Source organism: Caloenas nicobarica, chromosome 3, assembly GCF_036013445.1.
Source record: "Caloenas nicobarica isolate bCalNic1 chromosome 3, bCalNic1.hap1, whole genome shotgun sequence".
Taxonomy (NCBI): Eukaryota; Metazoa; Chordata; class Aves; order Columbiformes; family Columbidae; genus Caloenas; species Caloenas nicobarica.
This window is the reverse complement of record NC_088247.1, coordinates 112,742,410-112,886,095: the sequence shown is the minus strand read 5'-3', so window position 1 is coordinate 112,886,095 and position 143,686 is coordinate 112,742,410. Positions and strand designations below refer to the sequence as shown.

General features: G+C 44.1%; 2 protein-coding genes across 4 annotated transcripts; one reads left to right on the top strand and one right to left on the bottom strand.

Moving 5' to 3' along the window:
- The first annotated feature begins 27,438 nt into the window (after nt 1-27,438).
- SPRED2 (sprouty related EVH1 domain containing 2) lies at nt 27,439-93,899 on the top strand. The gene is made up of 6 exons (XM_065631200.1): nt 27,439-27,613; nt 65,954-66,131; nt 67,430-67,598; nt 70,220-70,284; nt 90,050-90,199; nt 90,556-93,899. Exons 1-6 carry the CDS (start codon nt 27,567-27,569, stop codon nt 91,204-91,206), a joined length of 1,260 nt encoding a protein of 419 aa, XP_065487272.1. The 5' UTR covers nt 27,439-27,566; the 3' UTR covers nt 91,207-93,899.
- A 22,771-nt stretch (nt 93,900-116,670) lies between these two features.
- Nucleotides 116,671-141,755, bottom strand: ACTR2 (actin related protein 2). 3 transcript variants are annotated; one of them, XM_065631228.1, is made up of 11 exons: nt 141,642-141,755; nt 134,906-135,016; nt 133,020-133,064; nt 131,343-131,357; nt 129,175-129,390; nt 125,107-125,179; nt 123,049-123,185; nt 122,186-122,335; nt 121,344-121,489; nt 120,794-120,926; nt 116,671-119,713 (listed from the first exon to the last, which is right to left on the bottom strand). In XM_065631228.1, the coding sequence occupies exons 1-11, from the start codon at nt 141,687-141,689 to the stop codon at nt 119,543-119,545; spliced, it is 1,245 nt and encodes a 414-aa protein (XP_065487300.1). In that variant the 5' UTR covers nt 141,690-141,755; the 3' UTR covers nt 116,671-119,542. The 3 variants fall into 3 exon arrangements, with proteins under 3 accessions (XP_065487300.1, XP_065487301.1, XP_065487302.1); XM_065631229.1 differs by lacking the exon at nt 133,020-133,064; XM_065631230.1 differs by lacking the exons at nt 131,343-131,357; nt 133,020-133,064.
- Nucleotides 141,756-143,686: the final 1,931 nt, after the last annotated feature.

Sequence of the window (143,686 nt, the reverse complement as noted above, 5' to 3'; positions counted from 1 at the left end):
GGTAATTCTTTGAGATTTGCCCCACAGCTTTTGAACAGCGAGGAACTGTTCAAAATGCTGGTAATACTGCATGGATTGGATGAATTAATAGTTTGGGCCCTGGAAACACTATACAACTATACTGCTTTCTGGACATAAGGAGACTATTTTCATTTAAAAAGGTGTTTATGTGCAAATATGTAGCTTTCAGGTCAAAGAGAAGCCTGGTATCAGAAAGTAAACAATGAGGACAGAGATGTCTGGAAATATGCTGAAGCCCATAAGCCCTGTGTTGTAAGGCTAATGTTTCCAAGTGCATCTGGAGATGGTACATTTATATTGCTAAAAGGCCCAGCTCACACCGCAATGACAATGGGACACTATAATGACACTGGCAGCTGACTGCAAGTCTTCTGCTGCTAATGTTTTAGAATAGGTCAGACACCACAACCCATATTTAGAGCATGCTTTTCAAAGACAGTGGCCACCCACAATTCCTACAGGGCTGGGCAGAGACATCAAGCCAACAGCTGTAAAACTATTATTTCCAATGTTGTGTTTCCAGTCAACACACAAAGCTTAGGTAGGGAACGTATTGTCAGGAATGTCTTCTGGTTTTGTCTTTTTTTTTTTTTTTTTTTTTTTTTTTTCCAGCCTGTTTCCCAGCTAGTCTTACTGAGGAACAAGAAAATCAAATGACTTGCATGGAGGTCACAGAGTGAGTCATCAGCTCAGCCCAATGACGGTCAAATAATGCTTATTTGTAAAACTATAATTTTATAGTGCTCTACTGCATAGCTTTAAAAATGAATGTATGGGAAAAATACACCCACATATGACAAACGCACTTATACTCTCTCCGCTTTGGGTGGACGTTCTGTTAGTCACAGGGAAGCATCTGTGTAAAGCTTTTTTTGTTGCTGCTTTTTGCTTCTCTAGACATTTCATCAAATGGTCCCTGAGTCAGAAGAAGTGGGTTTTGCTATTAAAGTCTGTGTGGAGGCTGCATTCCAAAGCTGTTGGAGGATTCAAAGATAAATATTCCTGCTTTGGGGAAAAAGAAAAAAAAAAACAACCAAAAACATATTTGATTTAAAAAACAACAAAAACAACAACAGCAATCCAAACTGAATGGAATGTTTACAAAGACAGCAAATAACTAATGATCCTGCCTCATAGTCACTTTGGAACTGAAACCCAAGAGGAGTTTCATTTAAGCATAAGTTCCTTTAAAATTGCTTTCAATTGTATAGCATATGCGCCTACCATGCTAAAAAAAAAAATTGTATTGATTCATATTGAAACTAATTCCAACAGCAACAGAATATTAGCCAGTAACCTCATACAGCCACTGTGTGATGAACAAAGCTCTTTGGAGCAGGAGCCATCTCTGTTCTGGGATTTGTATTTCCTGTGGCAAGGGTAGAATGCAAGCCTGTAATAATCTGTCTCAGGGAAATACTTGGTGGTGAGCATATAGGCTGTGGTTTCTTTGGCTCACTACTTTGGAAGCCTCGTGTATCCTCTCAAATACATGGCTTGCATCAACAAAATGAGCGAGAGCTGTGCAGTGGAAGATCGCAGAATCACCCCATCCTGTGAAAGCATTTCCCATATACGTATAAAACCAGCAGCTGCAGAACACGCAGGAGGTGTAATACAAGGTTGGACCATGGTCGTCTTCTTAAATCCAGGCATGTTGCTCAAAGGAGCATCCCTGCCTTAGTTCAGGGCAGCCACTGAGCAGCACCTCCAAACCCACCGTCCTTCCTGCTGTGGTCTGCCAGGGACAGCAGAAATTACAAGGACAGTCTATGCTCTCCCTCCATAGTATCTGTCATCATACCTTACATGGGGGCACCTAAGCCTAGATAGGCTTGGAAGGATTTTGCCCTTCTGCATCAGACAGAAAACATTTTCTGCCTGTTGCCCTGGGTGTGCTGACCTGCACAATGGAGAGTGTGACTTGCTCAAGGAGGGCGAAGCCCGCAACAAAGCTGGGCCCAAAGGTGGAGTGCAAAGTTGAGTTCTCATCTCACTTTGCCCGTGTCCAGCAATATTCCATGGCTGGGATGATCTACTCCAAACTTAAAAAGTGCCCTGGATGATGGGAGAGGGTTTAAGAAATTCATTTAGCCTCCTCCACTCATGTAGCTTCAACACTTTCTTGCCTGGCTTAGCAGTGAACAGCTGAAGAGCTCTGCCTCACCAGCCTTTCAAGGTGGAGCTGGACACAAGGGGAGGCAATGAGCCTTAAAAGTGGAGCTTTGCAGAAGCAAAGCTGTTGACGCAGACTGCACAGGGAAAGGGGACAATTTTGTTTGCGTTGGCCTGGTCCCAGCCTCACATTGCCATTGTGATCACAGCCTAGGGAAAAACAGACCTCGAGCCACATTGATTAGCCTGGTGCACCTCATCTCTGATAGTCAGATCACCAAGGCAATTATAGCTCCTGTCCAAGAAAAGCTAAGAAGATGAATGAATAAAAATGTTGAAATATTAGACCATCACTAGAACAATGAAAACCCCAAACAGAAACCAACAATGTTATTGCTTTTTTTTTTTTTTTTTTTAACTTCAAGCCGAAAACCTGTTTGGGCCAGAATTCTTTGGAATCCTGCTACTGAATGTGCCTATAGTTAGGAGAATTAAAAAAAAAAAAAAAGGTGTTAAAGCTGCTAGGAGATGTGATCATCACAATGAGGGACTGGTTGCAGCCTGCAGGAACCTGAAAAGAAACTGGTGAGTGCAGAGTTAGAAGGCATTGCTATGACAACAAAGCAAACCACCCCTGAAGAGAATAGCAAATATGAACAGCCATGCCAAGTTCATAAGCAAAGAAATGTATATTCTAAGAGGAGGCAAATGAAACATTGACTTGGAAAACAAAATTATGCCTTTAGCATGATTCTTTCTTTATACATGGCACTTCTTCAGGAAAAGCATGCATTTAGCAGAGGGAAAGAAACTTTCATCAAACACCTCTTTGCCCAGTCCTTAAGCTTTGAGGAGGGAGCAGGAAGATCTGTGCTCTGTTTACACTCTCAGATTTCGGTTAGCCGTGGTTGTTTAAGCCATCCATAAGGTGGTGTCTATGCTTTTTTTCCAACCAACACTTACCGTACTTGTGAAGAAATTCAATGCTAACTGTCTTACATTTCCCCCCCTAATAAAATTAATCTCGTTTACCAGAAGATGCCTTTTTATTCACATTCAAAGCCTAGGGTATTCCATGCAGGGTTAAACCTAGAAATTCCTCTAGCATTCTGGCAGAGAAGGTTTCCATGTTCTTCTACAGCTGCACATAATTCATTAACAAGATCAGTCCAAGCAGTTGTCTGGACCATACCTGGCAGAAAGCTCCCTGGTGACACTCATGCTTGATGACAGTCAGCTCTTGAAATCAGAGCCAGCAAGGATGTTGACATAAAGGTCCACACTTTTTGTGCTCAGCCAGGAGAGGGAAAATCCTCTTGATCCCAAAGTGAAGGAGCAAATGAGCAGGCTGGAGGAATACACTGTAAGAGAGTGTGCTGAAGAGGTGGTGAGCAGCATCTAGGGTTTGCCGCAGGGAGCAGAGCTGGGCAGCTTTGTGCCAGGGGGTTGTTCTGCATAGGGGATGTCCTACACAGGGAGAATAGCACAGATACTGCTGGAGACAGAGCAGTATCGGTCCCTACCTGGACAGTCTTATGATGGCTTGTGAGATTTATCTTCTAATTTAGCTCTGGAATGGCAGGAGGGAGGGTGTCACATACAGAGGCTCAAGTGAGCTGTCCTCTTCTGGAGAAGAGAAGACTAAGAGGAGACCTCATCATGGTCCACAGCTTCCTCACAAGGGGATGAGGAGGGGCAGGCACTGAACTCTTCTCTTTAGTGACCAGTGACAGAACCCAAGGGAATGGCAAGAAGATGTGCCAGGGGAGCTTCAGGTTGGACATGAGGAAAAGGTTCTTCACCCAGAGGGTGTTGGAGCACTGGAACAGGCTCCCCAGGGAGGTGTCATGGCCCCAAGCCTGACAGTGTTCAAGAAAAGACTGGACAACACCCTCAGACACACGGTGTGAACTGTGGGGTTGTCTTGTGCAGGGACAGGAGTTGGACTCTATGATCCTTGTGGGTCCTTCCAACTCAGGACATTCTGTGATTCTATGATTCTGTCTCTACAAGGTCCTCAGGATGTGGCTCCATGCCTCCCTCCAGCAGACCTGAGCAGTCCTGCATCACCTTCTGGCATAAATACTTTCCTGCTTCAGCCTCCTAGATTTTGTTCCCCTACGACACTGCTTAGCCAGAGTCTGAAACACAGAGCTCAGCTGTGACAAACATACGCTGTACCATGTAATACATCTGGAACATCAGCCAACTAATGCATAAAAAAACGTTGTCCCAGGCTAGGAGATATCTTGCAGTAAGAAGAACAACAACAACAAAAAGTGTAATTGTCCTTGCCTGTCCTGCGAGAGCTACTGCCGCGGAGCAGCATGGGTTGAACCCCCGAGCAGAGACACGGCCTGTGCCGCCAAAGGGAATTTCAGCCTACGGCAACACCACCTACGTACCCAGACACGCTAAACTGTCAGAAACACTCATCTGTCAGCAGAGCTCTGTCTACACCAGCACTTTGCCAGCAGTGAGGGAGTCGATTTCTTTCCACACCCTAGAATTACACTGGCAAACTCCGCAGGTTACACTAAGCCACAGAGTGCAGGCCACATGTGCATACACTTTATTGGCCTTCATTTGATCCTGTGCATTAAAGGCAGCTGGGCTTCCTCCCTTTCCAACTAAATAATAATTACACCTATTGTTCCCAGTGGGCAAAGAGACCCTGTTCGCACATATCCAGAAAGACAAGGCATATAATTAACACCTTGCTGGGATAGAGAGCTTTTGTTCAGGTTAGTTATTACATGTCTTGCAGCCTGAAAACAGTGCTTCTTACATTCATTTCAGCTCGTTTCCTCCCTGCCCCAGCGTTTAACCCCCTGCTTCTTCCCAGGTCTTTGTGCACGAATGTGTCCAGCAGCAGTACTCGGTAGGCTGAGGCCAACAGCTTAATCCAGATGCCTGGAGCAAGGGATCCCAAAATGCCATGTGCGCCCCATGTTCCTGCATGCAGGTGGGTGCTGTGGCTGTCCTTTCTGCTGCCAGACCCATTTGCAAATGAATGGCAGAGGTCTCCAGCAAAGATGAAAGGTAGAGGGCAGGTCTCTCACCTGGAGACTTGGGCTGCAGGAAGAAGGTGAATTTCCACCGCATGGTTGGGCTTAAATGACAGCTCATTGCTCTCCTCTTCCTCCTTCCTTTCTCTTTTCTTCCTTTACGCTGTTCCCTTCCTCACTGCAGCTCTCATTTTCTTTCTGCATTCTGTCCCTTCCCATGTACTGAATTCCACCCTCTGCTGATCAGTGTGGTCAAAAAAAAAAAATCTCTTTTTTTTTTTCTCTATGTGGATTTAGGTTTTTACTTTTTCACTTTAGGTTTCATATTTCAAACCTTTGGTTCAGTGCATTGAACTGAAGGATCTAAAACAGGCTGAAGACTGGCACAAAGCGGGAAGCAGAATAGTCACAGTTAAAGGGCAGGCAAAGGGGAGTTATGCTCCTCTTCTAGCAATCTGCTATTAGATCAGCTCAAGCTCTCTTCTGTAACTTTGCCATTTGTTTTACCAACACAGCAATTTGGATTACAGTGCTATAAGGAGGTAGGGAAATACATAATTTTGTCAGTAAGAATGTTGCCTAGGTACAATTACAGCAGCAAAGAATCACTTCATTTCAGGGCCAAAATCCCACAGGCAAGAGCATCATATTACCAGAATACGGTCTACCTTTATGACATGAGCTTCCCAGAAAGGCAATCCTCAAAAACCCTTTTGGACATGGTGCTCCACAGTACACCGAAAGGCCCCACGACCCATCCAGGCAGAGCAGGGAAATCCTCCCCACTCCTATGCTCCCATGTTTCAGCCTCAATACCTGAACTGCTGGCAAAACCACCGCTTGCACTATTTGGCAGCAGCGCTCAGGAATACAAGGCAGAGAGCAGGAGCTGAAGAGCAGAAGCCTCCCTCGAGATATGAAGAACCAGAGCAAGAGCAGAAACCAAATGGTTTGGCACAATCAGTCCAGGTTTTGGGCATTGACTGATGAAGGAGCAGCTGTGGCTACTGCCTTACAGCAATAGGTCCTGGCAAGCAGGAGGGTTACCAACGATCAACCAACAGGCATTTGTGTAGCCAACACTTTGTCACTTCAAGCTCAGCCCAGCTGGTACTGCCTGAGCCTGATTTGGCAAGGTCTCTGCAACACCAGAGCAGTGTTTTGCCCACTGACAACTATAAATATCCAAAGCATCGTACCAATACAGCCTGAGTGAGAAGGAGCATTTACATGAGCTTAAAGACATCTAAGTACCAAGTTCTTTTGATGGGACCACTCTCTGCTGCCTGTCATCAAGGTGAAGCCAGAGGTCAGCTCTGTATCAGAGCACTCTCAAGTCAGATGGATTAACTTAAAACCACTTTGTCAGCTCTATAACCTAACACACTGGGTTGGTAGCATGTAACATTTTCACTGCCTCAATACAGACAAAGCAGCGCCAGTGCTTTGAGGAGAAAAGGTCTAAAAAAGATCATTTCACACCTGTACTAACTTTTAAAAATAATAATGGCTGTGTTTTGTAAATGGAAAGTGCAGCCACACTTGTACAATCCTGGCAGACTGCAAACTACTGCAGCACACAGTTCTGCCTTCTTTTGCAACTGACTCTAGATGCAATGGCATCTGGTGCCTTGGGATTTCATCCCTCCCAATTAACGAACAAGCTTTATATCCCCCTGGTGCAACTGAAAGGTGATCCTGTGATCTCAGGAAACACTAATTGCTCCTTCCTCCCCAGCTCTGATTTAAATAACATCCAGTCCCACCCTACCAAATAGCCACTATCAGGAGCTTTAAAAAGGTCTGTACTTAGCATAATGAGATTGCAGCAGACAGGTAAGCAATTAGGCAAAATAAGCAGCAAGTTCTTCTAATAGAACAGCCATGCAAAGGTGCTGTTCATTTCCTGTGACAACTACTGTATCTAAATGATGTAGGATGTCTAAATGGATTTGACACAGAACATTTTGCTAATGATCTCTGGTTTCAGACCTCAGTGTTACGAAGTAGTTTGAAGGTTCTTTATGTACACACCCCACCAAAATGGGTAGGACCTATACAAGCATCTAAAACCACCATGATAGCAATGTCCCTAAAACACATGGTGGTATTATTGGACTATGATTTGAAATGTTATTGTTAGAATTAGCAGTTTAAAGCCTGAGGTAGCAAAAAAACCCTACCCAAAACAAAAACCCAGCCCCAACTTCAGTTCTACTTACTTATTTTCCAATTCTATGCTCAACAATATTTCAGCAGCTGCCTCTGGAGAGGCTAAAATATCCCTGCAAGAGTCAGGCACTGCCAGAAGGACACAGAGAGCTGGAGATGGGCACTACTTCCCCCATCCTGTGAAACTAGCCCAGGGTAGCAGCCAAAGGAGTGTTATTTCAGATCCTTTTGTAACAGCAAGTCGTGAGTTCAGCTGTGCCCAACAGGCCAGGAAGAGGCAAAAAGGATTTGACCCAGCTACCCAGGACACTCCTTTCCACAGGAGGTCTCTAATCTGCTTTTGTTGCTGGTGGCTGGAGATAATAGTAGCTGTACTGCCTTGGGCATTTTTCTGCAGGACCTCATCCGGTCCCCTGAATGGGGACAGCAGATGCACTTCCCTACATTCCCAGTCCATTCCCTGGATGAAAAGTTATCTATCACCCTAGTTATCTCAAAAGGACAGCACTGGAAAGCATGTCTTAGCCCTGAAAAAGGCCCTGTTGTGAGGAGACAGGAAGCAAGATGAAAGGGAAATGCAGCAGCAAAGCTGGACCGCAACATCTGATTGAAATCTCAGGTTTTACTCACGGTTTACTGAAACTCCCCCACACTTCCAAATTTTCTCATGACAGAATGAATTGCTCCATCAACAAGTGTAAAAGGAAATGATTAATTTACCCCTCCCCTCCGAAGTGATTACCAAGACTTCCATATCTTCAGAACCTGAGTAATGAATGAGCTTCCTGTGATTATAGCCAGGCACACCAAGAGAGCTCTGGTGTTACCGTTCATGCCTCTGGGTCAAAAAGCTTTAGGGACCACACAGCATATCTGTGCTCATCAGAGGCAGCAGCAATGTTTTAGCATGGCAAACAGTATCTTATGCAGTCTTTGACCTTGTGCACAGTAGAAATCTTGTTGGTTTTTTTTTTTAAAAAAAAAAAAAGCTCTGTTTCACACCACGTAAGATGGCACATGGAGCACTAGGCTAACGTGAAAATGCTGGAGTCCTGGTTTCCCTGCCAGACTAGAGGAAGAGTAACATGCCAGCCTGGACTCTCTTTCTGAAATGTGAGGCTCAGCTTGCTGGGAGAAACACAAGAGGAATCGGAAGCTCCTATCTCACAGAAAGACAAAATACTGCCAGCAATTAATGGATGGTATCTTGCTTTTGTACAGGACAAGCTTCACTCCTGGTGAGACGGGAGTTCAGCGTAAGCTGGAAGCTCCAATTTCTTACAGCTCCTTCCCTTGTGGTGGCATGGTTCCCAGTTGCCGATCTTACCATGTGCCAGGCAAAAATCTGTCCTCCTGCTATCTTTGGCCTCCATGCTATCAAATTCTGACCTTGATTGAGAGCTACGCTGGTCTGAGTTAAATGGCACGGCAGCGAGGCAGCGGGGCTTCTCTGCACTGATGCGCTCCCCGTTGCCAACAGCAATGCAAAAACCAGGCTGGAGATGCAAGTGGGGACTTGATGGTCATCCTCCTCTATTCTGTCCTTCAGATCATATGTTGAGCCAAAGCCTGTTCTCCAGCTGCTTTCAAGGTAGAAATTACAAACTGTCGCCATCATTCTCGAAAGAATAAAAAAAAATGAACTTCAGCCTTAGCACACAGGCCAGCATCCCCCCTTCCCCCCCCGCGCTGAGGAAAATGGTTTCTGTGTTAAACTTTTACAGCTAAACCTGAAACTCAGGGATGTTTGGTTTAGGTTTTGTTACAAACCTAGAACACTGGCCAAGTTCAGAAAGAAAGAAAAAAAAAAAACAACACAGGCAAAGTTTCAAGCAAATCAAGACCGATTTATGGTTTTGAGTGGAAATCATACTCAATTCACTGCTTTCGCAGGAGTTTGATCTGAAACCAGACACATTCTGGCAGCCTCGGGCTGGCTTTTGCTTCAGGTTAAACTGAAAGCCAAACCCAGCATATCTCCCCAGGTATACAGGTCTATGGGTTCCTTGCAGGAAGGAAGGAAGGATTCACAATCACAGATGCTCTAGTGATCCTTTAATTGCACAGCAGTACCTACACACTGGTGTAAGTCACTCCAGTCTCACAGTCACAAGACAGTACTGTAATATACTCTGAGAGCTTTCAGTAAAAAATACATCATTTAATTCAAATTCTAGCCTGTAGTTTTACATTTGTTGAGGGTTTTCCCCCCCCCACTCCCCGTTTCCTTTAGTTGTTTGTTTTGCTTTTAATCTCTTTGCTGCTTTGGTACAGTTGGCTTTTTATCAGATTGCAGTCAAAAATTCTGGTGGTCTTGTATCAAAGGCTGTAAGTTGTTGCAGTAATTGAGAATGCTGTTGTGGCACTGATAGTAATTCACCAATTTTACTGAGAGATAAGGCGCATGCCTTATGATGTGCGTATACTGCATTATCTCTCAGCTTTCTCTCCCTCTGCCTAACACTGATACTTGTGTACGTTTTAGGCCTGCTTTCGAGTTATTAAACAAAAGTGTCCATTTGAAAAAAAGTGATGGCAACTGTGCCACTACTAGTCAGACAGTGCAGGACTCAGCATTTCACAGAGGCAGAAGGAAGGCTGAAGTAAATAATGGACAACCAAAGCCGTTATTTAATGACTCTGTGCCTGGCTTCTACCATTATTTCACATCGTTAAAAGTAACGTCTTGCCTGTGCCTGCCAGCCCTCCATTTTCCAAGTCCTACTTAATACCTTGTAGATCCAGACAGTGAGGGTTTATGCATCCTTGGGTTTGATGAAACGCTCCAGACACGCAAACATTCACCACGCGACAGCCCTAAGTCAGCACATCCGTATTAGGGCCGTGCAGCCCGTGCCTCTCACAGATGTACGTGTGTGCTTGACTATATGCTGGGAGTAGACTTGCATGGGATTAGCCACCGAGAACATTAAATGCACGCTCAAGTTTTTGTGGGACTGGCAGGCCCGTCTATTAACAAAAGAAACAGATACATAAATACTACTTTGCACATATCCAGTCCCCCATCCTAATTCTTTGTATTTTAATCAGATTAAGCTTTGAAGAAAGATATTATTTCACGACCAAAAAAAGGACACCACAAGGAACAGTCCTTTGTATAGGATATCAAAGAACCATCTTGAGATGTAGTTCCAGTCAAGTTGGCATGGAAGAGGTAAAGCATCCCCAGAAATTAATCCTCCCAGGCCGGCAGGAAGCCACAGGGAAGTTTGCTTGCTGGAACAAGGCTCCTCGAAACATGCTGCTCTCTGTAGGGGTTTCAACAACAACAACAAAAAATCCAATAGTAAGTATGACGGGCTTAACATACGAGCTGTTCCCTGGGCAGCCCACTTGATTTGCTTCAAGGGGTGCAGGGGAATCGTTTCGTCATCACCTATTTCCCCAGCAGGTCCCTGCTGAGATGGGCTTTGCCTCCCAGGTGGTCCTTTCCCAGCAGGAGAATACAGGTGGAGATCCACGGGCCACAAAGTGGGTGAAGCGTTTGGAGGGGAAGCCGTATGAGGAACAGCCAAAGTCACTGTGTTTGTTCAGCCTGCAGGAGACTGAGGGGAGACCTCGTGGCAGCTACAGCTTCCTCACAAGGGGAGAAGGAGGGGCAGGCACTGAGCTCTTCTCTCTGGAGACCAATGACAGAACCCAAGGGAATGGCAGGAAGATGTGCCAGGGAGGTTTAGGTTGGACATGAGGAAAAGATTCTTCACCCAGAGGGTGCTGGAGCACTGGAACAGGCTCCCCAGGGAGGTGTCACGGCCCCAAGCCTGACAGTGTTCAAGAAGAGACTGGAAAACGCCCTCAGACACACGGTGTGAACTGTGGGGTTGTCTTGTGCAGGGACAGGAGTTGGACTTGATGATCCTTGTGAGTCCTTCCAACTCAGGACATTCTATGATTCTATGATACACGTCCTCCTGCTGCAGCTGCAGATGTGCTGGCAAAGTTGCTCCCACCGCTGCCGTCCCCACGGGTGGCTTGACCTGCTCCCTTCAAAATCCGTTCTTCAAGCTGATTTTCAGGCTCATTTTCACCTTGCTGTGACAAGCAGCTGGGCACAGGCTGCGAGCAGCAAACATGCGCCTGCACCTTCACAGGCACATGTCCCACAGGCCGACGGGTCCTGCCAGATGCTTTGGCTTCCTTCTCTGTGACATCTTAGAACCACAGAGTCACAGAATAATTTTGGTTGGAAAAGACCTTCAAGATCATTGAGTCCAACTGTTAACCTAACACTGGCACTAAACCGTGTCCCTAAGAACCTCATCTACCTTGAGCCCCAGCAAGCCGTGCCAGCCACCTCAGGGCACTCCTCCGAGCCGAGCGACCAGTCAGCTGGTTTTGCCCACAATCCTTCACCTCTACGTGGACTTTACAGGGAGCTAAACCAAAGTAGTGAATAGCCCAGCTCTGCCAAGAAACCTGACTAACTCTAGTCCTTGCCAGACAGAAAATAGTTTGGGCTGGTGTTCCTTTATTTATCCTTCCCAAATCTACCAGCCTGTGTGATCTTTTCAAGTGTAAATCACCTGAAGAGACTAAGGTTAGGAATTAATTTCTAGATGTTAATAACAACCACCGACGATGCCGCCATTCAGCTTGTGCACAGAGCGGCCAAGCAGCAGACCAAATTCCTCCTCAATATAATCCCAGCAAAAAGAAGGTTATTCCAGCAGGGGTAATTCTTACCTCTTCATGCTAGACACACTCCACTTCTTAAAACCAGTTTTCTATTTACATTTTAAGTATCCTTCTCAGAAGATAAGTGAATAAGGCAGCCACGCTGTCTACTAAGGCTGACTGAAAAAATGAAAAGAGAAAACTATGCCATCTGAAGCACAGCTGGGCAACTTTTCTTGTTCTTATTATTTGATGCCCTTCAGGATATAAAGAAAGTCCATGCTCCATTGTTCCACTGACAGAACAAGGCCTGCTGAGACCACATCACTTCACTGCAAAACATCACATGCTGGAGCAACCACAGAAGGCCACTTCCAGGCAGCTCTGGGAAAATCAGAAAAAGAGTTTGCTGACTTAAAATGGCTTGAATTCAGAATTTCTGTCCTCTGCTAGTCGGAGCACACAGCATTATTTGTTGGTCTAGAAGGAAATGCCTGTCACCTAAGCTGCCAGATACCATACATCTGGTCTTAAAAGGCTGCTGCCTTCACGTTAGATGATACAGCTGGAACGAGAAGCTTTAGGACTTGACTGTCCACTGGACATTGTGGTGGAGCCGCGGTCCCTCTGGATCAGCTCCCGCCTGCCCCTGCCTGAGAGTGCCAACAAGTCAGGCAAACACTTGAGCTGCAAACCACATTTCTGCTTCAGTCAGTTGCTTGGGATGTTTCCCTCAGGCTTATCAGCATCACCTCTCTTATCTGGAGTGAGCACAAGGCATTTTGCTCCTCTGTATGTCCCTAGCCGGCCTGCTGGAGAGCAAGCGAGCCCCCAGCTTGAGCAAGGAGGTACCTCCGAGTGCACCTCCACATCCATAGCCCTAACAGGGCAAACCAGCTGAAGAAGAGAGCCATCCCACAGGGGACAGGGTGCACACTAATAAAACTAGCTCCTGACACTTCTCATGTGACCTTCTGCATCTACCTCTACATGACCTGCCAGCAAACTGAGAAAACCTGGAGGTTGTCGGGATAGAATCATAGAATAGAATCACAGAATCATTTTGGTTGGAAGAGACACTCAAGATCATTAAGTCCAATCATAACCTCACTCTGGCACTAAAACATGTCCCCAAGAACCTCATCTACACATCTTTTAAACGCCTCCAGGGATGGTGACTCCAACCCTGCCCTGGGCAGCCTGTTCCAGTACCTCACAACCCTTGCCATGAAGAAATATTTCCTAATATCCCATCTGAACCTCCGCTGGTGTAACTTGAGGCCATTTCCTCTCATCCTGTCCCTTGCTACTTGGGGGAAGAGACCAACCCCCTCCACGCTACACCCTCCTTTCAGGCAGTTGCAGACAGCGATCAGGTCTCCCCTCAGCCTCCTCTTCTCCAGGCTGAACAGCCCCAGCTCCCTCAGCCGCTCCTCATCACACTTGTGGTACAGACCCTTCACCAGCTTTGTTGCCCTTCTCTGAACTCTCTCCAGCACTTCAGTGTCTTTCTTGTACTGAGGGGCCCAAAACTGAACACAGGATTCGAAGTGCGGCCTCACCAGCTGGTGCCAACACCCAGGTTGAGAGAAAACCAGCCATCCAGCCACATGGCCATTTAAAACCAAGGGCCGAAAAGCTGCACGCGTCTATCCCCTGTTGCCTCAACTCTTTCCTCGCTGCTGCTTCTTCGACAGCTTTGATGGAAAACAAAAGGGCACTGGGGAAGCTCTTGCCTTCAGCCATAGCCTGGGGTTTTCCCCAGGTGCTGTTGTGAGCCTTGTCCCGTAGCCCAAGGACACAACCAGGAGCTGCGGCGCTCCCGGGGCCTTTTGCTAACATGAGATGTGATCCTCCCATTCCCCGGGTTACACGCCTCTCTTTTCTTGTTTCTGCAGAAGCAAATGCTCAGCAGGAGTTGAATGAGGCCAAAAAACCCCCAAAAATGTCTAGGAAAAAAAAGACAAACCCAAAACATGCAATTTTGGAGCTTCCAAAATGAATGAAACATGGCAAACATTCTCAGCTGTACCCAAAATACAGGGGGAAAGGACATACATATCTGCATTTCCTGAAAGAAACAGTTTGTTTTGAAAATGCCACAGCATTTTATTTCAATGCCTCTTAAACACAACCCTTTGATTTGCTATTTTGAAGTGGCATTTTCCCCTCAAAAGAGACCTGAAATAAAAGAAAGTGTGAAAAGCAAGAGGGGTAACTAACCTCAAAACAAAACATTACATTCAAAATGTGATTCGGGTTGACCCAAAATAACATGTTGGGGTTTTTTTCATTTCCCCTGAACAAAAAAAAAAAAAGGAGCTGGGGGGTGGAAATGGACATTTCTTTCAGTTTGACCCAGTCCAGTTCTTTATTTCTATTTTCTCCAGCTCAGCCCCTGAGCTTAGGCAGCTATTATTTTCCCAGGTCTTTCCAGAGGACATTTTTTGTGCTTTGTGCCACCCTGCTATGCAGTGCATGGGCAAACATAGAGTGAGCAGCAAAGCTCTGCTCCTTCGGGACCAGCTGAACCCTCAGGTGCCATGTTTTAATCAATATCTTAACTTCTACATAAGAACTGAGTTGGTATTATCCAGGCTGCCTGACTCATTAATTTCAGGAGCATCTAAAACACTCGGTGCAGATATAGTCTTTGCATGAGTGTGTGAAGCAGGCAGGGTAAGGGGAATCTGTTCGTATTTAATCTTTCTATCTCTGTCACACTCACTGTGTGGCTTTGGCAAGTCCATTTGCTCCCGTGGCTCAGTTTCCCTGACCCCAGAGCAGAAACAAGCTTTATCAGCACAGCAAGCTGCCGTGCCAGCTCATGGGTACACTTGAAAACGGCACGTTAACCACTGCACTGTGGTGCAGGAAAAATTTCTTTCCCTCTATTTCAGTGTCTACAGAATACCGAAAGTTTTTAATGGTCTAAACTTGCCTAACGTGTGTGTCTCTTTTGGGATGTTACTCTGCTTATGAGGGCAGCCAAGCTTTGAGAAAAACAGCTTCTTCCCTCCCCCGCTTTCCCCTTTTCACTTTTTTTTGGGGTTTTTTTTTGCATCTTCCTCCGCGGGTTTCCGGCGGTTCCTTGCAGCCCCACAACAGACAGCTGTGCTCACTGTACCTGTGTGTCGGTGTCTGACATTTCCTCCCCAGGAGATTTGTCTAGAAGATAAGCAGAAGCTTGTGGAAATCCTGTGACACCAACCTTAGGGCAGCTCTTCATAGCGGGGATCCCAGTGGCATTTTGTCCTTCTGGAGGTCCCACTGATGGACACATCCATGCATTTTGCACCATCTGAAAATCTGAAGTAAAGCTTTGGGTGCCTTACACCATCTCCACAAACACAGCAGGCTCCACTGCTGCTCTGTGGTTTTGCTGTGGCCAAGCTTACTTTCATTTTCACGTGGTGGAGGCAAGCATGGGTTTCAGCCAGGGAATCCCGTCTTATGGTCCCATGCCTTGCACCCTAAAGACACTGCACACATGAGAATGATCCCTCTGCGTGGGATCGACAGGGAATTTATCCCTCGAGATCTGGGAGAGCAGGGGGATAAGCGCACCGAAGTTATGAGGCGCTTAGTTGAGTGATGACTCTGAAGGGAGAAAGGAGGAGTGAAGGGAGGAAGACCTGGGGAGGGTAATGAGATGGGTCAGCCACGTGTTGCCTGTGTTGGAGAGTCCTGGCTGCTTGGCATGGAATAAGTTCAGTTCATTGAAGATTAAAAAGGGCTTGTTGGGAGAAAAACACATATGCAGATAGGAAAATCAGGACAAAATTTGTCCCAAAGATACTTGTTAGGACACCGGGATGGACCAAAGCCTTGGGCATCTGGTTGCCGTGAGTCAGAGAGAAGTGGGCTGCAGAGCCCCTGAGGGTATAGAGGGGTTCAGGGCATCTGAGAGCAGGCAGCTGGATTTCAACCCTTCCCAAGGAGTGCCCTTAGTGCCTGACACAGCCAACTTCTCCCTAACATCACAGCAAAACTTCCCCGAGACTGACCCTACAATATTAATCACAAAGACACACAAGTACACGCAAAGACAAAGCCAAGCTCTCCTTTCCTGAAGCTGGCGCTGCGTACAGCGTATCAGACTTTGCAAGCCCCACTCCAACCAAAGGGGGATACGCATGCATTTTTTTCCCAGTTAAGAAAAGCAAGAAATATTTCTTGGGCTTTTGTTTCAAAAATCACTATGTTGTGACATTTTTCAGCGAAGTATTTCAATTAGGGGTTTATTGTTCTTTTCTTTTTTTTTTTTTTTTTCTTTCAGTAAGACTGATTTAGTATCTGGTTAACCATGGACTCAGAAAGAGAGTAAATCAGAATTTATAGGAAACTGTGGAGTCCCAAGTGGACCTACCCAGGTACGGACCAAAGATTTATAATAAGAATTATTTGAGGACGTGGAAGTAAAGCAGAATAACATTTCCTTTGGGAGGAGCAGCTCTTGTATTCATGGCTTCCAGTTTAAACAGAAATATCTTCCCTCAGCAATTGTGCATTGCAGGCAACTTGGGAGATGTAGCGCAATTGGAAGAGGACAGGGAGGGGAATCCCTAGGACTTGATGACAACGTTAAGTAATTCCAGAGGCTCACCTACAGGAAACAGAAGTCAAAAGAGGAAAAGGAAAAAGGTCAACACCACCTTCCAGTTCAGAACCCTCTGAAAGCCATTGTTTTGCAGATGAAAATGTCAAGGGAGGCAGTGTCTTCTGGCAGTGAATATTCCCATATTTCCTCTTCCTTTTGAGCTTGGCTAGTACATTTGTGTTGAGCCCGGTAACCCCACAGGCAGCTGAATAACATTTATTGCAATGTCTAGACACGGGAGAGCACTGTGCCTCCTAAATTAGCCCAGGATACTCTCCAACCACAATCTTTCAGGAGAAGGATTGCCAGTGTCTGATACTTGAAAACGGATTGCAAAATCATTCCCCCCAACAGGGAGTTACAAGTAAAGACTGCAGCTGAATAGAGGTAGAAGAGGAAATCTCACATTGGCTGGAGTTTGGGGGGTCCCTCTGTATACCCACAGCCTGATGGAGCCAACAGATCACTGAATTGAAGAACAAATTAAGCATCAATCCCATACAAACCCAGAAAGGAGGACCCCGGTTCTGCAGGGATGAACAGCCTGTGGCAAGGTTTCTATAGCTGCAGACCTTCAGGGAGCTATGTTAAAGGCCGGCTGCTGGTCTCACCATGGTATATATATCCAAAGTAAAGGCACCAGTGGTATTACTCCTGGTCTATACGACCATACTCATTGTGGCCTTCAGTTTCCTCACAAGGGGAGAAGGAGGGGCAGGTGCTGAGCTCTACTTTCTGGCGATCAGAGATAGGACCCAAGGGAATGGCAGGAAGATATGCCAGGGGAGGTTCAGGTTGGACATTAGGAAAAGGTTCTTCACCCAGAGGGTGCTGGACACTGGAACAGGCTCCCCAGGGAGGTGTCACAGCCCCAAACCTGACAGTGTTCAAGAAGAGACTGGACAACACCCTCAGACACATGGTGTGAATTTTGGGGTTCTAATATGCAGGGACAGGAGTTGGACTCGATGATCCTTGTGGGTCCTTCCAACTCAGGACATTCTATGATGAGAAAGCCACCTAGAACTAAACAAATAATTCTATGCACCAGGCATGAACACCCCTTCTCAGCCTGCAAACCACTCATCAAAATCTTCACACTACAGGGAGTCATCAGACCTTGACCCCCGAGCCTGAAAACCATGGGGAGAAGCAGCTGGGGGGCAGAAAGGGAGAGTTACCCATCCCTGAGCTCTGCAGCTCCATGGGTCACGCAGGGTGCCCGGCCCCAGGGGTTCCCACACAGGCTCCCATCCTCCCAGCCGCTCGGCCACCCCTGATTCAGCACCGGGATCAATTTTTGCAGTCACACAGGTCTTCAAACCAGTGGGAATTAGAGGCTTTATGATCTGACTTCCATGATTCAGAAGCTTGCAATTTTGCGGGATGTGGGTGCTTCCCTCGCGTGGGACATCTGAAAGGCCAAGCCTTGCTCATCTTCAAAATTACATACAGTGTTGGGATATCTTTCATGTCGCAGTGCAATTTTCAGGAATAATGCATATGCTGCACCCCTTTATGGTAAGTATCTTTTAATTTAGACCTCTGTGATGTAAGACCCTGAAAAGTGCATTTAAAATTGAAAAGGCAGCTGGTCCTCAACACTAAAGGCACAAATATGATACCACAAAACATTTTCTGAAGGGTGTGTCTTCTTCAAACACACCTTCATTAGAAAGATTTAAATTCAGAAGACAGACAGCATATGTCTTACAGTCATTAATAAAAAAAAAAAAAAAAAAAGTCGGGGGAAGCATTCTAGCTAAGAACCTAAGTTTAATTCTTTCTCCAAGTTATGTGTTGGCACAAGTGCAAAGGAAAGGGCTCTTGTTTAGGCAGCAAAAAGTATTTGTAGGTGAAAACATTTTTTTGGATGGTTAAAAATGTGTTTCATCTGTAGAGAGTTATTTTCGAACTTGGAAATCAGGACATAAAGAACTTTCCAAGGCTGGAAATGCACACTGAAGCACTTTTACTCAGGCCACACAGGGCAAACTATTACAAACACATTCAGTTTGATGGGGCAGCTCACAACAGCATTTCATTTTAAGCCATGCTGATATAAAATATGTGAAAAGAATAAACCGCGTGGTATTTAGGCTCGAAGCATTCAACTTTACTCCAAAATTCTCCTAAGTTTTGGAGTAGTTCTAGTATGTCTCACAAGCATGTTAGAATTTATTTCTATCCTTTCTGATAGTAAATTACAGAGGAACAGAGGGGTTTATGTGATTTAAATACCAGTTACAGTCAAGCAATTAGACACACATAAATAAGCACAGGGAATTAAGCTCAAGTGGATATTGTTTTCCTGTCCAAGATGACTCCCAAGTGCTCCTGAGTCTGAGTTCTCCCCCTGACACCTGAGTATCTCCTCAGGCTGTAATTTCTTCTGCCTTAAGGGAAGACCAACACTCTTTGTCCTTACAAACAACTGCACAGGATATTAATGAAAATTAGTATGTAAGACCAGATACGATTACACAGATGCAGTAACTATATAAAAAGTCGCCATATATCATTTATTACCTGGGTGATTACCATTTCTCAAGATCTCACATTCCTCGGTGATTATCTCCCCCCAATACTTGGAAAATGAACGTGAGAAAATTCTGTGTAATGAAGTGCCATTGTTGAAAGGTCAAAGACCCTTGTGGGTTAATTGTGTGCAGCCAACAACGTTACTGCAAAGCTTCCGCTTTCAGGTATAGCAGATTTTATGGTCAACTACAGCTCTGGACGTGATTTCAGTGATCGCTGTGTATTACAGTAATGGCACAAAGTCCTTTCTACTGTTAGTATTCCCCAGAAAGCAGACGGCAGCAGGCTCTAGTGCCCTTTCTCAAAGGGTGCCTTGCTCACCCGTTGTTAGCAGAGGTGAAGTCCATCCGCAGAAGGGATAAAGTTGACCTTGACTTGCTACAGAGAGATGAAAATCACCTCTGCTTTGCACCCCACCTCCCCCTCAGGATTTTAAAGCAAGACAGCCATCTGTTCTTCTTTCAAGAAGACAAAAATTTATTCTGGTTTGCCTGTGACCCCGAGAGAGGAGAAGGGCCCAACCTCCTAGGCTTTTGATCAGATCTTGTAGGAGAACTTTGTTACCTCCTTAGACTCAGAAATGTCAGAGAAGACCCAGATCTCTTTAGAGCTGAGCAGGAACTGATTTATAAGCAGCTTTTCCATGTCACAGTTATCCAGGTAATTTTTTGTGGTAATAAATGCTGGTAGTGTGGCAATGGCTTTGGTGCGAGGAGCAGCAGTTACATGCAAGGTAATGCAGGTGGGTAATGCGGTTAGAGTAATTCTGTCGCCTCTCGATGAGGTTTGGACTACATTGTATGGGAGGAACAGATCTGGTGGGAAAGAAGAAGCAGAAAGCAAAAAATAAAGGAAGAGCCCAGACTCTTTGATAAGTGTGATGAAGACAAAACCGATGGCATTAAAAAAAAAAAAAAATCAGTCACCAAGATGTCTTCTTCATAAGCTCTCTAGCTCCCTCTTTAAAAAATAAAAAGCGATAAAAAGCTTAAAATGCCAGACGGCGCTGCCAAGCTGGGGACGTGTAAGAAGCTAGGAGGTGTCTGGATACTGTTGATCTTGTTCTTTGTTGCCCCAGAAACGTAGTGCGATCAGAAACCTTTCTGAAGCAAGGCCTGTAATTTTGCAGAGATCAATGCCCATGTTGAACGCGTGTGACCCAGAAGACACGTGTGGTCCTGGCACACACGTGTGTTCTCCGGTTCTCCATGTCATCAACGGGACCTCTCCGATGGGTGAAACCAGGAGGCAGGAATTTGCCATAAGCCACTGAAGGTACATTATGGCTATTTAAAATAACCCATCTCTCCTGGACAGTCTGATACGGCTACGGCTGCTTTTGGTGGGGCTGAATCGGGCAGTTATCATCATCATCATGTAACTCCTCCTGTAAAAACCACCCCTCCAGCCATACTTTGTAAAGCTGCAGTCAAACAATTATCATGTGTTAAAAGTACGTGCAGGAGGGGATGAAATTCTCTTCCCAAACACAGCTTTCAGCACACTCATTTAAGTGTAAATGCTGGGGTTTATAGACTCAAAGAGAAAAACAGAATCAAAGGCAAATGTTTACCTGCCATGGATCTAGAGTTCCTTCAGAGTCCCTACAACATAAGTACTCCTGACTACGGAAACGAAGCCTATTTTCCAGAATGTCTTCCATTTGCTGCTTTTCCAGCACTTTCTAAATAATCCTTCTTTGTCACAGTAAACCTTAAATTAACCCCCACTCCTCCCCGCTTGCAATTTTAGCACGCTGGTATTAACTCTAGAATGAACAAAAAAAGCCCTTCAGTTGCCACTTCAGTATGCCCCATATCTTCGATTGTTTTTACTTTCAGCTTTTAAGGTCAGAACATGCGCCCAGCAATAAACAGCCCTTTTTTTTTTTTTTTTTTTCCTAAGAAACTGGAGAGGCTCCTACCTAAACCAAGGGAGTTTTGTGAGCAGGCTGCGAGCTCTGGGGAGGCAAGCCCGTGCTTTTAGCTTTGCAGGCGTGAAGCTGTCATAACCTGGGCTTGCATTTCTGCGCTTTGTTAATCCTGGCAGCAAACTGCGCTGGAGATGCGGCTGGCGGTGAGCACGTGAAAGGCCTTGTACCCAGTTTCTGCAAATGGCAGCATCTGTTAACAACCGTGCACAGAGCAGAGCCATGTGTCTTCATTCCGTTGTAGACAGAGCTGGAATACATACCGGAGTGTATGTAGAGTCCCAAAAGATTTGTGTGGCGTGACTAAGTACTTATCTCCTTAGAAGTGGCCAGGGAAGCATAATATGTTTGTGATTACAAGGACATAAAAGAAGCGTGTGATTATTTTCCATGGGAATCCTCAGGAACAGCATTGCAAGTGTCTTGGTGGATGACTGTCTAAGGTGGTGCTCTCTGCAGAACCATTAAACTCCCACAGCTTCTTCATCATGTTCTGTGACTTATCCCTGGCAAAGCTCTCCAATGGTGCGTGGGGTTAACCGGGAACTTTCTTTAGCTCCAACTCTCCACCTCTGAGTCCTTCCAGGACACTCATAAGCCACGTCCTATATTTGCCTAGCTGGAGTTGTTATGAGGACGTTGACGCAAGGGGAAATATCTGCCTGGAGAAGAGGGTGGACTGCTACTCTTTGAAATTAAATTTTGTCAAGCGTCTGTAAAGAACTGCGTGGGTCGTTGTCGCTGAGCAGTCCTGAAGGCGAGGGCTGGGTTAAGGAGGATGCACGCAGGTACATACATCACTCGTTCCACTCGTTTCCCCTATGTACCACACACCACTAATCGCATGACCCAGCCGTGAGCTCATTTCCGTATTTCAAAAGTTTAATTTAACTCCAGAAGCCTTTCCGGATCAATACCTGTGGGGGGGTTTCTGCCACAGCTGGGCCTGGACGGGGTAAACCTGCAATTATAACTGCTCAGATACTGAATGAGAGCTCTCTTCTCACAGCAAGACACTAGGTGAGAAAAGCAGGTCAAGCCACAAGAACTGGTTTTGCCAATGCAGTTCATCCTGTCACAAGCCGAGGCTGACCCAAGAGCCTTGCGATAAAGGTGATACAGGCATCCGGGAGGGATGGCCTGCCATTAGCTATGCAAGAAAGGGAGGAATACAGCTTATCGAGTGGAGTTTGGGTGTCAGAAAGCAACTTTCTTAAACTACGTTTAAGGGTTCAAGCCTAATTGAAATAATGCCCAAGGAGAAGAGGAAAAGGTGTGCACAGCTCCAGTATTTTTCCCAGATCTATCCACTTTCGTGTTCCCTGAAGGAAAAACAGATTATTTGGTGTCTGCTTATTCAGTTCCCATGAGGCCCTGGAAACAGCTGTATCATAAATGCAGAAACCTCTCCAGGGTGGAAAGGCATCTTGAGAGGAGAGCAGCCCTTCCCTCATGCCAAAAGTAGCCTGGCTTTAGGACTAATCCCGAGGTTGGCTGTGCACCCGCGACAGCAGCAGAGTTCGTGTGCAATTCTCTTTTGATCCAATGGGCCAGGGCACACTCTGAGCCGGGAACGCACAGAAGCAAAGTGCTGCTGGGGAACCCATGGTGATATGGGAAGGTTTTGCAGTAGTTTTTCCTTCCAAGCATTCAGCACAAGAAGGTATGCAAGAAATTCAAGAAGCAGCTGTGCACTCATTTCTTGTTGAGTCCGTGCCATGGGCTCAACTTTAGTGGGATGCCCAAAAAATGTCATCCTGCATCACTACGTCTGAAGGAATCACCCCCACCGTTGCTGTCTCACTAAACCTGCTAATGCCACCTTGTCACCAGGGTGAAATTTGGGGGGTGGGGGCACGGCCGAAGCGCTGAACTCAAGATCAGAGCATTTTCCTGCTATCTACACCGCAAAGACAATGTGTCATGTGCCTGTGAGATTACCATTTAGGTTTGTTATCATCCCTTTTTATCAAAAGGAAGTTATGCACACAAAGGAAACACCAAACCATCATGTCAGGAGTGCTATAAATCACATACTGCTGAATATTAAGCGGACATCAGAATGCCCAGTACAAAAGTGAGGGTTTGGAAAAGCACTCTTTTCCTCACAATCCCCTCATTTCAATAAGCTTTGCTTTTATTTTAGGAGAGGGTGAAGGAGAGCTCACGGTTTCATGACTAGGGTTACGAATGAAACCAGGTTTGTCCCATATGTGTGACTCGTGCCTGACTGCACGTGCTGGTCATCGCCTCCCTGGCCATTAGGACAGTGCTGTTGCCCAGGTGGATCCCGTGGTGTCCAGAACGGGCTGAGCTCCTGTTCCACCTCTGCTTTCAGCTGCAAGCACCGAGCTGCTCCTCTAACCATGCATTTATTTTATTTGAACTGCGTTATTTTGGAGTTCTCTACTGTCCTTCCCCGTTCCTCCCTTCCCCTTCTCCCCCTCCAGCCACCAGCCCAGCATCTCGAAAGTTGTACAGAGGCGCACACATGCATAAGCTTTGTTGCCATCTTCTGTTCTAGTAAAACACCAAGAAATGGAGAAATCAGTGGGATAGTCAGATCTTGGGAAAAGCAGTCCATCTGGCAGCAAGGGTCCCTTTCTGCTTTCCTGCTCTGGTCATACCACCCTTCAAAAGGACATCCTGAGGAGACCGCAAGGAGCCCTCCACCTCCTCTTCTCCTGGCAGGTGCCTGAAATCCTCCCGACAATTCTCCAAACCACATACTGAAATCCCGCTCCTGCTGAAAAAAAACCCCAACTTTTTATTTCCAGACTTGGTGGCCTCCCAACATGTGTCAACCCTGAAAGCTTTCAAGCTGACTGCAAAAGTTGCAGATCGTTTCTGCAGCTCTGGGTGATTATAATGGGGGAAAACACAGATGTAATAATTGCTTTTAAAATATGATCGCTGCTCAAAAGAATTATCGGGGAGGGGGGTAATTGTTTGGAGGATGGCGTGATTCAGGACTGCTGACTTCTACTTCTCCTCACTCATTCAAAGTCACTGAGTGAGTCAGTGGAAAAGTCATTGAAACTCGCACAGTCAACAAGGGACTGACATTCACATTTAGGTTCCCAATTCAACAGCGTGGAAGATTTCAGCTCAAAGGTATGGATTTTAAAAGCAAGAGCAGGTGGAGGTAGCAGGCTATGTTGCAAGCCTGCAGTAAATGCCATCCTAAACTCAGCCGCTTCAAATTCCAGTGCTTCTTGCCCCAAATAAATGCTAACTAAAGGCGTATTGGCACTCGGTGAAGTCCATTTTCAGTCCAAGCAGAAACAAGGTCTATATACCAGGTTCTCTGCAACGGCTAAAACATTACTCTGCAAAATAAACATTCCTTTTGAATATAAAGCACGGAATAGTCATAGCATGCAAATCGTTAGTATGCAGAAGCTGCTGTCTTGAAGCTCTGCCATCAATTAATTCTTGGTACCGTAACAGTCGCATCACAGGGAAGCACTATTCTGTGTGTAGAGCAGAAGCTCAGTATACAAACAGTACAATACACGAACAGAAATCACACCTCTGAGAGCCTTTTTATTCAGAAAAGTCAGTCATCGTGAAAGCACTACTCGCAAGAACTGGCACGGTAACCAGAATATCAGAAAAATAAAATTCAGTGTTTATCGATACAAAAGGCATGTACACAGTAGTAAGAGGGTTGCGCAGTGAGAGAAAATTTTCGGAGAATAAATAGCTTAGTAGCTTCCAAATTAGCTGGACTGTGAAAGCACAGATCAAATGCGAGATCTCGCAGATCCACAGGAAATTACTCAAGAAACTAGATCGAGTAAAACTTCGGTTTCCAAGCCTCAGGCATGTTTGCTTCTTGCCATTGGGGCAAATGCACACATGCACAACACAAGTACATAAAAATTCATTCAGATCACACAGTCAAGCTCTCAAGCATTAATCAGACAATGATTAATATCCAGTCCTCCTCCAGTGGTATATGCACTATAATGGCCTTTTAATTACATGAATGCGCCCTGGGTTTTTCATGTGGCCATAACTCTCTTCTTATTCTGGCTCTGTAGTAGCCAACTGCTAAATGCCATGCTCACCACACCATGTGTGTCGATGGTCCTGCTGACCACGGAGATTTTTGGCATGAAGTAAGGATGTTAGAAGCCTGTGCAATCTCAGCATCATTTGGAGGTTATTAAAAAAAAAAAAAATATATATATATATATATAGGATGAGTGGAAGTGTGTCAAATCATTACATCTGGTCTTTTATGGTACAGCAGCTGAAGACATTCCTGCCATTTCCTTGCCCCCAACCACTTACTCCTGCCCTGACTCTTCCTCTCGCTGCCAGCTCAGCTTTGCCAAGATGTTTATCATGCCATTCTGCAAGCTGGATCTTTGAATAACTTTTCAAAATGAAGAGGAATTGGGGGGTATTATTAGCTGGGACCATTTAGCAGATCCAGCAGCGTAACTCTCCAACAGGGGGATGCATTAGCACAGCCGAGGGGGTGTCACACTGTGCTGTGCAGAGGAATGAATGGGCGGGAAGGGGACAGTGTTGCCACCGGAATGAGCACGCCACAGGCTGCCAAGGGGAGGGAATCAGGCTCGCACTCTGACATGGTATCTGGTGTTACGGCCAAACCTCTAGCAACAACAAGTGTGTTACTATAATATTGGAATGCCACCAAAGCTGCAGATTCTGGTACCATCTCCCAAGGACACACGGCTTCTCCATAGGGGTAACCACCCATAGAGAAGACCTCAAAGATTTCATCAGCTTGCGCGTCCATCGCATTACTAGCAGTTCACGGATTTTTTTTCCAAGTTTCCACTTCTCTTCCAGAAAAAGAAAATTTACAGCACTTAGAAGCTGAAACCAAACAGAGCACAAACATAATTTCCACCCCGAAATCTGAAGGCCCCTTTGAGACTAAATCTCATCAACTAGACTTGAAAGACAAATTGGTGAGTGGCTTCCTTAGAAAACCCAGTCGTGCAGGGTCTGAATATCCCTACACAGTGAGAGCAGGCATGGGACATCTCCCCAGCTGCAACGGGAGAGCGATGCTGCAGCTGAGGAGCCTGTGGAGGCCAGGAGGGCAAAGTGATGTGCTTGGATGAGACAGATTTCTTCTCCCAAGATTGCCTGGTCACAGAGGACCTGATGGAGAAAGCAAAACCAAAACTCGCTCCTAGTTATTCAACTTCATGGGCCAAACCTTCTTTTCTAAAGTCGGCTCCTGTCACCCTCTATGCACTAATCAAGTTTCCAGGGCAGGAGATGTCATGGTAGAGCTGTGGATACACCACGGGTTGGGAGAGTGCTTCCAGTTATGGCACTGTTCATTGTAGCAAAACCAAATTGCACTGACCGATGAAAACAGCCACCTTATGCTACCAGCATGCCTGCGCTCACCCCGTGGCTCCAAGGGTTGATTTGCGCTCTTGTAGAGGGCAAGATGCGGTGGGACAAGCACAAGGGAGGTGACAAACCCATCGGTATGGGCAGAGGAGCCTTGTCAGCTCAGGTACCAGCTCTGTGGGGACAACGCTGCCTCCCTGAGCTCTTCTCCCCACAGGCTGTTAAACCCCCCGGCTGCACACACGGCATCGTGCTAATCGCCTACAGGAAAGTAAATCCTTCCTATGGGCCTTGCGAGCCACGGCAAGGAGCTGCGCCGTGCCAGGCTGCGTTAAGCAGAACCCAACTGAGCCTGGTTGGGTTGAAGTGAGCCAGGCCTGGCAGGACTGAGATGGGCTAGATCGGGCTGAGCCGGGCCGAGCGGGGCCGGCTGCGGCGGAACCCAGCCGGGACAGCCGGGGCGAGCGGGATCCGAGCGGGATCCGAGCGGGATCCGAGCGGGATCCGAGCGGGCTCCGGTCGGGCCGGGCCGAGCGGGCCGGGCCCGGCGGGGCGCAGCGGCTGCGGCGCGGGGGGCGGCGCCGGCACCAACCCGGGCGCTGCGCCGCGGGGGCTCGGTGGGCCGGGCCGGGGCGGGCCGCGCCGCCGCGGGGGAGGTGCCACTGGCAGGCGCGTCTCCTCCTCCCTCGCCGCCGCCGCGGCTCCCTCCCTCCCTCCCTCCCTCCCTCCCGGGTCCGGCGCTGCCCTGCCCGCTCCCGGCGGCCGCGGCCGCTCGGCAGCGCCGCCGCTTCCTGCCGGGGCTCCCCCCGCCCCCCGCCTCCTTCCCCGCTCCGCCGCCACCCGCGGCGCCTCGCCATGGCGTGAGCGCGGCCATGGGGCTGGCCCGGCGCCGCCGCCTGCCCCCGGGCGCTGCGCCGCTCCCCCGGGCCCGGACCCCGCGTCGCCGCCGCCGCCGCCGCGCCCCGCCGCGCCCCCGCGGCGCGCTGCCCGCCGCCTCTCCGCCTCCTCCGCCCCCGGCCGCCGCCGCCCGGCGACGAGCGCGGCCGTAGCCCCCACCCCCTTCCCCCCGCCGCCGCCCGCGCTCCCGCGCCGTCGGGCCCGGCGCGGCCGCCAGCCCCGGCCCGCCGCGGCGCGGCCTCCCCCGCCATGTGAAGCGCAGGAAGATGCGGAGGCGCAGCCCGGCCGCCCGCGGCGAGGGATGAGCCTAGACGGGGAGAAGATGACCGAGGAAGCCTACCCTGACGAGTGAGTGGGGCCGGGGGCGGCGGGCGGGCGGGGGCCGCCCTTTGTTGCCCCGGCGGGAGCCGCTGCGGATCCCGCCCCCCCCCCCCCGCACAGACCGCGGGCGGACGGAGGGACACGGACACGCGCGTACGTGTGCGCGCTGCCCGCCCGCGCATCCGCCATTTCGCGCTCCCCCCCGGGCCGCGGTCATTTGCATACCGCCTTTTCATTCATAAAAACCCCCGGGAGGTGCGGGGGGGCTGGGGCGTGAGGAAGCGGGGCGGGGGGGGGGGGCGGTTTGGGGGTGCGAACCCCCGGACACCCCCCGCCGACACCTCTCCCCGCGCTGCCGGGGCGGGGGGGGCCGGGGCGGCCTGCGGCGGGAGCGGGAGCGGGGGGCGGCGCGGCGGTGCTTCCCCTGCCCCCGGCCCGCACCCCCGCGGCTGGAGTGGGGGGAGGATTGGGAATGGCGGGGGGAGCGTCGCGGATCCCCGCCCCGGCCGCCGCTGCCGTTTTGTGAATAGGAGGGCGGCCGCCGCCGCCGTCACATGACGCCGCATTCATAAATCCGGTCACCGGCGGCCTCCCCATTCACCGCCACCCCCGTACCCACCCCGGCCCGGGGGGCTGCGGTACCGGCTGCGCCCACCCCGCGGAGACCCCCCCGCTCGGGAATAATAAACCCAATAATAAACCCAAATAAACCCCCCGAGAGGCTGCCCCGGGACACTCAGAATGCCTGCCGGTGCTCCTTTTGCCTTTTAAATTGAAATTCTTTTCTTCCGCAAAAATAAAACTCCGAAGATATTACGGTGAAATTACAGGAAAGGCTTTTACAAGCCGTGCTGGCCCAAACATTGTTCCTGGCTATCTCTTTCTGGGTTTTGACAGTCAAAGAGAAATGACTCACTTGCGTGCAGGACTGGTTTCTTGCCAAGCGCCATAGGATGTACAGCGCTTTAAAATGACTTCTCTCAGGGCTTATAAAGCGGCGTCAAAATTGTGCAACTTTTTCGGCTCGGTGTTTGGAGTCTGAAAAAATCATAATTGGCGGCATGTGCTGTGCTTATACCTTCGTAAAGTCAAACTCGTTTTAGGGCGATTTACTGAAGAAGTGTGAGTGGCGAAGGAAATGGCTTCTGCCTGCAAATGCATGTGTGAAGAGGGGTTGTTATTTTGGCAATTCTTAATGAAGAGACAATAAATACATGTTTATATGTAGCCTCTGAAATTGTGGTTATTTTGAAGTCGGCATGGTTCTTCCAAAAAAAAAAAAAAAAAAAAAATTGAATTTCTCACATATTGCCATGACCTGGCAGGCTGGAAAAATGTAGCCAACTCATTTCCAATAAAAACCCGCTGGTTCTTGGTTTGGTTTTTTTGGTTTCACTTCTCAAATTGGACAAGAGGAGGAGAGGTGGGTCCTTGTCTCTGGGTTTGAGGGCGCAGGGGCGAACCCAACCCGATTCAGTGGCTGAAAGCTGGCGGAAGGCGTTGCTCCCAATGCATTTCCCTGCAGGGCTCGGTGTGGAAGCGAGTGTTGGTGTAGAACGGCAAGTGCTCAGCTCTGATGGTTGTTTGATTTTTTTTTTTTGATTTTTTTTTTTTTTTTTTTTTTTTAAATCTTAATTGTAGGCTGCACTTTGTTTTAGAGTAAATTCTTCCTCCGTGTGATGCTGTGCCGAGGAAGGCTTGAGCTGATGGCTTCGTCTGCATCCTACCTGGACTGGGGAGGGAGGCTCTCGGGTGGCGCTGCCTCTCCTGGGGTCACCAGCCAACCCAGCAACCTTGTGCTTTGGTCCCCAGGAGGCAGATGGGGAGCGCTGGTGCCCAACCTACTTCCCAGGCCAGAGTTAGTGTGTTTCTTGGTGGCTGGACACGTTGGCTTTCAGGGGTAAATGATGCACCATGGTCCTTACCCCAGTGCACATCCCGAGCAGCTGTTTTCGTTGGGGTATGATCCAGGTCTTCTCCTTGGAGGTGTTTTAGGTAAGCCATGATTTCCTCCGTAAGCTCTTCGCTTCCAGCCTTGCATTGATTGATAGCGTCGCTGAAGCTGGTGACTCATGGGTTGTTTTTCATTTCAGTGATGGGTAAAGTGATTTTTTTTTTTTTTTTTCAATATATACGGTGCTAAAAGAAATAAGGACAGGCTCTCCTGATAAGTTTTCTCAAGCTGTCAGAACAATGGTAGTATAGCGTGCTATTTGCCCTAGATATCTGGCTTTAATTTGCATAGCTATTCTCATTTCACTGAGTGCACTGTGAGCAAATGTTAACAGCCAGATTACAAAAAAAAGAGGACCGCTGTCAGGATGTATTTAAAACTAACCCTCCTCAAGTAAATTACAGGGGATTTTCCCCAATTTTTGACTCTTTTTTTTTTTTTTTTAATAAATACATTTTTGAGAGCAGCTCCATAACCTTTTCCGTTTTGAAACAATTTATAAAAATCAAGGAGGGGAAAAAAATAGGTCTTTAGGATGCTGGAAACTCATTGGTCCCTTCATGACTGCACCATTTCAGATCGATACTTAGAGGTCAATTTGTCATTGCAAAGCCAGCGCCTCTTTCTGCATCTCAGCCTTTAGTTCTGCGTCCGTCCTTCCCCCCCCCCATCACTGCTGTGCTTCTCCTTTTGCACATTTTGGGGAGGGGGAGGCGGGGGATGCCTGGTAATAAATCAGAGGCACCGAGCGAAAGCGGTGGGAGAGTTGAGTTTCGGGCAGCGCGGGTCCCGGGTCTTTCCCCTTGTAAAGCGTGAGGATGGAGCCGAACCCTCCAAGTGATTCGGTGACGCCGGAGGCTGCCGCCGCCTGCTTTGTTCCGATGCAGGGTTCCAAGAAAGTCACAGGAAGTAATTAAATGGAAAAGGTCAGAGAACGAGGAAGTGTTGGTTCCGCAGCCTTTTCGCTGCTTGGGATGGAGCCGCGACGCCCGGCGGCGGCCGCGTCCCTGGGGTGTCCCCCCGTTCACCCGGCACAGCCCCGATTGATTCCAGCCCGTCCGGAGCCAGCGTGCAGAGCGTTTGCAAGTGGGACCGGTGCCCCGGAGGTTTTTAACGAGCCGGGTTAAGTGGAACACGTCCCAGGCAGTGTAGAGGGTTGCTGCCGCGTCAGGCGGGACAGCAAAATGTGGTGACCAGTGACACCAGCACTTCAGGTGGGAAAGAAAATTAAACTTGGCTCACGCTCTTTTGTACTTTCATTGGTCCCAACATCCCGCTTCTCTCCATCTCTGAGCAGGGACTGGCGACACTTGCTCTGAGTACTGAGTCCATCAATATTGCAGTTTGCCCTTTACCCTGAAAAAATAATTCCTTTCACTTTTTTTTTTCTCTTCATTTTCACCATACTTTTGCCCAATGCCAATTATTTTTCTGTAGCTGTCATAAGTGGCTCATTCAGCTGACTTTTTTTTTTTTCTGCAAGCTTGAGCCGGGGAGGAAGGCATGGGACACGCTGTGTATCGTGACATTATTGCTCGCAAATAGGACAGGAAATGAAGGATTGCCAAAATATAACTGTTTATTTCTTGGCCTGAAAACATGCCTGTTTAAAATATGACATGTAAGTGGTTGCTTTGTTCAGCTACTGGGAGAAATTTTTAAGGCAATAATAGCTCTGTCGGATGAAGGATGGGGAAAAAAAAAGGGATTTACCCTTTCTACTTCTGTCTTGGAAATGACTTGGAAAGGAGCTGTGGTTGGAGGACCTATGGAGAGGGTGTTTGGCTGGACAACTGGAAGGGAGACCTGTGGGAAGAGGTGCCACAAGCAGGAGGAAACCGGACTTGCGTTTCTCAGCACGTTGGTTCACGCAATGGCCGCAGGCAGCCCTTGGATAACCCCAATCCTGAACCGAAGAGGAGAAACCTAAACCACCTGCCTTTGGGCCAGAAAGTGAGGGTTTTCAGCGAGGGGCCCCTCGGCCAGAACCGTGGTGGGACGGCGGTGGTGGGACAGTCCTCAAGCGTGGTACAGATGCTGCGCCAGCAGTGGAATCATCTTCAACCTGGTTTTGCAGCCTTTTCTTTATCTGGCTGGGACGCAGCCCCGAGTGTGGGTTAAAAGGTAGGCTTTATCTGCCCGTTTAATTAAATCCCGAGGCTGCAAACAAAAGTACGTTGTGTGGCAAGGCTTGCTCTGGATTTAAACCACAGAATTGTTTCCTGTCGGCCACCAAACCGCAGGAAGATGGTGGCAATTGTCCTTCTTCTGGACCAGAATGAAAAACAGGAGCTGAGGACCGAGAGACAGCTTAACTATTGGTTTCAATCCTTCCATTTGCTTTCTGGTGTGCTTGAGGAACGGGTAAATTCAATTAAACCTGGAAGAGATGTACTTGGGAAGCTTGAGTAGGCAGTTGGTCGCGTCCCAACACAAGCAGGGGTTACACGTTGATCCAGCCCATTGAATGGTAGCACCCTTTTCCACTGAAGTTGAGATCCTGCGCTTCATCTACAAAGGTGCCACTCTTGCGTTCTCTGCTCTTAAGACCAGTTTTGGCCACAGGAACTGCTCCCTTCAACAAATTCATTGAAAAATGCATTTTGTTTTATTTTTCCTTTTTTTTTTGTTCTCCCCCCTTTTTTAACAGTAGAAGGTAATCCTCTTGCAAGAGGTGTGCAGGAGTGGAGAGGGCACAGAGATCAGTAAAACTAAAAGTACAGCTCTGGAGACTGTGTTTTTAAAATATGCCCTGTTTGCTAAGCGTCGCGTTTGATTTTTGGAGGACTTAAAACTTCCGAAGCAATGCAGAAATTTAAAAAGAAATAAAAGGCGGGGGGCGGGGACGGCGGGGAAAAAGGTCAGTTGATTAAAAAAGGTACAAATAGACTGTGGAGTTGATTGCCAGCAGATGGGAGCTGCAGCGGTCCCCGTTTCTGTGCAGCACAGAAAGCGAGCGAGAGGCTGTTGTCTCCTAAATCCCAGCGCTGCTGAGACAGGTCTTCTCCAGGCCTGCCAGCGGGCAGAGCGCTGCAGCATCTTGCCTACCCTGGTGCTTTCTTCCCACCTTGGCCATGGGTCAACTCAGCTGGTGATTTCTAATGCTCCTTCTTTTTTTTTTTTTTGTTCCCCCACTTTCTTCTCCTCCTTACTGGTTTTCTGCCAAGGTTTTGTGAGTTTTCTTTCCCTTCCTTCCCTTTTCCCTACCCACGTCCACCCCCTTTCCTTGTCAGGTTTCCTTTAATCATTTATTCTGGTGCTTGCTCAGTACTGAGAACCTGATCCTCTGAAGCTGCAGAGAAATGCAGCTGGGCTGCACTGGCCGCCTTCTTGATGCCTTCCCTTTGTGCCTAACCCCCCACCTTTGGTTTTGCATCAGCTTTTCAGAGCAAAGGTTGGGTTTGCCTGCGTAGTTTCTCATGCCTTGTTTCCTCGGAGCAAAGCAATGCCCAAATACTCTGGCGGGGTCATTTTTAAGGTTTTTATCATATCAGCGTGGCCATCGGTGTTGGTACCCGCAAATATCATAGCGGTGCTCCTCACCTGTTTTCCTAGTCCAGCTCAATGTCAATCAAATGTTGCATGAGCAGAGGAAGCTCATCTCTTTCAAGTCCGGGAGGATGTCTTCACTCTGTCTCGTTGCTGTCCCTCCTCTGGCAAAGCCACCAGCGGTTCTCCCCGCTCTGCCTCGTACCTGTAGCACCCAGGGAAGCGGGTTTTCCCCGCTGGCCGGCTCTTGGGCATGGGAGATGCAGCTTTGCCTGCAACTGACACTGGAGCATCTCTCCGTGCGGAGCCGGAGAGGAGGGGCCGTTCCCTCCTGCCACCGGGTTTCTGCGCTTTCCTGCCCGCTTTCTCCGTTTCGCTTCTCGTTTTGTGCACTTTCATTTCCTTTTCCCTGCACTCTTGGGTTTTTCTTCTTGCCTCTTGCTCATTTTATTTCTGTTGCTTCACGTGCCGCTCTTGCCTGGAAGCAGGACTTCTGCCATCGCCACAGCTCCTGGTGCAAACCAAACCCCGCGGGCTCTGCTGGCAATATTTTCTCCCTAGCATCAGAGGAGGGTGGTCTCCCATAACATACAGCTGACGTAGCCATTGGTCTGCTTCATGAAGTAGATGCTTCACCTTCAAAGTAAGCTGTGTTTCATCAAAAACAGCACTACAAAGTGTGCTTTCAAGGGTGTTAAAGACCTTACTGCCAACAGCCAGCAGGTTCTACCTGTTGCAGTAGGTTTAAGTGAGATATAACCCAAATTATTATTTTTGTCTCCAGCCTGCTTTTTCTTAGGCTTGTGGAATAACTTTCTTCTTAGACTTCATTGCTTGCACTTCAAGGACTATGTTTTGGGTTTTGGGTTTGTTTTTTTTTTTTTTTTTTTTTCCCCTCCGCTTTGTTCTCAACTCCTACATGTGCTATAATCAGAGGAGAGATCTTGAGTCCGTCAGCCGAGCCCGCTACCTGATGGCTATTCCAGCTAGGAAGGAAACTTCTTACTGGCAGGCGTGGGGAGCAGGGGTTACAGGCGTTTCTGACAAAATTACTTGATTTCCCCATCTGTGGTGTTTTCAAAAGTGAGGCTGTGGAGTTGCCCACCTCCACAAAGTCCTTGGACTTTGACATTGGTGCTTAGCAAGGAGAAGAGCATTTCGTGTCCTGAAGACTACTGTGGTGGTGGAGCTCATTCCTTGCTAGCTAGTGCTTCTTGGCTGAGGTGCTACAGAAACTAGCCAAAATGCAAGCAGAAAATAGCATCTTTAGTGAACCGGCTAAACAATTAAATGGATTTTTTTTTTTATTTGCATGTGTATTAAATGACATTTCAAAAGTAACGTTAGGACTTGCTACCTGTGTACATCTCCCTCTCTAGGAACAAAAGGGGGTGTCTCTTGGTGACAGCAACTGCTTTCCCCGTTGTTTTTGGTTTGTTGTTTGGTTTTGGTTTTTTTTAAAGTTGAGTTGGTCGCTATTGCACTTCTGCTGTTGCTCTTTGTGAGACTCGCTCTGATGGCGCTGGGAGATGTGTCGTAAAACCCGATGGTTTTTTTGATACAGCTTATGGGCGGCACGTCCCTCTGCCTGTAAGGACCTGCGCTGCTGCGTGAGGACAGGAGCGTGTTCTGCACATGCACTCTCATCCTGAGGAGGTCTGGAAACACTTAATTTTTTTTTTTAATTGCATTATACATACGTCCTGTTTGATAGTCCCATTACTACTTTGCTAGTTGAAAGCGGGTCTGAAGACTAGACAGCTTCCCTCCCTGCGCTGTACATTACAATGTTTAGCGTTGCTTGCCTGTTAGGTGAGTAGTTAGGAGCAAGATTAATTTCCTTTGAGATAGCTGAAATATGCTGAAGGTGTTTGCGCAGCAGTCAGAGTTTCAAAACACTGGGAAATCACAAAGCTTCTTCCCTAAACACCGGAGCCTGTTGCAGCTCCACAGTCTCGCCTACCAGCTCCTTCCTCGTTCTCCCCTTGCCTGCAGAAAGACATCATTTCTTAAATGGTGTGGGTTTACAGGAATTAAGTCCATGCTTAGGATTAGTTGGTGCCACTAGCAGCAATTAGCATCTGAGCTAAAGCACATCTGTGTAATCTTTTTTTCTTTTTGAGTCTCTAGACCAGCAGTGTCAAACTTATTTTCACTGGGGGCCGCATCAGTCTCGTGGTTGCCTTCAAAGGGCTGAATGTAATTTTAGGACTGTATAAATGTAGTAGTTAAGAGTTCTGGCACCTTTCTGAAAGTTATCGGAAAACTTTAAAATTAGATACCGTTACCTTAAAGTCAATTAATTTATGGCTATTCCCTTCCTTACTAACCATCCCCAAATAGGACTAGATTTTTGAAGTCCTGCAATATATGTTTGCTTATAGTTGATAATTTGCAGCTTATACTTTTTATACTTTGAATCTCATCTAATGAGATAAGGATTTTTTTATAATTTGGGGCTATATAATAGTCTGATACAACAAATATGTCATCTGCTTCCATGAAAATGAGTTTGACACCCCTGCTGTAGACCATTTATTAATTCACATACTGGTGGTGGAAAGCAGTTTTCAGGGGAGGAACATGAAGTGAAAGAAGGCTCTTCCATAAGGGTGTGTATATCTGTTTCTAGATGGGGGGGTGGAATTTCTCCCTTTTAAGTATGGGCAACACTCAATTTTTTTCTGCAGCCGAAATGACTCCGCACCTGTAGCACCTTAAGCAGGTCCCTGCGCTGAGGGGGATGCTGCCCAAAAAGATACCTGCCGTGCTTGCTCCCCTCCATCGCACGCTGAAAACTAAGAGCTCGGCTCACCTTCACTCGCTGCATTTCTTCCGCTGACATGCCCCAACACTCCCGCCTGGGCTTTTTTTAAGCGCTTGGAAGGCAAAGCTGGCTGTTTATGTGGTTTTATGAGTGGAAAGGTATGCCCCCAAGCTGATACAGGGTTACTAATGCTTCAAGTTGCGGCATATAGGGAAATGTGCGCTTTGCCTCAAGTTGGCATGAAATGAAGCAAAGGCGGGGGGTGAATAGTTGGGTTTGTGCCCCGGTAGTGAGCGGCATCCCGGGGCGCTGGTCACGGGCATCCTTCCTCCCCTGCAGCCCATCACCCCGCCTCTGGGCTGGGGCGGCGGGAGGGTACCACCAGATCAGTTGTTCGTGGCATCATTACAAGATCTCTAGGCTGGGAAAAGAAGTGTCCAGGCGTTAATACTGGAGAGCTCTTTTTTTTTTTTTTTAATTTTCCAGAAATCAAAGGGATGCCATAACAAGTTGCTGGAAGGCATCAGTGGAGCTGGCGAGTAAACTTGGCGGTTGCTGCAGGGCTTCTGGGTCTGGGGTTGCAGGTTCTTTACAGTCTGGTTCTTAAAAACTAGGTACGGTTCTGAAAGTATCACCCAGGCTACTTCAAAGCACGCTTAGAGTTTTTTCAGCTGTTTAACTTAGATTTTGTTCAGTAGTGTGATTCCTTTAATGCTTGGACCTTTGCATCTCTCCATCATTGGTCTGTACTGCATGGGTGAGGTTCAAGGACAGAAGTCCAGCAGCACGATGGGGAGCCGAGTGCCTGAAAAGCGGGGGCTAGACCTGTTGCTGACCATCTTTTCCGTGGTTTTGGCAATGCAGACGCCTTATTTGATAACATTTCCTGAAACCTAGAGTGCTTGATTCCTTAGCACTGACTTTTTCTTTTCTTTTCTTTTTTTTTTTTAAACTTTTATTAAAGCCACTACTGCCACAGTGGGAATGAAGATTTGGGTCCAGCTGCACTGTTAGACCGCAGTGTAAATCCCTGTATTTCAGAGCTCGGTACACTTCACGTTTTTAAAGTGTCTGTGTGTAAATTACAGAAAAGCCGCTGATACTTCAGCAGAGCATGCTTATGCCTTTTTTTTTTCTTTAAATACTGATGAAATGATAGCAAAAACTTTATCGCTGGAGATTTATAGCGCTGCCAACATAATTCATTCTTGACTGAAACTTGGCATGGGAGGTGTTAAGCTGGTTGCAACCCGTCATTGCTTTGCATGTTGTTACTGGATGTATGCAATTTGGTGGCTATAAAGATACTGTATAGAGACCTGTGAAATAGTAATTCCAATACTTGCATTGCACAAATGACCTTGTGTTTTTAAAAAAGCATCTGATATTTAGTTGAACTAGAGGAAAAACTTAGTGCAGAGCTTGTTTTTCGGGTTTAAAAACAAGAATAAAAGGCTGCAGTACAATTAAACCACCAGAGCTGCTTCAGAGAAAAGTTTCCTGGTGTGATGTTTGTTGTTTGGTTTTTGTTTTTCTCTCTGCAAGTATTTAGGATTTTGGTATTGTGATATTAAATGAAAGCCCAAATGTTGAATGGCTGGAAAATTATTAAGCAATGCTGGAGATGAGCCTTCTGCTTGTTGTGTGAAGGAACTGAAATGTTGAGAGTTAGCTAGCTTGGTAAAAAAATATTAAACAGGAAAAGGTAGGAGAAGGGGAGAAAGGGGCTAAATGCATTTTAAAGATGCAGTTAAAAACCCAAACAGCATTGTGTATTATATACACAAGGAGAACTTGCAGATTTTTCAGGAAAAACACCCTAAAAAGGACTCTGATTTTCCTGTATCTTGTCTACCGTAGTGACTTGGAGCTCAGTCCTGCTGAACCGTGGGACCTTTCATGAAACATCTACAGCCTCCACACTTCAAAGGCGCTGGGTGTAAATCTTACAGAATCATTACGGACAGGCAGGCTGGTGTGGAGAGCACGGTCTTGCAAATGCAGTCAGGAAGTTCTAGAAATACCCTTTATAAACACTGCATCCTACAGGAAGAACCTTAAAGCCCAAATAAACCATTTCCCCTATGCCTATGTATACATAAACTCTACTGGTTCAAAAGATCTTATCAGGTCAGTGATGTGCCTTTTTACAGTAGTTCCTAAAACAAGTTACATGATAAATACCAACTCTTTTTTCTTGTTTTTTGTTTTTTTTTTTTTTAGCTTTTTATCAGGTTTGTCTGTACTTTTGCAAGTTATTAAAAAGTCTGCATCTCCATCACCCTTACGCAGAAGTCATAAACTTTCCCAGGTCAGTTCATGTGGATAAGTGACCATTTTTGGTTAAAATCCTTGCAAACACACAGGCGCGTGGCTTGGTGCAGATGGGCAGAGGCAGAAGGAGGGTGGGTGATTTTCATCTGTTTGACTTGATGTCTGTGTGTGGGGGGGATCTTCCCCCACCTAAAAGTTGTGCTTAAGTATGTGGTATGTGTAGAAATGATTAACCAGGCAGGAGATAAAGGGTAGGCAGAGATAGGCTTATTTTTTTTTCATGCCTTGGATTGAATTCCAAAAGTTTGTTGGCGCCAAGATTGCCATGGCCATCTTGATGCTGGGCTGGAAAACGTTAAAATATGTCTGCTTGTGGTACAGTGATATTTTTACCCAACTTCTCTCCTATGTTTGCACATAAAAAATCTTCTTGCTTCTCTCCCGGTTTTATTATTAGGTCCCAGAAATGCTCGTGTACCCAAAGGCCAAGATCTAGCTTAGGTCTCCCAGTTTTTGGGTATGGAACTAGCGGTCGCTGTGCCGATCCTCCCCCAGCGAGCGGTTAAGGAGCCCTTTGAAATCACAGGCTATGAGTGAAAAAATCCCGGCCTACCGAAGTTTGCCACCAGCCCCCCATTTGGTTCGGTTCTGCATGCACGCCTTTAAACAGGGTCCGTGAAATAAATTCCCAGGGCGTGCAGAAAAGCCCTCCCTCCACGGCAGACCCCCGTAAGCAACAAAAAAGTCTGTTCCCTAAAGTTAGTAGCCGTGTGGTTGATTGTAGAAATGGTGATTGTAAAGATCTATGAATTGAAACACAAAAATCCCCATCTGAGGCATTTTTGTTGTGGAGTGCCGAAATTCTGCTGCAGTTGGTGCCTCTGCATCCGTGTGCCTCAATATATTCCTGTTCAGGAAAGCTTTAGGCAAATTGTAAACTGGGTTAATTTGTTGATATAATTCACTGTTCTGTACAGAAGTCATTAAAAGATATTTCTAGCAGCTTTGTTGATGGCGAGGGTGTTTGGGTAGGTTGTTGTTTTGTTTTGGTTTTTTATTTTTCCTCCTTCCCTCTACTATATCTCTAAGGAAGTGTGGGCCACCTTTATCAGAGTATTGGTGGAATAGCTTCCCCAACCTTTCATAAGGCCGAACAAAAAAGCAAACACTCCTCCTTATGGGAAGGAAGGGATGGGGAGAGAAGGCTGGTTGTGTATGCTTTCCCATTCATGTTTGGAAAAGAAAATATATAATTTTTTTTTAGTTGGTGCCCCGTAGCTCATGCGATTATAGGAGCTGAGAGCTGGAAGCTTAATTTGCTTTCTCAGCGCTGACTTACAGAAACAAAAGCAAAGGGGAGTAGCAGTGAGCTTGCTGCTTTGGTTTTGCCTCTGTGAGACAAAATGCACTCCCAGTTCTGCGGTGATTTAAGGAACAAACTCACTGGGTGCTTTTGCAAATCACTTGTCTTTGGATTACAAGCGTAACTAAGGTTTGTGTGTTGATTTGGGGTAAGACGATGGAAGGAACACGTCCTTTGTTCCAGCACTTAAATTTGGGGATTTCAGTAAAGCATGTGCTTTTTGTGCAAATTTTGTGTTAAGAACAGTTAAATATTACTGGACTATTTCCCTCTTCTGCTTCCTCTCTGCTGCAGGAATAGGAGGGATAATTTTTCACAAGACCATTTAGCGGGTTGTAGTTCTACGTGGGTCTGGTACTGTTCTGAAAATAGCTAAACCTAGTCCTTCCCTATATGTGTTTTAAGAAGGGAAAAGTTGCTCTAATTTACATGCTTGGACTACGAATGGTAGAGGTGGGAATAGTAATGTGCTTCCCCAGCCGGACCTTCTCCAGATGATCATCCACCCTTGGTCACTGGTGGTGAGCCCTGGGTACCTACTCATGGTATAGATGTTTAAGGCAGTCTGGTGCTGCCTTTGTCCAACGATAAAACAAGCCCTGCCCTGTAAGCAAGGGTGACAAATCCAAGCTGCTTTGCCAGCGGCTTCTAGATCTGTTGTTTCTGACCGGTCATCTGTGGAACGGTTGGAGACGATATATGACATATGCTGTTAGTTGCAATTAATGCTATAACGGATTCATTCAGTGGGCTTCCAGGGATCTAGCTGAAAACTGCTGCCGGTGGTTGCAGGGAACGTGCCTGGCGCCTGGAAGAGGTTGTATCTTCAGATGGTTCGTGTCAGGTGGCCTTCAGCTATGAACTGAGCATCAAAGAGAGATCCTTTACATCTTTTATCATCTTTTTGTGGAAGTCACAGTCCAAATGTTAGGATGCATTAAAAAAATGCTTGGTTAAGAGCCACCACCGTTGCTTTTGAGTGCAGTTAGTGCTGTGGTTTTTTGCAGTGTATATGGAAATAAACATCTCTGTGTGTAAGAGGGATGGTGGGGACAGAAGGGAAGGATGGGACGGTGGAGAAATTTGTTGACTTAATTGGTGGCGGGTCAACAGAAAAAGGACTAACAGGTTTTGTACCGATTCATTCTAGTTGGTGGCTTTATAAACTGCCATGACATGAACCCGGGCCAGCTGGGTCACCCCTTGCTACACAGGGCACGGGAAGGTGGTGAATGTATTTTTCTTAGACCAGTAGAAACGAATCTTCTTCACGTCTGCAAGCAGTGTCTTCCAGTGTGAGCTGGTGCGCGTCTTCCTTGGCTTATTGTTCAAAGGAGCGTTTCTTATAGGTACGAAGCACGTGGCTTTTTTCTTACCCGTTAAGCCTAGAACCAGGTCTTAGTTCTGGCAGGGTCGCAGGGGACACGCTGTTGGCTTCAACCTCAGCTGCTCACTCAGGCTTATCCTGGTGGCGTCGCGCGCTGGATGTCACCCAGATGCGTGATGCCAGTGCAGCTTCAGGTGATGCTGGTGGCACAGGACAGCAGTTGTATGCCTTTGCTTGGCAGCGCCGAGTTGCTGTGATGTTTGCAGAGGAGAACCCAATTCTGCTTTCCCCCGCGAAGCGGTGGGGAGCACGAGGTCATGCCAAGCCCCTCTTTGCAAAATGGCTCAAGAGAAAGGGACGCTTTGGGTTTTGCTAGCTCTGAATTGAACGAGGCTCCTAACAAGTAATACCCAGCTGCTCTTTTAAGCTGTTGTTTCCTTAGGTGGAAGGAATAAATGCTCAGCCCCTTTCTTCTACTTCTGCATGTGACTTTTGTCAGCAAGAAACTTCTGCTGTTCCCCGAACTTCTGAGTAAAACAAGCTCCTCAGGACAGAAGAGGGAAACTCCTTGAGAGCACTCTCCAGCATCGAAATGCACTGTATAAAAGCACGTTTGTACATTTTGTTACACACAGGAATTCCTGGCCGTACCCAGCTGTAAGTAAATAGCCAGGGAGAGGCGACTGAAGCATGACGGATGGCTGAGGTTGGCGCGGAAAGGCACGCAGTGTGGAAATCCGTGGTGCAAAGCAAACGATAAAGGGAACCGTGCTGTGTTTTACGGAAGTGGTGGTGTGTTAGGGGAAAACTGCCCAGTGCCTAAAGCTGTGCTCAGGGTCTCCCACAATAAGTACAGAAAACACAGAAAGGTTTTCTTCACTCCTTAAGTAAATTTTCCTGTTGTGTCGTCCATTTCAGGACACTTGAAAAATGATAAGTCAATGAAAGGAAGTAACCCATTGGGGTGTTTTGCTGATTTGATGTTTAGCTTTAAACTCTGTACAGAAAAAACTCCAGATGTTTAAAATCATTTTCTAGAGGATGCATATTGTAAGGTCCAGGAAGGTCTTACCTGTAGATTGCCCTTGCAGCCCCCTATGTTGGTGAGATGGCACAAAACCAAGCAGGGTTTTCCTTGGATGGTCCCAATAGGAATGTGCCTGGTTGAGCACCTGGTTCAGGCATCTCTTGCTGTGTGATTCATAAAGGGAATTTAGAAACTCCCTGGACAGCAAAGGTAAATTTTTAAAACCCAGCAAAAACTTAAGACTGGAGAGAGGAGGAGATGTGGCTTGTTGGAAGGTGCTGTGTTGCAGGGAACGTGAATGTGCTGTGCAAGAGTTTCTTTGCTTAATTGAATAAGAGAAGTCAAAAGGGTGTGCATTCACAGCTTGTACACGTTCTTGCTATTTTATATTTAGCTTCTGAAAACTGTAGACCTTAAATATGGGGAAGCAAATACTTAAAAGGATAAAGTCCAGTCTCTGTATATTCGTTTTATTTTGGAATATCTCAAATACAGGAACTCTTTTGCAGGAATGTGGCTTTTTCATTCATAATCTAGTTAAAATGCAAAATATTCTATCTCCTTTTGGGCTTAAGGAAGATGTTTGCTTCTGTATGTGGCAGCTCCCCTCTGCAGGATAGCCTTAATTTTGTCAAGAGTGGTTTGTTGTAAAGGTCAGAGGGTGGTTACTGTCTTTCCTGTGATCAACTGTGCAGGCAGATGTGGAAAAAGTCTTTCTGAGATTGGTCTTTGTGGTTTTTCGTGCAAAAACACATGACCTGGCACGGAGATATATAAGTTTACAGGAAGCCTGTTTATGTAAGAAGGTATTTCCCATGTGTTTGGTGACCAGGAGGTGCCTTCCAGATTGAGTCCACTGCCCGAGCATGGCCAGTGGTTGCGACCGCTCAAGGATGAGCATCAAGGTTTTGGTAATGTCCAGTATTTTGCAGGCTTTTTTCCTCACGTTGTGTAGCATGGTGGTCTTGGCTTATGTTGTCTATGGCTGTAGCTCTCGTTTTGTGAATGCTTTTTGCCACTTAGGGCTCCTCTGTGTTTTGGATCATGCATAAATTAGTCTGCCCGTGTCATGGAGCAGGACTGTGGCAGAGTGGATTTTTATTTTATTTTTATTTCTTTAGCTAGACAGTGTGCTGAATGTGTTCTTCCTTTTGGGTAAAATTAACCCTTTTCCCCACCCCAAGCTGCTCTCCCACCTTTGGACTTTCACAACGTGAGACGTGCGGAGCACGTGGTGGGTTGGCACGCTGTTTCAATTAACTATTCAATTCTTTAGCCTGGGATATGACCTAATTAAACTTGAAGAGCATGCTTGCCTCAGGTGAATAGCGAACCTGCCCGAACAAGCGCTAGGACACCAAGCAAAAATGACTCCGTATCAAAGGAAAAGCTTAATTTTAGCCTTACAAATCTAAATGGGATGTAGCACCTTCAGCAGCCCGTGGATGCGGGTCACTGCGTTGCCAGCTGTTAGCGAGTTAAAGTCAATAAAATCTGCCATTTGGAAACTGCCTGGGCGCTGCCGGGCTCACGAGAGCCGCCTGTGCCCATTTCACAGCCGTGTTTCAGGAAAGCGAGCGAGGAACCTCTTTGAGCTCGCAGAGCTTGGCAGAGGGTCACGGAGAAGTCCTGAGTGCCATCCAGGAGCAGGATTTTTAGAATAGTCCCCGTACCATCCTCCATACCGGCAGCAGCTGGTCATCGTAGACATGGTGGGTGTCTAAGGTCCCTGGCAGCAGAGCCCAGCCTTCCTCATTGCCACCTTGGTTGGCAGGGGAGTCCATACACTTCTAAGTGGCATTAAGCTGCTTGATCTTTATTATTTTTCATTTTATTTCTGATGTCATTGGCACGCGTCTCTGACATGCCGAAGTAACCACGGACCTCAGACGCTGGTTGGTTTCATGGATAAGTTAAAAGCGCCCTGTGCAAGGGCTGCGTGAGGCCAAGAAGTCATGAGCTGCCCCAGAAGAAGAGATGTCCAACACTTTGGGCATCACCTGGCTTACAGCTGTCCTTGTGCTCTGTAACCAGCATCACCAAGGCGCGGAAGGCTGCTTCAGACAAGGCTCCCATCATTTTATTGTGCTTTCTTGTTACTTCTTGCTAATTTTGTATGCTTTGAAGAAAGGAACTTGAAGAGCCACTCTGTGACTTCTGAAAGTATCTCTTGAGTATTGACAAAGGATGGAGAAAAATAGACTGTTGTATTTTGCTAATGGGCTTACAGTTGACGAACTGCCCCAATGGCAGGAGTCAAAGTTTGATACTTTTGTAGAAGCGTTGTCCAGTTTTTCTTCGTAGCTTGTTCCTTCATCTTTGACTACAGCAAAGAAAGAAGGGTTGAAGCCAGAATATCTGGGTGTCATTTCAGGGTTGAAATGACATTTCTGGGTGTGAAGTGCAAGCGCCGTATACGGGTGCAGATTCTCACTGCTGCCTCAAATACTCAATGAGCTGGAGAGCGTGAACTTTAACAGCGCTCTTGGTAGTGATTTCCTAGAAGCTGGTGCTCAATGGCTGCGTCTGTGTCTTATTATTCCAGTTTCTGCTTGTAATTGATGTGAGTTGTTTAATTACCAATACAGTCAGTCAACGCGAGGAGCTACAAGGTGGTGTAAAACGTTTCGTCATGGAAAACCCTGGTGTGCTGACTACACGTGGGAGACAAAAACAAAAAATTAGGAAAGATTAACAGCTGGTCCACTTGGATGTGCAGCGATTCGGCAGGATTTTAATGTGATTAATCACTTGAAAATGGAATGCGAGTTGGCATAAGGCAGGTACTACTATTGAGCCTGGCTCAGGTGGGCTTTTGGGCACAGGCCTTTGCTTATCCCTCATCATTGGGGAGCACGTCGATGTGCTCTGCACCACCGTAGCAGCATCGGCATTTTTCTAGACAGTAATAATTTGTGCGAACTCAAATTTTAAATTGTTTCTGAGTCAGATCTTTGCTTCTCTGATTTTACTGCTATTTAATTGACCATACTGTTTTACTGCTTGCTACTGGTTGCTGTCCTAGTTGATGTGTACAAAATCAGAAAGCATGTAGCTTGGTATATTCGGTGTCAGACAAATAGCAAATGCTTAATATTTAGTGCAATATATAGGTATTTATTTGTCTATACAAATGTTCCATATAGTAAGCATACAAACAACACATAGTTCTTCAGTACAGTTGTGGTAGAGGTCAAATCCAACTGGAAAACTAGGCTGATAGTATTGCACTTGATTTTTTTTTTTTTTTTTTTTAGTGTCCTCCATAGTTAACTAACATCTGCTAACTAACGTGGAAATTTAATTTTATTTCCTAAGTGATGAATGCCTTAGTTCAAAGGGATCACTTCCAGTGGGCAAAAATAATTCAACAGCATAGGGCAAAGTGACGAGAACATTTCAGAAGCATAAATATTTAAACAGACCTTTTTTACAGTTTAAGTTAAACTCCATTTCTGTAGTTATGACCCTTCATGCTCTGGGAATTCTGCAGACAGATGCGAGCTTAATCCAGCTCTTAGAGTAGCATTCAGTACATCTGCGTAGCATTGGTTGCAATGGGAGTGATCGGGATTTTTTGCAGGAAGGAGGTGGAGAAGTTGCTTCAAAAAGCTCCTGGATGAGGACAAATTGGTGTGGTGTCCCTGTCCCCTACTTTCCCCACCTTCTTTAATAGCAGAAGACCCCTAGGCAATGCTGTGCCTCAGCCCAACTCACTTAAGTAAGATAACTTATGTATAAGATGGGGCAGGACTCCAAGGGCTCCTTGTGATGCCACCATGAGCTAGCACGGGATGTTTGAGGTGGAAGAAAAGGTTAGTGCCTCCAGACAAAGTGGTCATGTCTACTCAGCTGAGGCGACTTGCAGTTGTCTGAAAATAGTTGTGCCACCAATTTGCTGCAGAAGCGGTGGTTGGCTTCGGCACGTCCCCGTTGCATCCTTGGAGGGGCTGTAATTCACCATGATGGTAGTTTTGTTTAGATTTGAACAAAACCCAGGACAGTAGAGTCCAGAACAGCTTTTCTTTGTGGCGAAACCCTTCATTTCCAACAAATATTACCTTATTTGGGTATTACAGTGAATATACTGAAATATGTATCTGGAAGGAGTGCCTTCATCCTGTGGCTGGGGGTGGTGGAAATGCAATAGCAAAATAACTTGATTTATTAGTATCGCCTACAGAACACTGTCCAGGTAGCAGCAGCCCTTTCAGTGGCTTGTAATGTCTTTAAACAAAGTGAAAAGTAAATAACACTTTTGGCTGGGGAGGTGTCTGATCTGTAATGTGCGGCATGGCCTCCCTGGCCTGCCAGCTCTGGGGATCTGGGTGAGGAAACTCTCTGCAGCTGCTTTTGTATAGAGAATTGTGTGACCTGCAGATGGAGGCTTTTGCTGGTATCTTAAGCTTCAGAAAAACAAATAGTCCCTCAAAATAACATAAAAAAAATAAACTTCCACTTCTTCCTGTTTTTATAGTTTGCTTATTTCCTCAGTGTCATGGTTTTGTCTCCAGTACTGCAGATTATTAATCTTCAGAGGATCAGGACCTTCATAGAAATATTTCCTGTACATGTTTATCTGTCTCTTTAACAAATTAGTATCTACTTGTTCTCTTCTGAATTTTCCTGCAAATAATGGGAAACTCTGCTTCAGTAATAAGGCTTTTTTGCTAGAAAAAATATCTAGATGAATCACTGTCAGGGCTTAAAGTACCTTTTGTATGACTTAGTCAATGGCATCCTTCAGGACATCTGCAAGTAGCCCCAAATTCCAGAGGTCTCTGTCTTTGTGTTGGTTTTGTGGAAGTTTTGTTTCAGATAAACTTCATTTACTTGGTTGTAAGTGCATCTGGAGGTCTCCTGTCCAGGTGTTACCTAGACACCTAGAAGAGGGATGCTGCTAAGTCTAGAGCTTGTCTTGAGACTGCCACAGATTTCCGCCTAATTTATTAGCAGGAAGATGTATGCAAGGCAAGCATTGGCTGTTGGTCAACAGAATTTTGCATGTCCAGCCTTTATTTTGCCCTGTTATAAAGGGGTGGAGGCAATATTCTCAGCCACTATACTACTAACTGTTCTTACTTTTAGCTAATCTGAGCACAGTTTTTGAATACATGGATTAAAGAAGTGCATTTTAATATATTCCCCCTAAAACATGCATGCTTGCGTATGGTGGATGGGGACTCGACTGCCAGCTTCTCCATGGAGTTGTTAGAGCCTGGGCACATCTGGACAGGCTGAAGCGAGGATGCAGTTTCTCCCTTCTACCTCAAAATTGATGGTATCCATCATCCATGCATCTCCAAGGGAGCGTGCTGGGTTAGGATGAGTAGCTGGCTTTCCGCCTCAGCTTTCTATTTTGGACGGAGCTCTCGTCATCCACTTAGTCCTTGAATATACTGAAGCTGGGTCTGTTATGCCACCCGCAACTCAACACTTGTGCCAGCACCGCCTTGGGTTTCTGCAGCACGCACCGGATCGCATCGATATCCATGGCGTCTTCACGGCGTTGGCCTGGTGGCTTCTCCAGGGCTGTCTGTCCCTGTGGTGGAGGAAACATGGGTTGGGCACCTTATTGTGGTGCTAACATTAATAAAAAGGCATCCCTGGATGAAGAAGCAGCTTGCGGGTCCTTCAAGGTATAACCTTTTGAATTGCTCCTTGTCCTGCTTTGCAAATTAATATAGGAGAGAGCACTTGATCAGATTTCAGAAAGACTTGTGGGGGTGGATTTTTTTTTTTTGGTGTTTGTTGTGGTCTATTTTTTTGATTGTTTTTTTAGACAGCTCAGCAACTTGTGGTATCCCATCAGGATGCGAATTGTTTAGCAAAGCTTGTATTCAACTTGCTTTGGGGCAATGCGTGCATATTTCTCTCCCTTAGCACATCAAAACGCCATCACTGTTTTCTCCGAATATTAATTTCTGGCAGACAACAAGGCCTTACAGGGCAGTCTTGGCACGTTGTGCTTCCACCGCCGTCTTGTCTGGGAGCCAGAACACCCTGCTGGAGTGTTGGGTGCGGAGCTGCCATCCCTGTGCACGAATGCAGCAGAGACCCATCTTCAGACCAAGGCTTTTCCTTTCTCAAGTTTCTCTTGCTCCAGGATAGGAGTAGACATAGTGTCAGAGGCAGGTAAATCCTAACCAAGGAAGTCAGAAACTCATAACTGGATGAAACCACCTTAAGAAAAAAAGAAAACCAAGTTAGTAGATGTGCACGCTTATCCTTCTACATTCCCTCCTGTCGATTTTTGTGTCTTTGATAAACAAGAATTAAAACCCTAGTTAAATCTGAGTTTAAGGGGAGGGGAAAAAAAATAAGCCATTTTGGATTGAGATAAATGCTTGTGGTTCCATTATCATCCACTGAACACATGTAGACTGGTTATAACACAGCTTGAAACAGTGAAAAACAAGTGGAAAGTTAGAAAAAAATCAGGGTATATCTTCTTCCTCCTGTCTAGACAGTTACCTTAATAATATAATGAGGGTGGGCAAGGTATAGATGGGGCTTTACCCAAAGATAGAAGGTAAATATTTTCTTCTTGCAGATCTTCAGCAAGAAGATAACGTTGCTTTTCTTCAGTATTCATTTTTTGATGTTTTTAAACACAGTGTTGTGGCCCGTTAAGTCACGAAGTCATTTAGGTTGGAAAAGACCTCTAAGATCATCAAGTCCAACTGTTAACCTAACACTGCCAAGTCCACCTCTAAACCATGTCCCTGAGCACCACGTCTACGTGTCTTTTAAACCCCTCCAGGGATGGTGACTCAACCACTTCCCTGGGCAGCCTGGTCCAATGCCTGACAACTCTTCAGTGAAGAAATAGAATCATGGAGTTGTTTTGGTTGGAAAAGACCTTTAAGAATGAATAGATTTGCATAAGCTGTTACTTATACATATATATATATATATACTTACATATTTTCTAAGCTTAACAGTTTTTTTGGTCTTGTGTGGGGCATTGATGGTATTCCCCAATTAAACCCAGGAGATTTGAGATTGCGGCTCCCAGCTGATACTGAGTGTGCCAAAAAGCCGGATGGCGACTGAATGAGCAGCTTCTTCACCATCTTTGCTGCTCGAAGGAAAGGCCACGGGAGCCTTCGGTCGCCTTCAGATATGCCAAAGGACACCGACTGTCCCTAGGCAGACGTACCTAAAACTTAACCTTTTTGGAAGGAATTGGCAATGAAAACATGAACGTGCAGCACGTCGAACAGCTCATCCTCGCTCATCAGAATGAGAATACGGGGTGACCCCTGAGGTGATCTCCACTGATTGAATTCTGTGCCTTTTGTGAACAAAATTGCTCTTCCCAGTGAGATACTCAGTTTGCACTTCACACCACTGTATCTTACAGCTTTTAAAAGATCCGCCTGTTAAACCAAAGCACAGGAAATAAAAGCCATTAAACGCAAGTGACACTTTTGTGCCTGGGCAAAGGATGAAGGTAGGAAGAGAGGCACACAACTGCCTGCAGCTTGAGGAAACGCTTGTTTGTTTGTTCTTCTTCCAAAGCCCTTCGCCTTTGCAAGGGAAGCAGCGGCAGAGATGTAAACAGGAAAGCTGGCTGCAGGGAGAACCGAGGTTGGGAGATGTGCACAGCTGGCTGCAAGAAACCAAAGGTATTGGTGAGAAATCTCTGGTTGCTATAGGGTTTCAATAATAACATCAGAAAGCTGTGCGATAGTCAATGCCAGGTGTCCTGGTACAGGGCAGGCATACTCTGTGCAGGAAGGGAAACCTGCCCCTGTGTCCTTTCTGCACTCCAAAAGAGGCAGACTGTGAGGATCAGTCCTCTAAATTAACAAGAAAATAATGCCCACACTACTAAAAATCAAGGCAGAACATTAAACATCTTCCTTTAAGTCTGTAAAATAGCAACTTGTTCCCAAGAGCAGTGGAAGGAGCTGGACAAGGTATGTTTTAAGGACAAGATGATATTTTACTAACAATCACAGAACGGTTGGGGTCAGAAGGGACCTCTGGAGACCATCCAGTCCAACGCACCTGCTAAAGCAGGTTCACCAGAGCAGATCACACAGGAACGTGTCCAGGCGGGTTCGAATGTCTCCAGAAGAGACTCCACAGCCTCTCTGGGCAGCCTGTTCCAGGGCTCGGTCACCCTCAAAGTAAAGAAGTTTCTGCTCATGTTCAGATGGAACCTCCTGTGTTTCAGTCTGTGCCCGTTGCCCCTCATCCTGTCATTGGGCACCACTGAAAAGAGTCTGGTCCATCCTCTTGACACCCACCCTTGAGATATTTATAAGCCTAAATGGGGTCCCCTCTCAGCCTTTTCTTCTCCAGGCTGAACAGACCCAGCTCTCTCAGCCTTTCTTTGTAAGAAAGATGCTCCAGACCCCTCAGCATCTTTGTAGTCTGAAGAGGGCAGGCAGAATGATCTTGAAAATTTCAGCTGGTCAGATTAAGTCAGTCCCCAGCAAAACAGGGAGCTGGCTGAGAGGAGATGCAGTCAATGTCAGCTCGAGTGTATGAGTTTGGAGCTGGCCAGCACAGTTTTATAGAAGTTTTCAGTGGATTTAGAAACGTAGGTGGATAAAGATTATCATATCATGGTGCTTGCCCCGTGGTCTGCTGTATCTTGCCGCATTTGTAGCGGCTTCTAGCATGAAGTATTGAGTCCTGGCATGGGGGATTTGCAAAAGACAGTGCCAACCCTCAGGAAGAGCAACAAGAGTGGTTGAAATCCAGAAATCAGAAATTGGAGAAGACAAGAAACTGGATATGTGTCATCTGGGGTATGCATAATTAGTTTGGGAGTACTTGCATGGGGAAAAATTTTATTCTACAAAAAGGGAAAGGAAAGATGCAGTGGTTAGAAGTTAAAAGAAGATGCACAGTTTAAAAATAAAGTATTTTTTTTAGGAGTGTTGTGGAATCTTCATCAGTTGAGATCTGTTGCAGATAAACTAGAGTAAAGCATCTGCTAGACTAGAGAGTCTAGATTAAAGCTGAAACGAAACAAAAGTTTGATTTAGGAACAAGCAGCTAAGTGAAGCCCTTCAATGTGCACTATGAGCGATCGGTTTTCTCGAGGGGTCAAAGATGTGAATCCGTCTGCAGCAGTGATTGATCTGGGCTTGTAGAGGCAAGGAGCTCTTCAGGTGGCTGAGCTCTGTCTGCAATCTGGCCAGTCTAGGAGACAGTGATACCAGGGCAAGAAAAACAAATTCAGATGCAAACTGTGGAGAGGCAGCACCTCTCCTTTGAACTGAGCATTTAAGGAGGGGTGGGAAGGAAGGAGGAAGGTTTTGAGGTTTTAATAGCGTGTTTTTTTTTTTTTAACCAGTTTTTTAATCAAGAAAATCAGATTTCAGAGCCTGCCCTGTGATGATTGAGTCCGTGTTACACAAGTAGAGCAAAGTACAGGGTTAGATTTCCTGTAGTATATTACAGCTGTTTGTCCAGGTATCAATTAGGAGCTATGGAGGAAGGGTTTAATTAGAAGAAAAGCACATGAGGCTTTTCCGGTGCAGAGGAGCTTGGTGCATGTCATTTGTGTAACCTCTTTTCTGGTCATGGATGCTTATTTGTAGTTGAGTAAGACGCTCTCAGCGGCTTGCCTTTGATCTGTCTGCAGGAAAATTAAATCCACATGGCCTCCACCCAGAACCTTTCTGAATGCTTGAAATACCCATGCATGCTGGGGTTGATTTTTATTGTCATCCATATGTACAAAGGTCCATTCATCTATGAGAATGACGTATCTTTCCAAGGCCTAAACTTTGAAACACCCAGAGAAAATAGTTGTTGTAAGATGTCAGTCACCCGGGGATGGACTTTTTAAACCAAAGGACTTTTAAAACAAATATATAAAGAGGTGCCTTGGTTTGCACAGTTTGAAACCGCAAAGCAACACAGCCTCCAATTTGCGATGCTCATTTAGCATCACTGTAATTTATAAATAGGTTGTACCTTTGCTAGGACCTGGGATTGTGCTACGTGTAATGATGGTGCCAAAGGGACACCTGCACCGGTCCAGCTGGGACGGTGACCCCCAGCCTGGGCCCTGAGCTGCAGAGCAAGGGTTGTTAATGGTGGGATGTGCCCTGTGCTGGTGACTTGCAGCAAAACGAAAAAAGGATGGATCCTCTCTGTTTCGGGTCAGGTGATGTCTACAAGAGATTAAATACTGCAGCTTTCCTCTTTCTTTAGTTTTACTGCGGTATTCCAGGTGCATTTGTGTTAAGAAAGCATTGTGCTCAGTGATGCTTAACATCTGAGTAAAGTCTATATTGAGAGATACATAAGCAGAACCAAGCTGTGCCGTGCCCAGAACTGCTCCCGCATGGGCTTTTATGGGCCATCCATCCCCCAGCAGACTCCTCGACTCCTGAAACGCTATTCAGCTGTACTTTAAATAACACCTTTTGTGCTGGCAGAGGTGTGCAGCATGGGAGAGCCTTACTCCAGTGTCATGGAAAATAAGGAAAGTGTGGTAATGGTAGGTAGGGAGGAGCATTTCGGTGCTCCTGAATATTTAGCAGCCCCAGGCACATCATAAAAAGTTTGAAGTCACTCCGACGGATCAGCTTTTCTGCCCTTTTTTCTGCTACACTTCCAGCTCTTCCCTGCAACCTGACTTGAGTGCATGCTGTATCCAAGAAACTTTGTGGGCAACAATGACAGCATGAATGAAATGGGTTTCTCTGAAGTGCTGGACAACAAGCTACACTGACCGAATCTATGGAGTCGTCTGTTTGTTTGTTTGTTTTAAAACAAAAATTGAGACCTTCCTTACCCCTCACAAGGCACAGTAAGCAATGTTTAGGCAATATTGCTATGGTGAATCTTGAATGCTGCATCTAAGGCCGGTTTCCTGGTGTTCCCAAATGATGAGACATCACAAGTTTCACAGTGTCCTATACCGACTTGGGGCTGCAGGTACTTGGAAGCCCGTGCTGCACTGAAATGGTGTGCTGAACCATTTTTTTGCCTGGTTCACAAGCTGTCAGGGCTTGGTCCTGTGTGCTCAGTTAATGTTGTGCTGCACAAGTTCAGCCTGTTAATGTGACTAGCATTAACAAGGTGACTGAATTTCATTCTCTTAATCAGAAATACTCCAGCAGCTACCGTGAAAATGGGCTCCTCTTGCTCTGACCACAGTCTCGGCTCTCTGAACCATGCTCGTAGTTGGCCGGCAGGCAGCGGAAAGCAGATCCACCGCCTCATTGGCTCTCCAGTCGCAATGTTTACTTTAATTTTCTAATAGCAAAACCCTGTAGCTGAGTGCATGAAGCTGGAAACTGGGGAAAATGTTCATATATTAGAGCAGCCACTCGCCAGTCCGAGCTAGGAAAATGCACAAAAACATCGGAGGGTATTTCAGTGTAGCACCAAGCTGGTAGGGATGAGTGTGCCAAGGTGTAATGGACAGGGCAGTATTTAAGGAGAAAAAAAAATAGTACAGCAGCGTTGCCAACCCTGGAGCTGAGGTTTGTTAGCTTAGCCTTAAGTTTAAAGGACATTTGCAAAAGTGAGAACCCAGCCAGTGATTCAGCTGATGCTGACAACTGTCTGGTGACTTGATATCCACTTCCCTTCGGAGAAAACCCTTGTGAGCAGGGGTTGAAGCCAACTGCGTTAGGTGGTGGTGGTTCTTGAGTGATGCAACAACTTCTTGGTGTTGACAGCAGGCCAGGGCTTTATTTGCATCCATGTGGATTGTTAACAGCGAGCTTTTCTGTGCCTTGCGTTTTCACATGCAGAGTGTTTCTGCCTACCTGCTCCTGGCACACCAACAAACAGGTGACTTGGCAGAAAACACCCAAGTTATGGCTGAGCCCACCTGTGTGAGCTGAGAGCTGCCCTGCGGCAGCTGTGGAACCGTGTATTAGCTTTACGGTGCAATGGCTTTTCTGCGTAAACCCATCTTTTGGTGTGCAATGCTGGGATCCTGTTTGTTAATGCTGCTCCTCCATAAGCCACCATGTGTGGGTGCTCAGTCCCGAGGTTTGACACGTGCTCTCCTGTCAGTTTCTAAGAGGACCAGTGATGGACTGGTCTGTGGAGCGGTGGGAAGGCAAGAAAACGGGCAAGCTTTGTGGAGATGGATCCGTTCAAGCCGTTCATTTCAAAAACATGATTACAACACAGTTTATTCAAAGATAGTTTTGTCTTACACTGGGAGGCTAATTTCATCTTCCCCTGTCCCTTGGGAGAAAAACTTTAGAAATTGGACTTGCAGCAAAAAGGGCCAGGAATCTTTATTTGATTTTTTTCTGGCTGATGTTGCTTTGGACTTGTGTGCTGGCTTCTTGCTGGAGACAGCTGAGGGCAGACCTGATGGGTGCTGCGTTAAGCATTTGAGGGGAAAAGTGCTGCTGCAGAGCTTGAAGAGGAGCACAAGGCAGCAAATCCCAGTGCATCTGAATAGCAGGAGTTGTGAACTGGGGATGTGCAATCAAAATATGTTTTTAAAACACCTTTTTAAAAATTACTTGGATAGCAAGATGCCCTGACTGGCTAATGAGTTGCCCAGTGGTCGCAAATGCACTTACATCGGAACGGAGTACCCTTCACCACATAAATTAAGGACCTTTTTATGTTGTTGAAATAGGGTAAACGCAGCTGTCACTCAATCCCACTACAACAAACTTAAAAGGCTGCCTGTTGCCTTCAGCATGGCTTTGGGCTGTAGCTTGCTAAGTCCAGCCAAACTGCGAATAGGCGCCTGCAGCTACACCTGCTCCATGGATGCTGGAGAGAAGCAGCAACCAAACGCTGCTGTCCTGGCGACTGGGGACATCCTCAGCATCCTCCGCCCTGCAGCCTGTTGTCTACGCACTGAAACTGGCTTCAAGCCTTGGTGGTCTTGAGCTCGGTGTTTCCGTGGTCCAAGCTTCAAGTTTTCAAGAGCTTGTGTGGTTTTAGGTTATTACATCTGTGAAATCAGGATGCAGCTTTCCTGAAGGATGCTTTTCAGGCAGCATCGCTTTGGCCACTGTTATCCGTCATGGGAAAAAGGGATTTTTGCCTCAAATTGAAGTTAAAACAGTTTGGATTTGAGGAAGGCAGAGGCAGCTGAGCCTGGAAACACATTAGCTTTCTACCCCTCTCCTGTCTAATCTTCAGCGCAGATTAGTTCCGAAATCAGGCAAGTATTTTTAGAAGCTGCTTTCAGAGCCTCAGTGTCACAATTTTTATTCTTGTCTTTGGTGCCGAAGGCAGTTCTTGAGCAACGTTTCTGCTTTAAAAAAAATGAGAGGGCATTCAGGGATGACCGTCCAGCTTTGAGGAGCACACGCTGGCTTAGCAAGGAGTTAAACACAGCAGTTGTAAAAGGTTTTAAGCAGCAAGTGAGCACTTGAGATCTGCCTGACATGAAGCTCATGCATGGGGATATTGCTGTGTCAGCACTTCGGAGAGTGTTCGGTCACGTGGGCTGCCCACAAAGGTATGGTGTACAAGGACCTATAGCTGATATTTTAAATACCAACTTGTTGCGAACTGGAAGCATTTAAAACCCTATTAAAAACTGTGATGGAGACAGGCTCATCGAGCGGCTGAGTGCTTTCCCCAGGCCTGTCGAGTTGTTTGGACCCTTGGTCTCAGCGCTACATTAGCAGCTTTTGGGGAATAAAGTGCAGCCGGGGTTACCGGAGGAGATGACGCCGCTTTCAACTTTGGACCTGTTTGCAGTCCTGGGTGAGCGGGCGATGCGCCCACCAGTCTGGTGCAACCTCTTGACAGCACGTTTGCTCCGTCAGCTGCTGCTAAATGCCCACGTTACTAGTTTATGGCGGTTGTATCGTAATTATTTTATTTTTTTTTTCCAGCCTGTAACCGGGGTGGGGTAGCCAGGATCTTTGGTCGGGTGCGTGCGCTTGTGCTCTGGGAGCCGGGAGGATGTTGTTGCCAATGAGTAATGGTGCAGCCGGGGCTGTAATATGCAGAATACCTCTGGGATGACTCACGGGTACAATGCAGCAGCACATCCCTCAAGGAGACTGAATCACGGATTAGGGGGGGTCAGCCTCCGGCTCTCCCTCTGCACCAGCCGGGACACGGGGCAGCCAGCGCTGAGCCGGAGGCTGGTAGAAGCAATGATGGTAAACTGGAGAAATCGGGGTGAAAAATGTAGAGGAAATGGCATCCCCCAGCAGGTGTGTGTGTGTGCTGTCACTCTGTGTAATTTCATATTTTTTTACTGGTTTTTTTGGGTTTTTTTCTCCATCTGCCCCCAAAACTCTTCTGAATCTCTTCCAGATCAGCATATAACTTATCAGTGCGTGTGTATGACTTTTGCGAAACACAGGCTTTCTTTTAGTATTGCATACAATTTTTTTTTTTTTTTTTTTTTTCAGAAGTAATGGTTTAACATGCGCCCTCTCTTAAATACTGACAGAAAAATAGGTGCTACCTGGGAAGCTGCTTTCCTTGGTGTCCCTCTCCATGGGTGCTTATTGGGATTGGGAGAGTGTTAAAGAGAGGTGGAAGGCAAATTCCATGGGCTGGTTTTGATGTGGTTAAGAATGTCTTCTTTTTTTTTAAATGAATTTACCTGGCAAAAGATAAAAACCCTCTATGTTTAGACCACAGTTATACTGCTTACTCCTTCCTGCCTTCTCTGAAATAGGTTCAGCTGGAACCGAGTCACAAGAATTTTTTTTTTTATATAGATATTTGCAAAAATGTTGTCTAGCCTTTGTAGTTGTATAGTACGTGTCAGGGAGGATATTTACAGGGGGATATATACAGTTGTATTCTTCACTCATCAAAATGGAGGAGAGTGGAAGGAAATGCAAATGGCTTAGGGTGAGCAATTTCTTTTTTTTTCCCCTTTTGTTTATAAACTTTGAATTTTTCAGAAATACTATGTGTATGTGTGTGCATACATAATTATTTTTATGTTCTGGAGTGTCATTGATTCTGTAGCTGAAGACGAGCATGCTTTGCATTGTTTTCTCTCACGCTGTAATCTGTCTGCGTTAGGACGGGTAGCACTTAATCTGCAAAACGTGATGCTATACGGGAGTAACGGGACACCCCGTCTGGGCTGTGTGTTTGGTGGCATCACGGCCGGTCTGCAGCGTGACAGCAAAAACATTGCATGGGGAAGAGGGTCGTGTGGAAATAGCATTGTCTTGTGAATTGAATAGATTTCTCCATCACATTCCTCGGTAACTTTTGACAATCAGTATCAAACCTCTAGTTCCATTTTACAAAATAAGGAGGGTGATAAAACTTCTAATGCCAGCATACAGTTGCTGTGTTTGTTTTATTTCTTATTTTTGCTAAAGATCACCGTTCATTAGCTAACATAGCATAACAGCGGAGTGTTTATGGTCAGTTACGTTAGAAAAAAATTAGGATAGGACTTGGTCGTGGCATTTTTTTCAGGGAGCGGGGGGAAAAATCAATTCAGGATGCTGATCTCATGCAACTACCTATTCAGCTGGCTAAGCTTTTATGCGCTTGTTGCTTATCTCGCATGTGGTATAAAACAAATACCATCTGTCATGCAATAACAACTTCCTTTCTCATTACAGTAAATGATAGTACTAATTAGCTTTCCTTGAAATCTGTTAATATTTTGTACCCTTGCATGAAATGGGAGGACTCGAGTGTGCCGCATCCTGGCTTCACGAGCTGCAGGGTGAATTATTCAAATGCATTATCCTACTAAACTGACTTAAAACTTTCCAAGACGTACTGTCATGTGCAGCTCTAATGATTTATTGCAGAACTGATCCATTAGACAATTTTTAAGAAAAGTCGGGGGAGGGGGTTGGTGTTTGGGGTTTTTTTGGTTTTGACGTGTGGTGTTTTGGTGGGGTTTTTGGGTTGTTTTTTGGTTTTGTTTTTTTAATAATCCCTAAATCTGTAATTTGCTGTCACCAACAAAGCAGCTGCTGCGCAGAGCTGCGAAGAGTCTGGTCCCGAGGTGATTCAATTCCCCGGTGAAAATGAGGTTCACTGGTTTTTGAAGAGGTTTCATTAAGTGGTTGCTCATTAAAAGTTTTGTCGTCAGTGTGTGTCCCAGTGGTGCTGTGGCTGTCTTTTTAGAAAAAAATATTTTTTTGCCTCTTTTTGTAACAACTTTTGCTGCGAGTTTTGATAACTTTAACATAGTTCCATCGATATATTGCATAGCTGCTTCAGTACAACCATGAGTAGTAAATTAATCTACCTCTGATGCTGTTAGACTTTCCGTTTTAATTCAATATTATTTGCGTAATTTCTGGGGAGAGCCCTTAAAATCCATGCACTGGAGATGTGTCAGTGGATCTTTGCTTGCCCATCAGCCTGTTTGCAAGCTTGCTGTTTTCCCTAAAAAGCCGCTTGCTGGTTCATTTGGGGTTTGCCCACATGTGCAACACTTTGTAGGGATGGCTGGGCCAGCCTGGCACAGGTTATGCTGGCCGAAAAAATGGGTTTAGCCCGTGCAGGATTAAAATACCCAACCCTGCAGCTGTGCGAGTAGCGGTCGTGTTGTCCTTCCTGCACCAAACCTTGCTGGTTTTTAACACGGGATCTGTAAGGAGCGAGGGCCCCATCTGCAGCAGAAAATTGCTCTCGTCCTCTAGTTTGGTGCATCCAAACTAGTTGGGACATTGCATTGTAAAAACGCGCTGCCAGAGTTGCTTTCGTGGCAGAAGCTGGTGCTCTTGCGTGTGTTGTTAAAAAAAAAAAAGCGTGTATATAAACCAGACAAAAAATATTACATTTTCATATCTACATTATATATTATGTATGTATATTTTATACATATTTATTAAAAAATGAGTTCTACATGTATTTCCTGGAAGGATCTGAAATGATTATGGGATTATGAGATCCCATTTGAAAAAGTTAGGATAGAGTTGTTTCTTGTAAACTCGGTAAGATCAGCCTTAAATGTTGGACAAACGTTTTGGTGAAAGGGTTCCTTTGTTCGTTGTTGCTTCGGCGTTTAAGGCAGATGTGGAGGCGGGTGGCTGGATTGTTCCAGGTGTCTTCTTTTTTTGAGAATTACTTTTTCCTTCTGAAAAAAAGCAAGCAAAACTGCTATTAATCTTTCTTATGGAGGCTTTTGGGTTGGGCTGCAGCACTGGAAGCAAACCCAGGCTTGCTGGGCACTGGCCGTGGGGGATCTGGCTCCTCTTTATTCTGCCTTTGGGGCTGCTCTAGACCTAGAAAGGCATCAAGGAATGAAAAATAAAAGCAAAAGGTGGTACTTTGGGTTTGCTCCAGCCTCCTGGAGCCGTATCCCTGCATGAGGCCATGTGTCGTATGGGAAGAACAACTTTTGAAGGCTGAAGGACCTTGGAGCATCCCTGCCACCTCCAGGTGCCCTCAGTCCATCAGTGACCACCCTGCTGGGTTGGGGGTTGTTTTTTGCTGCACACAAGATGATTTTGGGCAGCACTCTGCCAGCAGGAAAACCCCCACCGGTGAATAACCTTGGTGCAAAACTGCTCCTCTGGGCCACTCTATGTGATGTGCAGGTAGGACAGTGCGTCTTATAACTTACCGGCGGTGATTTCCAAACCTTGCACAAGCACTTCCTTCAGGGCAGGATTTTCCTCTTCCACCTTCTGTGCTGCTACAGCTAACAGTGTTCTTGGAGTTAACAGAATTTGGGGTTTTTTCCTTTTTTCATGAAGCGGTCAGCGTACAAGCTGAACACATGTTGCCAAACTCAATTCAGCAGCCAGGTGTGAATTGAGGAGTTGGAAGAGAAAACTCGTTTCCGTCTTCAGAGGGAAGCTGTGAGGAAACGCTAATAGCCAACAAAGTTTACTCATTTTGTTGAAAGAGAGAAAAATGTCCTGAAAGAGAGGTTTTAAGGTTAATATTGGTTTAAGGTGAAGTGTCCCAGGACAGACGCACTGCAGGACTCAGCCAGAATGGCTGGAACAAGGTGTGTGGAGATTGAACTGTCTGGTATTTACTCTGACTGAGTGGAAACCGAAATTTTTCAGAACGTCTTTTCATTCTGTCAGTATTGCTTTTGAAAGACAGAAAAATACAAGTTGCAAATTTGCTGTACTAGAGATACAGATACATGTGATTCTGTGTTCCTGGTGTGATGCAAACGTAAGGGCAAGGAAAATTTTTGGGAGGTTTTCCATAGTTTTATACAGGCTCCATTTTAATGTTGAATCTGACCAGAGTGGTGTAGATGGCTTTATTTTTTCTTGCTGGTATGTAATGAAAAAGCTTCAAACCTGCTGAAAATCTAAATTATGTCAAAATATCAAGTTTATTTTGCTGTGGCTCTGTGCACTCAGAAGTTTTCTTTCTGATAAAGTGGTAAGTTAGAGGTTTGAAGAAGAAAATGCTGATGATAATCTGCAGATACTTCACCTTTGCTAGAAGGTTCATGAACCAAGCGTCAGATCAAGAAAGTGGGACTCCGGAAAAAGCAGTTTATCTTGACTTCCATCAAAATGCCGCTGCTTTCCAGCTGCAGGATGAACTTCAGAGAAGATCCTTGCAACAGGATTTCCAGTGATCACCAGGGCAGAAATAGGTGGCTTTAACTCCAGCTGTTGGAGCTGCTGGGCACGGAGGGCAAATTAAGAGCACCGTGAAATACATCCAGCTCAGCCAAAGACAGGTTATGTCCCAGTAATTGTAAAGTTAACATTGCATGGATCCAAATAGTTCAAATTGTGTTTAAGCAACCGGCATCTGTGGTGCAACCCGATTTCTGCCACCGTTTCATTACCAGCCTCCTGCTGTTATTTTGGCCCTTGTCTGAAATCTGTGAATGTCGATGCACTGAAGACGGCAGTCCATATTTTTGAGACCCATTATATGCAATTACCTTTCTGTCTGAGGCCTGAATCTCTCCTGGCATTGTAAGCTGGGAAGTTGATAAGGGAGGAAAATACCGAAGTGCCGTATGGTTGCATTTGCATGGAAGTTTATAAGTTTATGTTTTGGTCAACTAGCCTGGCTAGAGGAAAAATATTATTGAATTATGGAACGTGTCTGAGAAGTGGTTTAGAAGCCAAATGTGACTCAAAAGACAGTAGTAAGTGTGGTGAGTTCAACTACTTTTTTTTTCCCCTTGGGATTTTTAGACATCTCAGGTGGTATTTGCAGTTGCTGTGTTTGAGGCAAAGTGGAAGAATGGCGGGTGGGACCTGCGTACTTCAAGCAAAGACACTGACAAAATTAAAGCCTTAACTAATGAAGGAATTATTTGCCATTTAGTCCTGGATGCAGGATTGCTGCCATAAGCCCAGGTTAGGCTTTGTCCCCCATTGTTTTTGCTGCTGTGTGGTTGCTGTAAGTGATGTGGCTCATGTCAGAGAGTGCTGGATGGTGTCAGTTGTCTTTTACCATGCAGTTTGTGCATACTGGACGAAAGCGCTTTATCTGCTGTAAACGTCACCCGCCTCTTAGACACAAATGCTTTGTAAAAGTTAGGCTATAGGTAATGCAAACGTGCTTCAGTTGTCACAAAAGTAATCATGCAGTCACTTCTTGTTTAGGAAAATTCTCAATATTTTTCAGAGCAGCAAGTACATGCACACTCTTTTTTAAAATATATATTTTATATATATATATATATATATATATGTGCACACCCACGAGCTATAATTTTTAAAGCCCTTTTCCTTCCAATAAAAACAGCATGTGGTTTTCTGTGCTACCTTTACTCCCCAAGTTCATTATGGCTTTTTGCTCTGGGTGGGGCGGGCGAGCAACCTGAAGCAGCCCTGGAACACGCTGGCTGACTGCCATGCAGCTGGGTAATCCCTGCAGACACTTTCTTCCCAAGCTTTTAAGGCTGTTGAAGACAAATCTGTAGGGTTAAGATAGCAAAGTATTCCATTTAAGAGCAGTTTGCATGAAACATGTAGTGCGTAGGCCATAAACCTGACAATTAGAGCGGTCTTAAAGTTTAAGAAGCCAATAAAATGAGGGAAACTAAGGCTGCTTCGGGGGTTTTTTTTTAGCTGTTTCATTTTTAACTATATGAAAGGCTTGCGTTATCTAATCTCAGCGGCAATCGGTATTTCATTAGTGGTAAAGGACCGAATATTTTCACGTACCTCATTACCCGTTTCTTCTGGAATAGTCAAATTGCACAGTTGCCATGAGAAAAGTGCAGGTGGATGACTTGAACATGGTTGTTTTGTTGCCTCAGTGCACCAGGGTTTCAGCAGTGACATGCACATGGGATCTGCAGATCGCTCCTTCGCTCTGGAGGACTTTGAGCCAGCCAGAGCCTTGGTGCAGTCATGTAAAATTAAATAGCAAAGAAAATAAACAGCTTTTACGCTAAGGAAGCAAGGTCCTTATATGGACCTGAAATATTTGAGTACCTCCCAAGTATTTATCAACACTGGCATGAGGGAAAGAAGCATTGCCTATTCTAGGCTTGTGGATGGAAACAGCAGGCAAGATTTTTGACATAAAGAACTGGAAGAAGTGGGGCGTGTAGCCTTGAAAACTCAACGTGCAGCTTCTGAGCCCTAGTCCAGTGACTAAACCAAGATGTCAAGCCCTAAGAAGCCTTAAACACCTTTTTGCTTGCTTTCTTTGCCTTTTTTTTTTTTTTTTTTTTTTTTACTTCCCAAGTCCCTTGGTGTAGGTTGCGCATTGGGAAACGTGTGCCTGTGCCTGGAGTCTTATGGGAGTGGGGATGGGGATGTCACTGGTGACTTTTGATCGTGCAGGGAAGTGTGCCAAGGGATTATGTTAATGAAGCCAGAGCTCTGCATACCTTGCTAGAGGTGAAGCCTGCTGCTGGACAAGGTCCTTTTCTAACAAGGGAGCAGAGGTCATCTTGCCATGGTAGGGGCATGGAAACTAGTTTTCTGGTTTGATATATTTAAGGAGGCAGCTCTTCAGGCTGGGGGAAATGCAGATTATATGGTGTTCTCCTGGGTGTTTGCAGGTGACAGACACATGCACTGTCTAATGAAGATGGGAGTAAAATTTTAATGTCTTCCACTTTGCACTTGGGTTCCTTTAAATTTTTCCTCCACCATGTACTGTTCCAAAGCCAGCAAATTTTACTTCACCATCAATCCATCCACTTGCCGTCAAAGCAAATTACCAGATTGCTCTGTTTGGGTCAAAAACCTGCTATTACAGCTTGTCTCCAAATCCCCAACCCTCAGGCATCGCAGTAGCATCTTAGATGTAGGCAGATGCCAGCTGCCAAGCCCTGGTCCAGATCTGTCCCATCTTCTCACCCACCGATCTCCAAGAACCTGAGCTGGGTACACAAGGCATCCCCAGGTGAGGATGCCAGCTTCCAAAAAATGCCACTGAAAAGTAAACCAACAGTTTTAGTTAATGGAGCACCTGTCTTTTCCCCTAACAGGCATCACATCTAGTGGCAGAGATGTGGGGCATGTGGGCAAAACCAGTGATCTCGGTGACAGAGGTTGTAAGAGGCAGAAGTCACAGTTTAAGTATGGATATGAAGACGGAAACTATATGACTCTGTGCCCTACCAGATTGTGATTAAAATGGGCAGGGAGAGTAGTCGAGGGACCTAAATTTAATGTGTAGGCCTCCACTAGTATTCAAACATAATTATGAGCCTAGAGAAATCACTGAGAGGTGATGGAAACGCGCAAATAATTGGTAGAAATCACAAAGTACCGAGCGGCTGCTGCTTTCTTATTTTTCCTTTAAGTGGAGGATTTCTGCAGCAAAGTAACTGAAGACAACGTTACTTTTGGGACAGCTGAGGGCTCCGGTTGCTGCCGTGAAAGCGAGTGGTAAATCCCGCAGGAAGATGTATTGCCAGCTGTATTTTCAAGCCTGGAAGGAGAAGCAGCAGTTTGTGTGGATGACTTTTGCAGGAGGGGTGGGAAGGATGGTTGTATTGAACAGCTCTGACTTCAGAAGAGAGCTTGAAATTTAATGGGAGTTTCCCAGAAGTGAGAAGAGTGAAAAATAAGTCCAGAAAGTATCCTTGGGGAACAGCAGAACTATATAGAAAGGTATAGTCAGCTTTCTTTATTCTTCATCTGTTAATTGCTAATCCTTACCATATGGGAAAGGTAGAGAGAAGAAAACAAAAATTTGTCTTGGATGGAAGCGGCTCAAGTTTTGCACAGTAGGAAATAAGCTGAAGTATTTTGCTGAATTCTGAATATCAGGAAGCCAAGAGATTAAAGTTGCCACCAGTAAAATCTAGAAAGAGGTTTTCATTAGAAAATAGAAAAGTAACTGGATCCATTTATAGATGCTGTCGCCTGTACCAGTATGCTGCTTTAAGGCCTCAAGAACAGAAATATTCTTTAAAATGTTGTTTCTCAGTGCTGTGAGTGCCTTGTGTGTGTCAGCTGTGGTGTGGGCTGCATATCTGAGTGTGCTGAAAAGCTTTTTATCAGCCAGTGCAAAGTCCTCGGAGCAATAGGGGATGAACCTTCAGCATCTATGTACTGCCTTCATCACGTAGGTCCGGTGAGAAAGTTGGCATATCCATAAAATAAAACCATTGAAGGGGGAAATGGCAGCTTGTGTTTTGCGAGATCTGTCCTGCTGTAGAAGGGATTAGCTGGTCCCAGGTACCTCTGCCCAGAAGATGCTTGTTGCCTCCCTTGGTCTGTGCTCAAAACTGCCTTCAGGTGGGGTGTGTGAGGTTGCTCACATAGTTATTAAATAAAATCTGGTCATATTAGAGAAAGAGGAACTTGGACTTCGAATATTACCACTCAGATTACAGAAGTGATGCAAAAATAGCATCTGAAAACAAGAGGCAGTTCTACCTGGTGCAGGATGAAGAAAGCAACTGCTGCTTTTATTATAATTTTGGATGGAAAGGGCCCATTCTCTTGTCATGTCGCACAGGTTGCTGGGAAAGTGTCTGGATACGGAGCTTTCCTCAAGGACGAGTTTCTTTTCCCTAAAGGATGATACCTGTTGTTTTGAAAGGCCTCTTCCTGGAGCCTTGTACAGGTTGAGCTTCCTCCTGATGAGCTCGCTTGGTGTCCCGGAGATGGACAATTCCCAGGCGGTTTTCTTTGTGCGTTGCTTTTCTCGGCCCTTGTTGACATCCCTTGTTTTGGCCGGGTTTGAGTGCCCTTGCGGGACCTTCGTGGGCGCTGGTGTGTATCGGCAGCCGGCGGTGCCCTGGTTGCACGTGGTTGATGTCTGACCGTGCCGGGGTGACCTCCCCGTGAGGGCATCACAGCTGTCACCGCTGTTCCTGAGCAGTCACTGGGTTAATCGATGTCTAACACGTGACAGGTTCCACCGAGCCGGGACTCAGCAGCAGCGTGAGGATGGAGAAGCCAATTTTGGTATTTCCCGGCAGCTCTGGAGCGGGGACAATGCATTTTAGCTTGGAGTCTGTTGCGTGTCCCATGCAAGGTGCACGGCTTTTGGTGACGTCCTGTAGTGGCCTTTCTTCTCCCAAATGACACCCCTCCCCGGTGATGTCTCCAGTAGATGCTGGAGCAAATGCTCTGTGGAAATGGTACAGGAGGAGGCCTGGGGAAGTGGAGCCTCGTGCTGTGGGGGCTCTTTTGACCCCTCGCAGTGGGCACCCGGATTATTCCCATATCTCTCAGTTGCTTCCAGAATGGCTTCTTGTGAGGTTGTGATGTGCCGCCTTCGAAAGCCCCTTGAAATGCTGGTGGAGCTGTTTCAGGGACATGGTGTGGTCCTGATGACCTGAGCTGAGGTGGTTCCCATCTCCTTTTGTCTGAGGTACCAGCTGGAGCTACGCTTGTGGGGTTTTTCCCTCAAGGCTGGCCCAGTTGTGGAGGAATTTGAATGTCATCTTCCAAATCCCGCTTCACTAATTTGATCACGAAAACCTTAAAACACTTTGTTCATGGGTTATTTGAGCTCCACAATTTCTTCCAGCGCCTTGGAGACCTGATGCCCCAATGCATCTCCTGTAGGTGGTGGCCTTGGGGTGCTGCCTGGCTCACCCTGCTCTCTTAGTCTCCATCCCCAGGTGCATGTGGGAAAGGGTGTCTGGGACCATGGGTTGTTTGATCTGTATGCTGATATTTGGAAATCCAACAGGGCTGTTTCTTGATGGGTCTCTTTCCTGTGGTGGCTCGCACAGTCAAGACCACCCGCCATGGAGGTGGATTTCCATCCTGAGCAGAAACTCTTGTGTTGGGACCGGACCAGTGCTGACTAAATACAACCCTCAAGAAAAATGCTCTGATGGGACCGTGTGATGCTCACAAAAGGTTTTGTTTTTGTTTTGTTACCATTGCAGTGACAGCTATATTGTGCGAGTCAAAGCTGTGGTTATGACCCGAGATGACTCCAGTGGGGGATGGTTGCCACAAGAAGGAGGCGGTCTCAGTAGAGTTGGCGTCTGCAAGGTCACGTACCCGGAGGGCAATGGAAGAAGTGGATTTCTAATCCATGGTGAAAGGCAGAAAGACAAACTGGTAATAGAACCTAATTCAACTTTTGTCTGTTCTTGTAATGAGAATGATTCCAAATCTGTTGCTATTGTATTCTTGTGCAAGTTTTTTTTAAAACACAAAGAACAGGCATATGCAAATAGTACCAGATTGGACAAAGCAAACCCATCCTCATCCAGAATTGCCATCTTTTGCTGTCTAGGTTGTCGTGCTGCCACCTGGAAGGAGCAGGTAAATTGTCAACATTCATGCAAATACCCCCTTTGATGACTGAAAAAGGACCTGTTATATTTTTTTTGTAAGACCTAGCAGAGGTATGTGAGAAGTGAATTGAAGTGTAAAGAACCCATGAAGCCAGTCACATTGCACTGAGTAATGCAGTGCAAACCTTTAAAACAGCCATGAATTATTTATGCTGCGTGCCATTCAAGGTTTGAACGAGCAGAGTGAGAATATGAAGACAAGTTGTCTCTTATGAATTGATGCACTCAGCTTCTCCTGGTAGCTGTTTATTTAAAAATGAACTCTCCTTTCCTGACACAAATCAAATTAATAAAGCCTTTTCCATTTTTGCAGGGTCTGTTTTAGATGGTGTGGTTTGTTATCTCGTTTCTCTATATTCGATTCTTCTGAAATTTGCTCTGGTGAAGAGATGGACTAGCTTAAAAAAATACATCCCCTGCATAGGCTCAGGGAATACAGCATTTGGGAAAAACAAAATTGCATTATTTGAGTCGGAAATTATCTTGCTTTCAAAAAACCAGCACTTTTAAAGCTATTTCAAATACAGCTTGTCTTTTGCAATACTGTTTTGCTCAGGATATTTGGGAGCCATGCTTATGTTTTTGAGGAAACGAGGTAGGCTATTCCCATTTTCCCTGAGCATCACCCTAGAGATGGTTTTGGGCACAGCAAAACTTGAGATGAGTGCCCGGCTGGGGGTTAGGGAGAGAAAAAAGGTTGGGGCAGTGTTATAGCACCTCCTAAATCTGCTGCTGGTGGATGGAATTTCTGTTTAGCAAAATCATTGAGGAAAGAGGTTCTCCCTCCATCTGACCCCCTGCTACCTGTAACATGTGCCACACTGAGTCTGGGTCCAACATAGACTTATACTCAAAGCACAAGCAAAAGCTGAATGTGCGATGGTTATGAGAGCAATTACAGTGTCTGGTGTTTATTAGTCATCGTTTGGTAGGGAAGGATGTTCCCCTACGCGAGGCATGACTTGGCTTGCTTTTGAGTTTGGGCCGAGACTGTGCTGGCTGTGTCCTTGGGGTGGGAAAAGTGACTTTGCTCCTCTTTTGGGGCTCGTGCCCTCCCAGGTGGTGCTGGAGTGCTTTGTGAAGAAGGACCTGGTGTACACGAAGGCGAACCCTACCTTCCACCACTGGAAAGTCGACAACAGAAAGTTCGGGCTCACTTTTCAAAGCCCCGCCGATGCTCGAGCCTTCGACAGAGGAGTGAGGAAAGCCATCGAGGACCTCATTGAAGGTACCACGGCAGCAGCCACTTGGACCCTTGCAAGAGTGGGGCAGTGGGTTTCAAGCACGGAGTTGGGAAGAGGGTTGGGTGGTTTAAAATCGGTTCTTGGGCTTGGACGTCTCTTGTGCGCATGTCCATGCTGAGCAAGCCCCAGCTTACTTTTAAGAACTGAGTTTTCTCATCCCTTAAGGTGAGAAGGGATTTCAGTCCAAGTGTTTTCCAATCCTATGTGGCTTGGTCTGTCCAGACTTCTTCTGCTTAATTATCATTGAGTCTGTTATTACTGCTTTTTTTTTTTTTTTTTTTAATAAGCTCGGGTTTCACACTAGTGATGGCAACTCAAACAGCCCAGGTTCTCCTTTATATGCAGCCGAATCTCGTCTGAGTCTTTGTTAAACCATGGTATGAATTCCTGCCTGGAGTTGAATAAAGCTTTGTTTTGTTTTTGTTTCTTTGCAGTAATTAATTTTGTCTGTGTCCGCTTAGTTGAATGGTAGTTCTTGAAGACTTTTTTTTTTTGGTTTTTATGTTTTGATTCTGTAAAAAAAATGCGTATGAATTGCCCGTGCTTTGAAGTTGTCATAAATTTTTCCTTTTCACATTTCATTGCAGTCAGGCAATCATAATACAGCTCTAATTCAATAGTACTTTATTTTAATTAAATTTGAACATTTGAGTCTTCATGGGTTTTTTCTTGATATTTTTTTTTAAACTGTGCCACTTTATGTAGGGACTTAGTGGTCCAGAGCCTTTCTCCTTCTCACCCAGTGTGACCAAGATACTTTTATATATAGATGGTATTAGTTTTTGAGGATACTAGTTCAAATATATATACAGATGTGTATTATTTTTGAGGATGTTAGCTCCATAAGACAGCTTAATATTTTGGATGCCCTGTCCTTGCTTTAACATGGAAATGGTAGATACTGGGAGAGAAATAAATCCCCTAGGGCTCTTTCCTGGTAAATACCTAATCAGTTGGAGGAAGAATCTCCCGAACTAGTTATTCATTTGCTTTTTCATGTGCCATTAACATGAAGAAGCTACAGCAACACTTTCTTCTTCTTGCTTGTTGAAACTGGGAGGCATTTTGAGTTATAAAAGTGGTGGTTTATGTAAGTGACATGGGACTGCGCGAAGTTTCAAGGAGGCGATAACTCAGCTGTATTGAGTAGTAGTTTGGAGATGCTAGTACATGGAAACTCCTGTTCTGCTCTTTCTGTTCCATTTTACAGTGGAGGTGTTTAAAATCAAGCTCTGCTCTATCTCAGATACTTCAAAATCAGCAAATCTATATTTATCCCATTAACAGCATGGACTGATCCTCATGATTGTGTTCATCCTTAACTTCCAAATAAGGCTTTCTGAATGAAAAACAATAAATGGCTTGTGCACACACAGCATCAGGCAGTGGATTTCATTTATCATTCATTTTTTGTTCATGTAGTTCATCAAATTTAGCAGGTAATCTTAAGCACAACAAACCATGGGCATTCGAAACTGCTTCATGAAATCACTGCTTTTTTAAATTATTATTATTATTATTATTATTAATAATAATAATAATAACATTAATATTAATGTTGATATTAATATTAATATACCAATAGTTTGTTCCCGGTAGCATCAGAAGTACAGAAGTTTTGTGCACAAGTACAGGAATCCTAAGCACCTCTGTAGAGTGTCTGGATTTTTTTACTTTTAAAGCTAATGTAGCAAATGGCACAGATATTTTCACATTACTTAGTGTTTTAAGTGGGCTTTCGCACTTAGCTCTGCACATCTTTTGTCATGGTGCAACTGAGAGCAGCCAAGGCTGGTGTGAATAGCATTGTATAAAGCACATTATTTTAAAAAATTTCCAGAATGAAGGTGGTACAAACTGTTCAACTATTTTAGTTAGGGATGTGATGGGGCCCTAATTCAGTATAACAGTGGGCTTACGTTTAAAAAAAAAAAAGCTTGGAAGAAAGGTTTTTTTAGTGTGATTTCCCACTTTTCCAGACGATTGCCATGTAATTAATAAGAACCACACCCAAGTATCTTGTTCCTGTCTATGGTGTTTACACATTTCATTTCCTTTCAAATACTCTGCTTATGTAGTGGTTGTCTTAAGACATAGCTGATTACCAGAGAAGACCTTTACAAAATATAACAACTTATTAGAAGAAGGAAAAAAAAACCCAAATCTAACTCTTCATTGTCAGAGTGAGGTTTATTTTTTTTAATATATAATTAAAAGACATTTTCCCCCCAGATTTAGGGAATGTGTGAAGAATTAAGTTATATATGTTTTCTTGACAGCTGAAGATCTGGTTTAAGTACCGATTAGTATATGGCTTTACCGTTCTTCAGAAATGAAAGTCTTCTATAATTGGAAATGTTAACTGCTATTTTTAACATGGTTAATTAGCACTGGCAACCACGCAGTTGCGCGTCAAGAAACACTTTTAGATTTTACCTTTCCAACCCAGCTACCGGTAGTTGGGTTTTTTCTTCCTTAATTTAAGCCACTCTTTTACACACCGACAACATGCAAACCTATGAGAATCTAAATGTTTACCCGCCTAATAAAAAATTGCATAGAAATGTCCTGGGTTTATAAAGCTGGTTTGTTTTTGTTTCTCTAGGGTCTACGACTTCCTCGTCAACACTTCACAATGAGGCCGAGGTCGGCGATGATGATGTCTTCACAGTAAGTACATCTCACCCGAGGTCGTTCTCCTTTACGCTCCGTATTACATGGTCAGGTTGGAAAGGGTTTTTCTTTTTGTGCCTCGGGGTTGGTTTCCAGCCATCATGGTGTTTGGCCAGCGGGTGTGTTTTATTTGATGGAAGTGTATCCTCTACAGAAGATAAAGCGTTAGGTTTCCGTTGGCCTCCTGTTGCCATGTGAAAAGCATGGCAGAGCAGATGTTGTCAGAGCTAGAAGTGAGTGAATAATAGCTCTCAAATTTCCTATGGTTTGGCCTGAGTGATGTACACACTTCTTACTACCTCTCTCTCTGTCCTTAAGAAGCTTACCCCAAGTAGGTGGCTGCTACTCAGATGCATAGTCAAGGAAATAAGATTTTGAGTTGCAGTTGTTAACAAATGCCAACTTTAAAAGTGTTTCGCCTATGCATGAAATGTAGAAAGTTCAAATGAGAGTTTTTCTTCTGGAGGAAGGCACAGTAGCATGCCATCTACTTAACCAGCAATGGTTTAAGTAGAAGCGAGTTGCTCGCATTTAATTTGTGGTAATGTCTAAATTGTGTTTTGGAGCTTTCCTGAAAGAGAAGTAGCTACTGTCTCCACTACATGTGCACACTTCAAAAGAGGGAAAAAAAAAGAAAAGATATGTCAGGTGAAATTGAAATCTGATCACAGATATTCCATGGACTGAAAACAAGACACTCACAACGAATACTTTGTCTTATTAAATTTATTTGCTCAGCTCTGACTGCAAACGCACACGTGTACACGCGTTAGTTATATTATAAATGGCCTCCTTGTCCCACGGTGCAGGCACAGCAAACTCAATTAAAGTCATCTTTGGGATGCTTCCCTGCATCTTTAGGGTGAATGAGGGAAAACTGAGGACGGGCATCAGGCTGTTTGAAAACAGGCACTGGTAAGCGCACGAAGCCAAAAGGTAGTTTTGAGGATGATGTTCCACCGGTATGGGAGCGGGGCAAGTTCCCTGCTGCGTTTTGAGCAGATCCTCCCGACGGCTGGCACGTTGTCCGGATCTGTCCTTTTGTCACGGCTCGGCGAGACAAACAACAGCAGGCAGGGTGAAAAGGTGACTTCCTGCGCTCCGCAGCAAAACTGTCATTAGCAGCTGCTTCCCAACTACCTGCCAGAAGTGATTTATGGGCGCTGGGATGGGATGGGGGAAGGCACCGCTGGAGCCAGAGCGCATTATCAGTTTATGCTGTTTTGTCCCCAAATTCACCGGGTGAGCTGTGTTATGCTGGGGGTTGGATGTTGCGCTGGACTTGGGTGCAGCTTTTCTGTGCTCATCAGAAAGGGGACAACTGTTGAAATGTGGCTTGGGTGGGTGTGTGCCAGCTCTCGCTGGCTTAGATGTGGAAGTCATAGAATATAAGGAAAATACTTGGTGTTAAAGCAATGAAAAATAGCCTGGGGGAAATAGGAAAGGGTATTTTTGCTAAAATCCAACCAGCTGACATGTAGAGACCTGGGAGTGCTCTGGTATTTCTCCACAACCTCGATCTTGTGGTTGAGTGTTGATTTTTGAAATCGTAGGGTGTTTTTTACCAGGAGGAATAAGTTCTTGCCTTTAAGTAGGTGTTGCTTTACATTGAGAAAGTTGAGTGATGCTCCAGCTGCATCAGAATCACGCAAACTCCTGCATTCAAAGTGAAGAGCCAAAACTTCGATAGATTTTTTTCCCCACTGTGTGACCCTGGGGAGGTGACAGATACCGCCCCCCGCTGTGCAGATATTTATGGGAAGGATGCTGGGCGGAGAAGGAGGAGCAAGCTGCTCAATAGCATTACCAAGGAGGGAAACCTCAACTGCGGTCGGCAGCTTGTTGGGGCGCAGGGGACGTTCACAGCGGGGCTGTCCCCTGCCTGGCAGCTCTCTGCGTGTTGTGTGATCTCCGGAGTGTGAGAGGGATGTCACCGGTAGTGGTAGCTGGCGTGATGCTGTTGGTCAAGCTGTCACATCAGGGTTGGTATGTCGTCATACTCCAAAAATAAGGCTTTAGGAGCATCTTTTTCCCCAGTATTTCTTTGCATTCCCAGGATGAAGTCTATCCTTTTCCTGAAATCCTTAGGCTCTTTGAAGCTCTCAACTTCCCATTTATCTGGTAGGTGATGGTGGATGTGAAGTCTGCATAAGCCAGAAATAAGAGGCACAGAGGGGTTTTAGACTGGACAAAACTGATAGGGCTGTGATATGTTTTATTTTTACCTTGTTTCATTCTTTCTTTGCACGTCTTTTTGACTTGTGCATCATATTAATAGTTCATTTGGGCGTTCTTGCACACAAAACTTCATTACAACTTTCCTGTAAACTCTTGTTCCCTGGCCACAGAAGTGGATTTTTAGGGCTTGGGGGTTTTTTGCCTTTGTTTTAAAGAGAAAGTACATTTGTTCTTTTTTTATTTCCTAAGGTAGTTATTAAAATCTTCACAGTCCTCCCCCTCTCCCACACATGCATGAATAAACTTAACTGTGTGCGGCAGAATTTTCATAAGCATCTGCATGATTGAGTCATTTAATCAGTCATTTACCCGTCTCTGAAAATCCCAGCCGTCGCTGCTGTGTTAAATATTTGGCCCGAGGTCCTACCCCTCCTTGAAGATGTTTCAATCTGTTCAACCACAGCGGTCCAAACCTTCACATTTCTTATGCTGCTTTACCGCTGGCCACCCCGGCTTTATCTTGCACGTTAGCACTGACGTTTGCAGCGATGTAACAGTACCAGCTTTAAAACAACGGCCCTCATATAAGCACTGAGCCTGATATGAGTGTTGGATATCGATTGACACGGGGCTTTTTTATTGTCCCTGATCCTGTTAGCCTCAATACTGTTCCATGGGATGGTGTCTTTGTGCATGTAACTTGTACACCATCTGTTTAGTTTATGCATCAGCCAGCACGGGACCCTTCCAGGCATCCTGCAAGTTATTTACATGGCCAAGAGAAGGTTTGCTCCAGAGGCAGAGCTCTCCCTCAGGCTATGAACTTGTGTGTCTTAATGGAGGATAATTTTCTTGTACCAGAAGGTATTTTTTTTTGTTTGTTTTTAAGGAGGTGAATTATCTGCAGCTGTGGCTGTGTGAGCATTTGCTTGGGCAGCATCACTGGTGTCACTTATCTCCTCCCATCTCTAACTTGCCGTGCCAAGACCATAACTTGGGCAGCAGGACCTTGCCGCATCCCTACAGCGTAAGCTTCCCATCCATCGTTCTGAAGCCTGGGTTGTGTCTTTAAAAACAGGACTTTGCCAACTCATAATTTTCCTGTGCATTAGACCTACAGCAACTAGATGAATCGATTCTAACTTCTGTTCTGAAATTCATACGTAACAGGGAAGAAAGCAAAATTATATAGAAATAAGTGTCACTGACTTGAGGGGAAAATGCTTATTTCTAAAATGGAATCTCCGTTTAGAAGTTTTAACAATATGTACTTGTGTTTCTTTAATTCCAGATCCTCAGTAGAGCCCATAAATGTTTTCCATATGTTAGCAAATAAATTTCTCCTGTCTTGTACATTATAAATCGTCCTCTCAAGAGATGCAATCTGAGTAAGACTAGCCATCCATTCTGTCTCCATTGGGGGAAACATTGTCTTTGCAACGGTCTGAGATTGTTCTGTTTGTCTTCATCCATCCAGCTTGCACCTTCAGCCGTCTTTAATTAACATTCATTTCAAAAATAACGTTTAATAATGACTGAATATTTTCTGTAGTTCCTCAACCACAAAATTTGTCATATAATTCTTGCGCAAAATTTTTTCCTTAATGTACACTTTTACTTTGATTACAGATAATAATCCCACATGATCATTAAGTGAAAATGTGGGTTGAGTCCAAGGAGAAAAAGTCAACGTCTTCCAGGGTCTGCAGAGTGCCTGAAATGGTCTCTTTTTAGCAACCCATCTGAAAAAGCAGAGGTGTTCCTTCTGAAACCTTATGACGAGTTCACCTAAAATGCCGCTAGTGGTTTTCAGATAAATCCGCAGCCTTGTGCCTGCTTTAGTACTAAAGAAGACACCCACTGGCAGGAGGGGCAGCAGCTCCCATGTCAGTTCTGGTTTGTGAACCTAAAAATTACTCCAGTCCCCTTCTGGGTTAATGGGATCATAAGGGAGAAAACAGCAAAACTCAGCCTTACTAAGTTTGAAATGCATGTTACAATCATAGCTGCTGCATGTAATCAATTGTAATTTTTTAAAAAAAATCCTAATTTTTGTTCAAAATGAGACTTGCAGAATTTTGCAGGTAGAGCCGGCATGATACAGAGGTGCGTGGCTGAGCTACAGGGTTGCATTTCGAGACACCCAGACTTGATCCATTGCTTCTCTTGCAGACTCCAGGCTAAAAGCCTGTTTGCCTTGGTTCCCCAACTACAAGACAGGGAAGATGATGTTCTGCTTCACTAAGGTGGCGTGGACAGATCTTGCTGCTGCCACTTTTCTTCTCGGGCTTCAGACTCAGGTTTTCACCACGAAGTTGCGTGTTTGGAGCAATCCTGCACCACTTGTGCCTTTTTCTCGGCATGAACGTGTACTCCTGTGCTCAGGGATGTTCGAGTTAAGGAGTTTGTCATGTGGCTTGGACGCTGCTGACAGTTGTTTAAGAGACAGACACAATTACCCGTTCTCCGCCATAGCAGTGCAGATTGTGGCAGATGTTAACGTTACAGTCCTCCTTGCATCTCTTCTGGTTTCCTAATTAAAAAACCAGATTTCTCCCTGCTGCTTTTCCATTAAACCTTTTCCCTACTTTCATCTCCCATGTGGGCCTCAAGCGTGTTACAGCCTCACTATTAAAATTTATAAGATTTATGTTAGTTAGATAAACACTAAATCTAATTTTTCTTGCTGGCGTGGTTGTTTCATGTTCAGATGGTTCTTCTAAAGAACCACTGTAGCTCTTTTAAAGCAGACGCGTAGAAACCCAGTCCAGTTCCTTTGGAATATATTTGTAAGTTCTGCGTGATGTTGGAGCATCCCTCGTCCCACCCCTCCGTGGAAAACGCTGTTACTGAGAGTAAGAGAAGATTTATTTCTTTCATGAGTTGCGCTCAGGGATTGAGGAGCCGCGAGAGCCTGCGATTTCCTTTTTCTTAAGGCTAAACTAGAGTAACAGAAAGGAAAAAGGGCAGAGCTCTGTACAGAGCTGGTGGAGTGCAGTGCTTTGCTTGTCCCCACGAGCAAACCCACCTTCTTTGCTCTGCAAGGCTGAGCAAAGCCATTAGGGGCTCGTCACAGCGATGCGACTAGATGGCTTTACCTCTGTTATTTTTCCTGCTCAGCAGCCAGCTGTGCTGTGCATGTACGGCCGGAGGGTTCATTGCTGCTAGCCACATCCTCTGATGTCTGGATTTTGGGCTTGCATTGTAAACCACAGCTATTCTAATTCAGATTTTAAAAGAAAGAAAAGTACTTGCCAAGAAGAGAGAAATTCACATGCAGAAACCAGCAGGCTCAAATCCGTCCCTCCAAAAAAAAAAAAAAGCCTTTCCTGGATTTAAGCAATGAACTGGACTAAGATTTATTCATATTTTTTTATAGTTGGGTCTCTCAAGTTATGCACAGTGCTCTGGGCATCCCCATCCTACGCTTGCACAGTTAGTGCAACACCAACTTGGCAGTCGTTCATCATGTCTGAACACAGCTTTCGCTCTTCGCACTTCAGTGCTGTGAAATCTGACTTGATTTGTTCCAGCAGACTGACTACAAAGGTAGTCCCAGAGCCTGAAGTCATTTTTTATCTATAGTGTAATTTATTTCTTTCTTCCTGCCATCAATACAGGGGTGTATCTCAGCTTTTCGGTGGAATTCTTTCTGCTTTTGTGCCAGGGGTCAGGAGGCAGGAGAGATGCCACTGAAACAAAGAAAAGGTCCTGAATATCCAGCTATTTCAAGGCCAGCTTCTTTTTGTTCTTTTTTGTTGTTGTTTTCTGCCTTTCTTCAGGTTAACTTTGCCCACAACAAATTCATGTCGCTCAAAGGGAATGGATACAAATGCTCAAAGAGATTTTTCAGTAGGGAAAGTCAAGTGGAAAGTTTTTCTCTGGCTGTCAGGTTTTTTATAGTGTTGTGTTTATCCCTTTCCTTTAGAACCTTCTATTTCTTTTAAGTTATGCTGGAGACTAACCCGTTTATATTTATTGCTGTTTCTATCAATACAAGCAAGCTATGGTCGTTCTGATAACTGAATACGATTGTCACCAAGATGAAGGTGTCACTGCTGCGATCTGGGGTGACAGCTGCTCTTTTCTTTAAGTCCTTCAAAACTGATGGGGCAATTACTGTCTACTTCAACCTATAGATTGTCCTTGCTCACCCACACCCTGTCTGGACAGAAGGAAATACAAAAATTACTGTGGTGTGGAGGTACGCAGTACATAAAATCTGTTTATTCTTATGTATATAACAGATTCATGAGATGTAAGTGAAGTGAAGAGCAATGGGGAACTGATAGGGAAGATAACTGGGGTAGACATGAAGCTTTATTTGCTTTCTTTAAAAGAAAGGAGAGGGAAGTAGAGGTCTTGCATTATTTATGTATTGCTTTATTGTATTAATCATATTATTTTTTGCTTTTGGGTCAGTCTCTGGTGCGCAAAGCAGCTTTTCCTGCTAGAGATGAGGAATATGCAGTTTAACACAGTTCCCAAACGCACTGAACTTCAGGGTTTTTGGCACCGTTTCAGTCTAAGGCTTTAAAACAATAAAACTTTCTTATTTAAAAAAAAAAAAAAAAAAAACCAAAACCAACACAACAAAAAACTGTATCAGTCTGGTTGTTTTACCACACACAATGTCCAGACTCCTGAGTCCCTGGCAAGGACGGGATCACCCAACCAGGATGGCAGTGCTTCCCAAGGGTCCGGCAGTCACACCATGGAGGTGATGGGAACATGGTCAGAAATTCGGTCTGTCATGGTCACCCACGTGCACTTTGTGGAGGAGGCAGAAAAGAGCAGCTTGCTGTTACAAAACCAGACCCAAAAGAAAGGATGTGCCTTTTTCTCCCCCCTACCTCCACCCCGCTCGTGTTGGTTCAAATATGGGAAGTGGTTCTTTCCTGCAAAAGGAAGATGTCCTGCAAAACTGGACAACTGAGAACCTGGGGTGTTTGGGGTGTCTGCGTGAAGACAAAGCAAGGAGCATCTGTCGTTCGGTAGCAAATCATTAAGCAGAAAATATCTGTATTGCTATCAGATATTGCAGGTCTCACTGTCATGTCGTTTTTATGTGGCTAATTACAGCAGTGATTTGGGTGTGTTGAGCTGCTTTGCTGAGGGTAAGCAATTTCTCTTGTCACAATTCTTCCTCTCAAGACCATTTTTGCAGTGTATTTTCTGGCTCTGTACCGTTCCCACATACAAACACAGTTGGTCCTGCACTGGGATTGGGATATATCCTGCAGGAAACTGAAATATGATCTTCTGCTGTGATGGAAGTTTCCTTGTAGCTGTATCTTGCCAGAACTTAAGTGTTGTAATTTGTGCAGCAGTTCAGTATTTGGTTGGTTCAGCTTGCCCCAGCAGTTCAAAGGAGATTTTTGTCAGGTTGGTTTTTGTTAGTTTCTTTCTATTTTTAATACCTGTTTTCCCCTCTCTCTGTGATTAAATGATGATATGGTGGCATATTTTAGTGTGCTGGCTCTTTCGATTTTATACTCTATTTAATTATTACGTATAATCAGACTTGTATTCATTTAAGTAATCTCCAGATTACTGAAAGACAGTTTTCTTGTAATATGCAGTCACCTGAGGCTTCAGGATGAGAAGGGTCACCAGCAAACCTGCCTGCAGGATTCCTTGTCCAAAGTTGTGTTGGCTGGTGCTTTCCTAGCTGTGGGTTCTAGCTGATGAATTTGTGATCTGTGTACTTTTTAGCACGATTTCACACTTGCAATCAGCTCCCTGCATGTTTGTCTTCCAAAAAAAAAAAATTTGGCTATGTAATAATGTACGTGAACTATGTGATGAGTTAAAGCGTGAAGCTGTTGATGAGCGTGTTCCCTTTTAATTCATCTGGAGCTGAATTCTTTAGTGCGTTTGTGTGCTTAAGGCACAAATGTGTCAGAAACAAAAACATAGCCGAGATGAAATTGCCCATTCTTAATGTATAGTAAAATGAAGGGGGAAGATTGTTGTTGTTGTTGTTCTTTTACTTTATTTTAAAGGATTATTTTTTAACCTGGATCACTTTACTAGTTGGACTTAGCTCGTGGCCCTGCAGGCAGTAGCGGCAGCCCAGGTAAGGGGGGGATGCAGGGGACGAGCATCCGGATGGGGAGCCTGAATTGCTTGCTGATGACAAAGCCACCCTTGGGACCCCTTGCTGAAGGTGGCTTTGCTGTTCCTCCCCAGAAGCAGCCACTTGCTGTTCCCCTTGCATCGCTCTGATCCCTCGCGCTCAGCCAGGACGAGCGTTTGCAAGTGCTTCTTGTCTTCCCCATATTGCAGCACGGTGGTTTTGCCTACCTTGGCTTGTCCACGGAGCTTGGCCAGCTGGGCTCATGTCTGCCTTGTTTTGGCCTTGCTTTTCTTCAGCTGTGGCTCCCCAGGCATTTCTTCGGTATTCTGTAAAGGGGACCTGATTTGAGGCAAGATGCCTGTGAAAAGCAAGTTATTTTCCAGCCAGCTCCATTCCTTCCACCTTGCTTTTGCAGCACGGGCTTGCCAAGAGCAGAGCTGGTATTGGGGAGCAGGAGTGGGGTTACCTGGGTTATTTTAGTGCCGTATGTGAAACCACAGCTGAGGGATGCGACTCGACTGATGCTTCTTTAGCCTCAGCACCGCTGAGAGCCAGCGGAGCGGAGAGGGGCTCCCACCATCCCCCTTTTACCAGCACGGCTGACCCCATGCTGAGCCAGCCCAGGGAAGTGAACCAAAAACGAGCCCTATAAAAGAAAGCGAATACTTTTCCGGTGGTTTAGCTCCTCAAGCCAGCTCGCTGTAGGGCTGGAGAAGAAGTGCTGGTGCAAAGGAAACTGTAAGAGTGATTGGCGAAGCGGGGCTGTTAAAAAACCTCCACCACCACGCTAGTATTTATCGTGCCGTCTGAAATTTGTCACATACCCTCTGGCTGGGGATACACCGCCTTTGGCAAGGCAGCTTCACTGCAGACCTTTGTTGTGCTTGTGCCAGTGACACAAATAAGGTGGTTCTTGCACTTCTGGCTGCGCCTGGCTTAGTATTTATGGTATTTTCCTCCTTCGTGTTGCTGTTAAGAAATTCATCCTTCAGTTGAGACAAGAAGGAGACGACAGGATAGCTGAGGCGGTGTTGATGGGGGTGTATTATGGCTAAATGTTATGCTTTTAACTTGAAAATAGGTAGTTGATATTACTGTAGTTTTCCATTAGATTCCTTCTTTACCCTGGGTATGCATTTCACCTTTGAAGTCCTTTTTCAACTGCGAGGTCTTTGAAAATTTTGCAAAGACAGAAGATGTCCTTTTCCATTATTTAAGTATAGAGCCTAAGGAAGTCACTTTCAGCAAGCAGCTATATCTGTAAGCTGCAATCTCTCCTGCTGCAGCGTCTGAACAAAATGCTCTGTCCTGGGGCACTTGCAGGAGGAGGCGCTGGGGACACTGGCCGGATTTGGGGTGTCTCGCCTGGCCCTGGGTACCAGCTCTGAAGGTGACAGGCAGAGTGGACCCCTCACGGGCTGTAAATGCAGTTGGAAGGACGCAGCCTTGGCGAGGGGACAGAGCACTGATTGACAATTTCCTGTGCCGCGACAGAAAGGGATTAGGGAATCACCACCTGGCACGTAACCCGGCAGCGCTGGTGGGGCTGGAGGGATGCGGGTCTGGAGTGAGCGGCAAAGCCGCGCTCGGCCGCGCTCGGCCCCGGTGTCCCAGCCTCAGCGTAATTTAGAAGAGGGGAAAGTATTTGCCCCCAGGTGCCAAGCTGGAGCATCCGTCTTGGCAGTGATGTGGGAGGAGGCTGAGTCAGAACTGCAGGGCAAATGACTACGTTGCCCTGCTCTTCGGGAGGGAGCCTATAATTTCCGCGTACTGTTTAAACATTGGCAAATCTGGTTTCAATCTGTTGTCTTGTAGAAAAGAAATAAGACTTCAGGCTGCTTGGAGTGCACACCCGAGTTTTGCTAGTCTAACTATAATTTGGTTGCATCCTCTCAAATGTTTGGGGTTTGGTTTTTTTTTTGTTTGGAGTTTCTTTTTTTGGAGAGTTTGGGAAGGGAAAGGAGGAGTTTGGTAAAGCTAAACAATGAAATGTGCTTTTACATGAGGCTTCAAGAATTATTTTTTCCTTCAAAATAGCAGGCTCCCCCGTTCACCTCTTTAAAGAGAGGAAAACAACAACAACAGCAAAAAACCTTCTGACTGACAAAATACCGCGGGATGGTGTTCCCTCTGCCCCCAGGCATGTATTTGGTAGCGACTGAGGGCAAATAACAGAATATAAGAGTCCAGGGAGCTCAAAATGGACCTCTGCCCAGTACAGAAATGCATTATAAACAACTGCATCTAAATAGCCCTGTTTCCTTCCCTCACCTGCCTAATGTGTTTTGCTAAGGGTCTGCTCGCCCTGTATCTCGTAAATATTTTACAAAAATTAAATCAGAAGTGATTATAGGAAGCAGTTCGTCTGTCTCTGGTTCTGTCTGCAAAAGAAGAAGGAAAGGCAGAAGTAAATAAGTACCATTGCATTTTTAAGTGGAGCCTGACATATTTGCAGTGCATGTGAAGAGGGTATTTTAAAAGTTTGCATCAGCTGTTGGTTTCTATTTTGGTGGTGAATTCCAGCTAAAATAATGTGGATGCTTATGACTGTGTGAATAAATGACCCCTAACTGACTTCTTAAAATATCAGTCTAGGGGAAGTTTGTATTTAACTGTATTTTCTCCTCCGTTTGTAACCTGGTATGTCATATAGGAGGAGCACGCTGCTGAGTTGAGAGGCTGAAATGTTGAATTTGTACATAACAAAGATATTAATGATGGATTAGGTACACCAATTCTTTTAGCTTAGCTAATCTAATTTTTATTAGCATTTCCCAGCCCTTGGCCTTATTTTCATCCTCTCCCCACCCCTTGGAAATTACTGTACAGGAGAGCAGAGATTCAGCCTTGAGTTACGTGGAGATCTCTGTTCCCGGCTGCGCTCAGCAGCGGCTCAGGCTCTTGCTATCTCCTGTGCACGTCCTGTGTTTAACACCCCCCCGGCTGAGCTTTCCTCCTTTATTTCCTAGCATTTCTACCCCTCTTGCAAAAAGAAAGCTTTTTGGCAGCATGGATATGCCCGGTTCACTGTTAACACCTTAAAATTAGGAGCTAGTGCTTTCCAAATTAATTGCAGCTGTGCTGATGACTAGCAGGTCAAAGACAGAAACTTTAAAGACGAGCTGGTACCCGCCTTCCCCTCTGGACCCCCCATCTCTGCCCCTTGGTTCACCTGGAGACCCTCTTATGCCATCAGGGCACGAGTCTCTACGGGAGAGATGTGAAGCTGATGTGAAAATGATTCTGAGCTGGATTCCTGTGGTTCTTCACCCAAGGGTGCATACAGAGCAGGTGGTGGGACCAGTGGGATGGAGGAGCAGGGACCGTCACCTCCCCACAGCAGCACAGACCTCGGTGGCCTGTCTCTCCTGGCCTTAGCCACCTTACCACAGTTGTCCTCTGCTAATATTACTTGTCAGAGGAGGCCTTGCTAATCTTTTTGGAGCTGTACAAACACAAATACTGCGCAGCTGATCATCTCGACAAGGCTGTAGTCCGCACCAGGATGACATTTCCAAGGTATAAGCAGATTAAAGGAACCCTTTATGCAAAAAGGAAAAGCCTGCCTCTGTCCCTGGGTGAGTTTAAGCAATTGGTTGGTCTAAACAGTTTGCGGGTTTAGGTAAAAATATCCCCCTGAAGTGATGTAGCTCATCTCAGTGTGGAGAAATCCGGTCAGGCCACAGCAAGGAGGAGTTCCAGAAATGAAGAAGGAAATGTAGAAGTCCTGGTAAGGTGAGACTCTCCAGATCGACGAGGACATGAGCACCTTGTGGGCAGGCAGGGCCATCCCCATCTCACCCCTGTGCCGTGGGATCACTCTTCTGCTTGCAGAGTAGCCCCAGTAACAGGGGCATGTGGTTTATTTGGGGTTTTTTTTCCCTTTACAACATTCTGGTTTTCCTTTATAAGTACCTGATGTAAAGGGTTTTCCTTGCATTGAGGCAGTACGCGAGCCCGGTGGTGTGGTAAGGGCGAGACAAGGGCTATCCTGTGGGAAGGAAATGTCACGTGGACCTGCTTGTAGTCTCTGGTTCTGGGCTGAGTCTGAGCAAAATGGGGTCCTGTCTTTTTCTTTTTGTGTCTGTTCAATTGCTTATTTTTGCAGAGATGCGTCTGACACCTCATATCACTGGCAAGTAGTGAAACAGGAAAATGTTGCTGAGGTTTCCCCCTCACCACATCTGAGTGTTTGCCGTATCGTTTAACCGTGTCTGATTCTCATATATTCTTTTTACTCCTCGAAGTGAGCTGTTAAGCCACATCTGTTGTCCATGCAGAACTGACTGGTGATGCCAGGAGCGGGTTTAGCATTAGCTTAATAGAGATGATCTTGTGCACCAAATCCTTGTAAATGTTCCTTAAGTTTTGCTGACTTAAGACAGCACAGCCACTAGCATCTTTCTGGCACTAAAAGCTGTAACCACAACATGAAAAAGTAAAAATAAAAAAGGTAGCAGTAAAACTAGCTAGCTTTCTGCACTTTGTATTGGTATTTGTGTAAGAGGTGACTAGGAAACAGTCCAAAAATTTGAGAAATTCATAGTCATGTTCTGGTTTATAAAGAATCTGAATCTGTGCTTATTGTACTGGTTGTTTACAGCCGATTTGTCTTTGAACTGTACTGGAATATGATCTGACATGAAGCTTTTCCTTCAGGTTCTCTGCTAGGGCATAGTACTAGATTCAACTCCAGCGTTCCTCGGTGAATGAGGCTGTCAAAACGTTTCTAAAATGTATGGAAGCGGTTTTCTTCAATACCATTTCTTCCTTGTCTTCATTTGACAGGCAACAAACAGGAATTTGACAAAAGCATTTTCTTCTGTGGCTTTATCTTGCCATGACAAATTAAAAGCTTGTGCTCAGGAGACAGGAGTCTCACATCTTAAAAGATTTTTCACACTGAACCTTTTCCTTCCTTAATACTTAAATTATCTAAGCCCCCTTTGAAGTGGGCTGTCCTGAGTATACAGAGCACACTTAGAGGTGGATGGAAAATGTCAACTGCTTCCCTTTCTAATTTTCTCGAATAGAGAGAAAGAGGTGTTTTGAGACAAAAATTAGGATTTCTGCTCTCCCCCTCTCTGTGAAATTCAAAAGTGCTATATCTCTTCAGGCTTAAAAAGAGAAAAAAAAGCTAGAGGGGAAAGGAAAGACTCGTTCTGGCAAGATTAAGCTGAGGGAATTCTGGGAGACTATATTTTATCTCAATTTCTTTGGAAAGGTGGAAGTTCCTTTGCTGCGCGTCCGAAATAGCTCTCAGGCTTCCTCTTTGTGAAGTTTGTAAACAGTGGAGGCTCTTGCAGATAAACCAGGTTGGCACTGAGCTCGGTGTTGCTCCCTTGCTGTACCGTTTCGCCGACTTTATCATTTTTTCCTTTCCGTACTGATAGCACAGCTGTGTTTTGCCTTACTCCAGTGAAAGAAAAGGGCCAAGCAGAGAAGAGCTGGCTTGTGCCAGGTCTCCCAAGGGCTGGCAGCTGGGCAGAGCACACGACCAGAGGGCTCCGGCTGCCTGCGGGTCACAGCCTGAGGTGCTTGGGTATGGCTGGGAGGAGGATGGAGATGGCCAGCTGTCATTTTTTCTAGGCTTATCCTCAAGAGGTGGATGGGTGACAGAGCTGGGTTTCTTATCCTGGGGATGGCAGAGATGTCTTTTCAGACGACAAGATGGCAGTGGGCTCCTTCTGAACATGAATAAATCTTATGAGGAGTGGCTGAGAGAACTGCAGCTGTTCAGCCTGGAGAAAAGGAGGCTGAGGGGAGTCTGCAACTACCTGAAAGGAGGGTGTAGCATGGAGGATGTTGGTCTCTTCTCCCAAGTAGCAAGTGATAGGACAAGAAGAAATGGCCTCAAGTTGTGCCAGTGGAGGTTCAGATTGGATATCAGGAAAAAATTCTTCACAGAAAGGGTTGTGAAGCACTGGAACAGGCTGCCCAGGGCAAGGGTGGAGTCACCATCCCCGGAGGTGTTTAAAAGACACGTAGATGAGGTTCTTAGGGACATGGTTTAGTGCCAGAGTGAGGTTATGGTTGGACTTGAGGGTCTCTTCCAACCAAAATGATTCTATGATTCTATGTCCAGGCTTCCCAAATTAAACACAGGAGGTGCTACAGAAGGTTTGGCTGTTGAAGAAGGCTGCCTTGGTAAAGACAGGACCTGGAGCCCCCACCAAGTGTTGCATTTCCATGCTGCACGTCAGCAGTCCCCTCAGATACAGGCAGCGCAGCGAGCGGGTTTGCACGGCAGTGGGAGATGAGCAAAGTGGATCGTGGCGGTAGAGAGTGGGTTGGCTTGTAGAGGGCTTGCTCTTTTCAAAGGCCAGGCTGGCATAGGTTTTTTATTCCTTTAGGACCATAACTTGCACAAACTACTCGTTCAACTTCTTGATACTTTTATTCTCCCTTGCCCTCCCCACCTCCTGTAACCATGAAAATCTTAGAGGGGATAAGAGGGGAGTCTTGCTTGACCCACAAGTATTTTTGACATCAATCCTGCAAATGCCTTAGCTGGCTGAGAGCACTTCTGGAAGTTACAAGTGATAGAGCTCTATAATATCCTTCCAGCAACTGATTTCTGGCAAGCTGCTGCAGATTGTATTGGTTCACAGTTTTGACATGAATCTTTCTTCTTTTTCATATTCACCCTTGAATGTTGCATCACACGGGGTGAAACTATTCTGTAAAGCCATTAGAGGCAAGGTGATCAGACCATTTTCAGGAGCAACAGGAGACTTCTTTTTCATGTTCATTTTTATGATAGATGCTTATCTCAGACTATTACTTTGGCACTGGATTAGCCAGCCGTTCTTGTGTAACAAATCCATTTCAATGAGAAGTAAACAGTAGTAAATGATTAACATGATCTTCTTTACTAATGACTAGGGGGTTTTAATTTAATGAGTTGCTTCTGAAAGTCTGAGGGGGAAACTGGGACACTTTTAATAAAAAATGTTTAAATGATCACAATGCAATCATTTGCATGTACAAGCCTGGTGTTGTTTCTCAAAGCAGCCATATCAAACATGCGGTACGTGTGCTCGCCCAGATATGTACAGCTCGCTTGCAAAAGGAAATGTGTAGCATGGGTTTTATAAAATTACTATTATGGTTCATGATTAATGATTTTGTTACCCAAGCAGTGAAACCACAAGACTTCGTGACCGCCATAGCAGTCGCAAAGCTCTAGTATGTGCAGCACAAATTTCTCTAATTGAGCGTTGAGGGCATGTTGAAACAGAGTTTCTTACTGGACTCCCTGTTCCAGCAACTTCAGTTTTGGGTTCATTTCTCTTATGTGGTTACTAGGCATGTTTTCAGTAGTTTTCCCTCAAAAACAAATACTGGAACTGGATTGGTTTCAACGGGCTTTAGAGGAAGACAGCGTTTCGCTGGCAGACTGGTGTATCAATGGTTTGGGACATGTTTTTCCATCGATGAAGCAGCCTGGCTCTGGAGGCCACGTCCTTTGTAGATATATTCCTGTAGGCGAGTGTGTAGCATTTGGGTGACCTACAACAAACCTCTCATGTCTCTCCGCTCCACCAGCCTCCCCAAAATTTTCACAGCTATGGTGGTGGTAGAAAATCCTAGCGAGGACCCAGTCATGTTGTTGGGGATGGAAGTTGTTCCCCACTTCCATCACTGACAAAGTCTTGCCATCATTTGTTCGCAGTGGCACTTGGCTGAAGATGAGAGTGTCTTTTCTTCGAGAACGTGCCTGATTTTTGCCAGTCATCAAGTCCAGGTTCAATCCCAGTGGAGTGGTACTGAGGGAACAGTATGCTGTTGAAGGCCGGAGCATAATCGTGCCTTTGATCCTCAGTCACTTACTTCGTTTCTGTATGGCTTCTCAAACCACTTTTTAACTATGGGCCTTGTCAGAAGTACCTCCTTCTCTTTGAACCTTATCTGAGCCCATTGCAGTGAAAGCCTCACCATCTTCTCTTCTGAAGGATACCAGAATCCAAATACCAGAATCATCTTTTCCTACTCGCATTCTCGTGGGACTACTGACTTCTTCCCTTCCAATCTTCATGTCCATCATTTCCATCATCTCTTTTCTAGGCTGGAAACACCCAGGCAATTTAGTTAAGTGTTGTTGAGAAACTGTCCCATATTCTCCATTGTCCTCTGTGAGCTGGGTGGAAATACCCTTGTTGACACAGGGTGGAACTGAGCCACCAAGCTGACAGTGTCACAGGTCTGTCTGTTTTAACCCCAAGACGTCTTTCCCGAGCAGCGATAGCTGGCTCAGAGTGCATCATTGTACATGGCAGATCAAGGTGTTTCCATCACTTTGCACTCTAAGGATAATTTTTTTTGTTTATTATCCAACCTCTTAGCATTATGAAGTTCTTAAGCAAGTTTTCAGGGGCAGTTTTCATTTTTACTATCTTGAATAACTTAAGTTTCATCTGAAAACTGTGTCATTTTGTTCACCTCTCTCTTCAGATCATTGATGAGTATGCTCACCAGTGCAGGTGTAGGAGCCTGTGGGATTCACTGGTGACCTCCTGCTTGGGAGCGTGCTATTATCTACCTCCATTTCCCCCATTCATTCCTGTGTGTCGAGAGCCTTCTCTCTTCTCTTACAGAAGTTTGAAGCTTTGGGGGACCTTGTTGGAAAGCAAGGGTGCTTATCCAAGCCGATGGTCAGCAAAGTAACCCTGCGGACACTGCATTTGTGAACCAGTTGCCTTTAGCATCACCAACCAGGAGGCAGTGTGAACATTTTTACAAACGAGCAAGCAGAGACCTGGTCTGGGATAGCTCACGTTCTCCCTTTCTGGGCACTTTAGAGTAAGTGTTTGTGTTGGCACGCTGCCCCTCTAATCTGAGGACACTGAATGTGGAAATGCAGCAACTTTTAATAAGGTGAAAGCGGAGGCCAGAGCCACAGCCTCTGTGGTATGCTGCAAACAGGTTTTGTAGCCATGTCAACACATGTGGAGGAGAGGCTCGATTGCCCTGCCGGGTCTGAAGGAGGGTAAGGTGTGGAGGAAAGCATGGGTAGATAAGAATCAGGCAAGATAAAAATCCCTACAGCCTCTTTTCCAACTGCCTATTGCAGAAATCCTGCCTCCCTGAGAGGCAGCAAACAGCACACTGCGTGGAGGGCTGGTTATAGCTCCCAGCTGCCCTGCTGAGATTATCTAGCAGTTCTATCCAGTTCGGGATTTTTATTTTCATCTAGGAGGGTGAGGAGGTTGCAGGCCAGTATGCGCAACCTCCGCCAGTTGGGTAATTTTCCCAGGCTTCATTATTTTGACCGTGAGCACCCACAATGTTTTCAGAGCATGTCCACGAAAGGCTTGTCCCAGCAGAGCTCAGCCGCGGTTCCAGTAAAGGCAAAGGGTTCTGCTGGATGGCACAGCACCATGTTAAGGCCCTGCCTCCTTTTTGGGTCATGCCAGTCAAAGTTTAACTTTGAGAATGTGCTAGAGACTAAGGCTGCCCGGACTATGGGGTGTGTGCCTTTCTGTTGTTGTTCTGAGAAGCTTAAATTACAGCTCGGCATCTGGGTCTGCACCACGTACAGTGCTGCAAAAAGGTGCTTGAATGAGGCGGCTGTTGTAACTACATCCGGCTCTTCTCTGTTTTCCAAATAGGTTGGAAGCTTAATGTTATTATGAAGTACTTACTTGTAGAAGCTGCTAATTTTCTTTTGAAATGTACCCAAAATGTGCTAGATATTGTAGGACCTAAAGTTAGAGGCACAAGAATTGACTCCGAAGGGTTTAAACACCAGATTTGAACTGCCTTTGTCTAATAAGTTATGAAGACTGGGCTGATCAAACCACTTTTTAAAAAGAGCCTGAATATCACTGCAGTTACATTTTAGAGGTGTTGTTAACTGTCTTAAGAGTTGTTCTGCTTCTAGATACTCGTTTTAAAAAAAAACCAAAAACCAAAAAACAACACACACAAAAAAGAAAGACCTTAAACGTCTGTTCCTAGTGGGTGGGTCAGCCATTCAAAACCCATCCTGCCTGTTGTAGCTCTCAGATAACCCAGCCTGGCTTTACATCACACTGCAAACAGATCTGTATATTTGCTTTCTACAAAGTAAGTTGGGAATTCAGTGCTTTTAAGTGCAATACTTAAGGATCAACATCTCTTTTGTGTTGTAATGCTTTAAGGTGTGCTCGCCTTTGGACAGGCTTGCAGAGTGTTGTTTTCAGCATAAACAAATATCCACAGTGAGCATTCTTGTATTCTTGGAGTAAGAGACGCGTCTGGTACGAGTCATTGGAAAATAATATTTATAGAGTGCATTCTTGACAAGGAGAGAAGGTTTTTCAGGTAAAACCAGTCTGCTTCCACTGCTGATACAACCTTTCTCCCCTGTTGAGGTTGTGTCTCTAGCTGACTGTTGTGGCAAATGGAAACCTCTCCCTTGGACTCAGCATAGCTGTAGCATGGGTTGTTAGTTGGAGGGGGGTGGAGATTTTTCTCCCTTCAAAGCACCAATATTTTAGGCACATGCAATGTTACCGCTTGTCTGACCATGGTGCATGGAGGCTCTTTTTCCTGCTCCTGATCTGTCAGTGCATTTAACAGCTGCCTTCTGATATTCGTGATAATACGAAAAATCCCAACCAGTCTATGAAAAGAATTAATGGGCAAAATTCTGAATGTCTTGATACTGTATAGAGACTATTTTAACCAAGGAAGGGCTGTGGAGAGAAGATGGCTAAGACTGGTACCCCATTGTGTATTTCTCCAGAAGGAGAAATATGTATATTAAGAAGCTGCAGGTATTGGCAACAGCATGTTATTGTGTGATATTTCACCCTTTCATGATCGTTGCTGTGTAACTGATGTAACTAATTAACTTAAAGAAAGTGCTCACTGTGAGCCAGGAATGTATAAAAACACAAGTAACATTCATTGCACATTAGAGATCAGTGACAAAGCAAGAAAAAAAACCCTGAAGTCTTTAAAGGAAAACTGATTATTCAAGTAGCCTGTGATGAACTGGAATTTGGTGAGTGTTTGGAGAAGGACATGTAAAGGAGTTTTTGTCTTAATGTGGTGCCTGCAGGTTAATAAAATTGCCGGTATTTTTATAGCCTGTGTAACTAGTGGAGTACAGCCTGGGCACACAGATACTCTGCCCACAGGACTTACACGATTGCTTCATTTCATGGAGTTTAACTTCGTTCTTCAGAGGTAGCTTCTAGTGTTAATGTTCAGCATCCTGCAATGCCCAGTATAACAAATAACATGCCAAGCGAATACAAGTGGTGCTGGTGAACATGTCATGCGTAGGCTGTGGCATGTTATTTTTCCATGTGTGTGGCGACAGCATTTATGGCCTGGCAACAGATCTACCTCTTTCAAGTATTTTATGTGAAACTTTATGAAACTGCCTGCTGTAAGGTGTTGCCAATATTGCAGGTGTGCACAAAGTCAATGAATAGTAAAACATCTCTTTTAATACCGTGCGCAGTAACAGCTGAATGTATGACGATTTTTTTCCCCCCTTTCCATTTAAACCAGAATGCTACGGATAGCTCCTCTAACTCCTCTCAAAAAAGGGAACAGCCTGTGCGAACTCTGGCTTCTCCTGCATCCTGCGAACATCGAAGAATTTGCACTCGTGGACACCTTCACGACCATTATAGCTCTGACCACTACCATCTAGAACAAGTAAGGTTTCTTCTCAGTGTTGCCACCTGAAGGGCTTTGTCTGCTGTAGCTGAGACTGGTGTTTGGTTTTCCCCCCACACCTCTGAAGGACTTGTTCCACCCTTCTTTTTCCGCTCCTTTCCCCTTCAGTTAGCTTTAAATGGCTTCCAGTTATAACAAAGAAAACACAAAAGTTGATATAAAACTGTGATTATGTTGTACCGTGCACACACAGACCCTTGTAGGTGTGTGACAGTTCCTGAGCCAAAGGCTCAGACTCTGTGGTGGGTCACTAAGCAAGGAGACAGTGATTGCTGATAGCAAAGTGAGCTTATTTATCTTTTCTCACTCTCCCATCTCTGTCCCTACTTCCACAGTCAGTAGCACGATCCTACCGGCACGTCAACTTTCCAGACGATGATGAGGAGATAGTGCGCATCAATCCTCGGGAAAAGATTTGGATGACTGGATACGAGGACTATCGCCATGCCCCAGCAAGAGGAAAGAACTTTGATCCTGATGACATGGACTCCTACGTACGTTTTGCCAAAAGTGAGGCCTCAAAACATGAATACACTTATCCTTACGTAGACAACTCGGACTTTGACCTGGGTGAAGATATCAAGGGTGCTGTGATAAAGACTCAACCTGTCAAATTCAAGCCCAGGCGGAAGGAAGATGGTGAGAGGTCACGGTGCGTGTACTGCAGGGACATGTTCAACCACGAGGAGAACAAACGGGGTCAATGCCAGGATGCTCCAGACCGCGTCAAGACTTGCATCCATCGAGTGAGCTGTATGTGGTGCGCAGACACTATGCTCTATCACTGTATGTCCGATCCAGAAGGAGACTATACAGATCCTTGCTCGTGCGACACCAGTGATGAAATGTTTTGCCTCCGGTGGATGGCCCTTATTGCCTTGTCTTTCATTGCTCCATGTATGTGCTGTTACTTGCCGCTTCGGGCTTGTTACCACTGTGGGGTCATGTGCAGGTGCTGTGGTGGAAAACACAAAGCTGCTGGATGACTACAGATGCATTCAAAGTGTTATGTTTTTCCTGTAGTTCGAGGAACACGTTGGTTTTGGAGCATTGAGATCACTCATTTTGATGCAGCCACTGTGCCCAGCAGCATCCAGGAAACCGCCAGGTCGGATCACTTCACATGTGGTCGTCTGGGCCTCACACTGCATTGATTTGCTCATCAAGTGTTCTAACTAACTAACCTACAGCATAGACTTTTGTATTATTAATCTGTAATCAAAACAGACTGTCTTGTACATGTTTTGTTTTGGGGTTTTTTTCAGTTAAAATGAGTTTGAGAAAAGAACTGCTTCAAATGGTGGTGGATTGTAGAACATCTCCAGGTTGTGTCCGTCTTGCCTCGGCTTGTGTGGTACCACCAGTGCGTCAGCAAGCTTTGGCATTTCTAGAAACGGGGTGGTGTAGTGAATGAAATCTCACTTGGAAGATATTTTAACTTGCCGTCAAGTTATTGTGTGTGTATAGAAGGTATGCTAGTAACAAACTTGTACCACAACACAGTATTTCTGTTGCTGGTTTTCTTTGGGTTTTTTGTTCTGTTTTCCAAAGCCAAAATAGCCATCTAAGCTGCAGTTTCTCTTCTAGAGTCCATCGTCATTTCCTTCAGCAAACAAATTATTTCTCTGTTCACAAATCTCTGTGAACAGAAAGCAAGGCTCAGTTACCATAGTCACATAACCATTGAGAATCTAGTAGTTCTCCTTACCTGTAATCATTTCAGACCACTACTTGAAAGGGAAACTTCAATTTTAGGGTTTTCTTTTTTCCCTAAATAACATTGGAAAAATAAAACTGTTTTCAGAGTTTTACCCCAAAGAAAGGGAACTTCTTCATTAGCCAGCCATGTAATGATCTGTGAATAAAACACTAAGGTTCCAGATGAGGAAAATTGTTGTTATGCAAAGAATTACTAACAATGCAATGTCAAAAGCACTATTATGGCAATTCTGGGGAAATGCTGCATTAAGTGGTGGGTTATATGGAAAATCGTGTTTGTTTGTTTGTTTTCTGTACAATACATGAGCATGAGAACATACACGTCCATGGTAGAAACTACATTTAGCAATCTAAACAGATACTTAAAATCAAGAGCCAGGATGTTGACCACCACTTCCATTTCCTGACCTGCAGTCCCAGTCCTCCAGATGCTTACATACGTCTTGACGTATTGTGCGTGCAACTGGCATTTCTGTGAGTCTGTGTGTAGGATTAAGCATGTGAGTCTTTGCAGGAGCCAGACCGAAGCATCTCCCTGGCTTTTCCCTCCCCAGTTCACCACCCAGATTTGTCAAGTGGATGTATAAGGTGCATACAGCAGGATAAGATTACTTTAATTTTTTTTTTTTTTTAATGTCATGTTGTCTTGTGTACAAGGCTTGTAATTAGCTTGGAAAAAGAGTATTTTTCTAATATATTACAAGGAATAGCCAAATAATTTTTATTAAAAAAAAATTATTTAGCGCAGTGAATTCTAACTAGCATAGTACAATCTGAATACTTTGAGGCAGCTAGGGATTGGCTTGTCAAAGCTGGCACTGCTGTTCCTGCCATAATTTCTTTCTGCAGTAAATTGCCAGTGGGCGCATGTCCTTTCCCTCCCTCTATTGCACATTGACATCAGTCTTAAAAGAGAGGAATTTTTTTTTTTAATTAATTTGCCAAATAAATGTAAAAGGAACGCTTGCCATTCTTTCTTGGTGGAATGTCCCAACAGTTCCTCTGAGAGTTAATCACAGCTTTTTAGTCGACCATGATTTAAGTATGCAACGTGCTTATACACTATAGAGTTTGGTAGGCTTAATTCGTAGCAGTTGCTGGGGATTTTTTGGTTGGGGAAAAAAAAAAAAGAATGATAATGGAAAAGGGATGGAGTATTACACTCTGGGTGATGTGTCTTGGTTTGCTGAATGAAATATAAATATTTTGTGCCTAATAGCAGTTGACAAATCTCTCAATGGTGTCTAGTAAACATCAAGCCAGCCTCGAAAAAAAAAAAAAAAATTAATGGAACAACCTTTTTCTTTAATTTCTGTTCTCAAAGTTGTTTCATATAAACAAACATCTGTAAGATCTTCTCTCTATAAAGCACAACACTACAAAAAGATCTTACAGCTTTTTGTCCGGTCTTGAAGTGCCCCTATTTATTTAAGTAAAATAGACATACTCCAAGCCTTTCTGTATGTCTGGAAATGAAAGTTGTTGGGGTTTTGTTGGTTTTGTTTTGTTTGTTTTGGTTTGGGTTTTTTTAAATCCCTCTTTTTAAATTTTTTTTTCTCCCCTTCCTCCCTCTTCTCTTGGGTTTTTGTAATACTTGTAGATTTTGCTGCGTGTGTCATTTGGTTTGTGAAGGCAGTGGTGTAAGGGCACAATGATAGAAATAGGTGGTTTTTTGTAAATATTCCTCCTTAATTTCCACACTGCTGCTGAACAGTGTGTAGCATTCTCCCAGTCAGCTTTGCAATACTGACATCAATCATTTGAGAGAAATTATTCAGATTTTATTTTTGTATCTCTGGTAACAAAACATTAACCAAATTATTTTTTTTCTGTTCTGGAAAGTTTTTTGTTTGGTTGTTTTTTTTTTTTCCAAGCTATTGCTCACGTTAACAAATTAAAGTGCCTGAAGCCTCATCATTATTGTATCTATATACTAAAAGTTAAAACCCTGTTGTATTGATTTTTATAAGCCTTTTTACCTCTGTGTAAAAAAAAAAAAAAAAAAATATATATATACAAGTGTATGATGTACATTTTAGTTCTTAACTTCTTTTTTTATTGTTTCTAATATGTATGATCAGTGTAGCTATTGCTTTAAAATGTACCATGTAAATATAAATACATCATATCAAAATGACACCGTTTATTGTTATTCAGCTGGCTGGAAAATGAGGGGAAGATGAAATGGTGTGAGGAAACACAAAGCCATAACCGGAGCCACCACCCCAAGACCTCGGGGTTTCTGAGGAAAAAAATTCATCTATTTTATGTTTTTCAGTGGCAAATGCTGCTAGCCTCAGGCTAATGCAGCAGGGAGCGTGGGAGCAGGTGTATTTTCGAGTGGTTTTTAGGTGTTTTTCAGGTATTTTGCACGTTTTGGGGTAGGACGCCCCCAGGGCAGCCCGGCCCACTGGCACTGTGCCCCAGGAGGCCCCGGCGGCCATGACAGCGGCCAAGCTTCCTGTCCTGCTCTCCTTTCTCTTCTCCCTGGGCCCTCGTTCCACGGGCTGCTTTGGGCTGGGCTAAATACAGCAAAGGGACGTTTTTATTTTGTTTTGTTTTGCCCAAGCAGAGCAACCCCAAAGAAGAAGAGGACAGCAGAGGGAAAGGCCAGCAGACGTGGCCGCTGAGCGAGGGCCGCCTCGCGTTTTGAGGGCGCGCGGTGGGAGCTTGCGGGGCTGGCCAGAGGCCAGTGCCGCTGAGGAGAGACATCTGGAGTGGCTGGCACTGCCGTCCCCACTCAGAGAGGTTTAACGTTGAAGATGGAAGAGGAATAACCCAGTTAAAACGGACACCTGGCTGTGCCCAACCGACTGGGGAAACTGCAGGAAAACCGGTGAGTACATCTGAATTTTTACAGTTAATTCCAGTTGGGAGCTGGTCAGGCCACCACCATGCACTTCTGAAAAGCCCAGATTTAGTTTTTCTGTAGGTAAGTGATAATGCATACAACCAGGGCAATAACACAACCAAGCCGTTGCTCTTTTATTCTTTGTGTTGCTGCTTTTCCACTGCTGAATAATGAAGCTTCCTTGAGCACCATGTAAGAGGGGATGCAAAGAACATATACACCAAACTATACATGTCCTCAGATGAAGGGTTTTCTCTCCGCAACAGTGGTGCCTTGTGTCATGTTCACCCACCCAGCACACGGAGTGACGTGCCAGTTGCATAAATAACCTCCATGGTTTAATTTGTGACAGCTCTGCTGAGATCCTGACTCCATGTTTGCTTTTTATTCGTTTGTATTTGCATTCATGTATTTCTAGAAATACTACATGCTCATATAAACAGATTTCTGTTTACATTTGTTAAACAAGTGTATATTAGTTATAAATCTAAAAAGACTTAGCAGACCTCACAAGAAACATGCGCTATGGTCAGGTGTTGCATTCTGGAGGACTCTTTGCACACAGAAGCTGTCAGTCTGTTGGTGTTGGCTCCATCCATGGCAAAGCCAAGGGCAAAGTGACTCTGACAGCCTCTTGCTTATGGTTCATCATACTCTCTTGACTAATTATGATGACTTCAGGCCTGTCCCCTTGGATTCAGCTTGTCCCACAGAAGGCCTGGCTAAGCCATGTATCTTCTTGCAGCCTGCAATGTGCTCTTGCTTTCATCTGTGAATCAAAGAGGTTGCTTATTCCCAGAGATTTCTAAACTGGACCCATAAATGGTACATTTAGTTCCTGGATCCGTGGAAAATGTGAGCACCACCAAGCTACAGGGCACTATGAAAGGCAACCAGGTTTCTGCAGCCTGATCAATGCTGGGATCCAAGGCTTGCTCCTGCTGTTCATCTGGGATGGGAACTGGCCTTTTGGCAGGAGGCAATCACAGACATGCAAGCTTGCAACTGTATGAAACAAGGTTGAATTTTTTCTGGATTTAAAACAATACTATTTAGCTACAAATTATATTTTAGAATAATCTCCTTTCACCTGGGCTGAGTTTTGGGTGTTGCCACATGCACCTCAGCATTTCATAGCAAAGAGACTTGGCACCCAACGTGCTGCTACCATTGCGTGGATCAGAACTGTTCTCCCAGGGTCTCCTTTCCCCACACTGGCAGCAGGAGCAGTGCAGAACCAGGAGAGGGTTTTCTTGGCTGTGCTCGCTCAGGAAATCTGCAAATAGTTTGAACAAGCCTCTCCTCATAAAAGCCAGGAATTACAGAGGGAATGGAGGACAACTGCAAGGATCTCTCCATCTACAACAGCTCTGTTTTCCTGCAAGGCACAAAAATAATAGCCAAATACTTCTTAGGAGTGACTGCAGCTGCCCAGCGTTACCTTCAGGTGCAGAATTTTTGCATGAGGAGGGTTTGTCCAGCCTTCTTTAATCGCTCAGTAATAAGAAGTTTTTCTCTCTCTGCTCAGAGAGCTGAAGTCTAAACAGGCAAGACTGACATCCCTGTTGTGAAAATGAGTAAGGCCAAGGGAGTTTGGATGACTTGTGTCATGTCATATTGGGAATTTGTGGCACAGTCTGGCCTGGAGTATCCTGAGCACAAGTCCACCGTCATCTTCATGCAAAGCCCATCTCTCCTGTCACTCTGAAGATTAACGGGGAGGTTTGGGCTCTTACAGGAGCCTTGCTGCATGGAGCACAAACCAAACCAACAGGGCCCAGTCAGCAAGGAATGTGTAAATCTCCTTTTTTCTGCTAATTCCGCTTAGAAATGCAAATTGGGAGTAACCGTCAGGTCGCTTGGAAACAAGAGATATCACTGCATGTGTTCCCAATGCTTTCCGCAGGCAGAGCTTGGCTTCTCATGCAGACCAAGTGCAGCCCTTTTTCACAAAACATTTGGGAGCGAGCTCGCAGCACCAGCAACTGGAAATGCTTCCCTTCCTGCAGCACACGATGCTGGATGAGTTAACATCCCCCTGACACCTTGTCCTTTTCCAGGATGTTCAGCCTTCTGGTATTTTCTTAACATTTTGAATTAGGCAATTAAATTCCTTAGTATCTTGTTGGCATACATGGAAATAAATAGAAAAATGCTTGGCTTCCACCCAGAGACAAGATATTTAAATGGTGGAAAGTATGTGTGTATTTTTGGGGTGGTGTTCTTAGATCTCTACAAATATTTCTAGTTGCTTCCCAGTCCTCATGCACAACCATCCCATGCCATTCATCTCATTCCCTCATTCCCCATTTGTAAATTCATTTAGGAAGAGCTGACAGACTTTGGTTTGGCTTCTGCTAGATTTCAAGCCTGCTGCCTAATGTTGTGTGAGACAGGATCTCACGGCAGCTCGCTGGGTGGCTGTAAAGAGAAAGATTTCCAAGGACTGTAACACAACCCATCTCTCTGCATGAGCAATCACAGCTCCATGCACTGATGTGTACTCTGAGGTGGCAAGGAAAGTACAAAGTCACTTCCAGACTTAGTATATTCATGTAATGACCTAAGGAGTCACTGATGTTAAGAATACGAATCATTGCACGGGGGACCTAGAAATAATGCATACTTTGCGATGGTTAAGACATTACCAAGTCATACGCAGCACAAAACTTCATTCTTATCGAGAATTCTTAATTATATAGAGACTGTAATATGAACTGACATTTATTTTTCTGCATTTTCTAAGGTTAAGTCATGATGAGTTGCAGAATTGGCCTCCGCCTGTTTTAAGGCAACTGGCAGGACTAGTATCGGGCTTACCACATCAAGCAAGCTTTTTTCTGATTTTCACACTCTTAATTTCTCTGTTTCAGTGTTGTGCCAATGTTAGCTTATTAACTGTTCAATCTCTTGATGTGAGATTTCAATCTTATAAAAAAAGAACAGGGACAGGGAAATTGTCAGTCCAAACAGTGAGATCCTTGATGGTGAAGTATCAAGTCTGATATGTTCTCAGATGTACCCTGTCTTCTAATCTGAGATTTCCGGTATTCAGATTATGTTTAGCTCTGACCCGATTCAGAAACTAAAAGCTCAGACACTTCTAAAATTCAAAGCATTAAAGTCTTTGTGCCCTTGAGGGCCATTTCCAGCCTTAAAAGCCCAGTTCCAGAACTATGGAAGTCAAGTGATTTCACTTTAAAAGTGCTTACTCTTTACAACTTCCTGAGAACAATGATAAAAGCCAGGTTAGAAAGTATAACTTTCAACCACATTTTGCGAAAGTGCTGGCCACAACTTAAAACGGAGAGCATTTTGATGTGCACAGCCAAAAGCAGCAGCACTCTGCTGGTTTTGTTCATGAGTCTGAACATTGCAAAATTCAAACTCCAATAAATTTTTTTCAGAAAACTCTGAGCAGCTAAAAAAGACAGAGTAAAATCTAGGACTAAATGCAGATGCAGGATGTACGTTTCATCCTGGATATGAAATATAAGTAGAAATACAGTCCTTTTTTTTTTTTTTTTTTTTTGAGGAGTACCTAAAATAAGCTCCGAGGGTCATAGTGATATATTGATACGGAGCCTGATGCTCAAGCTGAGGTACCCTCAGCAGTTTCCACGTGTTCATGCCAGGAAGGGCAGATGGTTTGTGCCTCTGAGAGGAGCATCCAGACCAACACTGCAGGTCAGGCTGCCAAGCAGGAAATGTATATATGCATATGTATGTGTGTGTGCCTGTGTGTATCCTTTTGGAGTAGAAATCTGAAATTACTAACATGAGCGAAAAACCCAAGTGATAGTTACCCTTTAAATAGATAAATACACAGGTGAAACTCCAGCTGTGTGGCTGACCCTCGTGGCTTGGCAACAATGAATGGGGTTTTCTGTGCAGTGGCCCCAAGTATTGAGTATCACTGCACGATCTCTCTGTTCGCTTAGTGAATAGACCTCAGTGAATGTCTTCATCTCGGGGAAAACCCCAGAACCCCATTAAGTGGTTGAGCCAGCCACAGAAATGGCAAGGCTTCCAAAGTGGAAAGAGAAATAGCAATAAGATGAAGCAGGGACATGTATTCTGCTCGGAGGAGTATCTGCTTTGCTGGGACTTGGGAGTCACATGGAGAAACCCTGGGCATCTCAGTGAGTAGGAAAGCTTGTGCATTCATTCATCTGTCTGAAATAGAAGAGTTTGGTGCTAACTGTTTGGCCAGAGCAAGGCAGCGTTTGCAATGATGCCAGTACCACTGTTTAGATATGGTGTCTGCCGCAGGGCTGAGACATCGTTGTATTAATACTTCTACGTGTAGCCAGAAGTGCCACAGGCCTGGAGCAGGCTACTGGGTGAGCAGAGTCCTCACAACCCTGTCTTTGCAGAGAGGTTTGAAGGGCCGTAATGTGTCAGAGAGGTAGCAAGAAATACCACACACGTTTAATTTCAAAACTCTAGCACCCATCACAGATGCAGTGAACAGATTTCAATCAAATGAACTCATTCCAGCATCAGGTAGAAGACTGGAAAAGAATAGCCCATTCAATGCCAGGAGATGGCATTCCCCAGTTCCCTGGGGTGAAGTCCTGACTCCGCTTAAGTCAGTGTCAAAAACCCCATACGCTTAAGAGAAGCCACGATTTGTCTCCTGGGACCTGCAGGGTTTGGATACCAGTATCTCAAGATATGGCACCCAAAGTATCCCCTTCTCTGGCAACTCCCTGTGGTAAACTTTCCACAGTCTTCTCCTTCCCCTGTTTTCCTAAGAAGACACTAGGGACAATGACAGTGTAAGTCCATTAAAAGGAATTTATTATCCTACACAGTGCTCCATAATTCTGTCTTTAAAGGGCTGTGTTTGAAATGGGAGCCACTTTCTGCTCCTGCAAAATTACAAGTAGGTGAGTGAGGAGCAAGAACTTCCTGCTGACAGCTGAGGAGGGTCTTTGTGGGACCCCAGCGTCACTGGCTTTAACCTTAGCTGGCCACCTTTTTTCTGTGCCCAGTTGCCAACTTTTTTATTCACTTCGACCTCCATAAACCAGCTTGGAAAGCCAAAAAAAAAACATCTAGAAGGAGTAAGCAGTTTTGACTTAAAAAGTGACAAATTGGCAGGGACAATCTCTCAGCCATCTTTGGCTCATTTTTGACAACTTGCAGGTTTTCGAGCTGGCAGTAATTCTTTCCAATATTAGGTTGAATTTCCAATCAAAGATTAAGAGGCTGAAAGGATGCCTATGTACTAACATACATGAGAAAAAGGTCCTGTAACAGAGAAGCACCTCTGAGAGGACTGTTTTCAAACCCACTCACATCCATAATGTTTTAAGAGCTGTCACCATCAGAGAACATTTTATGGCCAGTTCCTGAAGGAAGTGGTTATAAAGATGTGGCATAAAGAGCAGAACATCCAGGTGCTGAGCAGAGAGCTTTTGAAAAAGCAAATGCGTGATACTTTTTTCTAACCAGAACAACTGCTGTTTGTGACCATGTGAACTCTGAGCTACAAGAAAATGTCTTTGGGGTTCGTCAGGCTGATCTCCTGTCTCTAACCACAGCCTGTACCAGATACTTCAAAGGGAAAGAATACAAGAAACTCTGTATTGGAATCATCTGCTAGTAGAGGAAATGTCTTCCCAACATGAGACAATTTGTCACAGATTTACCCCCTCAAACAGAGAAGTTTATGTGCTTCTTTAAAATAAAAATCTAATAGAATGTCACAGAGTTTATTCATTAAGCATAACAAATTTTTGTTCGAAATGTATTTGATTTCTCTGAAGTACCATCACAACCCTTCTACCGTTTTCTCTGGATATTTTTCTAGTGCTCAAGTTATAGTCTGAGTTTTTTTCCCAGCCAGGTTTTTATACAGATAGCCCTGCAAATGTGATGATGTTCAGGAGCTGCAGCACTATAGCAGCCATTTTGCAAATGCCAGTGTCTCTTCCTCCAAATCCTTCTCCTGGCAAGCGTTCTTAATCCCCTTTTATGGATTCTTTAACCTTAATTTGCTTATCGTTGAGATGATATTGTGTTCTTATTGTTGTACAGTTTCTCTGAAGTCTCATATGTGTCAAAAGACACAAAATAGATAGAAGATATGAGGCAGGTAGTGAAAAGACAGCAAATTTATTGTTTTGTTTGTTTGTCAGATTGCTGACATTGATCTGGATTTATAATATTTGTTTTCTGGGACTCAGATACTTTCAAAGACGGCTGTGCTGTAGCTGTGAATATAAATGAGGATGAACTGGGTGTCTGAAATAAAGGTGTAAAGTCCGTATTTAGGCTCCTAAGTACAAGTGGCTTTGCTCTGAGAGGTGTTGAATGTCTTCATTTTTTTCCTGAAACCCATGAGATTTCCTAGATGGGTAGATGCAAAACAGAAAGCTTCTGCAGCCCGAGTTGCTATCACAGTCTATTTAAGGGTCATCTATTTGGTCTTAGTCACAACTAACACAAGTGAAAGACCTTTGCTTAAAACAAGGCCTGGCCAGGTAGGTAATTCAGCCAAATAGTAGAAACTTACTGGTTCTGATGCAGAAACTGATTGGTTGATGTTTGGAGCCTAATTTGAGACTTCTAATTTGATTGTTTAGCAGTTGTTGATTGTATCATCATGAACTACAGATGATCAGCATCTCTGGAAATCAGGCCACAGATTGCTGAAAATAGTAGGTATGGGGTTTTTAAAGATGTGGATCCTAAGGCTCTGCGCCTCATTGAATTTAATCACAGCTTGGAGCAAAAAAACACACACAAATTCAACTTTGGCTTGGTTTCTAACAGATTTGAACTTGCATCATTAATCTTCTGCTGGTCCTACTCCTGTAATGGTTCTTGAACCACATGGCCAGTGGAAACCAAACTGAGGTCTTGAAGAAACTAATTTCCTAAAGGCTTCATAAAACCAGGCAGCTGAATAAAATGGAGAGCTGTGAGTGCTCTTGCTGAGGTGAAGCAAAGTGTGAGCTCATCCCTGATTAGACACCAGGAAAACAACATGGGAAAAGCCCTGTTATGAATGCCCTCCCTGTGGGTAAACCCTCAGCTGGCAGTCATGCCCTACTGGACACTAAACATCCACCCCACAACAGCAACTTTGCTTTCACATCATACCTCTCTCTTAAACAGCCAGTCATGCTCAGACACATCCCTTGGAAACCAAGCGCTGTTGTTTTCATCGCTTGCGGAATACTTGTTTTAACATATACCAGTGATATCTAGGAGGGAAGTGACATGTTTTCCCAATCAGGGCAAAGAAATGTGTCAAGTAATGCCCTGGGTTTTTTCATTCTGGCTCTAGCTGCTAAAGGGTCTGCCTCACAATTTGCTAATTCAGTTGTCAGTGTTGGCTGTATCTCTGAAGGGCTGTAGGTAGATGATTTGCTGCTTTTTTTGTTGTTAGCAGATTGAAGTCTGCTTTTACATTTTTTTCTCACTTGTGCATCAATGTGAGTACCTTTCCATCTACAAAATTAAATTATTGTAGCAGGAAAGTCAATTATTCCAAGAGATTCCTTTGGGCTTTTACTTGCATGATGGCAGAGATTCCTGGCTCCAAAAGGCTTAAAATATCTGGGTCTTGCTAATAATGACAACCCAAAGGGAATAGTCCAGCTGACTGTATGTAGGCCAGACTTAATCAATTAACACACTAAGATAATGACATACCAGCTTATAGAGCCTCCTAAATATGAGCACATGTGAAGACAGCCACCAGCCACACGGAGTCTGATGGCTTCACCAATTAAACATCATGGAACTGCCAATATTTAGGTCTGGGATTTCCAGAAGGCGACACTGAGATAGAGAGCAACAGCGATTTCTGAAGAAATGTGTATCTTTCCATGCTAATATCTAAACCCAAACCATGGCTCAGGGGACACTGATACCAGAAACAAACATCTTCCAGCTGTGGTTGCAAACCAATACCTGTTGGAGTTGTTGAGCTGAAGTCAATGGGACCATTCCTCCATACATCTTTGCAGAACAGGGTCCAGCGTACAGAAACGTCACTCACTTTGGAAGTTTCAGTTGTACGAGTCTCCGTTTTGTTCATGCTCATGTGAGCTGAAGTTTGCATAACAGCTCTTTAAAAAGTGGGCCTCAAAATGTCAAAGGGAGCCCCCTTTCATGTAAAAGATGAAAGCCACGTTGTCTTGGCTGAATTCCAGCATCTATCCTTGTGTGTTCGAGCGGATGATGGAGGTTTTCTTGTGATGGCTCCTGAACCGGCTGCCCTTTTACAGCCAATAAAGCTAAGTTGATTTGCCTTGATTTTGCTGTGGGCTAAATTGGGTACAAAGGGGTTACAGTAAACTCTTAATTGGTGGCTGCTTGAATGTGTGTGTGAGCCCTTAGTTCACCCATCTGTACGATGAGGGCAAAAGAGAGGTCCCTCACTTTTTGACTCTTTTGTTTAATCTGGTTTTATTGTAAGATCCTCCAGGCAGAGATTGTTACCACATGGTTGCACATTTTCTGCTAGCATGGGGACCCTGGTCCCAGTGGTAAACAACATCCTTCAACAGTTACTCTCGCGTGAGTAAAATATGACCGGCAGAGTGATCAGAGTCATTTATCAAATAACCCACAGCTCCACCCGCATACAGCTCCCCCAGATGAATCCTGAGGTTAATTAAAAGAATCTAAAGAATGGCAGGGTTAGGATGATTTTGGTTGAGCGCTGAACATTCATGTATCCTCACAAGCTCTCCGTGCTGTTCCTCCAGGCTGGGGGTTTTGCATGGTTCCGGGCCAGTCACCGAAAGACCAGGGCTAAGTTTCTAGCCACTTTGCATGAGCTATGCCAAACTACAGGTTTAAATATTCGTTGCATTCTTCACATGCCAAATCATCTAAGTTGGAAAGCAGGAGCCGAAGAGTTTGCAAAGCCACTTTTGCACATAAAAGCCATTAAAAATTCATCATGACAGGGAAAAAACAACAACATTTCCAGTAGTGGGGAACTTTACGTTGACTTGGCTAATGCTGTGTGTGGCTAAGTTAGAGCTAACTCACGTTAATCCACTTAAATGGAAGGGTGAAGCTGATCCAGTAAAAGCAATAAATCCTCTTTAGAGCTGACCAGACTCCGGCTGCACTATAGGAGAACAGGGCTGAACAGCAAACAGTTGGCAGAAGTTAATTGGATGCGGCCTGAATTTCCAATGTGCCAGGTAATTTAATCCATAGCAGCCCGTTTCCCCCGTATGCACAGACCAGTTGTGGGTAAGAGCACATTCCAAAGCTCTGGACTGCAAAAGTGGGATGATAGACTATGGGACGGGGAAGCTCCCTGCCAAAACAGAGGTGGAAAAGTTGAAGCAGCTCTCCATAATTGCAGGGAGTGGGTACCCGAGATGCTGCTTTTGTCAGAATTATTATCTCAGGCAGCTCGAGCAAAAGTATAGAGTCATAGAATCATTTTGGTTGGAAGAGACCCTCAAAATCACCAAGTCCAACCATAACCTAACTCTGGCACCAAACCGTGTCCCTAAGAGTCTCATCTACATGTCATTTAAACACCTCCAGGGATGGTGACTCCACCACTTCCCTGGGCAGCCTGCTCCAATGCCTGACAACCCTTTCCATGAAGGTATTTTTCCTGATGTCCAATCTAAACCTCCCATGGTGCAACTTGAGGCCATTTCCTCTCATCCTGTCCCTTGCTACTTGTGAGAAGAGATCAACACCCTCCATGCTACAGCCTCCTTTCAGGTAGTTGTAGACAGCGATAAGGTCTTCCCTCAGCCTCTTTTTCTCCAGGCTGAACAGCCCCAGCTCCCTCAGCCGCTCCTCATCAGAGTTGTGCTCCAAATAGTGAGACGCAGGGAGCAGAGATGGACAAACAAATGCCTGACCTGGAGCTGGTGAGGTTCTCTCTTGTCTTGGAGGTAGCCTGCCCACGTCAGGAGAGAAGGGCCAGCTACTGCTGCCTTGCTACGGCTGAGGGACTGACTCGCTGCTTAATTCCACTGAACTACATCTGAAGCTGAACTGGCTTGGGAGCAGGCAGGCCTGTGTGCCTGGGAAGTGGCTGCTACTATCAGAGAGCACTTTTCTCAAGGCTGACCCAAGGCATGGAACTAAACCAGACTGGGTGAATATCTCTGTTTCCTTCTTCCTCTGAGAAACTGGGCCTGAATTTGAAAGGCTGTATAACACTTTGAAGCCACCCACAGCTCTGTCTTTGCCTCCCACACAAGCTCCAAGGAACTGACTCATTCCCACCATATTTTCAGCCGCACACAGATCCTGCTCACAGCCCAGGAAGATCCCGTTCAGCCAAGCGAATCAAGCGCACATTGTGACTCCAGTAAGCTGATCTTGAAAGGCTTTTGCAACGCCAACTAACAGTCGACTGTATCTGAAGACATCTGGCCTGCCTTTTAAAGTAGAGTAGGAACCATATTCTTTAGTAAGCTGTATAATTTATGCCTTGCCTGCTTTTCTCTATTTGTGATCCTTCTTTACGTTGACTGTTATATAGCTGTCTGTGAAAATAAGTGACACTGTCATCTGCTGTTAAATGAAAAGAGGTCTGCTCTAGGAGCAAGCATTCACCTCACATCTCCCCTTCTCTGTGGCAAACTCATGTTGCTTCTCTCCTCATGGGGATGGTGCTTTGAGTTTTGCAGCACCTAAAAGAGTGTGAGTGATAATTACGTCTCCCAGTGGTTCTTAAGTCAGGAAAATCAACAAGTGTTTCTGCAAGGGGAGACATAGGGTTGTCCCTCTGTCCCCTGCCAAACTGGTGAGCTCAAATGCTCTTTCCAATTTGGACTAAAGACCTTACATCCTTGCATTTCTAGCTCACTAATTCTTTCACTGCTGAGGAAAATAACTCGCTTCAGGCTGTCCCCCCGCTATGCTGTATCCGCTGTGAGTCTTTAAAGCTTCATGCTATGCCTGAACAATTACACCCACATTTTGGCTGGGAAACAGAGACAAATGTAAGCAGTTAGAAGGAGGACATGGGAGCCCTGCTTTCCATTTCCCTGTTCTTCACACCGGGCTCATTACTGCTATCTTTCCCCCCTGCCTGGTAGCAAACGTGTCCAGCAAATAGCCATTGGGGTCACCACTCTGTGCCTTTTCCCTGCTCCTCTGTAGAAATATCCCCAGTCTATTTGGGCACTGGACCAGTTCTGCATGCCATGTCACCATGGCACAGTCTTTACAAAGCAACGTTTGCAGGTTTTTGAGCACGATCCTGCTCACCACATCATTACAGATGATAGGGAGAGTAAACATCCTTTGCAGTACAAAGGAATTGTCAATGAACTCAGAGAAGAAGGGGAGAAATGTCCAACACACGCTCCGTTTTTGGCTTGTTGCATTTGGTTTCCCTCATGCAACTCACGGAATGTTTGTCCCCCTCTGCAAAAAATCTGGGGCAAAGGCCTGGCTTTTGTCTGCACTATTAGCTAACAAAGTCAGGAATTTACCTCTGTCACCACCTGGGAATTGAATAATGTAAAACCCAGCTCCTCCATCCTACTGGCACTGGGCTGAGTTCCATCAGCTTTTGAGGAGCTTTTTGGAGTGCAGAGTCCTGACCTGCTCGCAGTGGCTAGCATTAGCTGAGACATGAATAAGCAATAAAGGAGATAAAGGAGAGTCTGGGTTGAAAGCAACAGCTGTTTCCTATGGACTGCTGAATAAATTCAGGCTCCTCTTGCTGAAGGGTTGGGCTTTTGTCCTTGTGCAAAGGAATGAACTGCTCTGGGAACTGCGGTCTGATATAAGAGCAGAGTAGTATTTGTCTCACACTAACTATAAAGGGTCAGCTCAGAAACTTTTAAGAAGAAAAAAAAGAGTCTATTTTAAATGTATTTATTTCAGATAGTTCCAACACTTGTAGCTGCACTATCTCACTTCTGCTGTGACTCTAGGAATGGAATTACATCCCAGACTTGCATGTGTAGATCATATATGGCAAAGAGCAAAGTACTTGGCCCAAGATAGCCTTTTGCTGACTCCAGATGTGCTCCTCTGCCATAAAACACTTTGTAGGCCTGATGCTAGGTTACATAAGCCACACAGTGGTTTTAACATTGATTTCAACAGAAGGAGTGATCTGTTCTCTGTGTAACTAAGCAAAAGGTTTGGCTTGAGCCTGTTGCTGTAATGAATTTCTAAAGCCAGGCTTGTGGGAATGACTTGTCAGCAAAGCACAAACCTCTGTTCTACCCCTGGGAGCACGCAGCAAGTCTCAGAACTTCAGGCATTTACTCCTGATTTCTACCAGTGGAGCAGAGAGAAGAGCTTGGCCAGAAGAGGTGGATTTTCCTGGTATTTCTCTTGCGTAAGCTCATTCCATTTGTGTGGAAATCAAGTGTTTTTTCTTTTATAGGAAGATGGAGCCTTCAGCTATCTCAAAGGTACAGCAAGAGGAAATTCTAATACCGTGATCTGGTAACTAAATAACTGCAATCTGTCTCAATGCAACAGTTTCCTTTTCAGTTACTCCTACCAAGTCACCATACCTGAAAATGCTTTGCAAACTCTATTCACTCAGGTAATCTCTTAATTCGTTGAGAGAGAGGGTTTTTTTCACAGGGGGAGGATTATTTTGCGTTTTGCTTCACAAATCTTCCTTGAGCTGATATAACAAGGCCTCAGACAGTCTGCGTGGCCTGGCCACTTTTGTTTACATGTGTGAAACCTGCAACAAATTTGGATTCTAGATTAGCTGGTCCATATCCTCCCCTTCTGCCTCCCAGCTGCAGAAGGGTTGCTGTGAACTGCAGCAGTTTGCTCTTGGCAGTACTGGCACTGTCACCACTGAGATCTTCCCCCAGAAAAATAGTTTGGAGACTTCGTAGGGAGCAAGAGTTTGAACTAGTCCCTTTTTTGTTTGGTTGGTTCTGTTTTTGAAGCAGGAGGTATGATCCGTTTTAACATATGAATTAGCAGATCCTGGTGTGGGTCCTCTGGTCTATCTACCTTTCCAATACAAGGCATTTGGCTCCAGCTGCACTGAGAATTCAGGGCAGCTGGGGCTACTGGGCTGTGCCCTGGCCAGGGCAGCCACAGCTGCAATGAGTTTGTGGCTCCCTGGGGTGGCTGTGGGCTACCTGGACCACTGGCAAACTGGCCACCTTGGGAAAACAGATCACCCCAGCCCCATCTCTTCAGGGAACCTGGTAGTGAATAGTGAAATGGAGCTGTGATCGCATCTGCTACATCCAGGTTGTCTGTATCTTCCTTTTTTTTTTCCTTTTTTTTTTTTTAGGGGTGAGGGGAAGTAAAATCCCTGGAAAAGTAAAATCTAAGGGTAATCAAGCCTTAAAAAAATCTGCTATTCGTAGATTTGAAATGAGTAATGCCTTGCCTTAGAACAAACCTAGATGTATAGAAAGATGAACCTGCTAAATTTCTAATGGTGTTTTAAAAGAAGGCGTCTTTGTTTTAAAGTTTAATATTAGCTAGAACACAAATAGATCCCTTCAGCACTTCCTTTTTTTTTTTTTTCCTCTTTTCTATTTTTCACCAAGTCTTGCCCATCTCAACTGTTTTCCTGAGGCTCTTTTTTGTTTATCCTACATAATTTCCTTCCTTCCTTCAAGTCCAGACCCCCTTGCTCCCCTGGGGCTTCCTATGATAGCTAGGCACTAATCATGTACTTCTGCCCCAGAAGCACAGATAGAGGCTTCCTCCCCCTGCTTCCAGTCAAAGGAGGATGTAAGGCATAATGGTAATCTTAAACAACACTGCTATTCATTGTTTGGGAGATCTGGGAAATATCCTTGGATTCAGCTTGCTAAATTAGCTGCTTCTTGAGTAACCCACAGCTGCTGCGTATCTGTCCCATTACATTTTACAAAAATGCAGCAGTTCTCATTACATATGATATTCTCTCAACATATGGACCTTCCATTAGTTTATGTCTCTGTGTAGCTCTGTTGCCATGAATGTATACACAGAAACATTTTCTTTTGTATGTAAAAAAAAAAAAAAAAATCCAAACCCAATAATTCTTGAAAATAGATTAAACACAGGCATTTGCAATTATTCAGATGGAGCAAAGATGTTGGAGCGCGTTGGAATACAGCCGCTGCCAGGAGCCAATACTTAGATTAAAATGTTGCTTCTGGCAGTAAAAGTGTAGCTACTAGTGGTTTCAAGGCTTCATCTTGCCTGTTGTGCACATGAGTGTCTCCCTTGAAGTTGGCAGGCGTCTTCTTGTGCGTGCAGATATTGAAAGTCAGATGGATCATCAGTGTAAGGTGATGCTAAACCATCTATCTGAGGCTCCCAAGGAGGCAGCAACATGATTTTTGGATCTGGTCTTGTGTGTTTGCTTCTTCACAGTGATTCACAGAGGAATTTGGTTTGAAAGAAAATGGATTCCTGGTGTTAGTGGATTTACATGCCCTAACTTTTTTAATAACTTCCCTCGCATGAGCGGGGAACTTGAGCAAGCCTCGAGGAGAAAGGTTTCTGTGTCTCCTCCCTCTTGTGCACTTTTCTGGGCTCTTCCTCTCAAAGTGGAGTGGTGTCCTTGAGGAAACCTAAACTTCCATCTTTGCTGTGCTCCTTGTGAAATAGCTGGTTCCAGCCAGGAGTAATCCTTGATCCATCAAGTGCTTTAAACAAAAATGCAATGGTAGAACAAGTGAAATTTTTACTTGGACCCCTAGAGCGCTGTTCAATGCCTCCCTTATCCCCTCCAGGGCTTATTTAATTGACTTCAGGAGGAGTCTGGCCAGGGGTGAGCACTGGATCTACTCTAAGCATTGGGAAAACTGCCACATGTTTGCACACCACCTGATGTCACCTCACACAAAATGAGCGGGGACACGGCACATCCTCTCAAGGGCATCCTTGGGCTGTGCTTGATTGCATGGTTACCGGCAAGGGGCAGCAAATGTGCCTGTGAGAGGGGTCTTGACTGTGTAACTATGGTTAGTAAGCCAGTGGCACCCATCTCGTTGCCTTCCTTCCACCTACCTTGGTCCTCTCTGTCTCCTATTCTGTTTGTTTTTATTTTCTTGAGTGGCATCTTCCTTTTTCCATTTCTGTCTTGCCATGAGCTGATGACTTAACTCGCTACTGTGAGTTTGAGACACTCGATCTCTGTCATTCTTCAGGATGTTGCTGTGCTTAATCCCACCTGCTTCCGGGATGTGGTTTCAGGGCTTCCGATTAACCACATTCAAAATTAAAAATATATAATTAACTCCACTCTTACTCTATTTTACACCTCTTTCCTCCTTTTATAACTAAACTACAATCGTGCCCCCTCGAACGCATCCACGTGACTACAGATACAGCCTGCTTTACTCCTGTATCTGAGCCTTCTGCAACACACATTTATATCCAATAGCTGCTCAGTGCTCCTGTGCTGCAGGAGAGGAGGATCGTGTCTCTCCCGCAGGAGCTACGGAGCAGTTGGAGACCTGAACCTGTGCAAGGATGCAGCTCTCCTGCAGCCTAGAGGAGCTGCCCCTGCTCAGGGCTGTCAAACACTCTGTTTCACACTGGTGCATGTGAGAGGGTGTGCAGAGGATCTCCAGGAGTTGCTCAGATGTGTGCAAGAAGCTGCCAAAGCCTGGCAAATAGGAGAGGCTGAGGACGGCCCCTCAAAGCCATTCAGGTGCTTAATCTTGTTTTATAATCCCTCACTATGGGAAAGACATTGAGGAGATGGAGAGAGTTCAGAGAAAGGTGATGAGGTTGGTGGAGGGTCTGGAGCGCAAGTCTGATGAGAAGCAGCTGAGGGAGCTGGGGCTGTTCAGCCTGGAGAAAAGGAAGCTGAGGGGAGACCTCATCGCTGCCTACAACTACCTGAAAGGAGGTTGTAGCATGGAGGGTGTTGATCTCTTCTCCCAAGTAGCAAGTGATAGGACAAGAGGAAATGGCCTCAAGTTGTGCCAGGAGAGGTTTATATTGGATATTAGGAAAAATACCTTCACGGAAAGGGTTGTGAAGCACTGGAACAGGCTGCCCAGGGAAGTGGTGGAGTCACCATCCCTGGAGGTGTTTAAAAGATGTGTAGACAAGGTTCTTAGGGATGTGGGTTAGTGCTGGAGTTAGGTTATGGTTGGACTTCGTGATCTTGAGGGTCTCTTCCAACCAAAATGATTCTATGGTTCTATGAGATATTTCTTCCTCATCAGGATGCACAGACAGGAACTCTGCAAGAGAGGCCCTTCTCATGAAACAGAGGAAGAGGGTTTGGGTTTCCTTCCAGTGGCCTCTAAATCATTTGTCCAAAGCACAGAAGTGTCTTTTCCTGGAGGTATTTGGGCCCGTTCCTTTAGAAGTCATCTATGATTGTGTTTGTATTCATACATACATGAATATTAATGGTGAATGTGGTCTGACTACTGGGTCCATTTCCTCCCGCAGCTGTTTTTGTGTGAGACCTGATCGAAAAACATCTTGCGCACACATCTTGCAGCCTGACCCTGTAGGCGAGCGTGATCAAGAACGCTTTGCTGGTGAGGCCTGTTGTGGTTTATTCATGCACGAAGCACATAGCTGTTCAGTGCTGTCAGGGTCTCTGCAGATCTGCGTTTCCCTCACAGCAGACATTGAGGTACCCAGGGAACTTGTATTTTAACTGGAAAAAAGCTTCTGTGCCAAAGGCCTCCTGTTGCAGCTGAGCAGAGGTTTGGAGGGGCTGAACTCTGGAGTTTGCTGCTCCAGCTGGCAAGGAAGGCCCACCCACAGTTTAGGTGGTGTTTGGGGCTGCAGATTTAAACCTGATCACCAGCACCTGAAATCAAGTATTGAAACACCTGCATTATAGCACTTTTATTTTATTTGGATACAGTTCGGTGCATTTCTACATTTATCCTTTCTTTTTTTTTTTTTTTTTGGATTTATCCCAAAGAGAATTCTGGGATTTAGCCGGAGACTCCTGCAGGAAAAGACAGTCTCAGAGACAACGAGTTCTGAGAACAAATACTCCCAACACCCTATTTTTTAATCGTTAAATGAGCATATCCTTACAGATTTAGATTTATCTAAGTAGGGAAAGGTATTTGTTGTATGATTTGCATGTCCGAACTAATTGCTACTTGAATATTTTGGTGCAAAACCCTCACAACTGCTTGCAGACAGCCTGCAGCGGATGTGTGTGCTCAAAAACTCTTGAGCAAGTAATTTTGGACTCGCACACTTGAAAAGGTTGTTTGCAGATGATGCACATGCTGATCACTTCTGTTGAGAAGGGGCCTAATTCAGAGTGTACCGCAAGCAGCAAAAAGGTTCCCATTGCCTGAAATTAGTCACAAATAATTTGCCTGGCTCCTGTTTTTAATCACATGATCCAATTACAACTTAATCCCATCAATATGAAATAAACGTTCCCACCTTTGGTTATTTTCTCGGTGTGGAAAGCTGCTCACAAACTCATGCCTGACAATTAGTCTGTGTTTTGTGTTCCTGCTGCAAACGGGGAAGGGGGATGGAGGAAGGATGGCTGGTGAAGCACGCGGCTTGAAAACCTTTATTTCAGCCCAAAGTGGGAGCAGAGCAGCCCATAGAGATACTATCAAGGGTCCAAGCAGGCTGGAGTTAAAAAGTTTCCTTAGCTTTTCTCCTTAAATCAATTTGAATATTCTTGGCAAGCTCTGTTACTATGCATGGTGGGCAGCTGTGATTCAAGCAGGGATTTTTTTTCCCCCCATTCTACTGTCCCAGTCTTCCTGTCTTGTGCATATGTGATCCTTTCCCTCTGTCTGCCTAACAGCTAATTATTTTACCAGACGAGCCAATAGTCTGAAGAAAACAGACCATGCATATTCTTGAAAGCAACAACTGTGTTACAATGTCAGGGTGGATGGGGAATTAAAAAAAAAAAGAGTCACTTCCTTCTGACCCACTCCACTCCTTAAGAAAACCTCCAAAAATAGCAAGTATTCTGATTTAGAAGGGACTATCCTACCTCCCAAGTTAGTACTCCCATTTAACAGCAGAAACTTGCACTATGTATTTGGGAAAAACAGAGAAAAAGCCATCTTGAGTATAGAAGACATCCAGGTAACAGCTTTATAATCGATGGCAACCCAAAAGTGTATACACCCCGTTGTTGCAAAAATGTGGACAAGAGTACTGTTCTCCAGAAACTGCCTGGGTGTCACCACGCTCGCTGAATTTGCATTCCCAGTTGAAATTATGCCTTTCTGATTAAAACAGTTAGTCACTGGTCCTGGAAAGGGCACAAATTCTGCTTTCCACGTTTGGCGGTTATGTTTGAGGGGGCTTTTCTGGTAGATACTTGGGCTTTGAAGCCTGCTCCAAAGCCAACAGCGCTAACCCACTGTCTGCCCTGTCCCAGGTGTAAGCTGTGAGCTCCCCAGGAGCACCGCAGCCCTGCAGTTGTGTTTTATAGCCTACGGGCTGCGCTTCGAGAATGCCTGCAGTATTGGGTTTCATAGGCAGGACAGGAAGAAGAATGTTTCATTTCCAAATCCCACAGAAGCTCAGTTTTCTTGTTGCCGAGCTGCTGTGACCCAGGGAGAGGTGTTTTGTCCTGCTGATGCCTGCTGGACCACGCTTACAGCCTGCTGGACCACGCTTACAGCCTGCCTTCATCCCACAACCGTGAAAAAACAGCAGGTCAGCAGTGTTCGCTCTGCTGCCTAAAGGCTGGCATGACCTTTGTATTGGGGGCCCTGGTGTAAGCAGGGACGTTCTTGGTATTTTTGCAGGTGGGGCGATAGTGCACAAATGGTGAGAGGCAGCAATGAAGGCTCTGAAGGAAGTTATGTGCCTCGAGGTGAGGTAGAAATCGTCTGGGACTTTTTTGGGAAGTGAAATTAGAGCTTAGGGTGCTTATTGTTCATGGGTTCAGCACTCAGGGTGAGTTTTGCAGAGGTTCTACTTCTGCTGGTGCAAAAGCTGCAGGGTCTTTCATCATACAGAGAAATCCCACTGTTTGGTTTTTTTTGACAGGCAGCTTCTTTTCCTGAGTGGTAATGGCATGTCTGACATGGGGTGTCCCCAGCACTTTACATGCATACCAAGGGACCAAGAGCTCCAGAATTCTGCATCAGCAAATCCTTGAATGCAAAAGGTGACCTGTACTGGTCTGCAGGCCAGCACTAGCTGCCTTCCTGGATACACTGGGCCAGCGAATCCTCCTCAATTTTGAGTTCCAACTCAAAAGTTGACTTGCTTTTGAGTAAGAGACCTACTCTCCTAAAAGCAAGTTCCCCATCTCAACAACCCCCTGTGGCATTTGGAGCATCAGGATGGGGAGAGCTCTGTCCATCCCCGACCGCCTCATCCACCTCTGAAGGAATACGTGACTTCACCGGCAGTAGTGGAACAAGAGCCAAAAGAATGAATATTCCTTTCTTTGTTGCCATTTTAAAAGCGGATAACCATTTAATTAGTTGTTCAACCTCCGGGGCTGTGAGTTCTTGTATAATTAGATAATGAGCAATTATCATTACAGTGTTTTGTTCTCACATGGTACTACACAGATTCCAGTGCTGACCACGTTTCAAAGGCTCGTGTTCCAGCTTATTACTCAGTAATGCTACAGGAAGCACCAGCACCCCCTCTCCATAAAGACTTTCTTAGTGGAGACAATCTACCAGCATTATAAATATTAATATAAATCACACCTGCTCTTACTGGACTTACTGGACGTGGTAGTTTGAAGCAGTGTTGATACCCACTACAACAGGATAACCCTAAAATATTCCAAGGAGATTATGTGGTTGGGCGCTTCCTGAAATACTGCCTTTCATGTCCTTAATGCCACCCTTGCCTTTCCTGCTTTGGCAGGGAAAGCCACCATCATGGTTACACGGTGCAGTTTAGAACGGAAAGGTTTTGGACAACACAAAGGTTTCACTTTGGAGGAGCCCCCAGAAGGGTTGCTAAGAAAAGCGCCTGATGCAAGTCAGGACTTACAGGATGTACTTGTGTTGAGGTCAGCAACTGGCAATTAATTCGTTAAAATACCTGGAGAGATTTAAAATGTGCACATGGTGAGAACATGCGTGCAAGAGGAGAATCTCAAAACCACTTAAGCTTTAGGGCAAACAAAAAACAGACGGGAGATGGGCGCGGTGATGAAAAGGTGTAGGCAAGGGGCCCATACCTGTCATTATTCCTGCAGCTACAATTTAATTACCACTCCTAGGCTTTGGGGAACAGAGATTAAAAAAAAAAGATAAAAAAAGTATGGGAAGGAACACAAGTTCTGCGGTTGGAATATGCCCCTTAGCATCACCTCAAGTCTCTGCTAGGACTCTAAATATGCTTTACTCATCACCCTGAACAGAAACTGTTTCCCTAATTTTCAATGTTTAGGAATTGCTTTCAAAGGGGAAAAAAAGAAAAAAAAAGAAAAAAAAAGGAAACTGAGAAGCAAAGCCCTACACTCCCACTCCTCCCTGAACTTCTCCTCCATGTTTCAGCAGTACCAGAGCAGAATTCGGCACAGGGAAGGCAAGAAGCCCTTCACCAGCTGTCTGGGCGATAAGCAGATGTGTGCTGCAATCTTGTTTTGTGCAGTTGTTAGTTGAGACAATAAGCTGCAACAAGAGGTTACAGAAAGGTAAGCTGTTTGTTTACCTGTGGGATGTTACTCAAAGCCGATCTTCATGTTGTAATGCAGGGAAAGTAAGAGGCAAAATTCACAGCTTAGTCCGAATGGAAGATTATTTTTTTTCTGGAGGCCTATAATCGCAGTGACAGTGACTTATACCACCAGGACAACAAAACAACCCATTAGAGAGAGGAACAAGTATCACATGGCAGGGCTCAAACAAAGTAAAATTGTAGTTTAGATTTCCATACATGCTGAAAAGGTCCAAAACATTTTTTTCTAACACTGTTCTGGTTGCTAGAACACAGGAATATGTATATTTGGAATTAAAACAAAACTTTATTTTTCACACTATTGAAATTGCTAATGAAGCTTCTTTGTGGAAAACAGATGAAGTACCTGCAGAGAGGAATTCACTATTGAAAAAGTTGACTAGCAAATGTCAACTGAGCTGTATTTAGTCCTTCCCACACAAAAGCCACGTCAGGCAAAGCAGGCCAAAGGGAAAGAGTGGGGAACATGAATTATTACTGAGCAGAGGTAAAGCCCACTTGTTTATATTTTTCCCTAAGAATGCAGTGATGGAATAAAGATTTGGATTTTGGGGGCTTTTTTTTTTTTTTTCCCTATTAAAATCCTGTCTATCTGTATTTAAGATGGCATGTGTTTGACCCAGCCACTGAGACACACGCACCCAGAGCCAAACTGCATGTACCGGTTCACTCTAAGAAAACCAAAACCATTATCCCACTGGGGAACATACATACAGAACAGCATGTACAACATGCTGTGGTAAAGAGACTGGTTGAGCTCGTTTCGAAAGCCAGACATAAATGCATCGTGATCAGCGGGCCAGCCACTAATCCACACAGCAAGTTGAGAATTACAACATTTCAGGTGCAAGAGCTGCTTCAAACCAGTGCATCTTTCTAAATGCTCCACGTTAACCCCCATACAGTTTTTCTAGCAGTTAAAATGAGGGATGCAGGTGAAGTAGCATGTGTAGCCACAATGAGCTTAGCCAGGGATGCTGAAGCCAATACAAGTTGAGGGCTCTTCCCATTTTGCAGTATGGAACATAGCACTTGAACTAGAAAATATTCCTGTCCAAGGATAAGGATTTTATTTTCTTTTAAAGAAATTAGGAGAGAGGGAATGTAGTCTTGGCTATGGAATGGAGCAGGGGTGCTTTTCGCACTCTAATGACAGTAATCAACAGGGAAATAGGGAATGTGTTATTTTGTCATGTCAGATTTCCTCAGCATAAGTAGCTCATGATAGTTTTGCGATGGAAGTTAGAGAAAAACTGACAGACCTGTGATTTCCCAAAGGAAACAAAGCAAACATAATCTACTTTGAAAAAAATCTGATTTTATTTTTGTATTGAAAAGACCTGTTAATTTAAATAGATGTTTATTCCATTCATGGTCTCAACCAGTGTTGTGTGTTAACATTATTCAGAACTGTATAAAAAGCCACTTGTGTTACATCGGTTAACATCCTAGAACACTGGGGGAGGGCGGGGTTTGAAGCAGCTTAACATTAAAAATAGGATGTTCCCAAAAAACTTACAACTGATGCAGCATCTTCTGTTCTAATTTTATAGGAGCTGAAGCATATTGCAAATACAACTCAAGTTATTTGGTCTTCAAAAAAAAACCCAAAACACCTTTAAAACCAGATTGCTTTCAGAGCAATATTGAAGCTGTGAGCTGAGAGCACACACATACACTCTGGTGTATGCAAACATACACATGGAGAACCACACTGAGCACAACTGGACACCCCATTCAGTGTTTGGATTATGTATGCGCTCTTCTGAATCCATGATAGCTGTAATTTTAAATGCTAGTTGCCTTTTTTTAAAAAAAAATATCTACACGGTTTCCATGGAAACCCAAGATTCTGCACAATCAACTGACATTTATTATTCATGGTGTTGTGAAAAGTTCTCTAGTGAAAGGGCCAAATTCCAAAACCTTTGCTCAAACATGCACATACCCAATCAAAGCCAATGGACAGGAGAGAATATGGTTTAGAAAAAGGGTTGCAGGGTCAAGGTCTAGATTTGAAAGATCACATGACAGATTGTCATTCAAAAAAAGTTTTAAAATCATTCTTTGGTTTATTTCCATGATTCTCAACACTGTCTGAAAAGCCCAGAGACAGCCACATGAGAAACCATAGCTCTAAAGCAAGCCCACAGCATTTTAAAATCTTGTGTATTAAATGTTCAGAAAACTACAGGAATTCAGAGTACCCCTTACATTCATGTCCCCAAAAATCTAGTAACTGCTTAAGTGCATGCACTGAGGCATGACCGGCATGCCTGTAAATTCATATTGTTCAAGTTAAGAGTAAATATAGCTGCAAAAAACCCCACCCACCTATAATTAAATGGTCATTACTAGCAATACTATAGTGACTGTCTTGTCATTAAAGAAATGCAGACATGGTTTCTGCCTGTTTGGCTCGCTCAACCGAAAGGAAGCTATCTGCTCGATTTAGAAAGAAAGCAAATTTTAAGAATCCAAGGGAGTTTAATATTTCCATGTTCCTGGGGTCAATTATTAACGTAAAGATGTAGACAAATGGCAAGTAGATGAAAGCATCTCTCATACATTCCAAGGTTTGGAAGTCAAAAGCAGATCTTAACTTCCTTACGTTTAAATGTTATGGTAGGCTTGGAAAACCAGTAAGAAGTGATATACATTTCCATGAAAAGCAAAGTAGAACTAAGTCTAACTGGCATTCATATGCAAGCAGTTCTTGCTACGCTTTATGTAAGGCAGATTTTATTGAAAAGATAGTTACCAGTCTGCTAGTAGGAAGAAAATACAGGCGACTAAGAGAAGATGGCTGATAATTACTAGTGACAACTTCTATTTTTTCTGAACAACTCAACTTTAATGTACTTTCTGGAAACAGCATTTTCATCACTGGTTTTAACCTCCTTCCCCATCCCACGTTAAGTATCAAAAATCAAGACTGGACAAAATGAGTTGTGGATATTGACCAATCAACAACATCTCATATCCCAACGTTATTTTTAACTAGATCAAATATAGGCCATTCTTTATAACCTACTGCCAGTGGTTGCTTATAAATATCTGCTTGCTGCAATAAACACGAGTCATCAAAATATTCATTTGCAGTAACTACTTGGCACTAGGTTAATATACTTGTAAAGTTTAATGGAAGTGCTTCTGATGTACATACAAGCACTTAAAACATCATACTTTTCACACTTAGTTTTTGGGGTTTTAATATCTACAGTTACAGTTTTCACAAGCATTTCTGAAATTATTAAAATTCTTCAGAAGTTTAGAGGCTCCTGTCTCAGCACATCTACGTTTCCCAAAAGTTACATAATAGCTAATTTAACATTCTTGCTCTCTATGCTGAGACAACATAGTACCAAAATTTAGCTATAAAAAGAGGCATTTTTGGTCAGATTGACCCCCATCTGTCCCTTAACAGAAAAGCAACACAGCTCAAACCTGTCTCCTCCCTCCAGAAAAAGACACCTAAGGCCACAAATTTACATTTGCCAGAATATCAGGTGTGTTTCTCTGTTTGTGGCAACTGTGTACATGCCCACTTAGAGAAATACAGTATGAAAGCCCCATCACCATCTTGAAGGACAAACCACCTCAGAACCCAGTTTAGGCAGCAGTGCGTATGGAACCATGTTAAATCGAAACTGTGTGTTAAAGCCATTTCAGCTAGTTCACCTAGTTTCTAACAATGTTTAATCAAAATTCCTAATTGCAGGAAAGGAAAAAAAATAATCTTAATGTAGAGAGAGGCAAAAAGATGCAAAGATAACCACCACAACGACCCAATAGCAAAAGCTCCTGTTTAAAGGTTTTCTTATGCTAAAAAAGGCACACAACCCCTTGTGAACTAGAGACAAAAGCTAGCGGTACTACAGCAATAAACCCAGAAGAAAAAGCCTACCAGAATTACCCAGTTGCCTACTGGGAAGGAACAATGAAGTAGACAGGCTGCTCTTGCTCTGTTTTGTTTGCAGGGAAGTGGTCAAATTTAATAGTCAAATTTCGCCACATTAAGAAACATTTAAGAAAAGCTACCCCAAGAAACCAGAACAAAACCTGACCTTTGGGTCAAAGGCCACAGACAGGCCTTTCCATAGCATGTAGCTGAATGAGTTCAGAGATTGGCAATGAAAGAAAAAAAGCTTTAGACATGTGATGGGAACAAGCTTTGGGATTTATCGAACAGTCACACCAAGCTTCTCCAGCACACGCACTCCCTTTTCTTGGTATTCTTGTCGGGTCATCCAGAAGTTGTCTTTGTCTTTCATGATGTCTGCTAGAACCGCGCCACCCAAAAACACCATGTGCTTTCGACGAGGCGGATCTTCAATTCGGATCTTAAATTTCTAAGAAAAAGAAAAGAAACCGTTACTAGGATTCTTGAAACAAAGCCGTTCAAAATAAAATTGTGCTTTCCAGCAGAACAATGAAATGGAAACTGTTTAGTGAGAAAAATGCAACAAGAAAACTGAAATACTAGCATAGGGCACCCTGCATGAGCTTCCAGCTTGCACAACCAAAGTAAAATAACTACTTTGCGCTGGAAATTATAGACAGCTATTGACACTTTCTTCAAAATTATACTTTCAGTGTATCCACAAAAAGCCCAGGAGTCAGAATACAAAATTAAAGACTGTATTTTTGCATTTCATGAACATGGTAAAGAGTAAAATACTTCGATGGCTAAAATTATCAGAAGTTACCAGATCATAAAATCACAAAATATTTTAAAATCATACCAAGTTTTAGAATGGCAGACGGGACAGATTTTAAATTTACACATTCTAGATGAGCTTAACTAATTAATATTCCCTTAAATTCTTTAATGCTAAAGCTCTAACCCCAAGAGCAAAAATAAGTATAGTCAAAGCTATGTGTGAGATACTGTTTTAGACTTAAAACATTCTGTACAATTGAGTCATTCTGCATAGCTGCAAAAGATCTTTAGAGAACACCGTGTTAAGAACCAGGGAAGTTCAATTCAGTTCAACATTTGAAACTTCACTCGAAGGATTTTTCTCTGTAAATATCTCCTCCTTGAAAAGCAGAGAGCATTACAATGCAGCGTTACCTCTGTAATGTGCGTGTGGCTGTTGTCTGCTTATCACAGTAACCAGTGAACAAGGGAAATTTATTCCACTTGAAGGTGTATGAGAACTCCAGCCTTTGAGTATTTCACTTATAGCATGAGCCAAAACTTTCAAAGATTAAAAAAAAAAAAAAAATCCTTTTTTGCTTAATGATGACTTTCTAAGGCACAACAACTCATAAGCTTCATTAAACCGACCTTACAAGTTGTGCCCTGGCAGTCAACAGTCCATTATACATTCAAACTAACCCAAGATTTCTGACTACGTGGTTCCCTCTAGTGGGGACTCAGGATAAACCTCGGCCCCACACAAGTAAAGCAGCGACTCCGTGCCTACCGAGAGTTTTTCCACGTCTCCTTTCAGAACTCGTTCCAGGTAGAGCTGTTTAAGTTCCCGCTCCAGTCGCGATGGCAGCCCGGGGTACATGGTGGACCCTCCAGACAGCACAATGTGCTTGTAGAATTCAGACCTGGCCAAGAAAACAGGCGTTCTGGTGTTATTTTGTATATTCTATAGTACAAGTAGGTACCTGTACGTACAGGGGAGCAAATAAAAATCTAACAAATGGTCGCCACACAAAACCAGCTTCTGTGAGTTTGGCAGACTTGCTTGTGCTTTTCCAGGTGTCCCAGAAAGCAGCATTAAAAAAAAAAATTTTTTTTAAAAATTGCACTTTCAGGATTTTATCCTTGCTTGTTCATACTAAAATAGTCAAGTTTCCAGAAAACCTGTTGAGTTCCAAGGAGTGTCTCAGATTGACCCCCACTCCCAGTCTACACCCTCCCCAGCAGGGCACATATCTTTTGCTTTAGACACTGACGTTATTTTGTCTGAACGCAGTTGTCACATCACCCCACACCCTGATGGAACAGGGTTCTGTTCTTACCTGGTATCAATGTCAGCAGCCTGGATGGTGTTAAACAGCAATTCAGCCACACCAACCCCCTCTACGTTGATTAAGTGAGGCTGGAAGAGAGCCTCTGGTGCCTCAAACCGTTCTCCACCGACTTTGATAATCCTGCCATCTGGGAGCTGGGGAAGAAAAAACACCATTTAGAAGACTACTTTTAGCTACTTAAGATGCTAAACAAACCAAGAGGAAATAACCTACGCTGTTCCCTAATGTTTTAAAACAGGAAATTGTTGATAATTATCATGACTGCAAGAAGTCATTCAGTGCTACTGAAAGAAGACACAAATTCTTCAGTTGTTACACGATTCACTTAGAGATGTCAAGGACCAGATACATCGATACCGACGTAACAAACATTTCCTTGCAACATAGCTCCCAATATCCATCTAAAAGATGATCTTACAGCAATGTAAGAGTAATGCTTTCCTGCAAGTTATTTTCTTCCATGTGTGATCACAGGAAGTTTCCACTAAGAGCAGGTTTGCTGCTCTTGTTACCAGATATCAGTCTCATACATGTCACTGCTTGATCTGACATGCTAGAGTAAGTCCACTTTCTCTACAAGTTCCCAGACTTCAAATTTCAAGGATCTAAAATGACCAAAATGAGTACAAAGTCATGTGAAAAATCTGAAAAAAACAAAAAAAAGCGCTTTTAAAAGTTTTCCCAGAACAAAGCAATCCCATTTTACAGATTCCTCTGTCTGGGAAGTGAGCTAAGGCCAAGAAAAAAAATTAGAAGGAATCATAGCTTAATGCTACCTGAATTTAAACTTACGAAGTTTAGGACAAGAAAAGCTGTCTCAAAACACTCACTGTGTAGGATTCGACTAGTACTGTGGTCTCTAGCGCCAGTTTCTGCTCCTGTTCAATGTTGTATCCCACATAACACAGCTTTTCCTTGATCATGCGAACAGTCTCAAAATCAGCAGAATGGTTGAACGCATACCCTCGCAGTAAGAGGAGCTAGAGGGAACATAGCAGGTCAGCAGTCAATGAGAGGAACAGTCCAGATCCATATATCAGTAGGTGTGTACATTCAGACATGTATCTTTAAAACTTTGTCTCCTTTATTTAACTGCAAATTTAGTATTAAGTCAAATCTGTCACAATTCATTATTACTAGAAAATCAGAATAGCAGCAGCATGACCCCAAGTGGGAAATTTTCTTCGACATCACAAATTTCAGTATAACTGTTACAAAGACAAGTGAAAGATAACCAAAATAATACCTCTATTTAGAATTTCAGTTCAGAAAACTCCAATATTACAGTTTAACCATAAAAATCTGTCAATCCAGAGTGTTGTTTATATTTAAAAACCCCAAACAAATAGTCTATAAAACATACTGTTTTATTTAATAATCACACAAGAATGGCTATGGTATTTTCCACACAGTAAGAAAAAGTCTTTCTGGAAACAGATGAGTAGAACTATTAGAATACAATTTTATTTTAGTTTTATATCAAGAAAGACAACTTACCAATAATATTAAGCTTGATTTAGATAAGGAAACATAATAAGGATAGACTGAAGCAATACCGAGAATACACTTCTTTATGTCATTAACGTGAATAATACAGGAAAAATGTAAAGTGTTTTCTTGCTATCAAGGGATTTTAACCTGAACCAATGTACCACACATACCAGCCTCAACCTTAAAAATTCTTTCCTCTTACCTTAATGAGGTACCTAGTGATATCCCTCCCGGCAATGTCTAACCGCCTGGTGAGATGAGGGAGAGAGAAACCTTCATAAACTGGGCAAATATGAGTTACACCATCTCCAGAGTCCACAACGACACCAGTCAACAAACCTAAAAGAATGGGGTGGAAGAAAAAAAAAAAAGGTATGACTTTTATTAGCACCTTCATAAATAGAGCAGAATAGTAGCAAGCTTAACACAGTTTTTTTAAATTGTAATCTTAACACAACCTCAGTTCCCCCAGCCATCATTTTGGGGAAAGTAGTCACAATTTAAAATTCAGTTATTTCCATTCAGCTGGATTTTAAACTTAAGGCTTTCATACCGGTTTTTTAAAAAGTATTACCTCTACTTTTTTGTAGATCCTTTTAACTACCATTCACAATTTTATCTGGCATTTTGACATCTTAAATTGACATCTTAAATTGCACTCTAAAGAGAAGATCATCAAATGCTTGATGGGCCAGAAATTCCTCCTTAGATTCAGCTGTATATGAGCAATCTTACATCAGTTTCTCAAATCTTAAAATAACGAAGGGACATTTACTCTGCAGTGGCAAGGTACATTGGTTCGGTAATTTACTCAAGCTTTGTGAACAGAAGGCAAACAAATTGGTTATCTGCCTTGAATGAACCAAAGAACAAACCTTGGTTCAGTTGTGTGATCAGATCCGCAGACTTATTAGTGAACTGGAATAACCGCCATGTAAACACAACAAGTCTTGCAATGGGACACACGCAGTGAGGAAGGAAAACAGTCACAGGGGACTACACCGAACTCCAATGACTTGTGAGGAATTGCCAACGAATTTCCTTATTAGAACTGTGCTTTGATATATAACCCCCTTTGCCTTTTAAAGGTACATGAGCGCACAACATTCCAGATAAAATCAACATCAGTCTTAAGAGAGTTTTAACGGCAGCAACAAAACGTGGTGCACTGAAATGAGGCACGTCTCGGTATGTAATTTTAGCCACTACTTTAATGTAATATAAATAAGTAGGATGTTTTAAAGTTGTGGGGTTTTTATTAATTTATTTTAATTTCCAAAAGCAAATGTTTATTTATGTGCCACTTGGTTTTTATATCTTAGAAGGTCTTCAGTTTTCTTTTAGATGATAGTTTGTGGAAACACTGTGGACTGCTCTAAGTCGTTTTACACATTGTAAGTAGTTGAGCACTATACGGTAAAATACGTGTAAAATTACAGTAGAATATAAAACTGTGTATGTAAGTCCATTAAATACTTACAAGGAACCAGAAAAAACAAGGTGGGGGGCAGGGAAGGAAGAGATTTGCACAGATCATAGCAAATAAAATGAATATTCAGGTCTGCAAAAGTGGGTTTGGTTCAGCTACTTTTAATGACTTGCATAACAAAACTACCCTTCCAGTATCCCATCACTTTTGCTCTTAGACATAGAAACTATGGTGACATGTTAGTGGACAAAGATATTTAAATATTTCTTGCTAGATGACAGTTAAATACAGCAAGCCACAAATAAACAGATGTAAGAAGTCCTGTTATTAGAACTCCTGTGCTTGCGTGATTTCTTAAAATCCTGGATGGATTGCAGCCAGCTGTAGAATTTCTATCAAATTCAGTTAATCCACTAGTTTCTCCTCAGGCTGAGGATCATTTATCTACAGCAAAAGAACCAACATTTTTTTTAACTGACTGCAAAGTCATCTGCTTGAAATTCACTTGTAATCATGTTTTCCTTTATCAGAAAATCAAAAGCATGTCGCTAAGACTTGACGCCAAAGGCTAAACGACTGTATCCTGAAACAACGACAGTTTCGATAAACCAGGTTTTTGCATTTACAAGCATGTCTCCACTCTTGGTCCATGAAAATGCTGACAGTGGTACCTGTCAATAGTTCCTCAAAACAAAAAGCAAGCCCGTAAGACAGAGCTGAGCTTGTTTGTAGCAGTGCTGAATTAAGCCCAAGACCCGTTAATACCACATTAGAACTTTGGCTCAGCGACATATTTATAAATTAAATGGATTTTAAGTTATCTTTGCCTACCTTGAGCATACAAAGTAAGAACAGCCTGAATGGCTACATACACCCCAGAAAACTGGTATGTCTCAAACATAACCTGTAAGATGGAAGCAAAAATTAACATCCAAACCAGGCCAAATACTTATACGAAATGTCATATATGTTTGAAAACTGTATTTCTATAATGGTGTTCTTTTACTAATCGAAAACACTTTCCAAGAAATTTCTACATAAACATTAGAAACCTACTTACTTTATGGCAGTAAGTAACACATTCAGTTCTATACCTTACCTGTTCATACAAGATGAGCCATTTGAAATATTCCACATCCCTTTAGCAACGAAAGCGAACACTTTCAAGAAACCCACACATCGATTTCTGAAGCTTTACTAAGCCACTTTCCAAAGTGCTTAAGGAGTGGGAGGCAGTACTTGGAGACCAGCCAAGTATTTCCTTACTTAAGTGTGACTTCGGAATGAAATGTTTGTTAAAGGTGTATGCTGTAAACCTAATGAAACTCAAGGGGTTTTTTGTTCTTCATATCAAGCCCTACAGACTTTGTGCAACTGCAGATTATGCCAAGACAAGACCAAACAGACTCCTACACATATGGGTCTAGAATCAGCCCAGTGTCAGAGGTTGTCCTCTTGCATCTGGGCCTTATTTTCCCCTTCTTTGAAGCACAACTGATGACAAAATTCTAAAAATCAGTGCAAAATCCACAACATTTGAAATGGTACAGGTAGGGCTACTCGGTTACTACATACAGAAAAACCACAGGTTTGCAGAACTCTTACTGAAACATGAAAAGTAACTGCTTGTCGTGTAGATTAGGTTCTCCTAACCACTAAACTAGTTTCAGTGAAAAAACAGAGTCTGAGATTAAAGGATGCAGAGTTTATAGGATCTTCTTTCTAAACACAAAAAGGCCAGTAAACAAATCACACTGTACAGCAGTTCTCCCCTCAAAATGCTTTGCCAGGAAAAAGGATGAACTCTGATTATTCCAGCATATACAGAAGTTTTGCTTTTGCTGTTCTGCAGCCTCCTGAGCACTTCTGCAACTTCCAGGATTAGAAAGTGATTAAATTCTAAGTACTCCCACAGCTCAAGTAAAAGATACCTAAATATTTTTTTAAGAAAAGCCGATGCCTGACAATTTTAGAATTCTGAACTATTTAAAGAACCGCCTCTGCTAGAATACCGTGATTTTAAATGGCTGGCTCATATAAAAAACCTGATCCTTGCAAAGTCAAGTTAATTATTTCATAGTTGTATCGAGCACAAGGCAAAACCCCTGGGAAGAGTGATGCTGCTTTTCTTGGGATATTTGCTGTGAGCATGCAGTACAGCAGAAGTCAAGCAGAAAGGAACACAGAGCACCCTGCCAGGAGAACATCACGCTTTGGGTTTTTATAAACCCCCAATGTGAACTGGGTAATATCAAAAGAAATTCAATACAGGAGTCGGGTGCATGGGCTAAGTGTGAGCAAGGCACTTCCAGGTTGGTTGGTAACTTCCGTACCGGCCACGATTTAGCACATAGGCAATCTCTTCAGAAACAAGAAGCAGAAGTGTCTGCCAGAAAAAGGAACAGCTTGAAGGGCACCAACTCAAAAAGAGATCTCATTTGAGCAGTCATTGCCTAAAACCAGCATTATTCCAAAGGATGAGTCTTTCAAACAACCCCAGTGCTTAGCAAATAAGAAACTATTTTAAGAAAATCCAAATTATCATCTTTGTGCAAAAAAAATAATATTCAAATGGCATTAGTTACTGCCTTCACATGTTGTACTAAAACATAGAAGCCACTGCAAAACCCTTTTATAACCTATATGCAGCCTGTTGGAGGGTTGTTGTTCTTTCTTTCAAGACATCTAGGTCTGTTCTATTTGACATGAAAAATGCCTGGACACGGGATATATACGTTAACAAATCTTAAGATGCTAACACTGAGCAGGATGTTCTGAAAAGATTCTACTTGTGACAGCAGCTTTTGGAGTATGTACCAAGTGATGTTCTAATTTGGCATGGAAAGGACGAACTAAAAATTGGGAAAAAAGAATAAAGAACACTAGGTTGGGATTACAAGAAGTGAGTGTGCTGGAGTATCTCCACAGCTACGTAATAGGCGATTATAGTCTGGCTGCTCCCGACCGTACTACAGAATGAGAATGCAGCAGATAACTGGAGGTAAACAAACAGCAAACACTCAGTTAAGCTGAGGAGCAACCAGTGTTTTGTACACGCTGTGAAAGAAACAGCACTTTTAAAATATACATTTTACAATATAGCTGTCACGTGAACACTTGCTGCTGTCACTAAGTGGCTGAGTTTGCTGGAGCAATGGGGTGAGGAGAGAGAATGACTGGAAGTAGAATGAAGTACAGTGTAAATAATTATATATCATCTTGATATGGTCCAGATGACTGAGCTTTTCTTTTAAAATGCTACTGTACTGTATCACAAAATGCAGAGACATTATTATATTTACTGCAGGCTTTAGGAAAAATCTTAATTCAGTGCTCTGCTTCACACTGGGATAGCTTCCCTGAAAAGGAGGAGTCCATATCAAAACCAGAAGGAGTATAAATATGTGGCAGTTAAAAACTAAATATTGCTAGTCTTCATAACACTGTGATCCATTCAAAATATTAATAGAAACAATAAGCTTCTGTTGAACTCAAATTTAAATTTACAAAAATGGATTTTAGGCCTCCCTAATCCTCTGGATCATGATTAAGTATCTACAATCTCTGGAGTGAGTTAAAAAAAAAGCAAATGTAGCAATACAAATATTTTATCAGACTTCAGAAGCCATGCAAGACCTTTCAATTTATGGTATATAATTACTTGATCCCAGAATAACTAAACCCCAGCCTTTTGTGTTTAGTAGGAAAACAGAAACAAGAACACTATTGTAGACAGCTGAAAAGCAAAGAAGCCTGAACAGGAAATTGAACCATTCCCACTACATGGAGGCCACCCAGAATAATCCACTATGTCCATCACACCACAGCTGACCAACATACAATAGAGTGTATTACTAATGTTACATTACATAATACTTAGGTAATAGGTCTCTAATGTCCACAATTGCTAAGAAATGCTGAATTTAGATTGTACAGTTTGATTTTTTCACCTAAGTTTTTCTAACTTTGCTTGCTCCTAAGTCACTCAAAGAAAGAGTAGTGCAAATATATTCACTGCCACACTGCAGAAAGCACTACTGTAGCTGTAACAACAAAAGGGCTTAAAAGGAAAGGTCAGCAGATAATGATAAAGGTAAATTTTTGTTAGACTAAGCAACAGATTTGGGAAAAAATATATACACACACAAGCTTTCACATTCAAAGTTCTGATAAATGGATAAGGTTTCAAACATAGAATCCATTTTTCCTGCCCTATCAGCTACTCTTACAACACATTAATTACATTTTTATTACACTGAATGCTTACATTAATTGGAAATACCTAAGATGCTTGAGGAAATAAAAAAAGGGACACTAAACTTTTTTCTCCCCTCAAATATTACTGCTCTTCAAAATTTACTTTTTGTTGTATGGCACCAGAGCTAAACAATATACATCTGACAACCTACTTTAACGCAAGGTTCAGATGGAGCTCAGGTCGCCCAGGGCAGCACTGAGACAGAGGATCCGAGACCCAGGCTTTCCTTCTTAGAAGGCTTTCATTGATAATCCCTAGCATTAATCAAAGATAGATTACTTGGTTGTCATCACACCTTTGTCTCAGCTCCCTCCAACAACACTACTCCACCTGGTAAGCATCATCTTGCTCAAGCCTCAGTCTCCTCTGAAACATGACTGGCTTACAGAAGTGTAAGTCATTCACAGTAATTACCATTAATCCAAGAGCTATTAATCAATATATCTTGGATATATGAAGATAAACAAGTATTTCTACTTATGTGTCTTACTGGTGACATGGCTTGAGACAAAAAGCCTGCTCATAGCTTTTGAATTAAGTTGGTTTGTTTGAATTTCGCCACAGTAGCCTTCATGACTACGGCTGAGGACAAGGTTGCTTCAACAACAGTATATATATCCATTTCTACTAGACAGACATACCTCCACAATCTTCTCTCTATTTTTAGTTGGATTCATGGGAGGTTCCGTGAGTAATATTTTACAATTTTTTGTGTCAATATTAAGTTTTTCTGGTCCAAACGTGTAATCCCAGAGGTGCTTCATATCATCCCAGTTCCGAACGATGCCATTCTCCATCGGATAATTCACTTCCAGCATTGAGCGTAACTCACTTGCTTCATCACCAACCATGAGATCCTGTAAAGTTTTAATACAGAAGCATGTCAGCGCTTGCAAAGTTTTCCAAACACAAAAAATCCTCAAGAATGCCAGTGAACAGCTCCAGCCTGTGTCCAACTGTCTTCTTAAACAATACCCACATTTAAGAATCATTTTCGGACACTTAGGAGAAAAGTGGAATATATTTCATGTAGTATTTAAATTTGGTTGTTACCCATCCCAAACCTTTTCCAAAATAAACTTTGTTAATTCCATTGTCCAATTAACCTTAAGCAAACCAATAAACCCTGCTACAGCTGGATACACCAGAGACCTCTATAAGTACAGATGTTTCTCCACTGACGTCTCCAAAATTCTTTTATTGAATACTAATTTCAAAAGGCTGAGATGCAAAATGGCACATAAGGGTAGTAGGTGCAATCAGCAGAATACTTTTCCATGCATGTTGCAAATTTCTGTGCACAATACCAAAAAAGGAAAAATGAGTGGTGAATAAGCATACCGAACAGTAGCAAAAGCAAATAGGAGATTAGAAGTTCCACACTAGACATTAAAAGTAACAATGGTTTACATATTGCCTGTGTCAGTAGGGTGCGAAGAGACACATCTCAATATAAAATATACCCTTGTCTGTTCCATGCCAAAAGTCCCAAGCCAAAAACCCCAGTAATGCATTTTTACACAAACACAACCAATTAACGCGTAGTTTGTATAGGCATTTCACACTTATTGAGCAATCTGTTTGTTAAAGTTAGTTATGCAAACATTGCACATTCAAATTAGTAGCATCATATCTGCTCCTTTCCCACGTATTTCCCAGAGGAAGTATGCATGTTTTCTAAGGACACCTTAACTGAATTGCTCATATTTAGCCTATAAGAACATATTTCTAGGTACCAATAGCACCATGCTAGTATTATATTCCTTTCATTGCAAAAAAACCCCAGCTGCTTCATACAAAAATACACCACCACAGTTCGCAGTTACTGTGGCACAGAAAAATAAGGGTTACTCAACCTACTATTCAATGCTAGCAGAAAAAAGATGCACAATGAAAAATCCAGTGTCCGGTTTATAATGCCCTTTTAAAGAAGTAACCTAAACAATTACTGTTGACTGTATAAAAAGGAAGTTAATTGAAAATAGTTTAAATCAAACCATTCCTCTTCCAACCCCTCTCCTTAACAAGGCATTTTGTTTTCCCTTGCACAGTAGATCACTGTACAGAAGTCAAGACTCTAACATTTTAAATCAAATATACTCTACTGAAACCATACTATGAAAACCACACCATGCAGCCACGTTACTCCTGAGAATTTAAGATGACAGAAACTCTACCAGTTAGAAAAATCACAAGTCTTTTTTTTTTGTGCATTGTTCTTTGAGGCTCTATGTTGCTGAACAGGATGCAGCCCAGGAAAAGCCGCTATTCAAATGTGCAATGAAAGTTGCACAAAACTTTCACATCCTTTTAAAACAAAGTTAAAGGGCAGAACAATTGTTCTCAAGAGCACTCTAACAAACACGCACACTTGGCAGGTGAGGGGGAAGGAGGACAGCACAACTGCATTTGCAGAGAGGAACCCATATGACATTCAATGTTGCCACCACTTTGGTACTCAGTAATATTTGTCTAACTGAAATCAAAGTTTTTTCAAGCTCTTGGTTTGTAATGTTAAATATAGCAATTTCTGCTGTTAAAGGTGCTGAGCTCATGTTGATCTTTAAGAGTTATTCTTGCATCTTGCAAAACTACAGGTTGTGTAGCATTTAGAAGCAATACATAAAATATTCTCATTAATTAGTTGCTAGTAAACCAAAGCAATGAACAACTTCCAAAATAAGTATGTATTCAAATGTAAAATGTAGGACAAGACAAAACAATGAATAGCATCAAAAAATAACATAACAGCTACTAAGTCCCATCAAGCAAAAATGGTAAACAAACAGCAGGGGGGCACCTCACTTACCATCTTTTTGTTATTCTACTTCAACAGGTCAAGAAAGGTGAAGAAAGAAGGTAGAAGCAAGAAAGTCAGAAAAGGCCTAAATGAAATTCTCAAATTATTTTAAGTACACAGTAGAAATAGGCTGAAAAGAGATGCATGTACAGCGAGAAATGGTCCGAGTTAGTTTAGTTAGGGCCAGACTAGTGTTCTCAGGACGTCAGGTTGAACTGTCTCTTTTAAAGGACCCTATTGCTACATGTCACTGGCGAGTCATGTTTACACTTCTTATATTGCAAACAAGATCAGTATATCTGCTTCTTTCTCATAAATAGAAGCCTGCGCATAAATATTCTGTAACACTGGAGTCTGACCCTGGGCAAGGTGTTTATATGAACTAGACAAGACTCCACACAAGGCATTTTACCATAACTAGCTCTGACAAACACTAAATTTAAATTTTGTTTTAAATATTCTGCTTTAAATACACAAGAACTGAAAACTGTAACATAAAAGCATTCACCTACAAGCAGGCTAATCTGTTCATATATCTTGGAACAAATATCCCAAAAGAATCAAATAAGAGATATTTACCGAACTTATGGCATCTACTCTCAGAATGGAAATAAGTAATCATGAAGTGCAGTAGTAAAAGCCGTGTCTCAAAGCTCTTTCCCTATAGCGAGCCACAAAGGTAGGAAGATAATTAAAGCAGCTGGGAAGCACCGTGAGAAATCTGAAGTGTAAGTCTATGAACATTGTCCAAAATTATACTAAAGCAATTTTCACAATTATTGAGATTTTTCCTCCTTCGATTAAATTACTTTGAGTCACCTAGACTGTCAAAAGCCACAGGATAACCATCAGCACCACTAGGGCAAATCTATTTATTCCGCAAATTGTGTCAGAGGAAAAGTGTGTAGAGTTTCTGGCAGCTGCCTTTGCACAGGCAGCACCAAAGAGGCTGGTTGGAACATGTCCCTCTTCCTCACTTCAAATCCACAGACTGACCTTCTCCAGGCACTGGCAGAAACTGAGCAGAACTATAGGACACGGACTATGGCTCAGCAGGTCTGATCTGCCCTAAAATCCTAATTGTTTTGACTCGCCAAAGCTACTCATCAGTCCTGCCTTCCTAAGAAGGTTATTAAGCCCCAAACCTGCTGCAAAGATTAATAAGTCAGTAAAAGCTAAGAGCGGCATGTATGCTTCTGGTTTTAGAGTTTTAATGTTGCGATATTAAGCAAAATAATCCCAGTAATAACTGATTTTTTGTGTTTATGTCCTGAACTGGGGACTCTGAGTAAGAGAATAAGCTATAGCCCTGCTGCTGGTTTAAATGAGAATTCAGAAGGAAAATATGGATAAAGCAACTTGAAATCAGTAACTCAGTAGCTGGATGATAACCACTGTTCAGCTCAGCTTCCAGACTTTTCACATAGTTGCTGAATTTCACAGGAAGAGCAGCTTTTCTGAATAGTTTTGAAAAGTTAAACTGATAATCTTCTTGACAGCTTCATTTACTCAGTTTTAAACTTATCCTATAAGAACTTGCAGTGAATAGCTAGAATTAAATTTTGGCGTAAAGCTCATCTGCTAAATTTTTTTATTTATTTTTTTAGGAAATCTGCAAGAGTCTCACAAAGAAAACCAGCACTCATGCTTATTAAGTCTTTCCACTGCATTATCCTACTGGGATACCTGAAGTATCTGTGGCAGGGATTTCTTCTCTTGACACATTGTTTCCTTAAGAAAGAGTGAGAATCTGTTACACAGGAAGATACTATAACACTTCTAGGAAGAATCTAGACACAGTTTATACTCTCTAAAATACACCCATGTCATCCATGCTCGAGCAGAACAGAGGCAACACAAGCCAAATTACAGTTTACTGGTTCTTTCGCACTGATCTCACAGCAACTACCCACTTCCACCTCCTATCTCTCCAATTCAACACTGTCATCTGTAATTATATTAAATTATCAGATAATCAGAGGATACCAAAACTGGCAGGACAAGCTGTATCAGATCAACTGGAAAGAAAACATGACATCAACAATGAGATTCCATGCAAGAGAATTTTTCTTGGACTTGTAAATCACTGCACAACTTTCATAAAACTTCACCAGGACTTCCCTGAAGAAATTGTCACACGAAGTTCAAGTAGATATCTGAAGAAACATCTCTCCCTAAGTCTTGCAAGAGAAAGATTTTTTTTCCCTGTCCTTACAAAAAACTCCTGTCTACTGTGACAGGGAAAGATCTCCATCCTTTCAAGCAAATTGTCCTAGCTGATGCAAGGTAAGTGGTATTGCAATGTTAAAATCAAAAGCACATTTTGGAAAGGTTGGAAAGGTCTGATGTCTTTCATCCTCTTGTCTTCCCCACATGGCCTTCTGCTGATAATACTTTTTACAGGCAGCAGCAGCCATCAGATAACTGAAGCTCTCCTTGTCACCCATAGATTCTGAAAATAATGTAGAAGACTGACCAAATTCTACTTTTTGTTTTTTGAAGCTGCTGCTCAGAAGCAACAGGGAAGGCAAAATTGAAAGCCTGTATATGTGTGGTTTTACTTGACCTTCAGTGGTGTAAGTGAGGGCTTCTACAGTTCTGCATCACCTCCCACTTCTCCCTCAAGTTCCTGCTTCTGCTTTGCCCTCAAACTGGAGCTTCCGCAATCGTCTGGTGAGGTGGTCAGAACTCTGCCAGACAAAGAAATCACTCTTTTTCAGCTGGATCAGCCCACTGGAGTGGCTCACCACACGACTACACAACCAGCACAGCCAGCACAAGGTGAGAATGCGTGGCTAGAAACAAGGGAGGATGTGACCACAGCAGGGCCAAGACATTTACTGAAGCCTGTACTGCAGAAGCAACTACTAACATTTGAAGCATTGCTCTGTAAGTATAAAATAAAGTGAGAAATGATAGCTCCCCAGACTTTAGAAAAAGATTCTCAGGGGCTCACCCCCCTCATTCCAAACTTGGAGTAACACCCCAAGATGAGGTAGTCTGAAGAAAGCCTCTCCATCTCTAACTGGTGTGGAGTACTATGTCTACCGACAGCAAAAAGAAAACAAAAACAACAGAAACAATGAAATGCAAACACAACCAAGGTTAAACATCTCATACAAGATCATAGATCATCAACTGTGAGCAGAAAGCAAACAGTATAGAAAGACCTGGAAGCTCCGGCAGTTCTTCAGCATTGTCTCAGAACCTCATAGTACAGCTCGGTGACAAATATCAACCACTTCTATCCAGTTTCTGCCTTCTAATCTTGAAATCATTTACATATTGGCATTTGAAGCCCCTTTTTGTCCAGAACCACTTGAGCCCTACCTGCTGCCTCCTCAGCGCTACTATCTGAAGGCCTCCAGTGCTTTAGATTATCCTCTTAATAACTTTGTAATATGTGACAGGCTAAAACCCAATACAGCAATTAATCAAGAGATACTGAAAAAACACGAAGGGGAACTAAGGAAAAAAAAAAAAACATTTCCAAACATTACATAAAAGTCAAAGGCTGTCCTGAATTTTTAATCCATCAGAAAGGAATAAAAATTTTTAAAAAAGAAAATTACCTTGATTTCAATGTTTCCCACTTTAGCAGTTGATCTTATAATGGGTCTTCCAACCAAAGCTGGAAAAATGTGCTCTGGAAAATTTGAGCCTGCATAGCCACATTTCACAAACTGAAAAAGAATAAATAATTTTATTAGAACACGCATTACTTTTCCTTACTAACAGAGACCTGTTTGTGAGTAAAAAATTAAAAGTCCAGATTTAAGAGCACGTGCCCCACCAGAAACCAATTTGATTTATACTTTCAAATCAAATTTACATGTTTAAGATGATATGTAGACCTGTAACACTGAATTAAAGTATATTCCAGAATGTTTTCTGAATCAGATTGTCAGATTTTTGAAAAAAGGTACTAAACCAACTAAGTACGTTGAGACGTATAAAAAAGTCTAGTGTATGATTTTGGATTTCCTGCCACTCTATAAAGAAGTTATCCCGCAAGCTGAAACCCATCATCTTGTAATGGATCACTTACCCAATGAGACCAAATTAAATCGCCTTTCCAATTAGAGCACATAGTAGCCTCAGGAATTACACAACAGAAAAAAAAATAAACAAACCAACCAAACAAACAAAACCAAATTAAAAAAAAAAATCCCCACCAAAACCACACACCTTGTGAATTCAGGTGTTATGCTGTTATAAACAGTGTTTAACAGTGAACTAGCAGATAGTCTCAGAGTTTCATAATTTCCAGGGTTTCTTTTAAGGATAAAAATCCGAGTTTGCAGTAAGCACTTCTAAAAACAATAGCACAAACAAAACCTCAGCTGACAGTAGTTCACACCAAACAGGACACTCTTTCAGAATGTTTGTTACCCAAATATGTATGAAAGGAAGCTTTATATCATTGGGGCCCAAGATAGTGTATATACTAAGAAAACAGTGAAGATTAACTAAGCATTAAAAGAAAAAAAAAATACAGTCACTAGAGGAAGCTCAGTTATAAAACAAGAACTTCAAATGTGTCAGTGAGAAGTTACAATTTTAGCTGGTAGGGATCAGCAAATTGTGCTCTTCAGCTATCTGACTCTGATCACAGGATGGTTTGGGTTGGAAGGGACCTTCAAAGCTCATCTAGTCCAACCCCTGCCATGAGCAGGGACATCTTCACCCAGATCAGGTTGCTCAGAGCCCCGTCCAGCCTGGCCTGGGATGTCTCCAGGGATGGGGCACCCACCACCTCTCTGGGCAACCTGGGCCAGTGTTTCACCACCCTCAGCATAAAAAATTTCTTCCTCATCGCTAACCTGAATCTCCTCTCTTCTAGTTTAAAACCATCACCCCTTGTCCTGTTGTAACAGGCCCTGCTAAAAAGTCTGTCCCCATCTTTCTTACAGGCCCCATTTAAGCACTGAAAGGCCGCAATAATAAGGTCTCGACAGTGCCTTCTTTTCTCTAAGCTTAACAATCCTTAATCTCTAGCACGTCCTCACAGGAGAGGTGTTCCAGCCCTCTGATCATTTTGGTGGCCCTCCTGATGTTCAGATACCATACTCTGATGTTCTGCCGCAGTTCATATAGAGCAGGCTTCGCTTTTTTGGATGCACACTTAGCGTACTGCACTACACCAGCATGCCAGAACAACATCCTGCAGTCCCAAACAAAACATTACACATTTTCATCTGCAAAATTACTCAACCTTTTGGGTGTAACAGCAGTAGCACAGCAGCACAGGATCAGTCAGGTTGGAGGGAACCTCAGGAGCTCTCTCATCCAACATTGGGCTCAAAGCCATTAACACTGAATTCAGATCACATTGCTCAAGGCTTTGACCAGTTGGGTGTTGGAAGCCTCCAAGGACAGACAGTTCACAGCCTCCTTGGAACCTTGTCCCAAAGCTTTATTATCCATTTCAGGCTGTATTAAAGAAATCTGCTAGAATTTCCCAAACATTCACCGAGTTTTCTGGAGGTCTGAAGACTGCCACTGAAACAATTATCACAGCAAGGCGTACAGCTAATTGCAGCTGAAGGGAATTCTGCCATTACACTAACGGTAACTTGAAGTCACCTTCTGTTGCTCTAAATTATTTGCCTCACTGCAGTCAAAAGGGCACCTGTTTTGAAAAGAAATTTATAAAGCCAGTTACAGAAAGAGCCAAGAGATATTTTAATTAAAGTTGAGCTAATATAGGGGGGAAGGGAATTTTTTTGCTTCTTGTGACCCTAATTTCTTTCACTCATTCAGTGCTTGCTGTCTCCAAAGGCAGAGCTGTTTGGAATAACCAAAGAATGACACCACGCATACCGTTCTTTTTGCTCATTCTACTTCAATCCACTTTCTCCAGGAAGGCAAGTCCCTATCAACTCTTTCACTTATATGAAGGCCAGAAGTACCTTGGAGTTACATAGATCTTATCTGATTATTCAAGAATGCAGCGCTGCTATGAGAAAGCAAGAAGTAGCCATAAGCATTTTTGGATCACACTACCTGAATACACCAGAAGACTTCACCAGAAGTTTTACACCAGAGGACTCCTGAGCTGAGTCCAAATAATGGTGTCCACATTTTTTTTTTTTAAATAAGCCCCCTTTCAGACTTAGAAAATTACTGCATTCAGGGCAATCACACAATTTTTGTTGCGACTATAACATTCAGGTAGACTCATTATAAATTTAATTGTGCAGGACCTGGTCAAGTGAGAAAGAAGCTCTATAAAGTAGCCCATACAATCAAATCCTCCCAAATAAATTGTTCTGAGTACAACCACGAGCACTCCAGGAAGCCCATGCACCCTTACACCCATATACTTAACTCACAGCTTTTCTTCCTTTTCTTTCCCCCAGCACAAAGCAACTTCCCTACCTGTCATCACTGTGTGGGGTAAGAGAACTGACAGGACCAGTAACACCTAAATAAATCTTTACAACTCAAGCTACTGGCGCACCCCTCAAGAAGCTCCGCTACTCACAGCTTTAAATTCTGCCAAATGGACAAATAAATCCTGAGGTTTACACAGCAATCACTGAGATACATGACCAAAGTAACTATTGCATAAAATCAGTAAGTACCTCCTGGCAAACCTTAAAAATACCTCTCGAAGTCACATGCAACTGTGCTGACCTAAAAAATACCAATCTACAAAAATACTATTTTAAGTTTTTACTATTTGAGCTGTAATAGTAACTTCCAGCCCCCCTCTACATTAAAGCCATGACACACCTTACTGGGTAGTTAATTATGTTAGCAATTAATAAATCTTAGATTTTAATAGCAGATTGTCATTTCTCCAACCAGCCTAAAACACAATCAAAACCAGATTTAATCTACGTGAACTTCAATTAGCAAGATTCAGCTTGGACATTCACAGTTTGTTTCCTACTTCTTTCAGGCCACAGCGGAGAGTCTTAAAAATGACATTTGCACAAAGTCTGGTAAACTCAACAGCAGAAAGATGGGGCAAAACTTCAACTCTGTCTCTTCCTCTTCAAACTTGAAATTTACTCCCCCAGGCTACATGAAAATTTGGTGAAGATGATAACAAATCACCCTTGCACATAAGTTTCCCCAGCAATGAGAGCATCCCTACTGCAGTGCTCTCCCTGACACAACATTGAATATTCAGCTGGTTCAGTAGGTTCGTGATGATGCAACACTGGAAATTATGGCTGAAGAACCAGACGTGGAAAAACTACCAAGAGGTAAATGCACCTAAGAAACACAAACATATCAATATAGTAGATCTTGAACAGTTTTAGATTTTTGAAGGTGTACAAGAAACATAAGATACTTTGCCTTTCCTCACAGAAGATCTTCCAAAATCTTCAATTAAATGCTATGAAGTGCAATAGTTTGCAATATAATCAGCTTCGCTTTTCCAGTGCCAGACATTACTCACTGTTCTTTCCACTCTCAATTTGAAGCCTTCTAATAAAATTTAAGTAGAGTGCACCTGTTTCTCTCCCATCCCTCATTGTGCACACCCCCTGGAACAATTACCAAATGATTTCAGTACAATGCTTAATATACACCGTATCTCGAACAATAACACCAACGCTCAATGAATTTACGTATCTTTGTAAGGAAGCCAACAGTTCATCATCATTCATTTTTGCAAGCATTTGATACACATTCCGAATGTTTTAAGAATAGCTACTTAGCTTGCCTGTGTGCAAGGCCACAGATGTAAGAAGTTTTACCATATATAGTTTTTTCTCCATTTCACTGTGGTTTATACCGACTCTTTCACTTCCTACTGAGTCATCAAACCGTAAGAACTCGTATGTATAAGTGCTCTTTCAAACAAAAAGAATGAGGAAGCTCACAAACTGGTCACATGACAAGTATTAAAATGAATACTAATATCCTTATCAGGTCTCTGTGCTTGATTCTTTCTGTTGATGCAACTCTCAAACACCCTAAACACAATTAGAGCAATTTGATGGGCCACAAAGTCACTTACGATTGTCCTATACCAATAAGAACATCCACCTCTAATGCTCTAGACCTCTGAGGTGCCATCGCCTGCCTCTCTGCCACACTCCGTGTTGCAAGAACTTCCTCCTCATCACCTCTTCCTCAACGACTGGTTGCAGCCAGAGACATTAGAACTCCTGCTGCCGCATAATAAGAACAGTACATTTCAAAGCCAAGTCTAAAATTAAAATTGCACCTGATTTTTCTAAATATATTCTCCATTTTCATGTAATATTTCTGGCACCTGGCAAAAGATTTAACTTCAGTCATGGTTTTAAGTATGACATATCACAGTGTATCGGAAATCATTTTGACATAAAGCATCTCTTATTTGTCATACTGAAAAAATATTATTCTAAAAATACTGGTTTAACAATATAGGACTAGTTGATAATGTCAATACACAGTTGAGGCTCGAAATATGTATTGAATGGAATTTTCCTCCACTTTAATTATCCCAAGTCAACCTAAATATTCCAAGCTTACTGACTTAACAATTATTTCTTGATACTTTGCTCCCCCACACCATCGACTGCGGCCAGGGTACTTCCATACATGTGTCGTCCTGCTTAGAGACCAAACACAACCCAAAGCTGCTGAAGTGACACGGGTCCACTGTTATAGTTATTTATATCGTGCTGGTACAACTCACAGAGGGGAAAAAAAAAAAAAAAGTATCATTCCAAGATGTCCGTTGATTTAAAAGCACAAACAGACATGTTACACTGTACAAAATCTGTGTTGCAAACCCAGCTTGGGAAATTGGGTAAAAATAGTGGCTTCAACCCCATGGCCCACACTGCTGTCATTACCCACGTACTAAACATTTTACAACGCAATGATGTATTACTATGTAAAGGATCACGCTAAGGGATGAAGCTTTAAATGTTTGGTTTGGTTTTTTTGATATGGGCCTGACGGTAAGGGTATTAAACAATAATAATTTAAACAAACAAACAAAACACCACCACACCAAAAAAAAAGCTTACATGTCCCTTTGTAAGAAGAAAATTGTAAATGCTGCCTTCTTTTCTTTCCTTTCTCTAAATGAGAGTGTAAAAAGCACTCGAAGGCTCTGGACCCCAGCCCTATTAAAGATTTTTGCTTTAGGAGGAAAAATGAGAAGACGTCAGAACCGTCAAATGGCAGAACTGTCAAATGTGACGTTCTGCCTCCTGAACCATTCTAATCATTCCAGATGCTAATTGCAAACCCCCCTAATTCAGGATGCTGAATCTCTAAGACAATGGCCTTTGTTTCAACTATTCCCTCTTGGGCTTTAAAAAAAAAAATATTATTCCATGTGTTTATATTAAAAAAAAAATCACTTCCTTTTTTTTTTTCGCTATTCAAGAGATCTTTACATGCTGCCAGCTTTGTTAACTCTTTGCATAATATTTTTTACGGGGGGAAACCCTGGATTGCTAAATAAAATTACCAAGGGGAAATATCCACCTAAAGCATCTTATCTTTTTGCTTTAAAATGGTATCTTCTCCACTTCCTGTCGAGGCGCCTCACAGCCTGCGTACACTGACAAAAGGATGAATTTCTAGTGGGTGCTCACACGGTCACAGAGAGCGGAAAAGGTGCAAGGACGGGGAGAAAACCTTTGCGGGGGGTCTCGACTAAAAAATGCCGATTTTGAGTACGTTGCAGATCAGGAAGGTACGGAGGAAAGGATGCTGCTCCATTTTGACCAGCAAAAAACCTCTCTCGTTTCCCTAAAGCTGCATGCAGAGTACACATCCCTGGTTGCTCAGTGTATAATGGGCTCACTCAGAATTTTAAAAAATTTTTTAAAACCGGGATTTTTTGTTAAGCGCCCGTTGCTACAGAGAGGTTGGCTCCGGGCATGGAGAGAAACAAGATATTCACGGTAAAACAGCAAAATGCTGGGGGGGCGGGGGGGGGCACAGCACATCATCTGCACACCAGAGGCAGCACCCAAAACCCCCGCCACGGCAGGTTCCGCTCAGCCGGTTCAGCGACAACCCGACAACCGGCAGAGCGCCGGGATCGCCGTTTCTCCGCGCCGAGCTCCCGCCGCCCATTCATTCCGCAAGCCCGCACCGGCCCCCCGCAACGGGCAGCCGGGGCTGGCGGAGGGCGGGCGCGGGCCTCGGCGGCCCCGGGCAGCGCCTGGGCGCGGTGGGGCAGGCGGCCGGGCCCGGTAGCGGCGGCGCAGGCCGGGCGCGGCCCGCGGGCGTGCCGGCAGGAAGCCGGGCCGGGCCGGGGGGGGGGTGTCGTCCTGCTTCCCCTTCCCCCCCGCCTCCAACCCCAGCAGCAGGGCGGGTCCCGGGCCCGGAGCAACTCACCCCGGTGCCGTTGTCGCACACCACCACCTTCCTGCCCAGCGTGTCCATCCCTGCGCCGCCGCCCCGCACCGACACCGACCCGGCCGCTCCCGCCGCCCTCAGCCTCCGCCGGGCCCCCCCGCCCGCGCGCCCGCCCTGCCGCCCGCCGCGCGCGCACGCCGGAAGCCGTCAGCGCCCGCCGCCGCCCAATCAGCGCGGCGACACCCCCCCCGCCACGCTCCGCCTGGTCCCGCCCCGTTGCCATGGCGGCGGCCCCGCGCCCCGCGGCCTCGCAGGCTTCACAGGCCGGGGCGCTCCCGGGCAGGAAAGCGGCCCGAAAACCGAGCGAAACAACCCGATTGATTGATTGATTGATTGATTGATTATTTTCGCGTTTCACCGACGCTGAGACGGGGACGGTGCCTCAGCGTGGGGAGTCACCGAGCTGCCCGCGGGCTGCTTAATGCTGGCGTGACGGACGGACGGACGGACGGACGGACAGACCGTGCAGGAGCGCGTGCACGAGGTGCCCGGGGCAGCCGTGGCACGGAGCCGGGCGGGAGCGGCGTCCCCGCCCCTGAGGACAGCAGGCCGCAGCCGCGGGGTGAGGGGCTGCCCGCCCGCTCGCCTCACACCTGGTTTACCTGCCAGCTCTCCTGGCACAGAGCGAAATTAGGCAGCCTTTAAGGAGCTATTTGTCATTAACAGAAGGCTGAGAGGGGATCTTATCAATGTTTATAAATATCTCAAGGGTGGGTGTCAAGAGGATGGGCCCAGACTCTTTTCAGTGGTGCCCAACAACAGGATGAGGGGCAACGGGCACAGACTGAAGCACAGGAGGTTCCATCTGAACATGAGGAGAAACTTCTTTACTTTGAGGTGCCAGAGCCCTGGAACAGGCTGCGCAGAGAGGTTGTGGAGTCTCCTCTGGAGACATTCGAACCCGCCTGGACACATTCCTGTGTGATCTGCTCTGGTGAAGCTGCTTTAGCAGGTGGGTTGGACTGGATGGTCTCCAGAGGTCCCTTCCAACCCCAGCCATTCTGTGATTCTGTAAATATTGTGTTATTTCACAGCTCGTCATCCTAGAAGAGCTTTTACACTCTCCAAGAGGTTTTTCCCAGGTCTACTTGGCACATGGTTCGCATTTTTCCAATGGACTCCAAATAAAAGAAAGAATAAATGCAATCTCCTGGCCCAGGATTTTTCACTTGTCTTCCTCAAAATTCTACTGACTTCCATGAGGCTTGAGAATTCAGGAACAAACCTCCACTTTTTACTCCTGTGCCACAAGCTACAGGAGTCTGCTATGAACAACAGCCTGTTACGATTAGGCATAACAGAAACAATATAAACACAAGGCGTTTTTTATAGTTATATGAGTTGTATAGATAATGGTGGTTGTTATTTTTTTGCCAACTTGAACTTTACAGATTAGTGGGAATAATCAGAAATTTTTAAAATTACAGAATATAGGCCATAATATTTGACTTTTTTTAAAAAATTTAAATCATATCCAGATATTGAGAATGAGGAGAAGACAGACTATTGCCTAGGAGGGTGAAGAGGCTATGGAAACAAACATGGACTAATCCAGTGCCAGGCAGCTCTAATGGAAGGACACTCGGGAGCCGTAGCAGCTTTACCTGGGTATGAATTGCTTTCTAATACAGACATGTTTATCATTCATATTTTAATCTATTTTTCAGGGCATGACGTCTTTATACAAGTAAATACGTTGCTGTTTGACGCCATATCCATAAAGCAATTGCCTTAAAAGCCTGCTTTTTGTCCAGAAAAAATAGTTAAACTATGTATCTGAAATCACTCAGATTGTTGAACCCAGCATTGAGGGCTCAGACAGGGGAACTATGCCCTGTTTACTGTTCTGCTGTAATTCTGGACACATCACTTAACCTGCGTATGTCTTAGTTTCAGTAAACTGGAAATGATGCCATGCCATATCATACTAATGCTCATGAATAAAGCATCTGCAATCTCTGAATGAGAAATGTCTCATGTTGGGTTCAAATCTTCTGTTGATTTGACAGACAGAATGCTTCAGC

Coding starts and splice junctions, on each gene's coding strand:
- SPRED2 (XM_065631200.1), top strand. CDS start 27,567: ATGAGCCTAGACGGGGAGAAGATGACCGAGGAAGCCTACCCTGACGA. Junction 66,132..67,429: donor AAAGGCAGAAAGACAAACTG/GTAATAGAACCT, acceptor GTGCCCTCCCAG/GTGGTGCTGGAGTGCTTTGT. Junction 67,599..70,219: donor CATCGAGGACCTCATTGAAG/GTACCACGGCAG, acceptor TTGTTTCTCTAG/GGTCTACGACTTCCTCGTCA.
- ACTR2 (XM_065631228.1), bottom strand. CDS start 141,689: ATGGACACGCTGGGCAGGAAGGTGGTGGTGTGCGACAACGGCACCGGG. Junction 121,490..122,185: donor TACTAGTCGAATCCTACACA/GTGAGTGTTTTG, acceptor TTTCTTCCCCAG/CTCCCAGATGGCAGGATTAT. Junction 119,714..120,793: donor GAGACGTGGAAAAACTCTCG/GTAGGCACGGAG, acceptor TCTTTTTCTTAG/AAATTTAAGATCCGAATTGA.